This window comes from Capra hircus, chromosome 3, assembly GCF_001704415.2.
Source record: "Capra hircus breed San Clemente chromosome 3, ASM170441v1, whole genome shotgun sequence".
NCBI classification, from domain to species: Eukaryota; Metazoa; Chordata; class Mammalia; order Artiodactyla; family Bovidae; genus Capra; species Capra hircus.
The window spans coordinates 78200889-78345067 of record NC_030810.1 but is presented as its reverse complement, the minus strand read 5'-3'; the positions used below and the strand labels follow the sequence as shown (position 1 = coordinate 78345067).

Genomic DNA, 144179 nt, shown 5'->3' with positions numbered 1-144179 from the left:
TGCGGTAACTCAATAGTGTATAAGTGTGGAGGGAGTTAGGGAAGAGATGAGCAAAAATGGAATCTGAAATATTAATGTAGATTGAGAGAACTCTGATATTTTGACTGAAAATAAATCCAAAATTTTCATTTCAGCTAATTATGTCAATCTTCTTTCTCATAAAGCTAAATTCATAGTTAAAAAAATAAACAGAAATACATATAGTAAGTTTCGGTAGAAATTTTAAAAACTTGAATCGTGTTTTTTACCAGTATATTTAGGAAATAAATTGTTCTGACTGAATGAGTTTTCTAGTTTAATGAGAAAACGAAAACTTTTTTGCTTTGATTTCTGTAGTGGAAAACTTAGCTTAAACAAACAAGTTCACTATTTTCCTTTACCAGAAAGAATATGACAAACACAAGCAAATGATTCAGGATCATTGAGTGCTGAGGGTTTTAATTTTTCCCTTTATTAATTCACTTACTTGACAAATATTTACTGAACATCAACAATGTTCCAGGTACTGTTCTGGGCAAGAGTTCTATTTGATGGTCTTTATATATACTCTAGAAGTATAAATAACGGGGTTCGATGTGCAGAGATTCCAACTTATTCCTTGGAACGTACTCTTAAAATTTTGTATTAGCTTGTTTTTGGTAATATGATGACTTTGCCTAAAAGTTTACAATGTCTTTCTTCTGCATACTCTTAAAATAAAGCCTACATAATTGAAGTTCTGGTTCACACTTTTACTGTAGCACAAGGTAATCTGTAAAGAAATCACTACAATGTCATGGGAACTGGCGATTGTTTACTTGTGTATGACGGTCAAAATTCCATTGTGGAACCAGGAGTCTTCACTGTCCACATGAAAAGGCCATCTTCAGATAGAAAGCACAGTCAGTGTGACATAGAAACAGTACAGCTTCAGGAGCCAGACAAACCTGGTCATTTGGTGAGGAGGTGAGCTCTTCCCTTTAGCCTTAGTGTACTGCACTGAAAAATAAACCCCACCTTATTTTGAAGATTAGAGAAGATAATTCATTCAATAAATGTTCACCACCTGATTTAGCTTGAGTGCCCTGGAGAATCACTACAGGGTCTTACAGAGAATGAATGAGCATAAGGTAAGATTGGAATGAGTGAGATCAGTTAGGGATCTGTTATAATTCAGAAATAAGTGCAGCTTTCATTGAAGGCGAGGTGGTGAGGAGAAAGAATTAAATGGATTTGAGCCTTAATAAGAAATTAATAAAGTGGTATCAACAGGAGAGGGTGAGAAGCTGCATGTGGATGGTGACAGTGTAAGGTAAAAAGGAATGTTTGAATCTCTTATTTGGTATCTGCACAGATGGTGGTGCCATTAACTGGGAGAGAGAATGTTGGTAAAGCAGCAGATTTTGCGGGAAAGATAACAAATTCTATTCTATAGAGGTAGTCTTCTGAGACACCCATGGGACCCCCAAGTAGTAATTTACAATATGCGGTTAGAAATCCAGGTCTGGAGATGATGCAGGGGAACACGATACAGGCTAGAAGCTTGGTGATCAGTGGCTGCTACTGAACAGACCTCCCAGGTGGCAGTGAACATCTCTGCTTCCCTCACTGGTCTAGAAGCATCCATAGTTCAGGGACTATTAAGCATCTTGCAGTATAGGCAATTCATCAACTGCAAATTTTTCACAACTATTAGCGCTACCTGAAGAACCTGTCTAGATTCTGTCTCAGCCTCTTAGCTGTGGAAAAGCAGTTCAAGAAGAGTCTTGCTATTGCTTCCCTTTCACTGATCTATCTATCAGTTTTCCACTGTGGCTTCTTATAACTTTCTTTTTTTGAAAATTTATGTATTTATCTATTCGGTTGCAGTGGGTCTTTATTGCTGCACTCGGGCTTTCTTTAGTTGCAGTGAGCAAGGGCTACTCTTCATTGTGGTGCACGGGCTTCTTACTGATGACTTCTCTTGCTGCAGAGCATGGGCTTTAGGCACTGGCTTAGTAGCTGTGGTACATGGGTTTAGGTGCTCCACAGCGCATGGGTCTTCCTGGACCAGGGATTGAACCAGTTTCTCTTGCATTGCAAGGTGGATTCTTAACCACTGGGCCACCAGGGAAGCCCAGAGCTTTTAACTTTTGAATCTATATTTCAAGATGTGCTTAAAGTATGTGTGTAAACTCTCTCATTTTGATTTTCCATACAGCTATTGAGTGTAATGGGTTTCCCTGGTGGCTCAGCTGGTAAAGAAAGCACCTGCCATGCAGGAGACCTGGGTTCAGTCCCTGGGTGGGGAAGATCCCTTGAAGAAGGGAACAGCTACCCACTCCAGTATTCTGGCCTGGAGAATTCCATGGACTGTATAGTCCATAGGGTCGCAAAGAGTCGGACACAACTGAGCCACTCACTATTGAGTATAACATGTTGAAGTCACATGATAGCTAGGGAGGAGTATTAAAACTAGAGAAAACACAGGCAGCTGTGAGTCAAAACATGCTCAGTGCATTGAAGACCCATGTGGAGTGACGTGACGGTGCTATGAGATGACCTGGGAAGACAAGCATGAGGCAGGTCACGCAGCAAATGTGCAAAGATCCTGAGGTAAGAACGCCACTTGTTCTGAGAACCGGAATATCAGAAATTCATGAAGAGATGAAGCTGTAGAAATATTTTGGCAGAAAGGTTTGGATCCGAAAGGGTTTTACAGCCACATGAGGAATCCAGACTTCAGGCTGACGCCCATGGTAAATTACTGAAAGATTATTAGAAAGATCATTTTAGTTGCCATATGGAGAATGGACTGGATAAAGCAAGTGGTGGCAGCCAGGAAGGAAGCTGTTGTGAAATGCCAGGTGAGCTATCACGGAGGCTGAATTGATGCCAGGAAAGCACGGAAAGAAAAAAAAAAAGTGGATACATCCAGTATCAGTATCTGGTGAATATCTGGATGTGGGGTATCAGGAGAGTAAGGCTGTCATGAGGTATCAGTAAGGCATGACTGTCACCCACCCAGGTTTCTCAGGGGGCCCAACAAATGGTGACACCATTCTACTCTGTCCTGTGTTTTTCTACAGAGCTTTTCTACACCTATGGTTGCCATGCTCTATTTTTCTCTGCAGTGGTGATTGTTAAAATACTTGTCTGTCACTGGTTGGTTGATAATAGGTTCATACCGAAGAAAACTCAGTTCTGCTAGGCTGCTACTTCTTCCACTGATGCAAGCAGTTTTACCCTAATAAGTCAGTGACAACTTGAAGCCTGGAAGGAAGTGAGGGAACAGCAACTGCTCCCAAACCCACAGGGATCAGCTCTGGACCTCCTCAATGAGGATGGTCACTGCATTGTCTCATTCTTAGAGAACTAGCACCAAGGGAACTAAGCCTCATGCAATTTAAGTTCCCTACTGTTTCTGCCAAAGTATATAGAGTCACAATTTCTTTAAAGTGGCTATTAAAATATTTTTCTTTCACCATACAGCTGTAAAATTCTACAAACTGAGTTGCCATATAGAAATACTGGTTCTCACCAATTCTATGATTTGATTGTTTGAAACTCTAAGAATTTCTAATTCCGCAGACACTGACCACTACCCTCAGCCACAGCTTTCTGTTTAACAGGTATTTTAAAAGCTATTGTGGCTTACCACAGCACCTTGAGGGGGTTTTCTATTATTATACTGACGCCCATCATCTGATATGTTCAGAACTACCTTTTTTAAACAATGTAAAATAGTTTTAAATTCAGTCATCCTGAAGCTCTTGCTTTTAGTTTGTTGCTGATTCTGTTTCAGACAGGATGTATTTCATTTGAAAAGAAACAGGCAGTTAAGAAATTTCCAGTTTATTTCTCTGAAACCATTTTAAGAACTGATAAAGATTCATCACTTTTTTTCTAAGAACGCAGGATAGTTTTTAGTAAATGCTATAAAGGAAATGTGCGTACTTTTAAGAAAATACAATATTTTAGACTCTATTCACTAATAACTGATGGTATTTGAGAACTTTTGGTCACCAAAAGGAAGGAAAGCACTAGGGGGGTACTTCATATGAGCCAACAGGTAGAAACAAGTTACTAAATTAGGCAAATCTTCCTCGCACAAAGCATTTTAAGGAATACAAAATAAATGTTTTTAAGGAGACAACCTAGTTGGAACACAGCCTTTTGTTTATTCAGTTGTGGGAGAAATACCATGAAAAACTCATTTACATTCAACATGCTGTGTACTTTATTTATTTATTGATGTCTAGGAAGAATGATGGAGAAGGCAATGGCACCCCACTCCAGTACTCTTGCCTGGAAAATCCCTTGGACGGAGGAGCCTGGTAGGCTGCAGTCCATGGGGTCATGAAGAGTCGGACTCGACTCAGTGACTTCACTTTCACTTTTCACTTTCATGCATTGGAGAAGGAAATGGCAACCCACTCCAGTGTTCTTGCCTGGAGAATTCCAGGGACAGGGGAGCCTGGTGGGCTGCCATCTAAGGGGTCGCACAGAGTCGGACACGACTGAAGCGACTTAGCAGCAGCAGCAGCAAGAAGAATGATATTAGTGATGTTGAAACAAGAAAAACTTTTTCTTCTGTGCATCTCATGCCTCGCATTTTAAATAGTTTCCATGATGGAAATACTACACGTTCAATACTCCCATTTCTCTGATAGACTCGGTCAATATGTAACAGGTGAGCCTTGCCATGATTAATGCTTTTAGTACTTTAAGCATTTTCTCTACATGATAGTACTTTGAATGTTTGGTGGGGTTTTTTTGTTTTTTTTGTTTTTGTTTTTCATTTTGAGAACATAAAGCAAAACTCTGATGTATTGATACTTCCACTGACAGCAAATATTTTGTTTTCAAAATCCTTTTACTTTTTCTCTGAGTTACATTGGAATAGAAAATTTTTATACTTGCTAAAGTAACACAGAGTTATTTTAAACTTCAAAAAATCAATCTCTTTATTTGGCAAAGAAATATTCCTAAGCATGCAATAACTAGGACTCAGTTTAAATATATTATTTGTATCTTCTATGTCACTTGGCTTTGTCTCCAGAGGAATTGACATTAGAAAATTCCATGAACCCTTAAAGTATCTTATTATAAAGAAATAACTGATATGACGATTTCCTCCATTTCAGCTTTTATCATTAGCGTGTGTCAAAGTGGGCTTCCCTGGTGGCTCAGCAGTAAAGAATCTGCCTGCCAATGTAAGAGACACAGGAGACAGTTCAGTTCCTGGGTTGGGAAGATCCCCCGGGGAAAGAAATGGCAACTGACTCCAATATTCTTTCCAGGAAAATCCCGTGGATAGAGGAGTCTGGTGGGCTACAGTTCATGGGGTCACAAAGAGTCAGAAATGACTGAGCATGCACAAACACGTTAATAATTATCCTTCTTAATACTGTACTTCCTTTATAACTTTTGATTTTGGTAATACATAGCAGAGACTAGATATCTGTCTCCCTGTCAGAAAAACTGAAAATGGGCTCTCTCGCACTGAAAAGTAGATTGAAACTGCTGACCTCTCCCAACATTCTGCAATAACAAGGAGATTATAAGGTTTTTCATGTTTTATTTTCCTGACATTCCTCTGAAGTAGAAGAGCAAATACACTTCCTCTCATCTTATAGCTGAAGAGAAAAGCTGTAACTTTCCCCCAAGTCATGTTCCCTGTAGATCTGAAATTTAAACCTTTGTCTTTTGACTCTCTCTCTTTACAGAATAACCAAAGTAGCTTATAAACAACTTGTCTTTCCGTTATTGGAAACTTCTTAGATGACCTCTTCCTTCCTAAACTCTTGGGATTTTTTTTTTCCCACTAGTAATGCTATTTCTAAAATAATGTTGTTAGAGTTATGAAGTTGAGCTAATCACCTGACTATAGATGAACCATCGAAGCAACCCAGTGGAAAAATATAAAAGATAGAATTTAATCTTCGACTTAAAATCTCATGGTTAACCATGCAAGTAAAAGATTTATCACATTTATTTGTAATCACTGAATTAAATCTTCATGACAGTTAACATCATACAGCCTTTTGATAAAACAGCATTTACATTTTAGAGTGCTTTACCACAAATTTGAAATTGAAACATGTGAAAAAGGGTCACATGTTTCCAGGATCAAATGAGTAGTAAGGGCCTCAAAACGCATTCTAAGATGCTGGTTAAATGTGGTTTGGGCATGATTTTACAAATATAAACTATTTGAGAAACTGTAAGTTTTTTGTAATCAAATGCATTATCTTTCAGAACTTAAACATTATAATAACAAAACAGCAGTGCTATTCTAAGCAGAACATTCCTTCTTAGGAATTAGTTGTTTTACTATCCCAGAGATATATCTGGAACAGGGTCTAGTTCACAATAACCGCTTAATAAATATTTGTTGAATGAATAAATAAATGAGTCTCAAGTTCTGGAGAGAAGCATGGAATGCAGCCATAGATTTGAGGATGGCAGCTAAAATGGAGGGAGCTGAATTCATGCCAGATGGATGAAAGAAGAGTCTGTAGTCTCAGAAGTTCTCAAGAATGCACACAGATAAGAAGTATAAGTTTCCATAGGAAGAGATTTCATTATTATTTTGATTATATCATTTCATCTGTAATTGGAGATCAGTAAGAAAATCAGAACAAAAGAAATATATAAAAACAATAACTGTCAGACACAAAAGATAACTTAGAAAATACAAATGAAATTGTGTTATTGATGATAGTAGACATATATAAATAAACAGAAAGAAATTTCACAAAAATATACAGGATTTACATGCAAAAATTATAAAGCTCCACTTAAAGACTTCAAAGAAAATTTGAATAACAGAGCACTAACCCCAAATTAGATGATAAACCTTGCAATCAACATTCTAGTGGCCCACTATGCACCTATCAGGACAGTCCAAATCCACAGCACCAACACCACCAAACGCTGGTGAGGATACAGAATGACAGAAGCTCTCATTTATTGCTGGTGAAAGTTGCTGGTGCAAGACAGTATATTCACGTTGAAAGATAGTTTGACAGTTTCTCAGAAAACTAAATAAATTCTTACCATATAATCCAGCAATTGAGCTCCTTGGTATTTACCCAAAGGAGTTGAAAAGTTATATCCACACAGAAACCTCCACACAGATGTCTATGGCAGCTTTACCCATCATTGTTAAGACCTGGAAACAACCAAGATGTCCTTCAGGAGGTGATGGATAAAGAAACTGTGGTACATCAAACAATGGAATAGTATTCAGCACTAAAAGGAAATGAGCTAATAAGCCTTGAAAAGCTATGGAGGAAATTTAAATGTATATCTCCAAGTGAAAGAAGTCAGCCTATAAGGATTACATACTATATTATTTCAACAGTATGATATTCTGGAAAAAGTAAAAATATAGAGACAGTGAGAAGATTAGTGGTTATTAATGGTTTTCAGGGGTTGGGGGGAGGGATATGAACAGGCAGAGCACAGAACATTTTTAGGTCAGTGAAACTGTACTGTATGATATAATGGTGAATACATGTCATATATATGATCTCATTTTGGTCAAAAACATGTATGCACATATATGGTTTGAGAAGAGATGGAAGTGATCCTCTCTGAGAAGTGGGATTATAGATGAGCAGGAAAGGGTACTTATTACTTCCACACTCCACTCTGCATAAACTATATTTACAACTTAAAACATAACTAAAATGACCTTGGGAATGTTATCTACATAATCATGACAACCCGATATGACATAGGTGCTAGACAGAGTAACAAACTATAAATCACTAAAAGATTGGTAACACAGGCAAAGCCAGACCTAAACATTCAGATTCTGAGCCTAGGTTTTTCCATTGCCCAGGTCACAATAACAAAAAAGATAATGTTTAGGGAACTCAGTCCAGTGCTGCTGCTGATGGTAATACTAGTGATTGTCACTTGTAACGACCTATCACAGGCCAAGTGCTGTGCCAGACGCTTTACATATTTTACCTAATTTAATCCTCACAATCCTTTCAGGCTTCACAAGTGAGGAAACTCAAGTCAAGAGAATATAAGTATTTTGCCCAAAGTCACAGTGTTAGTAAGTGCCAGAGCCAGAATTAACATTGAAGTTTAATCACACTCCAAGTTCTTTTCCTCACAACAGCTGAATTGCCTCTAAATAAAATAGAAATAGAAGAAAACATTAATTAAAAAAAACACATCTTGAAAGAAAATTTCATCTCTAATAGTGAAAAATGTAGTGTATCTTAATGAATAACATTTAATTTTAACTGTAGTAAGCATAGCAAACTCTTCTCTAACATATAATTCACCCATAGCTCTCCATGTTTATACTTAAGCTTCACAGTGACTCTTTTCAGTAATCTGGCCTGTAGGCCAATGTATCAAATAAAGATGGAAAAGCAACATAAAATCACTTTTGTGTCAGTAAAGGGCTCTCAACTGGGAAAAAAAAAAAAAAAAAGAATTATCCTTCCCTGAAAGCATGTGAAAAGATTACATATTTGCACTCTTCATTCCTCCATGAGCTAATCCTAGCTTCCTTACTGCCAAGCTTCTGAACATTTACATAAAGGATAGGTTTGTTATCACTTATTACTGGATTCAGCAGATCACATGCAAAATGTGCAAAGACATGATTAAAAACCTTTGATCTTTTAATCAAAAGAGTAAGCAATATTAATTCATTTTGGCAAGTGTAATGCATATACTCCATTGTAATACTATCTTGCATTTGAGATTGCCACACTACAATAATTTCTTCATTAATGAAGGTTTGCGGCTTTGTGATTTCACTGTGGCTCTAGGCAATAATATCCTTTCTAGATCATTGGCTAAATTTGGTGTGACTTTATTTTATAAAATAATCATATCCTTTATAAAATATAAATTTTGCCTTCATGGCATTTGATTCTGTAAAGTTCATAGGCAGAAATATCACTGAGAACTGTGTAAACGACGAGAGTGAAAAAATCTTCAAATTGAATTAGAAATAAGCTTCAAATTCAAAAGCCCATTGCATTTCTGTTGGTATTAATTTTGTGAAGCAAGAAAGGAAAAAGCCTTCCAAATCTTATTACTGCCCCATTCAATAATGGGGATAGATTTATAATAAATAATTATAACACAAAGAAGGATTCACATTAATGTTGCAACAAAAGAAGAAGTGGCATGCTAATTATTCCTAGAAGGATCCTGGAAGACTTCATGAAAAAGATATCAGTCAGTTCAGTCACTCAGTCGTATCCGACTCTTTGAGACCCCATGGAATGCAAGCACGCCCAGCTTCCCGGTCCATCTCCAACTCCCAAAGCTTGTTCAGACTCATGTCCATTGAGTCAGTGATGCCCTCCAACCATCTCATCCTCTATCGTCCCCTTCTCTTCCTGCCTTCAATCTTTTCCAGCATCAGGGTCTTTTCCAGTGAGTCAGTTCTTCCCATCAGGTGGCCAAAGTATTGGAGTTTCAGCTTCAGCATCAGTCCTTCCAATGAATATTCAGGGTTGATTTCCTTTAGGATTGACTGGTTGGATCTCCTGGCAGTCCAAGAGACTCTCGAGAGTCTTCTCCAACACCACAGTTCAAAAGCATCAATTCTTCAGTGCTCAGCCTTCTTCACAGTCCAACTCACATCCATACATGACTACTGGAAAAACCAGAGCTCTAACTAGATGGACCTTTGTTGCCAAAGTAAAGTCTCTGCTTTTTAATATTCTGTCTAGGTTGGTCATAGTCTTTCTTCCAAGGAACAAGTGTCTTTTAATTTCATGGCTGCAGTCACCATCTGCTGTGATTTTGGAGCCCCCAAAATAAAGTCTGTCACTGTTTCCATTGTTTCCTCGTATATTTGCCATGAAATGATGGGACCAGATGCCATGATCTTAGTTTTCTGAATGCTGAGTTTTAAGCCAACTTTTTCACTCTCTTCTTTCACTTTCATCAAGAGGCTCTGTAGTGCTTCTTTGCTTTCTGCCATAAGGGTGGTGTCACCTGCATATCTGAGGTTATTGATATTTCTCCTGGAAATCTTGATTCCAGCTTGTGCTTCATCCAGTCAGGCATTTCTCATGATATGCTTTGCATACAAGTTAAATAAGCAGGGTGACAATACAACCTTGACATACTCTTTTCCATATTCGGAACCAGTCTGTTGTTTCATGTTCAGTTCTAACTGTTGCTTCTTGACCTGCATACAGATTTCTCAGGAGGCAGGTCAGATGATCTGGTATTCCCATTTCTTAAAGAATTTTCCACAGTTTGTTGTGATCTACATAGTCAAAGGCTTTTTTTCTAAGGAAAAGACATAATTTGAATTAATCTCTGACGAATAGGCAGAATCAGGAAGTGGAGGGGAAAGGAAAGATGTGAAGTAGGATGGAAAAAGCATAGAGTCTTGAATGCTCGTCTAAGTCGTGAATCTTTACTCTGTGATAAATATAAAGCTACCAGATTTTGAGCTCAAAAGTAATATGATTCAGACTTATGAAGAGTACTCTGATGGAACTGTGAAGGGTACACAGATTAAAGGAAGAATATGGCGGCAAAACCAGTGGTGAAGTTACTTCGGTGATTGGTTTATTTGTCTGTCTGCTGAGTTGTCACAAGTATCTCCAGGCCAGGCACCATGTTTTCCATAATGTCATACTCCCTGGGTCACACATATTTATCAGGTGCTGCTGAATGCATGTGGGAAAGGGGATGGGTTCTTGTACTATGCAAATGGCTGTGGGAAAGCAGAGAAGAAACAGACACAGTATAACTGAGGAGGTGACATTGTAAAGAGATGTTATCTGGTTGGATGTAGATGCTGAGGAAGACAAAGAAATAAAATCCTTACATATTTACCCTGATAAAAATTTACTGAGTACTTACTATGTGCCCCAGTGTGGTAGATATTAAATATATAAATGTAAATTAATATCTTGTCCCTACTATAAAGAAACTAGGGGTGACATAAAGTGAATAGATAAATAATATATACAAATAAAATAATATGCAATATTTTACAAAATAATGTGTAAACAAAGTTTACAAATTGCAAAAAAAATGTAATTGTGTCTGGGAAGAATGAGGGAAGACTCAACTGAGCAAATGGTGGTGGTGGTTGAGCAGGACTTTGAAGAATAAATAGGAGTTTTCAAGGTAAGGAGGTTCAGAGCCTATCTCACACAGAGGAATTAAACTTTTTAAGTATGTGGAGGTCTCAACAAACTTCTCCCCCCATGTGTGTGTTTGTATGTGTACATATGTGTTTGAGCATTTTGCAAAAGCACAGATTGCAACAGGGAACTTGGAACTAACGGGAAATGAGATTGGAGAGGTGGACGGGGGATAAACATCTCTGCATTGCAAGCCAAAGAGCATGAACTTTATTCTGTGTGTAGATGGGAGTCAGTTAAGCTATTAAACTGTGTGTCAGCTTGTAGATCTATCCATCAGAAGAGAGAAGATGGGAAGCATGTTGATGAAAGCTTGGTGAATGGATTGGCAGGAGGGGAAAGAAGGTGTGCAGGTATGAAGAGATAACGGTAATGGGAGAGTCTATTGGATGAAAGATTGTGAAGTCTACTAAGAGAGTGATGAGAGAAGGATAGGTAGAATGAAATAAAGAGATATTGAGGTAATACCACTGGACAAATTCAGTGACATGGGATGTGAAACAACCAACTCTGAGGTAGAGTTGTGCCACTTAATGAAGAGTCCATTTGGGGTACGCCGCATCTGAAGCATCTCTGGCATACCCAGGGGGATGTTTCTGTAAACAGTGAGATTTATGTCTGTGATTTAGGGGTAATATCAGTGCTAGTGCTCAAGTTACACACTCGGAAGGAGGATGACACTACTGGCCAAAGTATGGAATACAATTTAGAAATACACAATTAACAATTCTAATTGTTAATACAATTTTTGTAATTATTAATACAACAGTTATAATTTTTGCTGTTGTTGCATTTGATTAGCTGGTGGAATAACCATGTGGATATGTCCCTATGGAGTTCGGAAGTATGATACTTCCATACTGTGAAATACTTTGAAGCCTTTTAAAGGATTAGATAGCTCCATCTGTATCAGTTGGGCTCCCTGGCAGCTCAGATGGTAAAGAATCTGCTTGCAATGTGGGAGACCTGAGTTCAGTCCCTGAGTTGGGACAATCTCCTGGAGGAGGTCATGGCAATCCACTCCAGTATTCTTGCCTGGAGAATCCTCATGGACAGAGGAGCCTGGTGGGCTACAGTCCATAGGGCTGCAAAAAGTCAGACATGACTGAGCAACTAAGCACAGCACAGATGCATCAATTAGGAAAGATATTCATGATTTGTTGTAAAGAAAAAAATGCAAGTTGTATAACAATATTTAATATGATTCAACTTCCATAACAAATACATAATACATGAAAATACATATATGTATGAATATATTATAGACAGAAAAGTAACATACATACACACATATAGACGGATATAAATATACAGAAAAAAATGTATGGGGGAAGACAACTAATATTCTACTGTATAGTCCATTACGTTCTTTGTATTGTTATAATGCACATTTATCACTTCTAAGTTCTTTTCAGGGTTTAAAAAAAGAGCTGTGGAAAAAAATAAGATTGTCAAGTGATTATATAGAGGAAGGAAAGAAGAGTGTCAAAGGCAGGAACTTGAGAAATGCTCTAAGCACAAATATAATTTGAAAGTCAGAGAGAAAGGGGGAAAAGAGGACTGAAAGATACCTGAGGTTTAATAGTCATGGGAAGAGTGCTTAACTAAGTGATGCTGAAGACTTCAAAAAAACGTGGATAGAATGATGACCTGAAAGTGGCAAATGGGGTTGGGAGATTGGCAAGTTTTGATTAAGCAGTGTTTTGAGAGCAGGGTCAGATTGCATTTGGTGGAGCATGAGATTAAAACGAGGACATAGAGGTAGCAGTGCAGTGAGTTACCAAGGAGAGCATCTCAGGCAAAGGGAAACTAGAGCATGCTTGTCATCCACAGCGGGAAAGGCATTGTTCTGATAAAAGCTGAAAACATGAAGGGAGAGGGAGTAACTGTGCCAGTTCATCATGTATAATTACGTTTCTTTTAGAAAGGAAGTAATACTGTATACACTTTCATATTTGAGGACGGAACAAAGTATGCTTTTCTTTACCTTGATTATACAGAATCACATTTAAGGGCTTTTACAACTATTTTTTCAATTCCCAACATTGCCATTTTTCAGACAAAAACAGGAACCGGAAAGAAATGGCTGGCAATCTGTCTGTGGTCTGACGCATGCTGCTGGCCTAGACAGCTAGAGTATATGTTGTCTTGATTCTTGTGAAGTGCAGTCTTCTAATGTTGGATCAAACAACTTTAATCGTTCAAAGTGACAGTAAGTGTTAGAATAAACCACAACATCTGAACCGTTGGCAGTGATATAACTCCACCCAAAGGTTGGTTCTAAGACACACTTGTGAACACTGCTATTGCATGTACTGTAGACTTCTTTGGTAAGAGGTTATTTTTCTGCAAGTTGCTCACATCTTGACTACATATATCCAGACACACACACACGAGAACAATCAAAACAGCCATATATATATACATATATATGTTTGGTAATTCATGTGGGGATCATGCAAGACAAATTTTAGCTCTTAGACAGTTTCCTTCCTCATAATCCATCAGAAACCTATCAACACTGTCATTAATTTAAAAGTTTAAATGTTGACAGCTTTAAAAAGGGGAAACCTATAGGGTATACCTCCTATGACAGATGGTAAAGTAGAAAAGCAAAAAATGCATTCTAAATCTAACTATGCACAATTTTTAAATTATCTGTGAAACAAAATTTAGATTATTTGCCATTGGGGATTATGCATAGTGCTGGTAGAAGGTTGACTATATTTAATAGAAAGGTATCCTATCAAATTTCCTCCCTCAAAATAATCATGTACCTCATGACCTTGGATTACAAGACTGTAGAATGTACAATCTGCTGCCATAGCAGCATTTGGTATACATTTAATTATGAGAAAATGACCCTCCTCCAAATAAAAATTGTCTAAAATTCCTGATGAACATTTTCCATAGTAGTCTCACATATGGTTGGAGTTTAGAGTGTATAATTGCATAAAGAAATAAAATTGGAAATTGGAAAGCATTGCATGAAATATTTATTATTTCAGGGTTTAGTCAGGTTCTGCTTACCAAGCTTAAGATTGCAGACCTCCTCTCCTCTGCTGCTATTGAACCTGTTTTTTGTTTGTTTGCTTGGTCTCTGCCAAGCAACACTTGGGATCTTCATTTCTGGAACAGGGATTGAACTTGTGCCCCCTGCATTGGAAGCACAGAGTTGTGGGTTTTTTTTTTTTTTTAGATTTTTTTGATGTGGAATATTTTTAGTCTTTATTGAATTTGTTACAATATTGCTTCTGTTTTTATGTTTTGATTTTTTGGCCATGAAGCATGTGGGATCCTAGTTCCCCTACCAGGGATTGAAACTGTACCCTCTGCATTGGAAGGCAAAGTCTTAACCACTGGACCACCGGGGAAGTCCCTGTGATTATTTGCTGCTGCTGCTGCTAAGTCGCTTCGGTCGTGTCCGACTCTGTGCGACCCCATAGACGGCAGCCCACCAGGCTCTGCCGTCCTTGGGATTCTCCAGGCAAGAACACTGGAGTGGGTTGCCATTTCCTTCTCCAATGCATGAAAGTGAAAAGGAAAAGTGAAGTCGCTCAGTCATGTACGACTCTTCATGACCCCATGGACTGCAGCCTACCAGACTCCTCCGTCCATGGGATTTTCTAGACAAGAGTATTGGAGTGCGTTTATATTGGCACATTTATTTTATTATTTATAATTATCGTTCATGGCACTGTTTCTTACTCCCAGATTATGGGCAATCTGAAGAACAGGGAAAATATCTTTGTTCTCATATCATTTTATCCCAGAACCTAACATAGTGATTGAGTTCAGTAAGTCCTCAAAGGAATAAATGAACAGAAGAATGTGTGAGTGTGTGAATACAAGTGATATCTATACACAAGACTATGATAAGTGGCTTTAAAACAAAGACATGTTTCTAGATAAAACTGGCCAAGTTGCACTCTGGACTCTCTCCCATGACTCTCCCTTTTTTTTTTTTTCCCCTTGAAATTAAACTGATACTCATTTTGGCATTGCCTAAAATGTCCTTATCTTTAGTCCCCAAAGCAATGTGGACCACGAGGGCCAGCAGTGAGGCATGGTCCAGGGGTCAAAGGATCATGCAGTGGTGTAATCTCTTGGAAAAGCATGGAGAAGATAGAATAAGTTCTGTAAGGGCAAACACTGAGATTCGGAACTGAATCAAGACCATTGCTAAGACGTTGAGACAAGTTGGAGTCTAGAAATGGGAGCTAAAGGCAGTTTGCATTCTAGATAAATGCAATAAGGTAACAATAATTATGGAGGGCAAGAAAGAAGAGGGCCCAGTACTTGAGGTGTGATGAGGGCTGCTTTCCTGAAGTTTCTCCTCTTGGGTACAGCCACATGACTGGGGTAACAGGCATAATAGGGTCAGGATGAATGTGTACTTTATCAACTTCTAGAGTTTCCTACGGGCCTCATTTTCATCCAGGGGTTTCATTCAGTGAGGCATTCTTCATTCGTTTGTTAAAGAAACATGTTTTGCTGCCTATGGTATAGTGAGTGAAGTAAAGTCGCTCAGTCGTGTCCGACTCTTTGCAGCCCCATGGACTGTAGCCTATCAGGCTTCTCCGTTCATGGGATTTTCCAGGTGAGCGTGCTGGAGTGGATTGCCATTTCCTTCTCCAGGGGATCCTCCCGACCCAGGAATCAAACCCGGATCTCCCGCATTGCAGGCAGACGCTTTACTGTCTGAGCCACCAGAGAAGCCCCGCCTATGGCATACCAGGCACTAAATGAATGTGGTGAGAAAACACAACTGTGAATGAGCCACGGTCCCTGCTCCCAATCTGAAAGGAAAAACAGACTCGTGAACAAATAATGAGAGTAAGCAAGCAGTCTAGACAAGTATGTACAAGTGTTATAGAGTTCAGAGGAAATGCTCGAGTTTAGTTGGGGATAGGGATGGATGACATGGGAAGATCTTCAGGAAAAATTCAATGAAACAAAGTCTGGAAGGCTGGAGTAGAAGTTTAGCAGTCAAACTGAGAGAACAGGAGTAATAGGAGTAGGTAGAAAAATTAACGAATTAAAAATCAGCACCATAAAAATCTGAGGCACATGAAAAATCAGGATATACTGAGATCAGGTTGTTCAGGTGAGAAGGGAAGAAATGATGGGATACATGGCTGGAAATGTAACCATGGCCTCAACCAGAAAGCCTGTGGGACCTAGAAAAATTACTGAAAACTGGAAGATAAATTCAGCAATGAGAAATGCAGATGTCATGAATTTGAAACAAGACACTAGTAAGAGGGGATAAAGAGGTCATTAGATTTGAAAAGAAGTTTGGAGGAAGACTGGACAGAATTTGGTAACATGACTGCATGCTGGGGTGAAGTATGGGATAGCCATATTTGAGTCCAGGGTTTTTGGTTTGTGAAAACAGGAGATGTAGCAAGTGTGGAAGAGATGAGTTTGGCTTTAGACATGTCGAATTAAGAGTTCAAATTCATTATGTCCAAAACTAAACTCACTGATATGGAAAACCATATGCAGAGGCCATTGGTAGTTGAAAATATAATTGTATCATGACCTGAATGAAACAGTTCTCTCTGCTTCTGCCAAGATCACGGATGCACTCCAGGCTTTATATTCTGAGAAGCTCATGTCACCCACAACTTACTCACAAATGTTCATTATGTATTTTGGTATTCAATGAGAGTACACAGGTTTGTTTTTTTTTTCTTCTTGTTTAATGCCTATGGAAAAAAAAATTAAGAGAGTTTGGCTAGATGAAGAATAAAGTCCCTTCTAATGTTCTAATCTCTGTGTTTGGATAAAGTCTATGTCTTTAACAAAATTCTACAATCCAAAAATAAGAAAAGATGAAAACACACAATTTTGGTTTTTCCTACACAAATATAAAAGACATTCTTGGTTTTGTCTTCCCAGCATTTACATCTCCAGTTTCCTTCTGGGAAATTAACTGTGTGCAGTTTAAATGTCAGATCTGAGACTTGGGCAACCTGGCACATGAACGAGGTTAATCCAATGCATCATCATGGTATTCTGTATTTCATGAGCAATGTAAGGACAGGGGTCAAGGGCAGTATTGAGGTGGCACCCTAATCAGCCCACCCAGTGATAAAGCAGTGACTGTGGGTCTGCTCCTGGCTTTTCAACTCTAGTGGCCTTTTGGTTTCTATTTACAAGCTTCCCATTCTCTAGTCTTCTATTCGTCCTGTGAGCCTGATGTCCTTTCAATAAATCCCCTTTGCTTCAACTAGTCAGTTAATTTCTGCCACTTTGGATAAGAAATCTGACTGAACATCAGATTAAATTAAGTCACTCAACCAAAAGCAAAATACTAGATATATTTCCTAACTAAGTGAAATAACGATCACTACTAACACCATTGAATCTAGTCCAGAATCAGAAAAAAACCTCACAGTGACTTTTTATGAAAAGACAACGTAGACACATTCCTTACTATCTGGCTATCCTTACAGTAATTTGAACATAGGCAGGATTTTTTCTGGAAACACCTAAATTGGCTGAGGAGTAATTTCAGTAGTATTTTTTTTCACTTAGTTTTAAATCGTAAAAGATTTAATTATTTTCTGCAGGTAAGTATCTGAATAGGAAAGATATATTATTCTTATTGCTTTGGTAGCATATACTGAGGGTTTATTGTGGCAAAGCAATGTGCTAGATGTTGAAAGAGTATTCTCTTTAATTATTTTATATTTTAAAGAATTGAGCACATTAATGTTTCCAAGGTAAGTTCCTGTCCTTGCGTAGCTTATATTCTAATGAGAAAGACAGGGGAAAAACAATAAAAACCATAACAGTAAGTCATAGTGTGTACTATGAAGTACACAGACTAGCAGCTGAGATGGTGACCTACAATGAGACCTACCTTATATACTGTAGCCAGAGACAGCTTCCCCAAGGATAGGGTCAATATGCCAAGACCTAGAGGATGAGAAGGGGCTGCCATTACACACAGTGGAAAAGCTCATCCTGTTGTCATTAATTACAAACTGTGGGGATTTGGGCAATTTATTTAACCTCTCTGTGTTTTTGTCTCCTCATCTGTAAAATATGGAACATGATAGAACCTATTCCATACTGCTGTTGTGAGGATTAAATGTATGCATATAGAAGGTACCTAGAATGGTCTCTAGTATGTAGCAAGTGCAAAACAAATACCGGTTATTTCTACTATCCCAAAAAAGAAGGGCTGGCATATGCAAAAACCTGAGGCAAGAAAGATCTTTACAGATTAATTAAACTGAAATAAGACTAGTGAAATAAGATAGCATCATGACTCAATGGACCTGAACTTGAGCAAAAACTCTGGAAGACAGTGGAGAACAGGGAAGCCTGACGTGATGCAGTTCATGGGGTCGTAAAGAGTCAACACAACTGAGCGACTGAACAACAACAGAGACCAATGTGGCTAGAGCAGAGAAGGCAAAGCGGTGAGTGCCCAAGCTGAGGCCAAAAACACAGCCTGGATCAGATCAGGCCGAGCCTGTGGCTCATGGTAAAGAGTCTGGATTTTTTTTCTTAGTGAAAAGGGAAGCCACTGAAGAATTTAAGCAGGAGATTGATGTTATTTGATTTGTTTTAAAATGATCCCTTCAACTGTAGTATGGAGAATAGATTGGAGGGGGAAAGGAGTCAAGGTGGGACATGATGGTGGCCAGGCTTTGGTGGAAGGAGTGGAAAAGAAGAGAGCAGTTCCAAGATATACTTTAGAGGCACTTGGCAGTATTTGTAAATTAACTGAACCTAATTTGGGGAGGGAGAAAAAAGGGAGAAGGCCAAGGCCAGGCTGCCACATACAGTTGTACAGCATGTTTACCAAGTGTGCTGAGCTGACAAGGGCACATGGGAGCTGACATCCAACACTTAGTTCACAAAATCTTGTCTCCTGGCATGTACACTTGCAAACAGTGCCTTTTTCTGATTTCTACAAAGGCAATACACAGGCTGGAAGCAGTCTCACCCTTTAATTCTGGCTTGGTATTAGATAAATGATATTACCATGGACAGAAATGAGGGATTCATTTCCTGTATCAGTTATAAGATTCTTCAGATTTCCATATTTTTTCTCTTTCTTTACTTTTAGTAAATTATGTTTTCCTAGGCACTTGTCCATTCCATCTAAATTTTCAAATTTATTGACAAAGTTGTTCATAATAATAATGATAAGAATAATGATATCCTCTTACTATCCCTTTAAAAGTTAACTGCGTTTGTGTCTTCTCTCTTTCTTGGTCAGTCTATTCAGAGGCTTATACCAGAGAATCAGCTTTGGGGAGTGACTGTTAATGGTACAGGGTTTCTTTCTGGGGTGATGAAAGTGTTCTGAAATTAAATACTAATGAGGATGTACAACTGTGAATATACCAAAAACCACTGAATTGTATCCTAAAAAGATAAATTTTATGCATTTGAACTATATATTCACTTATTATATATATATATGTATTGTATTTTGTGTGGATATATATGTATATGTATACACACAAAATAACATAACCAGTATAATCTGTATAAGTACTAGTGAAGTTTATAATACTTGACTATATCAAGGCTTCCAGTAAAATTATTTGTCTTAGTTTTTGTACACTATAATGTTCTTCTGGGGCTTCCCATTCTTTTTATCATACAGTTTTTGACAAATTAACCATCGTTAGTATTGTCAGGAAGGTAAGATTCATTAATATATGATTTCTTTAAATCCTTCAAATTTTAAATAATGACCAGTAGTTTCCAGAGAATACTGGTACATGTTTTATTCATAGAGACCAAATGAATCTAAGAAAAGTAGGTCACAGAGCACAATCTAATTCAAACTTGGCACTAAATGATGCAATGTTTTTTCTTCACATAATCATGATGTTCTAATCACTCTATGATTCTGACCTTTAAGTCAGTGGGTAGTCTATTATTACTTAGTAGCTGCTGAATCCAGAGTCAACATTTTGGAGCTAAAGAATGCCCATCCTCTTTCAAAATCATTTGGCTTACAAAAAGCTGAGCCCAGCTAAAAACTCTTGCCAAGGTTTAGTTATTTCATGCATATGAACTAAATAACAAACAGAATACAATTAGCAGAGGGTAAAAAAAAATAGAGACTACACTTCTTTTCTAACATATTAAAAACATTAAATATATAAAAACATTTTTTAAAAAATTACCTTCAAGCATATTATAACCTCAAGAAACATTAAATCACATTTTTTCTATTTCTCAACATGTTATACTTTCTTTTTTCTATAGATAGTAGGCCAAAATAAAATTTTAATCATTAGAAATTTTAAAAATTCAAATAACAGAGTATCTGTTCTATCTACAGGCTACCAATAAGAGAGATTTTTTGTTTCTCAAAGATATATAATGCATAAATTTAAAATGTAAAATGGTAATCAGATTGGCTCAACATCATAAATCAACTATACTTCAATTTAAAAAATTAAAAAATTTTTGAAAGGAAAGGGGAAAGTTATCTATGGTTCTAATTTGATACATTTTGCAAAAGTGTGTGTGTCCTTTTTTAAAATTTTTTGTAAGAATAAAGTCAAACATAGTTTCCTTTCCAACAGGAGCATTTATATGAACAATATTCATTTATATTAACAATAGATTATTTAAGGGCTTCCCCAAAGGCCCAGTGGTAAAGAATCCAGCTGCAATGCAGGAGACACAGGTTTGATCCTTGGGTCAGGAAGATCCCACGGAAAAGGAAATGGCAAACTACTCCAGCATTCTTGCCCAGAAAATCCCATGGACAGATGAGCCTAGAGAGCTACAGTCCACGGAGTTGCAAAACAATAGAACATAACTGAGCAACTAAACAGCAGAGTATTTAAGTAATTTTTAAATATTGTCAGCTTTCCTAAGATATTTATCACCTTTCCATCACATCCAAAGTTTCTATCTTAACGGAAGAACTCCAGAAATATAACATATCAAGAGGTTGTTAGAGGTGTACATAAGAACTTTTAAGAAAGGTGATTTGAAGTCTTAACTTTTAATTAACGTAATTTCCCCTTTACTTAGGAATGTAGCTTCTATATAGTGATTTATTTGGTATAGTAATAAATTGCCTCTTTGGAAAGCTAGATACATAACTCTAAGATGGTCTTCAAAGACTACAATTATTTTTTTGAGGTTAGTTGATGTACAGTTGATATAAGTTTCTGTGGTACAACATGATGATTAATAATTTTTAAAGGTAGTACTCCACATGGTTATTATAAAATATTGCCTATATGCCCTGTGTACTATAATATATCCTTGTAGCTTATTTATGTTATACACAGTAGTTCAGAATTCAGACTATAAGTTTCCCAACAATACGAACAAAGCTAGTGGAGGTGATGGAATTGCAGTTGAGTTGTTCCAAATCCTGAAAGATGATGCTGTGAAAGTGCTGCACTCAATATGCCAGCACATTTGGAAAACTCAGCACTGGCCACAGGACTGAAAAAGGTCAGTTTTCATTCCAATTCCAAAGAAAGGCAATGCCAAAGAATGCTCAAACTACCACACAATTGCACTCATCTCACATGCTAGTAAAGTAATGCTCAAAATTCTCCAAGCCAGGCTTCAGCAATACGTGAACCGTGAACTCCCTGATGTTCAAGCTGGTTTTAGAAAAGGCAGAGGAACCAGAGATCAAATTGCCAACATCCGCTGGATCATGGAAAAAGCAAGAGAGTTCCAGAAAAACATCTATTTATGCTTTATTGACTATGCCAAAGCCTTTGACCGTGTGGATCACAATAAACTGTGGAAAATTCTGAAAGAGATGGGAATACCAGACCACCTGACCTGCCTCTTGAGAAATCTGTATGCAGGTCAGGAAGCAACAGTTAGAACTGGACATGGAACAACAGACTGATTCCAAATAGGAAAAGGAGTACATCAAGGCTGTATATTGTCACCCTGCATATTTAACTTCTACGCAGAGTACATCATGAGAAACGCTGCACTGGAAGAAACACAAGCTGGAATCAAGATTGCCAGGAGAAATCTCAATCACCTCAGATATGCAGATGACACCACCCTTATGGCAGAAAGTGAAGAGGAGCTAAAAAGCCTCTTGATGAAAGTGAAAGAGGAGAGTGAAAAATTTGGCTTAAAGCTCAACATTCAGAAAACGAAGATCATGGCATCCGGTCCCATCACTTCATGGGAAATAGATGGGGAAACAGTGGAAACAGTGTCAGACTTAATTTTGGGGGGCTCCAAAATCACTGCAGATGGTGACTGCAGCCATGAAATTAAAAGACACTTACTTCTTGGAAGAAAAGTTATGACCAACCTAGATAGTATATTCAAAAGCAGAGACATTACTTTGCCGACTAAGGTCCGCCTAGTCAAGGCTATGGTTTTTCCTGTGGTCATGTATGGATGTGAGAGTTGGACTGTGAAGAAGGCTGAGCGCCGAAGAATTGATGCTTTTGAACTGTGGTGTTGGAGAAGACTCTTGAGAGTCCCTTGGACTGCAAGGAGATCCAACCAGTCCATTCTGAAGGAGATCAACCCTGGGATTTCTTTGGAAGGAATGATGCTGAAGCTGAAGCTCCAGTACTTTGGCCACTTCATGTGAAGAGTTGACTCATTGGAAAAGACTCTGATGCCGGGAGGGATTGTGGGCAGGAGGAGAAGGGGACGACAGAGGATGAGATGGCTGGATGGCATCACCGACTCGATGGACATGAGTCTGAGTGAACTCCAGGAGATGGTGATGGACAGGGAGGCCTGGCATGATGTGATTCATGGGGTCGCAAAGAGTCGGACACAACTGACTGAGCAACTGAACTGAACTGAACTGAACAATGAGCATTTTAACCTTCTGTCTATGAAAATGAAAATCAGTTCAGTTCAGTCACTCAGTGGTGTCCGACTCTTTGCAACCCCATGAATCGCAGCATGCCAGGCCTCCCTGTCCATCACCAACTCCCGGAGTTTACACAAACTCAGGTCCATCGAGTCGGTGATGTCATCCAGCCATCTCATCCTCTGTCGTCCCCTTCTCCTTCTGCCTTCAATCTTTTGCAGCATCAGAGTCTTTTCCCATGAGTCAACTCTTCACACGACGTGGCCAAAGTATTGAAGTTTCAGCTTCAGCATCAGTCCTCCCAATGAACACCCAGGACTGATCTTTAGGATGGACTGGTTGGATCTCCTTGCAGTCCAAGGAACTCTCAAGAGTCTTCTCCAACACCATAGTTCAAAAGCATCAATTCTTCGGCGCTCAGGTTTCTTCACAGTCCAACTCTCACATCCATACATGACCAATGGAAAAACCATAGCCTTTGTTGGCAAAGTAATGTCTCTGCTTTTGAATATGCTCTCTAGGTTGGTCATAACTTTCCTCCCAAGGAGTACGTGTCTTTTAATTTCATGGCTGCAGTCACAATCTGCAGTGATTTTGGTGCCCCCCAAAATAAAGTCTGACACTGTTTCCACTGTTTCTCCTTCTATTTCCCATAAAGTGATGGGACCAGATCCATGATATTGGTTTTCTGAATGTTAAGCTGTAAGCCAACTTTTTCACTCTCCACTTGCACTTTCATCAAGAGGCTTTTTAGTTCCTCTTCACTTTCTGCCATGAGGGTGATGTCATCTGCATATCTGAGGTTATTGATATTTCTCCCAGCAATCTTGATTCCTGCTTGTGCCTCTTCCAGCCCAGTGTTTCTCATGATGTATAATTAAGTGCAAATATGCATGACTTAAAATGCAGGTGGGTGTTGAGGAATGGAAACTCAAAATGGCAAATAAAATTTTAGATTCAGTAGACCATGTTCTTTAAATAATCTTTGCTGTGAGATGTTAAAATATTGTGAGAAAATGGAAGTGTGAAAAGATGGTTTATTAAATATTCATTCTTGAGCTTCAAGGCACATATGCCTTTATGCATTCAAATGATGAACCAAAAAAAAAAAACCTTTTAAATCACACCCAAAAGATAATCCTTCTGACTCAGACAGATTATTTATATCTGCTTTACTAAAATTTCTTACAAATTAATAAGGAAACATACAAATCAATGGACTGATAGGACTGGGGTATAAACAGGTAATTCACCAAAGAAGTACAAAAATAAAATACACATATAAAAGGCTGCTGAACTTCATCAGTTAAAACATGTAAATTAAAATAAATATGATATTTTTCTAATCAGATTAGAAAAATTTTAAAGGTTGACTATCAATAACTGTTAGACAAGTGTGAGGTATGGTAAAATATGCTGTAAAGTTTTTGAAAATATAAATTTGTGCAAATTTTTGAAAAATGAATTTTCCTTATTAAAATCTGAAAAGTACATTTCTGGTTACCTAGTAATCCCACTTCTAGGAATTCAACCTATAGATATGATTTCATGAGAATGTAAAAATAAAATAGAATGTGGTTATTTCAACAATGTTAGTAACAGCAGAAATTTAAAACAGCTTATATATCTACTGATAAGTGAATGGGTAGACATTCTGATAATGGGTACGTACCTATTGATAATGAAGGGGTAGACAGGAAACCAGGCTTCCCTGGTAGCTCAGACGGTAAGAATCTGCCTGCAATGCAAGAGACCTGGGTTCTATCCCTGGGTTGGGAAGATCCCCTGGGATAGGGAATGGCAAATCACTCTAATATTCTTGCCTGGAGAATTCCATGCACAGAGGAGCCTGGCGGGCTACAGTCCATGGGGTCAGAGTCTTGACACAACTGAGTGCACACACAGAGACATAAAACCATCACAACCATTTAAAAGGCATTGATAGGATTTCCAATGTACTGGCAATGTTTTCTCTCAAGCTGAGTAGTGGATGTTTGGATGCTCACTATGCATATATTTATTTACATACATAATTGTACATGTCTTTACATGCTTCTGAATTTTAACCAAAAAATGAAAAGGAAAGAACAAAGGTAAATCTATATGGATTAATACAGTAAGATGTATGTGGTATATTAAGAAAAAACACATGAGAACATAAAGCCTATTACAAATGGATAATCCTTATTTTATGGGAAAAAAAGCATCATGTATGCATGCATATAGACATATCACATGCTTATATAAAAACCATGGAGAATATGTAACAAACCTCTGGAGAATGGAATTATAAGGATAATTTTGGGAGGAACAGTGTGGCATTGGAGAGATTTCATACCTTTTCTAAAACATAATTTTTATGGTATATATATATATGGTATATACACGTGTACATACAGATATGTATATATACACATACATATGTATATATTTACTTCTATAGATTTCCGCTGACAAATAAAATCTTGCCCAAGACAGTTTAGCAAGTAAAACAAGAGATCAAATTTGAATACATTCCAGTAAATATTTATACAGCTATAGAAAGTGAACTATATAGTAAAAATATTCCCATATGCTTAGTGAAGAATAGTTTATAGAAAAGTTTAAGGCGCTGTGATTAAAACTATGTTTCTCACATTGTAATTAGAGAAATGAAATCATTTTATCAACTACAGCTGATCTATTTTTATATAAAATTTATAGCAAAGAATCTGAATTCAACTGTTTTAGAAATGTTGTTCTTGTTCAATTGCCAAGTCATGTCCAACTCTTGAGATCACATGGGATATAACACGCCAGGCTTCCCTGTCCTTCACCATCCCCCGGAATTTGCCCAAGTTCATGTCCATTGAATCGGTGATGCCATCCATCTCATCCTTTGTCACCCCCTCCTATAATACATTAAAAATTTTTTCCAAATAGTAATTAAAAGAAAATACTTATTTAATTATATTTAAGTTCTAAGCATGATTCTAAGTGTTTTTTATATTAATCCAATATTACAACCAATTATTATAATTATATATATTTTATAGATGAGATACAGAGAGGTTAAATCATTTAACAAAGGTTGCACAGCTTGTAAGTATCAAAACTAGGATTTAAACTCAGGCATTTTGATTCTAATTTTCCACCATTCTATACTGTCTCTTAAGGAATTTTAACTAAAACCTAATATTCATTGTTAAGTGATATATTGTAGCACTGAAGTATGTTTTGTGTCTACCTCCATGAGATACATGAAAACATTCTGAAAAATATAGAACATTATAAAATGCAAAATATTAAGATTGTAAAGTTTTAGTTATTATCTCCCTCTCCATAATTCAAAGATTCTTATGCTTTGGATCTATAGTAGATTATATGGAATGTTACGCTTGTCAAGACAAAATTTGTTTTTGAAGGAAATAGTATATAATTTTGAGATACTGATCATAACTTTCTCATTTACTTCACAGTAATATGAGTTACTTTACAGACTAATATGAATTGCCCCAACAATTGTGTTTATACATTCCAGTGCTAAGGAACTATAGAGCTTGTTAAGCCATAGTTTATCGATTGGAATTTATTCTGTGTTAATAGATAAAAGTTTGTAAATGATACTGTACAGTGGTTTTTTTTTCCCCAACAAATTGCAATTCACTTTAGAGGATGGAAAGCATTTTTTTTTAAATTCTAGAGAATAATTAAAACATTGCATATAAGGAAGGATTAAAATGAATGTCATAAGATACATGAGGTATATAACAGTTCAGAGAAGGTAGAAACTGTTGGATTATGAATTAATTGCAGGAGTTTTTATGCCTAATGAAGTTGAGTCTGCAAAGCAGGGAAAGAATCAAGAGTTCATAAAAAAGGATATTTTACTTTCGGTTTTTAACAAATGAAATATAATTATGACTTTATTTTGCCTACTTTCTTAGAACTGTTGAAAAATCACTGTAATTCTGGAGGTACATTTTGGAAAAAATATAATAGTGAAAAGGTTGCTGGTTTTTTGAACTATTCACGTGATAATGTTTTTCTAACATTATCACGGGAATAGTTCTTCCTTTTTTTTAATCCAAGTCAATTAAATGATGAAAATCCCTTCTTTTGTAATTCTTTTAGCATTAATTGCTAGAACTTAATTACTGTTTCTCTGATTTTAGTTAGACAAGCCCAAACAAACATATAGACCAATTGGCTACTAGTTATTACATATATATTTTACTAATGAAAAATGTAGAGGTCACTGATTGGCCAAAGGTTATCTGGTAACATTCAGGACTTCAAACTTTCATTTCAAAGCTTTACGACACTCAGGTTATCATAGCTTGGAAATATGAAAGTGAAAACACTAGGAATCTGAACTCTCAAATCAGTAGTGTGATGTAGCAAAAGAGTGGGGGGCTAAATAAGTTGCATCTCTCAATCCTCTGAAAAGCAAATGTAATTTATACCAGGAAAAGTCATTTAAGTAGAATGTTACATGCTGTAAAAGAGGAAAAGGAAGTTGTATAAGAATTGGCTATTAAAGAACATTCAGTTAGAGGCAACTCTAATGATGGAACTGCCAGGAAGTGGTTTAAAACATTTCCTTACAAAAAAAATAGCACAGCAACTAGTTTTATTATCCTTAAGAAGTTCCCTGGGCCTTATTTATATTTACTCAGAAATCTGTGAGTACTTAAATTTACAGATATTCTTAAAAGAGCTCCCATCCTTGCTATTACATGGTGGGAAAAGAGTGGGCGTTATGTCATATTGTGGGTAGGAAAGGGTAGGACAGCGCAAGAGGTAGGTTTTGGTGCCAGCAGACTGAGAACTTGTCCCAGAATTAATGCCTGGAAGGAATCCAGACTCGCAGTAATCAGCATTCAGTCCCTATTCCACACAAGCAGAAAGGAGCAAACTATGCAATAAGAAAATCAGACAAACTAAGAAAGAAACTATTAGAGACCCCCCCAAAATGGTTTCTTTTTAAAATGCACTGGAGAAGTGGTCAAGGTCATATTATTTTAAAACATAGATTATCCTTCTGATAAGCTAAGGCTACAGCAAAAGCAGTATGGAGCAGTTACCTAAACAATAACATAGGAAGTGGAGCAAAATATTGTTCACTAAGGTTGTGTCAGGAAACTGAATAATACTGAAATTTAAGTTCACTGGGGAATGAACCCAAATGCAAACTACACACTAAAAAATTCAGCTTGACCTAACTATGAAGCTGCAATCAGCAACTGGGTTTTTTTTTTTTTTTTGCATGTGGATTTTTCAATCAGACTCATATTGCTTTGGTCAGTGAAAGAATTCCTTGATTTTTTTTGAAGATTGGAAATGATACATCATTACCCATTAGCTAGGTCAAGAGTATAGGTAATTGGTACTACTGTATTCTTGAACCAAGAGAGTGTTTTAGATCAGATATATTCTTTATTTACTCTTTCTTCCAATATCTTCTTCCCAAAGGGAGAGAGAAACTACCTTACTAATACACAAAAATCTTTTCTGATGCTCACACTGTCCTCAGTTGTGCAGATATGGATGTGAAAAGGACATCCTATAGTCTGCAATGAAAATGAAAAAGTTTATCAAACTTGATTAATAAAATGCAAAATAATATACTTTATGATGAGGCTTGACAAGATTGATAAACAATATGATAAAAAGCATAAAGAACTAAACCCCAGAAACGAGTCCACTCTCTAGTCCTGTTACCTCGTACAGGTGATGCTTCCCGGGGTTCAGTTTTATCATCTGTGCGTCTACTTTACGAGTGGTTTTGAGGAATTAGATGAGATTAATATCTTGAAACAAATAACAGAGCTGTATACAAGGGCATGCTATTATTGACCTTGTATTCTATTTTACTATTTGTCAATTAGCATATAAATGCAGTCTCTTATGAAGCACAATGGACCTGGAATCTTAATTGAAACTTTTCTAGCTCTTGTTATTTTTTTTAATAAATAAAGAGTAATGCCACATATAGTTCCTTTGGTGAAATGCTTTTGGTAGGGGCTCTATATATATGTCAAATAACAAGTCATAAAATTGGGACTTTCTTAGAAATTCCAGATTCAACATCTGTATTAGCTTAGATTAGCTTTGGGAATAAATGACAGAAACAATAGCTTAATAAGGAGAGAAATTGGTTTTTGTCTCATAGAAAATTCCAGAAAGTGGTTCATCACTGGCATTGTGACCCATACTGCCAAGAACTCAGGAGTCATTCATCTTGATATTCTGAACCGCAGGGCTTCAACCTCATGGTCTAAGATGGCAGCATCATATTCCCGTGGAGCAAACAGGGAAAGGCTCAGGGGACAAGAGGAAAGGGGCCTACATCGTGCTCTCTCCTGAAGAGTGCTCATGAAAACTGCCACAAGAGGAGCTTCCCTGGTGATGCAGTGGGTAAAGAACCTGCCTGCCAACCCAGGGCACATGGGTCCCATCCCTGCTCCAGGAAAGTTCTGCATGCCACAGCCTGTGTGCCCCAGCTGCTGGGCTTGCGCTCTAAAGCCAGAAAGCCACAACTGTTGAGCCTGCATGCTGCAACTACTGAAGCCCATGCACTTAAGAGACTGTGCTCTGCAACAAGTCACTGCAATGAGAAGCCTGTGCACTGCAACTAGAGTTAGTTAAGCCCTGCTCTCTGCAACTAGAGAAAGCCTGTGTACAGCAACGAAGGCCCAGTGCAGCCAATAATTAATTAATCAATTAAAAAACGGCCCAAAGACATTTCCATTTGTATGCTGCTGGCCACGCCTGGTTGCAAGCTGGAAATAAAGTGTCCATTGCAAATGGTCACAAATCTGGCCTTCTACAACTCTGGGAACAACTATTGGGGATAACTATCAGTCTCTGCCATTTATCATTTAATTTATATAACTATTTTAGTTTAGAAACTTTTTCTTCTTGAATGAGTAATGAGACTGGAACAAAAAATATGTCAGAAAAGTGAAATAAAGCTGCTTTGTGAATGTTTATTATTGTCTTTTTAATTCTGAAAAGTAGTAAGCTCCAATGGGGGCTTCCCAGGTGGCTCTAGTGGCGAAGAACCCACTTGCAATGCAGGAGAGTAAAGAGAGGCTTGTTCGATCTCTCAGTCCAGAAGATCCCCTGGAGGAGGGCACAGCAACCTATTCCAGTATTCTTGCCTGGAGAACCCCATGGACAGAGGAGCCTGGCGGGCTACAGTCCATAGGTCACAAAGAGTTGGACAGGACTGAAATGACTTAGTACACACACACACAAGCTCCAATGACTTTAGTGGTTTAAAATGCCGATTAGGTTTATCATTGTGTAATTATTATTCCTATACTTCTGAATATCTGAAATACTTATTTCTCTGTCTGCACATTTACCTACAACATACTCAACAAAGCTAAAACTAATGTAAGCATAAATAACGAGAAAAGGAAAATTCTCAAAACATTTACAAGAACCACGAAGGGGAGGCTGCATGAAATGTGGCAAGAGCACAGGTTTTGTAAAGAGAGTCCTGGGACAGAAGCTCACCGTTCACCCATTCATACATCATTCATAGCATCTATTGACGTTATGTGTGAGTGTTTCAGGTACAGTGTGTTAGGCATGGAATGTACAACTTGCTTAGGGAGACAGGAAAAAAACCTACAATTTTATAAATAATAATTCAACTTACAACTGCAATAAGTAATTCAAAGTAAGCGTACAGGGTTCTATGAATATCTAAACACAAGATCTAGGAATTACACAGAATGAGGGAAATTTATATTTACTAGTTGAAAGATTTTTTACACTTGAAAGTTTAGATACATTACATGAAAAAAAATTGCAAAATAGGGTGCACGGTATAATTCAATTTCATTTAAACAGTTGCCCCTCAAATTGTAAAAATATTATTATTACTGCTTTTGTGACAATATTCACTTCAGTTCAGTTCAGTCACTGAGTCTTGCCCGACTCTTTGCGAATCGCAAACCCCATGAATCGCAGCACGCCAGGCCTCCCTGTCCATCACCATCTCCCGGAGTTCACTCAGACTCGCGTCCATCGAGTCAGTGATGCCATCCAGCCATCTCATCCTCTGTTCTCCCCTTCTCCTCCTGCCCCCAATCCCTCCCAGCATCCGAGTCTTTTCCAATGAGTCAACTCTTTGCATGAGGTGGCCAAAGTACTGGAGTTTCAGCTTCAGCATCATTCCCGGCAAAGAAATCCCAGGGCTGATCTCCTTCAGAATGGACTGGTTGGATCTCCTTGCAGTCCAAGGGACTCTCAAGAGTCTTCTCCTACACCACAGTTCAAAAGCATCAATTCTTCAGCGCTCAGCCTTCTTCACAGTCCAACTCTCACATCCATACGTGACCAGTGAAAAAACCATAGCCTTGACTAGACAGACCTTTGTTGGCAAAGTAATGTCTCTGCTTTTCAATATGCTATCTAGGTTGATCATAACTGTTCTTCCAAGGATAAACGTTTTTTAATTTCATGGCTGCAGTCACAATCTGCAGTGAATTTGGAGCCCCAAAAAATAAAGTCTGACACTGTTTTCACTGTTCCCCCATCTATTTGCCATAAAATGATGGGACCAGATGCCATGATCTTCGTTTTCTGAATGTTGAGCTTTAAGCCAACTTTTTCACTCTCCTCTTTCACTTTCATAAAGAGGCTTTTTAGTTCCTCTTCACTTTCTGCCACAAGGGTGGTGTTATCTGCTTATCTGAGGTTATTGATATTTCTCCCAGCAATCTTGATTCCAGCTTGTGTTTCTTCCAGCCCAGCGTTTCTCATGATGTACCCTGTATATGTATAAATCCACAGAAAAAAATTTAGGAATTACTTTGAAGTATCAACAGAACTCATCTTTGATATTTTTGTTAAATATTTTTGTAAGGATTTAATTGTTTGCAACCAGCACATGTATTTCATTTGTGCTCAGAAAAAATTCTTTAAATGCATTTAAAATATAAGTTTAGGAATATAAAATTAACTGCAACACAAGTCTGATGCCTGGACACTGACCTACATCTAGTAAATGTTCAGTTCAGTTCAGATCAGTTCATTCGCTCAGTCTTGTCTGACTCTTTGCGACCCCATGGACTGCAGCACACCAGGCCTCCCTGTCCATTACCAACTCCCAGTTTACTCAAACTCATGTCCATTGAGTCGGTGATGCCATCCAACCATCTCATCCTCTGTCATTCCCTTCTCCTCCTGCCTTCAGTCTTTCCCAGCATCAGAGTCTTTTCAAAGGAGTCAGTTCTTCACATCAGGTGGCCAAAATACTGGAGTTTCAGCCTCAACATCAGTCCTTCCAATGAATGTTCAGGACTGATTTCCTTTAGGATGGACTGGTTAGATCTTGCAGACCAAGGGACTCTCAAGGGTCTTCTCCAACACCACAGTTCAAAAGCATCAGTTCTTTGGTGCTCACCTTTCTTTATAGTCCAACTCTCACATCCATACATGACTACTGGAAAAACCATAGCCTTGACTAGATGGACCTTTGTTGGCAAAGTAATGCTTTTTAATATGTTGTCTAGGTTGGTCATAACTTCTCTTCCAAGGAGTAAGCATCTTTTAATTTCATGGCTGCAATCACCATCTGTAGTGATTTTGGAGCCCCGAAAAATAAAGTCTGCCACTGTTTCCCCTGTTTTCCCATCTATTTCCCATGAAGTGATGGGACCAGTTGCCATGATTTTAGTTTTCTGAATGTTGAGCTTTAAGCCAACTTTTTCACTCTCCTCTTTCACTTTCATCAAGAGGCTCTTTAGTTCTTTGCTTTCTGCCATAAGGGGGGTGTCATCCATATATCTGAGGATATTGATATTTCTCCCAGCAATCTTGATTCCAGTTTGTGCTTTATTCAGCCCACTGTTTCTCATGATGTACTCTGCATATAAGTTAAATAAGCATGGTGACAATATACAGCCTTGACATACTCCCTTCCTGATTTGGAACCAGTCTTTTGTTCCATGTCCAGTTCTAACTGTTGCTTCTTGACCTGCATACAGATTTCTCAGGAGGCAGGTCAGCTATTCCCATCTCTTGAAGAATTCTCCATGTTTGTGATGATCCACACAGTCAAAGGCTTTGGCATAGTCAACAAAGCAGAAATAAATGTTTTTCTGAAACTCTCTTGCTTTTTCCATGATCCAGCGGATGTTGGCAATTTGATCTCTGGTTCCTCTGCCTTTTCTAAAACCAGCTTGAACATCTGGAAGTTGACAGTTCACGTATTGCTGAAGCCTGGCTTGGAGAATTTTAAGCATTACTTTACTAGCATGTGAGATGAGTGCAATTATGCGATAGTTTGAGTAATTTTTGGCATTGCCTTTCTTTGGGATTGGAATGAAAACTGACCTTTTCCAGTCCTGTGGCCACTGCTGAGTTTTCCAAATTTGCTAGCATACTGACTACACCAGTTTCACAGCATCATCTTTCAGGATTTGAAACAGCTCACCTGGAATTCCATCATCTCCACTGGCTTTGTTCCTAATGATGCTTCCTAAGGCCCACTTGACTTTGCATTCTAGGATGTCTGGCTCTAGGTGAATGATCATACCATTGTGATTATCTGGGTCGTGAAGATCCTTTTTATATAGTTCTTCTGTGTATTCTTGCCACCTCTTCTTAATATCTTCTGCTTCTGTTAGATCCACACTATTTCTGTCCTTTGAGCTCATCTTTGAATGAAGTGGTCCCTTGCAATGTTTTGTTAAGTACTCACTGCGTGTTTATTTTGTGAGAGCCAAAATCATCTCTACTTTAATTCCTTCAGTATTCCTATAAACTAAGGGAAATCAGAACTTACTTTCATTGCTTTGTAAATGGAAAAATATAATTATCTTTAATGTTGGATACCAAATCTTGAGTTTTTACTATGAAAGAAATAATTAATTAACATATTTTAAAATGGGTTTCCCTGGTGGCTCAGGTGGTAAAGAATCCACCTGCAATGCAGGAGACCTGGGTTAAATCCCTGGGTTGGGAAGATCCCTTGTAGAAGGGAATACCGCACTGCTGTTTAGTCACTAAGTCATGTCTGACTCTTTTGTGACCCCATGGGCTGCAGCCCACCAGGCTCCTCTGAATATTTTACTTATTTATTCTGTTTGTTTGCTAATGTTTTTCCGTTAGGTCTTCCCAGGTGGCTCAGTGTTTTAAAAAAACCACCTGCCAGTGCAGGAGATGTGGGTTTGATCCTGAAATGGCAACCCACTGCAATATTCTTGCCTGGGAATTCCCATGGACAAAGCAGTCACGAGAGTCAGACTTGACTTAGTGACTAAATAGCAGCGCAACATTCTTCCAATTAAAAGGGTTGCCATTCCCTTTTCCAAAGGATCTTCCCAACCCAGGGATTGAACCCAGGTCTCCTGCATTGCAGGTGGATTCTTTATGGTCTGAGCCACCAGGGAAGCCCCAGATAGAAAATGAAAAGGACATAGACCCTGCCTTCAAAACACTTTTGATTTAGTGATAGAGACAGATATATAAATAACTTTCTAAATATACTACTAGAAAAGTAAGATAACCATATTCAATTTTTAGATGTAAACATAACTCTAACATGCCAGTGTATGCACATTCTTCTATAGAGTGTCACAGGATTATACACTTTATTATGAGGGAAACCAAAAGCATCAATGGCTTCCTCTGTTGCAAAAACACGGAAACACAGAAACATAAATTTGAGCTGAGAAGACAAGAGGAGAAAGACAAATTTTGCTCAGATAGCTATCATACTTATAAAGCTTGATGGCTTTTGTGTAAAAAGTCACTTTCTAGTCTTTATGTAATGATCCTTAATTGTGAAACAGTTTAGCTGCTGACAATGTAAAACCATTGCAGAAAAAGTCCTTCTCCTATCTCAAAAAAGTTCTGCTTTTCTCTTTTTTGTCAGTTTTTCTAGTGGTAACTGTGGTAATAAAAGAAAGCTTTAGATCCATAGTGATAAGATGGAGTGGTTTTCTTTCTTGGCAGTCAGCATGGGCATTTATATTGAGAGATCACTAATAAGCATTTGCATTATCAGTGTAATGAAATGCCTTCATAATGGTTTTGCAGACAGAATCAGCTCTCACTGAGACACATTCTCATTCATCCAACCAACACTCTATCACCTACATATGCCAAATCATTATTGGATTCTGAGCTCTAAGAAATAAGGAAGCCAAAGTCCATGCCCTTGAATTCACATAGAGACTCATTGTATAGGGAACATATTTCCTAAACTCTGGCATTCTGTGGTTAGTAGAACCAACCATACTGTTAACCACATGGTCTTCATTTCTCCATTCATTTAATAAATGTGCATTGAGCTCCTTCTAAGTAGCAAGAACCATGCTAAACACAAAACAGCAGTTAAAAGCAGCCATGGCCTCTCTTCTAAAAGAGTACATAGTCGGGCTGGGGCAGACTGAAGAAGCAATTGTTAGTTTCCTAAACAATTTCCATTGTCCCTTCTTTTTCTCTAAAAGAAAACTGATTCTTTCATGGGGAGCAATATGTTCAGCTTCACATAATGGGTCATGATTAGTTTAAATCTGTGATTCCCAAAGTGTATGCCCAGTTTCCAAGGACACTGGAGTAAACTCACTGGAGGCCACAGCATATTTTCATTTTCAAGGGAAACACAGTGGAGCTCAGTATCTGTTGGACAGCATGCACTAATAGCTTAAGGTGCAGTTTTCACACGAGGTTACCTTTAGACTATGCCATATCACTGCAAAACTGGATTTTCAGTGGTTGCTGACTGAAAAAGAAAGTATGGCATGAAATGCATGTAGAATGAGAAATGGCAGTGTCCACTGGGATTCCAGTGTTTGAGAAGTTATGGAGTACCCAATACAGAATTCTCATTAATAACAATGGCTATTATTGTTCTTTCAATTTATGTGCATAATTTATTCAAATGGATACTAAGTTGTAAACAGAATTATTATGTATTTCTTGGGGCTTCCCTGATAGCTCAGTTGGTAAAAAATCCATCTGCAATGCAGAGACCCTGTTTCAATTCCTGGGTTGGGAAGATATGCTGGAAAAGGGGTAGGTTACCCACCCCAGTATTCTTGGGCTTCCCTGGTGGCTCAGCTGGTAAAGAATCTGCCTGCAATGCAGGATACCTGGATTTGATCTCTGGGTTGGGAAGATTTCCCGGAGAAGGGAAAGGCTACCCACTCCAGTATTCTGGCCTGGAGAATTCCATGGACTAAAGTCCACGGGGTCGTAAAGAGTCAGACACGACTAAGTGACTTTCACTTGGCACCATGAAAATATTTACTGAGCTCCCAAGGGAGCTGTGAACCAAGAAACTTCGGGAGCCTTTGGTCAAAGCCAATCATGTAAAACCTGTTTCCTGTTTCTTCAGCTTCCTTGTCTCTAGAGGTGACCGTATGACCCAATTCCGGCCTAAACAGAAATTTGCTGGGAGGTAAAGGAGGAATGAAGGTGCTCAGAGAACATTTACTTTCCTGATAAAAGGGGACAATGACTAAGATTATTAGTTGTCCTTCAAAAGTCCAATTCCTTTAGCAGTAAAATCTTACAAGCTTCAGCTACAGACCACACGCTCCAGTATATTTTCCAGCCACATGTGACCAATTGACTAAACTCTGGCTAAGGGTACATGAGAAGTGATACATGAAAATTCTGGATCATACCCTACAGAGGAATGGGTCACCTTCTAGTTCTGTTCCCTTTATGGGTCACAGCCTTGTCCTGGTGAAGGGGCTTGCATAAATCAGTGCAGCTATGAGCCACACTGTACAGGGCCAGCCAAGACGGAAAGGTCATCTATGAGCCACACTGTGCAGGGCCAGCCAAGACGGAAAGGTCATCATGGAGAGTCCTGACAAAACGTGAACCACTTGAAGAGGCAACGGCAAACAACTCCAGTATTCTTGCCACCAGAATCCCATGACCAGTATGAAAAGGCAAAAATTATGACACTGGAAGATGAGCCCCTCGTGTAGGAAGGTGTCCAATATGCTCTTGGGGAAGAGCAGAGGGCAATTACTATATATAGTATGCTAGAGAAGGCAATGGCACCCCAGTCCAGTACTCTTGCCTGGAAAACCCCGTGGATGGAGGAGCCTAGTGGGCTGCAGTCCATGGGGTTGCACAGAGTCGGACACGACTGAGCGACTTCACTTTCATTTTTCACTTTCATGCATTGGAGAAGGTGACTTCACTTTCATTTTTCACTTTCATGCATTGGAGAAGGAAATGGCAACCAACTCCAGTGTTCTTGCCTGGAGAATCCCAAGGACAAGGGAGCCTGATAGGCTGCCGTCTATGGGGTCTCACAGAGTCGGACATGACTGAAGCGACTTAGCAGTAGCAGCAGCAGTACAGTAAAATCTCTTTGATATGAATACATCCTATTGATTAAAAATAATAACTGGATAGATTCACATTATTATAATGCATAAACCATATTTCTTTGATTAATAAGCAAGATTTAGTTAGTGAGTCAACTTGAGATTCTTAACCTATACTACTTAGGACTAGACTCCAGCTCATGGTAGGTTATCTTTCCAAGGTGCAGGTCACATGATACTTGGACTGTGACTAGGAGGAGCAAAGAGGCAGAGCTTTAGCCATTGCTCCATGAATGAGTCTCTCTTAACCGAGGTAGAAATATGAAAAAGTGACATAAAGACAAAGAAGACTTAAGAGCAGATATGAATCAGCTAATGCCTCAGTTTCCCCTGTCCCACGGTTCATATCACATCCATCTGGCCATTCAAACTGGCCTTTTCTCAGTCCTTCAATCATGCCCTGCTCACTCCCACTTCATGGCTTCGCAAGTGCTGTTTGCTTGGCCTAGAACACTGTCATGTCCCCAGATTTCTTCAATCCCCCCCGACTCTGCCTAGCTACATCTTCATTTTCCAGATCTCTTTCTGCACCTCACCTCAGAGAAGCCATAGTTGACCCTCAGCTTAAGTTATACTCTTTTAAACATGCTGCACAGTCTTGTAAAACCCATGACAGTTGAAAAAAGTTATCAAGTTTTCTTTTATGTTAGATTAAAACCCCCACTAGGGTGGGTTCCAATTCTGTCCCAGGTCATTGTTAAAAGTCCCAGAACTTTTCTCGTTTGATACATATTAGATATTTGATAAATATTTGTTCCATGAATGAATAAACAAAAGGAGAAAGAAAACCTATACCTTCAGTTGAAACGATCATTTAAGGATTTATGGTGGAGAAAGACTTTCAGACAGGCTCTGAATATGGACACAAAAGTGAGACACAGTGGGAATAGCTGATGATGAGGTTAGGAGATAAAAAAAGCTTGAGGGTGGTTGGCGAGGAGTGGACAGTCCAGTTTGGCCATAGAATATAGACCGTATAAAAAGTAGGGAAAGGTTAGGTTGGAAAGGAAGGTCAACATAATATGGTGGGAATGGCTTGTCTTGAAAATATTTAATTTTGTATTTATCATGAGAAAAATGAAGGAATTGTATACATAGGCTAAATGAAAGGGGAAAGAGGATGCATGGAGGAAACCTGTCCACAAAGCAAGTGATGGTCCAGGCAACAACTAATAATAATAAAAACAGAACAGCTGACAGCAGAACATTAATGGGGGAAAAAGGGCAGTGAGAAAAATAATTACATGTTCAATGTGGATTCTGTGGAGAAAGACTAAAATGTTTAGCTAAAATATCTAGGGGGAGACAAGAAAGAGAGATAAGCTGGTGTGCTTCCTGAGATTTCTGTAAAAGTAACTGGGACAATGGTGAAGCCAGGAAAGTCAGAATAATCTGGTTTTAGAGATGGTGAAAGAGGGGAATGATGTAACACACGGAACTGTAACAAATGTAACAATATTGAGCTGGATTTTTTTTTTTTTTAAACTCACCTTGAACACTGTAGATCAATGGCTAAAGATTAATGTAGAACTTCTGCTCTGATGGGTTTATCATTACATTTCTGATAATTCCTAGTATGTTTTTCACATGCTTTTGTACCAGAGGGGTGCTTCAAGCCATAAGATAAACATAGTGTGCTTTTTTGGAGAAATAACTGTGCAGAAAATTTGAGGCAATAATGACCAACCAACTTAATCCCTTTGCCCAACTTAAAAATACTTTTTACCTTAAAACAAACAGAAACGTGTTAGAAGAGAAGGCAAGAATCACTTGGGTTTTTTTAAAAAAGAATTTTATTTGTTCATTTTTGGCTGTGCTGCATCGTCATTGCTGCGTAGGCGTTTCTCTAGTTGTAGCAAGCGGGGCCTACTCTCCAGTGGCGGTGCACGGACTTATTGTGGTAGCTTCTCTGTTGTAGGGCACAGGCTCTAGGGTGCTCAGGTTTCAGTAGTTGCAGTGTGTGGGCTCAGAAGTTGTGGTTCCAGGGCTCTAGAGCACAGGCTTAATAGGTTGTGGCACACAGGCTTAGTTGCTCTGCGACCTGGGGGATCCCAGGACTAGGGATCAGACCCGTATCCCCTGCATTGGCAGGCAGATTCTTTACCACTGAGCCATCAGGGAAGCCCAAGATTCACTTGGATTTTTAAATGACTCTCTCAAATTCAAAGAAATATCATGCTTGGCAAATTGCTTTATGGTCTGTCAACGTTGCCCGAGTCTTCCCATCCCTCATTTGGACTTTATTTTGCTAAATAAATTGTCTAAATAGTTTTTCACATCTGTTACAGCTATTAAGTGGCATAGTAAGAATTTTAAACCAAATCTCTCTAGAGTGTGCACTCTGAACACTACTTCCCTATATATTATTATATAATTCAATGGTATTTGAGTTTTAACATTTAACATCACTCACCAAGTAAATGACAACATAATGCCAAATACTGACAGCTACCAATTTTTCAGTATGCATTAGCAGGGTCTCCAAGAATGCAATCAGAGCAAGTGATTTTTCACAGGGCTTGGGTGACATGGAAAATGGGATCATCAAAAGGACTAGTGCGCTATTTCCTAGCTCAGTTTCAGTTCAGTTCAGTCATTCAGTCGTGTCTGACTCTTTGTGACCCCATGGTCTGCAGCACACCAGGCCTCCCTGTCCATCACCAGCTCCTGGAGTTTACCCAAACTCATGTCCATTGAGTCAGTGATACCATCCAACCATCTCATCCTCTGTCATCCCCTTCTCCTCCTGCCTTCAATCTTTCCCAGCTCGGTGATCATTAATTTACGTGGGTATGTTAAACCTTCGTTGAAGGCTCAAACCATCCTTCAAACTTTTAAAACATAAAGCTGATATCATTTTCCTGTTCAAACTCTTGAAAGCACAGTTTAGAAAGTCCTTCACAATCCAGTTCCAGGGACTTCTCTGTTGGTCCAGTGATTGGGAATCTGCAGAGCATGGGCTCTAGACTTCAAAGGTGAGTAAAGGTTAGTCAGATTAAAGTGAGGAAACCGGGTTGGGAGGGAAGAATTTCAGGCAAGAACAGGCAGAAGCAACATCATGTGGAAGAGCCAGGCCCACCAAAGAGAGTTCACTGAGGGAAGGATGATGAGAGAGGCTGATAAGGCAGGTAGGCAAAAGCCAGAAGCTGTAAAGTCATGTGGAATGTGGGCCTTCCCTTCATGGGCAATGGGAAGTCCAAAAGGGTACTGAGCAAGGAATGACATGCTCAGATCAGACTTGCGCTTCAGATAGCTCACTCTAGAGTCACTTGGAAATGGTATTAACAGGCACCACTCCACGACTACTATTTCCAGTGTGTTATCTTCCACTGGCTTTTACAGGTAAATGTGGAAACTGATGAACGGATTTACTTGACAAAATTTTAGTTTGAATTCTTACTGGATTTTAAAACACAGTAATTAAAAATACAAAAGCTTTCCCCTGAAAGCCTTAGGGTGTATGCTACTGTGTTTTGTTTTGTTTTGTTTATAAACTTTAATAACTATAATAAGCAAATTACTTTGAAGCACTCCATTTTTAAGATGTGGCTCCATACATGAAATGTGATATTATAGCATTACCAAACTGCTTTATAATCTTTTTTAGAAAGTGCTTATTTGAATACACAAATATGATCAATGAATACAGAATTACATAATCACGGACAGAAGTTACTAGAGTTTTCATAATGGTTTTTCCTCTGCTGATATTGGTGCCAAAGAAATTAGGTTATAACTATTGTTTCTCTTTGTGGCTGAAGAACATTTCCAAGTACAGAATGAATGGAGTTCATTCAGAGGCCTTGCAAATGGGCTGTGGCCCCTTATTATGCATAATGGGCCCCAGAGAGGATATTTAGGACAAAACCAACTTTTCTTTTTTAACCCATTGACAAGGTCCTCACATTTTAAAGGAGCTCTACACCCTGGATTTACTTAAGTTTATCTGTCCTTTTATCACAATTTCTACAGAAGGATAGAAATTAAGGATCCTCGACAGGCTTCCCCACAGAAAAAGCAACTGATTCTTAAAATTTTATTTATTCATTTAATTTTTGTTTGTGCTGGGTCTTCATTGTTGCACCTGGGCTTTCTCTAGTTGTGGCAAGCAGGGGCTATTCTAGTTATATCTTGTTGTGAGAAACATGGGCTCTCAGCATGCAGGCTCAATAATTGTGGTACATGGGCTTAGTTTCCCAGAGGCATGTGAAATCTTCCTGGACCAGGGATTGAACCTATGTCCCCTGCATTGGCAGGTGGATTCTTATGCACTGCACCACCAGGGAGGTCCTGAATTTTTTTTTTAATAACAGGGTAAACTTCATGTTATTTAAAACTTTAATTACAGAGGACATAGGCTTTTCCAATAGCCTAAGCCTGACACAATGACATGAAATAACATTTGAGAAGAATAAAGAGAGCTTGGTGGAGAGGGCAAGTCCCTGTAAATGGAGAAAAGGTGAAAAAGTGTTGCATCTTTCAGTAAACCTAATTTTTTTGTTGTTACTGTTGTTCCTGAATACATCAGGGCTTCATGCACTTTTCTTTGAACTCTTACAAGGCAAAACAAGACACTACAAGTTGGGAAAAGAGGTTGTTACCCACTTCCTCCACACCCTCTTGACACTTACCATCAATCCTTCCTGTGGTCTTTGCTTATGTAGCATACTGTCTCATTATGACTGGACTGTGAGGAGTCAAATAACTGTCATCAGCAACGTAGTATCAAACTGAAGGTCCCATATTTTTGTTGAACTTACCCATTTTGTCATCTTGGACCATTCTTACCCCTTGTTCAACCACATAACAATCTCCTAAAGGGGCCAAGTTCACAGCTGGCAAATTAGCAGAGAAGTAAAGGAGTTGGACATGACAGCAACTAAACAACAACCACACACACACACACACACACACACACACACACACACACAAAACCTTTCATCTAATGCAATGGCTTCAGACAGAGAGGAAAGGAATTTCAAATATTTGACCCATGAGTTCAATATTTAAAGGTCCTCTCGTATTTTTTTTTTTAAGCAAGGGAACTAATTTATTCCTAGATTGGCCAGAGATGGATCTATCTTTGTCTCAAAGTAGCTTGCAGGTTGGACTACAAAGGACACACAGAAACCCAGTGAAAAGAGAGTAATGTGGTAGAAAGGAGATGGGTTCTTGGCATGTGCTTGCCCATCAGCCTGCATTTCTGAGCGAGCATTCAGGGGCTGGCTGAGATGCCTGCCTCCTCCACTTCACTAGCCAGCCAGGGACAAGCAGTGCTCCCTTGAACTGTGTACTTTTGAAGCACTTGATAGAAACTCTTCTTAATGGAGATATTAAAGATTAAAGAACAATTCTGAAACTGAATCATTTTGGAAGAATAAAGAAAGAAAGAAAACCATCTAAGTCAAGTGAAACCACCTCTGACAGAGCACTGGTAGAGAATAGCTCCTTTTTTCCCAAGAATTCTCAAAGGGCTAGAGCTGCAGTGGGATAATTGCTAATTAACCCCTTCATGTTTTCATTAAGTAACTATCTGTTAAACTTGTCACATATCCAGAGTTGTAATTTTATTATATAAATATGGTGTAATACCATACATGTACTCTAAGAATTTTATTACATAATAATATTATATACTTACAGTAGAAATAATGGTAGTCTACCTCATCAGGTTGTGGAAAGGATGAGATGAGATAATAAGCATAAAGTGCTCATAACCATATTCCTCTTGCATCATGATTGCAATATGGTCACTAATTATTATATAATTTTATATATATAATTATTTATATAATTATTATATAATTATTGCTCTAATAGAAGCTGTTCATGTAAAGCTTTATTTCTTTGTCCAGCTACAAATATGTTTTAACGGAGATACCAGAAGCTAAATAATAACTGAGATTTGAGTAAGATCTGGAAAAAAAGGATATAATTTTGATCCAGAGGTATTTATAAGACTTCAAACCACCCCAAGACTTGGATTTCTTCTTGTTGCTGTTGTTCAGTCGCTCAGTCGTGTCTGACTATTTGTGACCCCATGGACTGCAGCACAAGAAATCTAAAGCAAGAAAGCAAGAGAATTGTAGGTGCCTTAATTCCTGAAGTTTGTGAAGAGATTTGCAATTTTGAGAATTTAGGCTTTGACAATGAATTAGGAAATTTGAATCCTGGCTCCATGACTTAATCTCTCTGTTCCTGACTTTTCTTGTGCATAAAATGGAACCAATAATTCTACCTATCTACACCTCAGCGTTGTTGTTGTGAACAATTTGCAGACCCTCTGCTCTTCAGCACAATTACCCATGTGTTAAGATTTCCATGCGGCCCAGTGGTTAAGAATCTGCCTGCCAACTCAGAGGCCATGGGTTCAATCCTTGGTCCAGGAATATTCCACATGCTATGGGACAACTAAGCCCACACACCACAACTACTGAAGTCCGCAAGCTCTACAGCCCATGCTCTGCAGCAAGAGAAGACACCGCAATGAGAGCCCACACACCGCAGCTAGAAAGCAGCCCAGGTCACCACAGCTAGAGAAAGACCACACACAGCAACGAAGACCCAGCACAGTCCAAATAAATAAAGTCTAAAAAAAGGAATTCCTTAGTACCCATCTATTTGAGAGATGGCCTCCTTAATCTTTCCTAACTCTGTCACTCCCTCTTTATTTGCAAAGATCTAGGCTGACTCCATTCCAACAACACAAGAGAAGACTCTACACATGGACATCACCAGATGGTCAACACAGAAATCAGATTGATTATCTTCTTTGCAGCCAAAGGTGGAGAAGCTCTATACAGTCAACAAAAACAAGACCAGGAGCTGACTGTGGCTCAGATCCTTTATTACCAAATTCAGACTCAAATTGAAGAAAGTAAGGAAAACTGCTAGACCATTCAGGTATGACCCAAATCAAATCCCTTATGATTATACAGTGGAAGTGAGAAACAGATTTAAGGGCCTAGATTTGATAGATAGAGTGCCTGATGAACTATGGACTGAGACTCGTGACGTTGTACAGGAGACAGGGATCAAGACCATCCCCATGGAAAAGAAAGGCAAAAAAGCAAAATGGCTATCTGGGGAGGCCTTACAAATAGCTGCGAAAAGAAGAGAGGTGAAAAGCAAAGGAGAAAAGGAAAGATGTAAGCATCTGAATGCAGAGTTCCAAAGAATAGCAAGAAGAGATAAGAAAGCCTTTTTCAGTGATCAATGCAAAGAAATAGAGGAAAACAACAGAATGGGAAAAACTAGAGCTCTCTTCAAGAAAATTAGAGATACCAAGGGAACATTTCTTGCAAAGATGGGCTCGATAAAGGACAGAAATGGTCTGGACCTAACAGAAGCAGAAGATTTAAGAAGAGGTGGCAAGAATACACGGAAGAACTGTACAAAAAAGATCTTCACGACCAAGATAATCATGATGATGTGATCACTAATCTAGAGCCACACATCTTAGAATGTGAATTCAAGTGGGCCTTAGAAAGCATCACTACGAACAAAGCTAGTGGAGGTGATGGAATTCCAGTTGAGCTGTTCCAAATCCTGAAAGATGATGCTCTGAAAGTGCTGCACTCAATATGCCAGCACATTTGGAAAACTCAGCAGTGGCCACAGGACTGGAAAAGGTCAGTTTTCATTCTAATCCCAAAGAAAGGCAATGCCAAAGAATGCTCAAACTACCACACAATTGCACTCATCTCACACACTAGTAAAGTAATGCTCCAAATTCTCCAAGCCAGGCTTCAGCAATACGTGAACCGTGAGCTCCCTGATGTTCAAGCTGGTTTTAGAAAAGGCAGAGGAACCAGAGATCAAATTGCCAACATCCGCTGGATCATGGAAAAAGCAAGAGAGTTTCAGAAAAACATCTATTTATGCTTTATTGACTATGCCAAAGCCTTTGACTGTGTGGATCACAATAATCTGTGGAAAATTCTGATAGAGATGGGAATACCAGACCACCTGACCTGCCTCTTGAGAAATCTGTATGCAGGTCAGGAAGCAACAGTTAGAACTGGACATGGAACAACAGACTGGTTCCAAATAGGAAAAGGAGTACGTCAAGGCTGTATATTGTCACCCTGCTTATTTCACTTCTATGCAGAGTACATCATGAGAAATGCTGGACTGGAAGAAACACAAGCTGGAATCAAGATTGCCAGGAGAAATCTCAATCACCTCAGATATGCAGATGACACCACCCTTATGGCAGAAAGTGAAGAGGAGCTAAAAAGCCTCTTGATGAAAGTGAAAGAGGAGAGTGAAAAACCTGGCTTAAAGCTCAACATTCAGAAAATGAAGATCATGGCATCCAGTCCCATCACTCCATGGGAAATAGATGGGGAAACAGTGGAAACAGTGGAAACAGTGTCAGACTTTATTTTTGGGGGGTCCAAAACCACTGCAGATGGTGACTGTAGCCATGAAATTAAAAGACGCTTACTCCTTGGAAGAAAAGTTATGACCAACCTAGATAGCATATTGAAAAGCAGAGACATTACTTTGCCAACTAAGGTCCGTCTAGCCAAGGCTATGGTTTTTCCAGTAGTCATGTATGGATGTGAGCTGGACTGTGAAGAAGGCTGAGAGCCGAAGAATTGATGCTTTTGAACTGTGGTGTTGGAGAAGACTCTTGAGAGTCCCTTGGACTGCAAGGAGATCCAACCAGTCCATTCTGAAGGAGATCAGCCCTGGAATTTCTTTGGAAGGAATGATGCTAAAGCTGAAACTCCAGTACTTTGGCCACCTCATGCAAAGAGTTGACTCATTGGAAAAGACTCGGATGCTGGGAGGGATTGGGGGCAGGAGGAGAAGGAGATGACAGAGGATGAGATGGCTGGATGTCATCACCGACTCAATGGACGTGAGTCTGAGTGAACTCCAGGAGATGGTGATGGACAGGGAGGCCTGGCGTGCTGCGATTCATGGGGTCACAAAGAGTCGGACACGACTGAGAGACTGAAATGAACTGAACTGAACTGAGGCTGACTCCTTCCACAGTCACAACATCCAAGATGCCCATGCACCTTATTTCAGTTTCTGTGGAGCCTACAATGAACCTATATGTACCCTGTTTTTCCCTCTAGAGTCAAAATGAAAAAAGAGAAACCAGAAGTGGTGGTTTCTATATAGGTATTAGCAGCTAAACAACAGTAACCAGAAATAACTTAGATAAAAAATACTTTTTTAGAGTTACTAAAAAAAAGTAACAGATTCTGGCTTCTGGAACAAAGGAAGGAAGCAAAGTTATAATAACTGATTATATTCTACAAGGAGTAGCAATACATTGGTCAAAAGTAAAGAAACTTGGTTGTGTCACTCCCTTCCCTGGTGGCTCAGAAGGTAAAGAATCTGCTTGAAATGCGGGAGACCTGGGCGCCATTTCTGGGTTGGGATGATCCCCGGGAGAAGGGAACAGCTACCCACCCCAGTATTCTGGCCTAGAGAATTCCATGGACTGTATAGTCCATGGAGTCACAAAGAATCAGACACTACTGAGTGACTTTTACTCACTCCCTAGAAAATGACAAGAAAATTGAGGTTCATAAAAGTTAGATAAAGAAGTAAGGATTCAAAACCAAGAAAACAAAAACAAAACACAAACAAACAAAAAGTCAGATGAGAGTGCCACTTAGGTATGTGATGGAATTCTTGCTCACTATGCCCACGCTGAAGCAAGGGAAGGGGGTGTATTACAATATCTGAAACTGGAAATACGAATATATTTTCTGAGTAAACTTGTTAAATAGAATGATTTTCTTTTACATAACGGGATTAATAGGATTTTATAAGTGATCTAAAAATGCATACAATAATAATAACTGCCATTAAATTAAGTGACAATGTGCTTAGTCACTCAGTCACATCCAACTCTTTGTGACCCCATGGATTGTAGCCTGCCAGGCTCCTCTCTGTCCATGGAATTCTCTGCTGCTGCTGCTTCTGCTGCTGCTAAGTCGCTTCAGTTGTGTCCGACTCTGTGCGACCCCATAGACAGCAGCCCACCAGCCTCCCCTGTCCCTGGGATTCTCCAGGCAAGAACACTGGAGTGGGTTGCCATTTCCTTCTCTAATGCATGAAAGTGAAGAGTGAAAGTAAAGTCGCTCAGTAGTGTCTGACTCCCAGCGACCCCATGGACTGAAGCCTACCAGGCTCCTCCGTCCATGAGATTCTCCAGGCAGGAGTACTGGAGTGGGTTGCCATTGCCTTCTCCCATGGAATTCTCTAGGCAAGAATACTGAAGTGGGTACCCTTTCCCTCCTGCAGGGGATTTCCCCAACCCAGAGACTGAACTCAGGTTTCCCACACTGTAGGCGAATTCTTTACCATCTGAGCCACCAGGGAAGCCCAAATGCCAATGTAGTAGACGTTTTCCTGAAACTGCCTTCCAAGATTCATTCTCTTTTCTTCTAATAATAAACCTACACTTTTTCTCTAGGGAACAATGTTCCCTGTGCCTTTTGTCCTTATGCTTTGGATGGAACTGAAATCATCCCAGATTCTGGAGGTAGGTATGTGATCTAGGTTGGAGTTATTTAAAACAACTGTTTGGGGGCTGGAAACATGCAAATATGAATTTAATCAAGATAAGGCCAAGACTTTTGTGGATTTTTCTGAGAGGAGTTGACCCTTTTTTCCTGTTAAATTGGAAATCAGTAAGATGTTAATATAGAGGTGGTAAGAGTCAGCATTAAGAACTTCTTCCAAAATAAAGCAAATATCAAGAAAAGCACTTGAAGAAATGCATCAAAATCAAATCTGAGAGTACCGTTTGAACCCTTAATATTAATTAATTTTTAAAAATTTTAGCCAGTTTTCTTTTCCTTCCCTCCCTTTCCCCTTCCTTCTTTCCTTTGCTTCCTATATGCCTGCAACTGAGAATGTTAATACAATCTGTTTTATGTTAGCCTGTATATATACTTTTTCTTTAACCCACAAAACAAGCCTATAGCTGGACGTAATTATTCTCATCTTCTGATCACAACTGAGGAATTCCATGGTCATGCACCTAAAGAAAGCCACAAAGCTATGACTCAACCTCAGGTCAGTCTGATTCCAAAGCAGATGGTCTTCACTATACTTGCTGCTCTCAGAAAACAGGGCTCCTAAGGCACCAAGCCTTGAGGTTTCAGCAGCTCATATGTACTTATAATTTAAGGGCCGTGTCTGTATGACAGACGTGATGTGACAATAACACATTTGCTCTGGCCTGTGATGTGAAAATTGATTTACTTTTGAAAATGTACTGATCCCTTGACCAGGCCTCAGTTTTAAAAATCTATTTTATTGAAATATAGTTTATTTACAATGTTTTGTTAGTTTCTGGTGTATATATAGCTGCTTCTTAGAATATTACTGAAATGATTGTCAAGGACAAGTCATTTATAACATGTATCTTAAAATAATTTTTTAATTATTACTTTTTAAAACTTTATTTGGCTGCGTTGGGCCTTAGTTGTGGCACATGAGATCTTCTTTGGACCATGCAGGATATTTAGTGGCTGGTGTATGGATTCTCTAGCTGTGGCACTAGGGCTTGGTAGTAGTTGCGGTTAGTGGGCTTAGCTGCTCTGAGGCACATGGGATCTGAGTTCGCTGACCAGGGATTGAACCTGTGTCCCTTGTATTGCAAGGCAAATTCTTAACCACTGGACAGAAAGTCCCTAAAATGTATTTCTTAAAAGCAAATTGCATTTTCTACTTATAGCCTAAAAATCAGGTATGCATCCAAGAGAAAATGTTCATATTCATTCATCCTATAACAGACATTTAGAGATGTTCAGACATTTAGAGCATATCAGGCAAGAAGCAATGGAGTATCTGAACTGGGTTGCCTAGAACAAAAATTTGCCTGAAGTGGTTATACCCACTTTGGGATATATGTGTTATACCCTGTGTGGCAATGTACTGCTTTGCTCTACTTGTGAAATTTCAAAGGAAGTAATTTTTTCAAAGGGTAAGAGCCTGAGAGATAGTACTGAATAAACCTCCTGTGTCTCAGTTTCCTCAACAGTAAAATGATGATAATGATGGTTCTGTTATTACTATTATTTTGGCCATGCAGCGTGTGGGATCTTAGTTCCCTGACCAGGAACTGAACCACTGCCCCCTGCAGTTGGAAGGGCAGAATCTTAACCACTGAACTACCAGGGAAGTCCTAGCAATACTGTTATTAGTAGGACACCACCCTCTCCTAAGTTTCTCAATTAAATGAACTTCTGACTTGAAACAACTATTTAGTTAAGTTTGAGTATTTATTAATTAGATTTCCAAAGGATTTGATTCAATTTTCTCATGCCCTTTCTTTTATGCACATAAAAATATGCTACATAATTTATCTCCAAAAAAAAACAAGTTATAATACATGCTCAGCATTGAAATGTGTTAATTGTATTTTATCAAGGAACAAAAGATCATTGCTATACATATTGAACAAGGAAATATATCATTAGTTTTCATTACAAAAATACATTGTTTTAAAAATAGCTGTCCTCTCAGATTTTCTGTCAAAGTTAATGTAGCCTTGTAGCTTACATAACTTTAACAAAACAAAAGCCAGGTATCTTGAATCACTTAAAGTATGGTGACTTCAGAACAGTGATAGTATTATTGTTTAAATAACGTTATGTCATTTGCACATATTTTGTCTTTCTATCTATTTAGGGAGAAACTAGGCTAAGACAATAGGGATATCTTTCAAATAAATGAAATTAGAGAAATTTTCCTTTATTCTTCTTACCATAATACATTAGAATGGGTCATTGGAATCTATTTCAAACAAATCAAAAGTCTGTGGTATATTTGTATTGAAAAGACCAAAATGTTTAAGTTGTCATCTCAGAGCAGCAGATAGTTTTGAAAACAAACACATTTATTTTGTAGCTTTATTGAGTTGGGTTAAATTAGTTTAAGTGTTAGTCACTCAGTTGTGTCCAACTGTTTGTGACCCCATGGCCTGTAGCCTGCCAGGCTCCTCTGTCCATGGAATCCTCCAGGCAAGAATACTGGAATGTGTAGCCATTCCCTTCTCCAGGGGAAGATATCCAGGTCACCCACATTGGAGACAGATTCATTACCACCTGAGCTACCAGGGAAGCTCTCATTAAGCTTTCAGTCAGTCAGCAAGTTCAGTAGCTCAGTCAATGTCTGACTTTGCGAGCAAATGAACCGCAGCATGCCAGGCCTCCTTGTCCATCACCAACTTCCGGAGTTTACCCAAACTCATGTCCATTGAGCTGGTGATGCTATCCAACCATCTCATCCTCTGTCGTCCGCTTCTTCTCCTGCCCTCAATCTTTCCCAACATGAGGGTCTTTTCAGATGAGTCAGCTCTTCACATCAGATGGCCAAAGTATTGGAGTTTCAGCCTCAACATCAGTCCTTCCAATGAACACCCAGGGCTGATCTCCTTCAGAATGGACTGGTTGGGATCTCCTTGCAATCCAAGGGACTCTCAAGAGTCTTCTCCAACACCACAGTTCAAAAGCATCAATTCTTCTGTGCTCAGCTTTCTTTATAGTCCAACTCTCATATCCATACATGACTACCGGAAAAACCATAGCCTTGACTAGATGGACCTTTGTTGGCACAAACATTACTTTCTAATATGCTGTCTAGGTTGGTCATAACTTTCCTCCCAAGGTGTAAGCATCTTTTAATTTCATGGCTACAGTCACCATCTGCAGTGATTTTGGAGCCCCCCAAAATAAAATCAGCCACTGTTTCTACTGTTACCCATTTATTTGCCATGAAGTGATGGGACCAGATGCCATGATCTTAGTTTTCTGAATGTTGAGCTTTAAGCCAACTTGTTCACTCTCTTCTTTCACTTTCATCAAAAGGCTCTTTAGTTCTTCTTCACTTTCTGCCATAAGGGTGGTGTCATCTGCATATCTGAGGTTATTGAGATTTCTCCCAGCAATCTTGATTCCAGCTTGTGCTTCTTCCAGCCCAGAGTTTCTCATGATGTGCTCTGCATGTAAGTGAAATAAGCAGGGTGACAATATCCAGCCTTGGTGTACTCCTTCTCTTATTTGGAACCCGTCTGTTGATCAGTTCTATCTGTTGCTTCCTGACCTGCATACAGATTTCTCAAGAGGCAGGTCAGGTGGTCTGATTCCCATCTCTTTCAGAATTTTCCACAGTTTATTGTGATCCACACAGTCAAAGGCTTTGGCATAGTCAATAAAGCAGAAATAGATGTTTTTTCTGGAACTCACTTGCTTTTTCGGTGATCTAGTGGATGTTGGCAATTTGAACTCTGGTTCCTCTGCCTTTTCTAAAACCAACTTAAACATCTGGAAGTTCACAGTACACATATTGCTAAAGGCTGGCTTGGAGAATTTTAAGCATTACTTTACCAGCTTGTGAGATGAGTGCAATTGTGCAGTAGTTTGAGCATTCTTTGGCATTGCCTTTCTTTGGGATTGGAATGAAAACTGACCTTTTCCAGTCCTGTGGCCACTGCTGAGTTTTCCAAATCTGCTGGCATATTGAGAGCAATACTTTCACAGCATCATATTTCAGGATTTGAAACAGCCCAACTGGAATTCCATCACCTCCACTAGCTTTGTTCGTAGTGATGCTTTCTAAGGCCCAGTTGACTTCGCATTCCAGGATGTCTGGCTCTAGATAAGTGATCACACCATCGTGATTATCTGGGTCGCGAAGATCTTTTTGGACTGTTCTTCTGTGTATTCTTGCCACTTCTTAATATCTTCTGCTTCTGTTAGGTCCATACCATTTCTGTCCTTTATTGAGCCTATCACTGCATGAAATGTTCCCTTGGTATCTCTAATTTTCTTGAAGAGATCTCTAGTCTTTCCCATTCTATTGTTTTTCTCTATTTCTTTGCATTGATTGCTGAGGAAGGCTTTCTTATCTCTCCTTAATACTCTTTGGAACTCTACATTCAGATGCTTATATCTTTCCTTTTCTCCTTTGCTTTTCGCGTCTCTTCTTTTCATAGCTATTTGTAAGGCCTCCTGAGACAGCCATTTTGCTTTTTTGCATTTCTTTTTCTTGGGGATGGTTGATCCCTGTCTCTTGTACAATGTCATGAACATCCATCCATAGTTCATCAGGCACTCTATCTATCATATCTAGTCCCTTAAATCTATTTCTCACGTCCACTGTATAATCATAAGGGATTTGATTTAGGTCATACCTGAATGGTCTAGTGGCTTCTTCCACTTTCTCCAATTTAAGTCTGAATTTGGCAATAAGGAGTTCATGGATCTGAGCCACAGTCAGATCCTGGTCTTGTTTTTGCTGACTGTATAGAGCTTCTCCATCTTTGGCTGCAAAGAATATAATCAATCTGATTTCAGTGTTGATCATCTGGTGACGTCCATGTGTAGAGTCTTCTCTTGTGTTGTTGGAAGAGGGTGTTTGGTATGACCAGGACGTTCTCTTGGCAAAACTCTATTAGTCTTTGCCCTGCTTCATTCCACATTCCAAGGCCAAATTTGCCTGTTATCCCAGGTGTTTCTCGACTTCCTACTTTTGCATTCCAGTCCCCTATAATGAAAAGGACATCTTTTTTGGGTGTTAGTTCTAAAAGGTCTTGTAGGTCTTCATAGAACCTGTCAACTTCAGCTTCTTCAGTGTTAATGGCTGGGGCATAGACTTGGATTACTGTGATATTGCATGCTTTGCCTTGGAAATGAACAGAGATCATTCTGTTGTTTTTGAGATTGCATCCAAGTACTGCATTTCGGACTCTTTTGTTGACCTTGATGGCTACTCCACTTCTTCTAAGGGATTCCTGTCTGCAGTAGTAGATATAATGGTCATCTGAGTTCAGTTCACCCATTCCAGTCCATTTTAGTTCACTGATTCCTAGAATGTTGACGTTCACTCTTGCCATCTCCTGTTTGACCACTTCCAATTTGCCTTGATTCATGGATCTGACATTCCAGGTTCCTATGCAATATTGCTCTTTACAGCATTGGACCTTGCTTCTATCACCAGTCACATCCACAGCTGGGTATTGTGTTTGCTTTGGCTCCATCCCTTCATTCTTTCTGGAGGTATTTCTCCACTGATCTCCAGTAGCACACTGGGCACCTACTGACCTGGGGAGTTTGTCTTTCAGTATCTTATCATTTTGCCTTTTCATACTGTTTGTGGGGTTCTCAAGGCAAGAATACTGAAGCGGTTTGCCATTCCCTTCTCCAGTGGACCACATTCTGTCAGACCTCTCCACCATGACCCGCCCATCTTGGGTGGCCCCACTTGGCATGGCTTGGTTTCATCCAGTTACACAAGGCTGTGGTCTGTGTGATTAGATTGACTAGTTTTCTGCGATTATGGTTTCAGTGTGTCTGCCCTCTGATGCCCTCTTGCAATACCTACCATCTTACTTGGGTCCCACGTCCAAGAAGCGGTGGCTGCACAGGTGCAGGAGGGCGGAGAGGAGCTACTCCAAGTTCAAGGTCAGGAGGGGCGGCCAGTCAGGAGACAACCCTCATCCAAGGTAAAGAGCAGCAGCTGTGCTTTGCTGGAGCAGCTGTGAAGAGATACCCCATGTTCAAGATAGGAGAAAATAATGCTAGATTTATAAAATAAAAATCTCCATAGAAAAGATTTCAGTGATAAGAGAAATATTAAAAGTAAAAACAACTATTCATCCTTGATGTTTCTTTACTAGTAACATATGCTGCTTCTCCTGCTGCTGCTAAGTCACGGGTCAGTGGTGTCCAACTCTGTGCGACCCCATAGACGGCAGCCCCCTAGGTTCTCCCATCCCTGGGATTCTCTAGGCAAGAACACTGGGGTGGGTTGCCATTTCCATCTTCTATGCATGAAAGTGAAAAGCGAAAGTGAAGTCGCTCAGTTGTGTCCGACTCTTAGCGACCCCATGGACTGCGGCCTACCAGGCTCCGCTCTCCATGGGATTTTCCAGGCAAAAGTACTGGAGTGGGTCGCCAGTGTCTTCTCTTCCTAGTTACATATAGAGAACCATAAAATTCAGATTCTTAATATAAATTTATGAACTAGAGGTGAATCACTTAGGCATATACAAATTGCTAGGTAAATGCCAGAAAGATGTTAAAATGCTAGAGAGTAGTTCTTTATGTTATTGTTTCACTATTTTAACTATATTTAACTATATTATTCTAACATCTTATCAGCTCAAATGCAATACTAAGTATTATGCTGCATGTCACTCTATACTTGATGTTAAATTAATCATAATGCTTAATTATAGTACTTGGCATCATTTGTTATTTTTTTCCAACATAATTAAAATTCATACAATTTTCACACAATAGTAGGATATAAATTCAAGTTCCCCTAGACCATAAACTAGGAGACACTGGATCATATCTAGGGACATAAAACAAGGTGCAAAAATTTCATGGTCTAAAGGTATTGAACTCATACAGAGTCTGTTCTCTTATTACTTTGGGATTATGTCAGAAATGAATATTATCAAAAGATATTTGAAAATAACATATTTTCAAGTGCAATGTGACATTGACCAAGAGAGATATTTGATTTAACCATTAAAAGCCTCAATAAAATTAGAAGACTGAAAAAATACAGAGGGTGATTGCAGAGAAGAAAGCACTTAAATGAGGAATTAATATCAAAATGAGAAACTAATATCAAAGATAGTTTTAAAAATTTCATGTATATGGAAATTAAATGTCCACTTTAAATGATGGGTGTATCTAAGAAGCTATAACAAGGAAAATAAGAAAATATTTGTAACAGAATAAAAATGAAAAGAAAAGTCACCAGAATTTGTTGCGTACGCAGCTGAAGCTGCTCAATGTGGAGTCTTGAGTAAGATATGAAAACAGATAATGGAAAATAGCATAAAGTTTTGTGAAATTTGAACAAAATTTGTACTTTAGCTAATAATTATATATTCAATGTTAATTTCCTGTTTGTTTTTTCACAACATATTTCTTTATATTGTCAGAATTGGATTATAAGTTTCAAGCCTCATTCAAAATTTTTTAATCACTAAGATAAATTTTCTAGATTTTAGCAGTAATACTAGATGCCAAAATATATGGAAATATATTAAAGTTTTGAGAGAATATAAATTAGAAATCTACCATTCTATTCACACTAAGTCAAACAAGTGAAATCAAAAGGTCATAAATTTTTCAGCTAGGCAAAAATTAATAAATTTTTTAAAATATGCATATTATACATATTATTTATATATATGTATTCAAAAGCCTTTCTACTACACTTGATAAAGGCTTGAGAAACAACAACAATGACAATAACAACAAAAAAGAGATGGAGAAATTGGAAAACATAAACTAAATGCAGATACTTTTTAAGGTTTTTATGGACTTGATGATGAGCTGAACACTCAGTTTAGCTTCAGTGACACAATTATAAGATATTTTAATCACACAATTATTCTTTCAAAATTGAATGTGTCTGTACAAATGCCCAGTGTAGACAGCTGTCCAAATAATAAGAATTCTATGTATCAAGACAGGTGCTGTCACTACCCTGCAAATCCATAACACAAGTGTTCATTTATAAAAGATTTGAGAGAAAAAGACTTAACATAAAAAATGAATAATTAAATATCTCAGTAGGAAAATAGAGCAATGAATTTCAATTTATTACATGCACAAAAAACATTAATATATAGTCTGAAGAAAATTATAGACCTTTGTCCACTGCTGTGGAAGTATTTTGGTACCACATAATAATACCTGATTTGAGAAATTTATTTCAGCTAACTAAGAAGTTCAGGACACTGCTTCAAAGTGTTACAAAGAATCACTTGGTACATTTACAAAACCTGAAGAATCAACCTAATTTACAAATTTGAGACAAGAGCTACTTCAGGGCAAGAACAAACTTACTTATCATGGTTTTGCCAGTATCTCTCTGAGGCTACTGAATGTATTAGGCTCTGAATGCATGAAGGAGCATGGCTGACTGAAGACCTACCCTACTGGAAGAGGAGTTGTACCATGGTCAGCTTACACTGTCCCATTGGCTTAAAATCAAGGGCCAGATGATCAAAAGCAGTTCTCAATTAGGGGTGATACGCCCCCCACAGGACATTTGACAGTACCTGGAGTCATTTTGGGGTGTCACAACTGACAAGGGTGCTGTCATCGAGGAGGTAAAAGCTTGGGATGCTGCCAAACATCCCATAATGCCCAGGTCAGCTCCACCCAACAGAAATCTATCTGGCCCCAAATATCAATACTGCTAAGTTAAGAAATCCCTAATATTCAGAAGTTAACTGAATATTAATGACAGCATTAGATGGTCATCCAGAGCCAAATCCACCAAACCCTACCTTGTTTAAATAAAAATGTATCATTATACAGTTGAGTACTCATTTTCCAAAAAAGGAAAAGCTACTGAAATGGAAGTAAAATGAAAAGCCTTCCATGTTCTCTTAGCTAATGGACAATTTTTCACATATCTTTGTATTTATCATCAAATGTGTTATTTAGGAACTGTGGTTGAACATAAGTTACAATGGAATGCTAACACAGACATTTCATTTCTCCTAAAAAATACACACTCATTATTGGCATGAGAATACGAAAATAGGAAAGGTAAAGATGTTCATGGATATAGTTAACATCTCGTGAGTGCTTTCAATCTGCCAAGGACTATACTAAGTGCTTTCCCTGGGTTTTCATGTAACTGGTTAAGTTCTATCAATTTCAGATATTAAGTGTTCCAGTAAGAACACTATTAGCTCATTTACATAAAGTTGTATTATAATTTATGTAATTATGTGAGAAAGTTAGATAAGAAGTTTCTGCCCTCTGAGTTTCTGTATTATAGGGAATAAGGGAGAAGAGAAAAAAGGGTCATTTTCCTTCCTTCTAAATGTCACAATCAAAAATAATATATAAATTATTCTTGTAACCAAGAAATATTGATAATTGTATAGGTCTGACCAAACTGGATGGAGAGTATATGCTCTCAGAGTATGGACTGGGTGAGTAAACACAAAATATAACACCTTCCAACTTTTCTCAACGCACATGATTTCCGTGTTTGTTTTCTTAGATGAGAAAAAAAGGCCTGTGGGACGGTCTCTGGTCACTTTGAGCTGGTCTCCAACAGCGGATCCTCCTCGGTCTGCTACCCAGTGAGTGGAAAGACCCCAGAGTGGGCTGCCAGGGGGGCGCCACACATGCAGAGCACTTGCAGTCCCTCTTGTTTCCTTATTTTTCCTGTTTTCGTTGGCAGAATTTTTCCCTGCCCAAAGCAGAGCTGCAAATGAAAGCAGCTGCCCAAAGTGGAAGAAGTTCAAAGACCAGGGAAGAAAGAGAAATGAGGTGGGGTCAAATGAGGAAAGCAACTGAGGACAACAAGAAGACTCTTGGCAGCTCTGCCTGGTACAGAAGTCTAAAACAGAAAACATACCAGGGGACAGATGGACGGGTGGCAGCCATGGGCAAAGTGATGCACCCATAGGCTTTCAAGTGACAACAACTGAACATCACATTTTCACACAGACTCACAAGCTCTTGATGCTCCCCGGGTGAGAAGTATTTCTAAATGCTTTTCTCTGAACTTCTGGTGGTTACTCTTTGGGTATCTGTCATATATTCATTCATGTTTCTGAATCATCCACAGATGAAAATCTATTTGAAATCATGATATGAATTTCTTCTTTCGTTTTATAACTTAAAAGTCTTCAAGGAAATATAGGTATGGTTATTTTGGAATCTAAATTCAATTCAATTTAGAGAAATGAGTGTATATCCTAGCTTTTTTTTTTTAAGCTATGAGGTTTAGTGCTTTTTTAGATATTAAAATTTAATCTTGAAATTTTTATAGTAAGATTATCATTAAAATATTGTGATTACTTTCTTTTGAGGAATAACTTAAAAAAATAAATACAACTTTTAGGGCATTTCAGAACATATTTTTTAAATGGATTTATTTATTTATTTTTTTATATTTTACTATACTTTAAGACTTTTAGCAGACTTTTATGCAAATTATTTTTATATACTTATAATTCAATGTCAAATATATACGAATTACAGCATGCTGGAATTTCAAAACAGATTGGAAAAATCCATAAGAGTACACAGATTCTGAGAAACAACTTGTTTGAATATATTTGCAATTTCACATATCTACATTGCTAGCACAAAAACTATTCTAAAAGAATATATTCACAAGTAAGAACAACTATGAAATAAGACCTACAAATATTTAATCTATGTAGAAATTTCAGGAACGTAACTGTAGAATAGCAGACACTTTTTACAGACTAACTGCCAGATCTAGAAGCCTTTTCTTTCAGTCAACACTTTCCCACCATCGTGAGAACCATTTCTCATTAACAACCAAATTGTTTTCAGATGCTGTGCTATAAGGGGTTTCCTTAGAAACCGTTTGGTAAAAGACTGTGGCTTTCTTCCATAGAAATCTCAGCAGTGAAAAGGCAGATTTTCTGGCATAAATCAAACCCAATTTCTAGGGTTCACTAAACCCTTTCTCCTCAAAATAATGTTTTGTGACTTGATCTTAGCAGTTTATAGCACATGCAGGAGAGCTGTTGTGAGCCAGTTTTAAATGAATTTTATTCTACTTCTTTTGTCATTCAATAGAAATCACTCCCAGGGCTTGTTATACCTTGATGAAGGTTTGACCGCACAACTAATGAATAAAATAGTACATTTCACTGTATGGAAAATTCTGATATTCTTTTCCCCCGCTAAGTTTGCTCAAGAGAATCAATCTTTATATTGTTAGGATAATATTATTTGTTCTGTTCTGATTTCAGAGTTGTTCCTACAGCTATGTGCATGTATGCAAGTGTGCTCAGTTGCGTCAGTCGTGTCTGACTCTTTGTGACCCTATAGGCTGCAGCCCACCAGGCTCCTCTGTCCCTGGGATTCTCCAGGCAAGAATACTGGAATGGGTGGCCATGCCCTCCTCCAGGGGGTCTTCCTGACCCAGGGATCAAACCCACATCTCCTGCACTGGCAGGTGAATTTTTTACCCCCGAGTCACCTAGAAAGCCAGTATATATAATATATACTTTTTAACAAAGAAATTGGGCAACAAAGTGTTTTGTACTAAAAATGTAGATATTTCAACTGGCTAGTTCAGTTCAATCGCTCAGTCAAGTCCAACTCTTTGTGACCCCGTGGACTGCATAAGTATAGACTAATTAATGAATGTTTTAGGAAGTTTCTAGTTGTGTACAATTCATAAGAAACACTCCATAAATAAGCATATGTATCGATCGTGTCTCAAGTGTGGGACTTGGCAGAGTACTTTAAATGGAAACCTAATATTACTACTGGGATGGAATTATGCTTTTCCACATCTCCATATCTTTTACATACGTTGTACTCTTTGCCAACAATGTGGACCTCCCTCCCAAACAAACCTTATTTCTTCTTCAGACTCTGTTCAACCATCTCCTCTTTCAGTCATTCATTTGTTCAATACACTTTTACTAAGCACCCATTATTTGCTTGATTCTGTACTAGATGCTGGGGGTGAATAAGGCAGACAATGTCCTATCTTCATGAAACTGAAGGTTCATTGTAAATTATTCCTCTGTCCCTGACTTCCTCAGACAAAAATAAATACTTCCATCTTGGTGCGACCATTATCAATCTAGCAAGTATCTAACAGCATCTACTAAGTACTAGGCACTGGCCACATCATAGTACAATGATTTATTTGTGAACCTGCTTCATCTATTTGACTGTGAGCTCTTTAAGGAAAGAGCCTTTATATATCTTTGCATTCCCAACTAACACACAATTCCTGGAATTTAATGGGTACAAATTAAATGCTTGCTGAATAAATGATTGAATTAAACTAAAATAGTCTAGCTAACAGGCTAGAATGTTATAACAGGCTTTCTTCTGTTTGCAAACTGTCCATAATGTATCATAGTCTTACAGAAGTATTGGCCCTGATATGCTAAAAAAATCAGCCAAACATTGTGAAAGATAAAAATCTAAAAATGGCTGAGGTGTTCTAAGAACTTTGGCAACTAGAGGCCCCACCAAAATACCAAGCAGGTCTTTCTCAACATTAAATTAATAAGCTTATAGCATGATCCACTTAATTTAAAAAAATAATTCAAAATAGAAATTGGTCTATTAATAATTAAGTAACACAAGTCTTGTGGACATTTGGTTTGAGGATATTTGAATTAAAAATGGAGAACTTGCTTCCAAAGCAATCTCACTGGGAATAAATGTCCTAAACCCCTACTATAATCTGTAAACCCTATAAGATTTGCCACCATGCCCCATCTCTCTGACCTCTCATCCCCTTCCTCTCTCCCCTTTCTACCAGACTAACCTCCTTGCTATTCCTTGAATATCTAAGCAGTTCTGCCTTGGACCTTAGTACCTGTCCACCCTGCTGGGATCTTTCTTCCTCAGATACTTTCAGGGAGACTCTCTCTTGCCTCCAGGTCTCTGCTCAAATGTCACCTTTTCAGTGAGCCTTTCCTTGACATCATATCTCAAACAGCAGGCCCGCACCCTCCACTCCCAATTACTCCCTGACTTCCTTGCTGTTGTTGTTTAGTCGCTAAGTCATGAATGATTCTTCTGCAATACAGTGGACTATAGCTTGCCAGGCTCCTTTGTCCATGGGATTTCCCAGGCAAGAACACTGGAGTGGGTAGCTATTTCCTTCTCCAGGGGTCTTTCCAACCCAAGGACTGAACCCATCTCCTGCATGGGCAGGTGGATTCCTCACCACTAAGCCACCAGGGAAGCCCTTGATGATGTAGTGATCTATTCGAAAATGAAAGTAAAAGTTGGTTACACAGTAGTGTCCAGCTCTCTTTGATCCCATGGACTGTAGCCTGCCAGGCTCCTCTGTCCTTGGAATTCTCCAGGCAAGAGTACTGGAGAGGGTTCCCATTTCCTTCTCCAGGGGATCTTCCTGACCCTAGAATCTATTCTAAGGCACTAGTGAAATTCATAGGCTATAGGAGCCCCCTGTTCCTCCTCTCACCTCCATCTTCCTTGGGTCTGAAGGTACTTCAAAGGAAACTTTTAGCCTTGAGTTGAATGGAATTTGTCTTTCAAACAGACTAGATATATGGTGATATCTCTTTGCTGTTTGGAGGTTCTAGCAGTTATCCCTGGATACTCCCCTGATGTTCTCCTTTGTCCTGCATGACCACTGAAAAGAACCAATGAATCATTCCTGAGGGGAGAGGGAAAGAGGGGCCTGAGGCCTTACATCTTGAACAACTCTAGAAGGTTAGGGGGAAATTGTGTCAACTTTAACCAAAATGACTTTATTGAATCTGAAGAATAGGAGATAACATTAAAAAGACAATTAAATGTGGCACTAGCTGCTCTTCGAAAAAGAAAAATGGATGACTATATTTTCAGTTAAAGTAAGAATAAATAAGATTTAAGAACAAGGAAAACACCAGAGATAAAGAGATGTATTTCATAATGACAAAGGAGTCAACTGTCCAGGAGGATATAAGAACCTTAATGTGTCTAAGTGCTTCAAAATATATCAATCCAAAATTAATAGAAATGGAGGGAAATATATATAAATTTAGTTATAGTTAGATATTCGGTTATATCTAATGACTCAAAATACATCAAGCTAAAGTTAATAGAAATGGAGGGGGAAATATGCAAATTCAATTATAGTTAGATATTCTAGCAAATGAAACAAACAAATAAAACATTAAGTGTGTAGAAAGACCTAAACAACATTATTAATTAACTTGACCTAACTGACATATATAGAACACTCTACCTACAATAGAGGATTATCTAATCTTTTCAAGTGCCAATGGAACATTCATCATGAAAGAACATATTCTGGTCCAGAAAACAAGTCTCAGTGAATTTTAAAAGAATGAAATAAAATAGAGTATTTTCCTCTAACTGCAAGCTGATCCATTGATTAAAATAGAAATTAATAACAGAGGATATCTGGGAAAAAATCTCTGGGGAAACTAAAACACCTCTAAAAATTATGGGCCATAGAATAAATCATGAAAAAAACTTTATATATTTTGTACTGAATGAAAATTGAAACATTGCTAAAGTGCTACTTAAAGGAAAATTTATAGCATTAAGGGTTATATTAAAAAAGAGGAAAACACTAAAATGAAGGATACAACTGAAGAAATCAAGGAGAGAAGAAAAAATGAAACTCAAAGTAAACAGAAGGAAATAAAATAATGGCTTAAATGAAAGAAAATGAACAAACAAAATAAAACCAATAAAAACACATACTTTGAAAAGATAAACCAATAAGCTTCAAATTGGAATAAATTAGAAGAAAAGACATGCATCACCAAAATCAGAAAGGAAAAACAGAGATGCAACTACAGACCTTACACACATTTCTGGATTTCTCTATTTCACTTTTCCAGTCACTACAGTTCAAGGTAATAGTACTGTTTCAATTTCTTTCTTGCTCATAGCAGTCAATTAGTAGGTCTAATCTACAATGTTTTTCTCTGCTGTTCAGTTTTTCCCTGTATAAAAATCACTTGAGTTTTAGATTTTATTACTCCATCAAGAAGGGACCACTCCCCTTTAACTTGTCTTGCTGCTTCTAGACTATTACCCTAAAATCCCTCTGTGCATTAATTAGGTCATTTTATTTACCCAAAAAGTATTATATAGCACTCTCCATGCATCACATTCAGAAAACTAAGATCATGGCATCTGGTCCCATCACTTCATGGCAAATAGATGGGGAAATAGTGAAAACAGTGGCTGATTTTATTTTGGGAGCCTCCAAAATCACTGCAGATGGTGACTGCAGCCATGAAATTAAAACACACTTACTCCTTGGAAGGAAAGTTATGACCAAACTAGACAACATATTAAACAGCAGACACATTACTTTGTCAACAAAGGTCCATCTAGTCAAGGTTATGATTTTTCCAGTAGTCATGTATGGATGTGAGTTGGACTATAAAGAAATCTGAGTGCAGAAGAATCGATGCTTTTGATCTGTGGTGTTGGAGAAGACTCTTGAGAGTCCCTTGGACTGCAAGGAGATCCAACCGATGCATTCTAAAGGCAATCAGTCCTGAATATTCATTGGAAGGACTGATGTTGAAGCTGAAACTCCAATACTTTGGCCACCTGATGCAAAGAGCTGACTCATTTGAAAAGCCCCTGATGCTGGGAAAGATTGAGGGCAGGAGGAGAAGGGGATGACAGAGGATGAGATAGTTGGATGGCATCACTGGCTCAATGGACATGAGTTTTAGTAGGCTCCAGGGGTTGGTGATGGACAGGGAGGCCTGGCGTGCTACAGTTCATGGGGTCGCAAAGAATCGGACATGACTGAGCGACTGAACTAAACTGAACTACATGCATCAAATAATGAACTCTTCATTGAGGATACATGGTTCCTGTGTCAGTCTAGTGAAGGAGACTGACAATTACATAAGTGAGTACAATGCAGATAATAGGTACACTGTGTGTGTGTGTGTGTGTGTGTGTGTGTGTGTGTGTGTGTGTGTACTCAGTTGTGTCTGACTCTTTGTGACATAGACTGTAGCCCACCAGGCTCCTCTGTCCATGAGATTCTCCAGGCAAGAATACTGGAATGGGTTGTCATTTCCTCCACCAGGGGATCTTCCCAACCCGGGGATCTAAACCACGTCTCCTGAATTGCAGGCAGATTCTTTACTGCTGAGCAATCGAGGAAGCCCAAGGACACTGTAGATATGTGTAAAGTTTAATAAGATAAACACAGAAGATGTAATGAACCCTTTCTAGAAGAGGAGTACATGTAAGGCTTCAGAGAGGTTGCTATGTTTAAGCTGCGTCTTAAATAACAAGTAATTCTCAGGCAAAAAGAATGATTTAGATATACAAGTACATTAAAAGCCCAATATGATGCTCAAAGAAAGGTGAATAGTGGATACGGTGTGACTGGAGTGTATTATTTTTTAGGGCACTGTGGCAGAAGATGAAGATAGATAGGTGGAAAGAGCCAGGGCACAAGAATTTGTGGGGAGGGAGGTGGGAGGGGGGTTCATGTTTGGGAACGCATGTAAGAATTAAAGATTTTAAAATTTAAAAAAAATAAAATAAAATAAACAGTATTCCACTCAGCTAAAAAAAAAAAAAAGAATTTGTATGATGAAAAGTTCAAACTTTGTTCTATAAGTAATAGGAAACCATTAAAAAAAGTCACATGATCAAATATGCATCTTAAAAAAGAACAGCTCAAGAATACGGAAAGAAATTAGAGCTGGAAAAAGACTAGAAAATGTGAGACAAGTCGGGCACTTTCTACAATGGTTCAGGCAATATGATATACGCAGAAGGAATTGAGAATCAGATTCAAAAGATATTTTTTAAATAGCAGGGCTTGAAGAAGTCAGTCAGGGGTAAAAGAAGTCAAAGATGACGCTCAGGTTGCTGGTTTGGCCAAGTGGAAATATAGTGGAGCCATTAACATAGAAATGAACATAATAGGAGAGAAAAAATCAGGGGAAAAGAGCCTAGTTTTGAATATGCAGACAGGTAGTTTGTACAGTCATATGGAGTTATCTAATAGCAGCCAAATATAGATCTTTAAGTACTATCATCCTTCTTAAAATATGCTTTCACTGTGACTTCATGCCTTTGAACTTTCCCATGCCCTCCCACTATGTGCAGGACAGAGTGCACATGTTTATTTTGGTACTGAAACTCCTCCACAATCTGGATCTAGTGCATAAAGTCTTTACTTCCACTACTTCTGTCTTGCCTGTTGTGTGTGTGTGTGTGTGTGTGTGTGTGTGTGTTAGTTGCTCAGTCATGTCCGTCTCTTTGCAACTCCAAGGACTGTAGCTCACCAGGCTCCTCTATCCATGCAATTCTCTGGGCAAGAATACTGGAGTGGGTAGCATTCCCTTCTCCAGCAGATCTTCCCACCCAGAGATCGAACCCAGGTCTCATGCATTGCAGGTGGACTCTTTGCTATCTGAGCCACCAGGGAAGCCCATTGTCTGTCACAGTCATTCTCAAAATATGGTACTTGGACCAGTAGCAGCAGCCTCCAGAAACTCTTTAGAAATGAAATCTCACAGGCATCACCCGAGACCTATAAACTCAGGAGTTGGAAAAAGAACTAGCGATATATAGAAACTCTATAATCCAACAGAAATGGACTAATTGCCATTTACTCAAGATGCTCCTCTCTGTCTCTGACTTATGCCATAGTCATTAAAAGACTTGCATCAGGAAAGCAAGTGTCCACAGACAACAGCTTATTATTGTCTGATGATCTACATCACTAACTTTGCTAAAAGACACCAATTTCCTCATTTATATAATCATTTAGTAATCTGAAAAGGATTGCATGTAAGTTTCATTAGGTCAAGAATAGTTTTCTGAAAAACTAAGTTAGTAGAATCTACATGATACCATATACAAACAAGCCGCAGGCATAAAACAGATCTTCATTTAAATGAACATGTACCCAGTCAAAGAGATGACAGTACAAAAAATTCCTCTAGTGTCTGTGAAAGCAGCTGACAGCATAAGCAGCTCATTTTGGTTAGAAAATGTAAGAGTGACTTCCCTGGAGCTCATATTTAGAGCAAATGCCTGAAATGGTGCCAGCCTAAGCATAGATCAAAGAGCTTCCTTTTTTCTCTCTCTTCTTAGTCTCATTGGAATTTGAAAATGACAACTTTTCTTCTCACTGGGTTTATATGTCTATATAATAAACTGGTTTATAAGTCTCAAGACAGCCCTTTCCACAAACTGGGAGCAGAGCAAGTGCACTGACTCACAGCAGACCATCTGGGTTCAAAGCCCAGTACCGTCACCTGCTAGGTGGGTAATCTTAGATTATCTAACATCTGAATGTCTATTTCCTCATCTTTAAAATAGTGATTTTCTCAACATAGGAGTATCTTAATTTGTAATGCATATACTAACAAACACAAAGGGAGAAATTGACAGTAACATAATAATGGTGGGAGACTTTAATATCCCACTTTCACCAGCGGGCAGATCATCTAGACAGAAAATTAATAAAGAAACACAGGCCTTAAATGACATTTTAGACAAGTTGGACTTAATTGATATTTATAGAGCATTTCACTCAAAAGCAGCAGACTACACATTCTTCTAAAGTGTACACAGAACATTCTCCAGGATTGACCACATGCTGGGCCACAAGGCGAGCCTTGGTAAATTTAAAAAAAATGAAATTATATCAAGTATCTTCTCTAATCACAGTGCTATGCAATTAGAAATAAACTACAAGAAAAAAATTCCAAAAACACAAACATATGGTGGCTAAATATGCTACTCAGCAACCATTGGATCACCGAAGAAATCAAAGAGGAAATAAAATGGTGATTTTTATGAATTCAATAAGTGTGGTTTCATTGCAACAGGGTGACATAGGAGACTCTCGGACTCACCTCCTCCAATGGACGCATCAAATCTATAGCTACTGATAGAGCAGTTCTCTCTTAGAAATCTACTGAATTCAGAAATCTACTGAATGGCTCCTACATACTGAGCAAATGAGAAAATAGTCACATAAAAATGGGTAAGAGAGACTGAGAAACACCCTTGCACAAACTACATCCCTGACACAGTGACATACAGCTGGAAGGATCTCATAACTCCCAGCTCATCACTGAAAAATGAAGGGTTTGGGCCCAACATCTAGTGCTTGAAATTTTCAGATTTTCACTTGAGGAAAGCGTCCCCCAAAAAACATTGCTCTGAAAGCTAATTAAGCTGATGTCCATGAGACCCAAACGGCCATAGTAAAGAAATAGTTCTTATCTTATTTTATTTTCAGTTCAGTTCAGTTCAGTTGCTCAGTCGTGTCCAACTCTTTGCGACCCCATGAACCGCAGCATGCCAGGCCTCCTTGTCCATCACCAACTCCCAGAGTCCACCCAAATCCATGTCCATCGAGTCGGTGATGCCATCCAACCATCTCACCCTCTGTCATCCCCTTCTCCTCCTGCCCTCAATCTTTCCCAGCATCAGGGGCTTTTCAAATGAGTCAGCTCTTCACATCAGGTGGCCAAAGTATTGGAGTTTCAGCTTCAACATCAGTCCTTCCAATGAATACCCAGGACTGATCTCCTTTAGGATGGACTGTATATATTGTGAAATGATTACCACAATTAGTTTAGTCAACATCAGTCATCATACTATAATTTTTTCTGTGATAACTTTAAATATTTACCCTTAGAGTTTTGTTTTTGTTTTTCTTTTTGAATGGGGAAGCACCGAACCAGGGTGTGCTTGTGCTATGCTTAGTCACTCAGTCGTGTCTGACTCTTAGTGACCACATGGATTGTTGCCTGCCAGGCTCTCTTAACAAGTTTCAAATATACAATATTGTTAAATACACTCATTACGCTGTACATACCATCCCTAGAGCTTATTTATCTTTTACTGGATGTTTGTGCATTTTGGCCACCTTTAAACATTGCACCCACTTCCCACTCCCCACCTTTGGCAATCACTAATTCTACCAATCTGTTCTCTGGTAGTTCTTTTTTTCTTCTGAAAATAGATTCCACATATAAATGAGATCATATATTATTTGTCTTTCTTCATCTAATTTATTTCACTTAGCACAATGCCCTCAAGATCTATGTATGTTGTTACAAATGGCAAGATTTCTTTTTTTATAGATGAATAATATTCCGGGATGTATATATGCCACATTTTCTTTATCAGTCCATCTCTCAGTGGACACTTAGGTCATTTCCAGGTCTGGGATATTGTAAATAATGCTGTAATGAACATTGTTGTTGTTTAGTTGCTAAATTGTGTCTGACTCCTTATGACCCCATGGACTACAGCCCACCATGGGATTTCCCATACACAAATAATGGAGTAGGTTGCCATTTTCCTCTCCAGGGGCTCTTCCTGACCTAGGGATCAAACCCAGGTGTCCTGCTTTGACAAGCAGATTCTTTACCGCTGATCCACCATAGGATGCATATCTTGTTCTAAGTTAGTAATTTATTTTTCTTCAGATAAAAACAGAAGTAGAATTGCTGGATGATATGCTAGTTCTATTAAAAAATATATTTGAGGAACTTCCATATTGTTTTCCATAGCAACTTGCACCAATTTACATTCCTGCTGCTGCTGCTGCTAAGTCACTTCAGTCGTGTCCAACTCTGTGTGACCCCATAGACGGCAGCCCACCAGGCTCCCCTGTCCCTGGGATTATCCAGGCAAGAACGCTGGAGTGGGTTGCCATGTCCTTCTCTAGTGCATGAAAGTGAAAAGTGAAAATTGAAAGGGATGTCGCTCAGTCGTATCCGACTCTTAGCGACCCCATGGATTGCAGCCTACCAGGCTCCTCCATCCATGGGATTTTCCAGGCAAGAGTACTGGAGTGGGGTGCCATTGCCTTCTCTGAATTTACATTCCTACCAACCACAAAAAAAAGATATCCGTTTCTCCATGTCCTTGACACTTCTTATTTCTTGTCTTTTGGATGGCAGCCATTCTAACAGGTGTGAGGTGATATCTGGCTATAACTTTAAATTGTATTTGCCTGAGATTAGTGATTCTGATCATCTTTTCATGTGTCTGTTAGTTATCTGTATGTCTTTGCAAAAATGTCTATGCAGGTCTTCTGGCTAATTTTTAATCAGTTTTGTTTTTTGGGGTTTTTTTTGATGTTGAGTTGTATGGGTTCTTTATATATTTTCGATATTAACTTCTTAGGGATATACCACTTACAAATATTTTCTCCCTTTCAATAGGTTGCCTTTTCATTTTTTTTCTAGATTCCTTTGCTGTGAATAAGCTTTTTAGTGATTTCATCCCATTTGTTTATTTTTGCTTTTATTGCTTTTGTTTTTAATGTCAAATACAACAAATAATTGCCAAGACCACTGTCATGCAGTTGGACTCTCTATTCTTTTTCTTTCGAGTATATGTCCACTTTTGCGCCAACACCACACTGTTCTGATTACTATAGCTCTGTAATATAGTATAGAATCAGGAAGCATGATGCCTCCAACTTTATTCTTTTCTATCAAGATTGCTTCAGCTATTCAGTCTCTTTTGCAGTTCTGTATACATTTTTTGTCTTTCTCTGAAAAATGCCTCTTCTAAAAGAAAAAAAAAAACACAACTGGGCTGCTATTTTATTACTCAAATATTAATGTGTATGAGCCTTAATATTATAAAATATAAACCATATATTATTGCTAATAAGTTCCTCAAGAAACTTATTCCATTCTGTTAGACTTTTATTTAAATCTACTGTTATTTAATACAGCCCAAGAGTATAAAACAGTATAAAAATATCCTCTCTAATTAGAAACAGTTTTATTAAATTTTCATCATTTAAAAGTTGAGAAATCTGTAAAATAAAAGCTAGAAGTTTTTATAAATAAATGTATAATTTTAACACATTTAGTCTCCATAAATGTTTATTTTTTTATTAATTTGCATAAAAGAAGAAAACTAAATCAGAATCCACAAAGATATTTCATTATAAGGAAACTTTACTTATTTAAGCTCTCCTCTGTCTCAGGGAGATTCCCACAAAAGTGATATTACATTGAATTTAACCACAAAAAAGAAGAACCTGAAATGGCACTTTAACACCATCAAAGTTTTGAAATACACATGACATCATAAACATACACATCGTGCTACTGGCTAGGATCCAACCATGTATGTACTTTTACTAAAAGAATCACTTTAAAATATAATTACTCTTAATATAGTAGGAAATTATAGGTTCTAACCCTGATGTACTTGAAAACATATCTCTGTAAGAGAACTATAAAACAAATTAAGTCAAACATGTTTATGTTGGTTACATTCAATTTTAATTACAGGTGATTCTTTAAGGATTTGCTTTGAAAAAATAAAAGGAATCTTTTTGAGAAATATATTACTGATATCTACAATGTGAAAATAGACAAAACAGTATAAAAACAGTACATACTACTCAACTGTGTGATTAATAACAATCATTTGTTTCACAAGATGTTACTGGAACTGCAAAATAGTCTGTCCTCTTATCTCAGAGAAACAGTTGTCCTGTCTCCTTTCCAGCTAACTTCCCACTACTGTACTTGTTAACCTTCCCTTCTGTCACCCCCACTTACGCCTAAAAACTATTTTTAAGTTTTATAGCTACATCTGTTTCTGTGTCTATATCTCTATTTCTGATTCTATCTCTATATAATTTATCACCATGTCTCTTCCTCAATGTAGATCTTGCCTCAAACTACAATTCTATTTTTCTTTTAGCAAGAAATTTCCAGGGAGAAAAAAAGTCATTTCCACTTTAAGCACTCACCAACCTAGTTCTGGTCCCATCACTTCATGGGAAATAGATGGGGAAACAGCGGAAACAGTGTCAGACTTAATTTTTTGGGGCTCCAAAATCACTTCAGATGGTGATTGCAGCCATGACATTAAAAGATGCTTACTCCTTGGAAGTAAAGTTATGACCAACCTAGATAGTATATTCAAAAGCAGAGACATTACTTTGCCAACAAAGATCCGTCTAGTCAAAGCTATGGTTTTTCTTGTGGTCATGTATGGATGTGAGAGTTGGACTGTGAAGAAACCTGAGCACTGAAGAACTGATGCATTTGAACTGTGGTGTTGGAGAAGACTCTTGAGAGTCCCTTGGACTGCAAGGAGATCCAACCAGTCCATTCTGAAGATCAGCCCTGGGATTTCTTTGGAAGGAATGATGCTAAAGCTGAAGCTCCAGTACTTTGGCCACCTCATGCGAAGAGTTGACTCATTGGAAAAGAGTCTGATGCTGGGAGGGATTGTGGGCAGGAGGAGAAGGGGACGACAGAGGATGAGATGGCTGGATGGCATCACTGACTTGATGGACATGAGTCTGAGTGAACTCCGAGGGTTGTTGATGGACAGGGAGGCCTGGCGAGCTGCGATTCATGGGGTCGCAAAGAGTCGGACACAACTGAGCGACTGACTGAAGGGAACTGAACTGAACCTAATTCTGAGTGCCTTGCAGTATAGCCTGCTACTTTGCCACTTCTCTGAAGTAAACAGAGCTCTTTGAAGTAATCAGAGCTCTTTGTACTTGGATGGTGTGCCCTCCCCCCCGATATTTTGTGCCCACCCAGAACCTGTGAATGTGACCTTATTTGGAAATAAGGTGGGTCTTTGCAGATATAATTAAGCTAAGATTAGAACATACTAGATTAGAGAAAGTGAAGTTGCTCAGTCGTGTCCAACTCTTTGCCACCCGTGGACTGTAGCCCACCAAGCTCCTCCATCCATGGGATTCTCCAGGCAAGAACACTGGAGTGGGTTGTCATTAAGTAGCTCTTAAATCCAAAGACTGAAGTTCTAATAAGAAGAGGGAAATTTCAACATAGAGACACAGACACTCGGAGGGAAAGTGGCTATGTGACAAAGGAGTCAGAAATTATAACAATGCAGTGGTAAGCCAGCAACATGCAGGACTGCCAGTAATCACCAGAAACTAGAAGAAGCAATGAAGGATTTGTCCCTAGAGGCTTTGGCGGTAGCAGGGCCCTGCTGATACCTTGATTTCAGGCTTCTGTCTCCCAAAACTATGATAGAATAAATTTCAATTGTGTTAAGCCACTCAGTTTGTAGGAACTCATTTTCCTCAACTAAAGGAAGGATTAATGGTACCTTTCATAGTAAAATTCCTCCATTAGATCTGAACACTCCACTAACATCTTCATGAGCTCTTTTCCCTCTTTTTTCACCTTACCATGGGCTTGCTCTACTATGAGTTTGCTTCAAAATTCTTTGCCCTTCTTTTCTTTCTCCCATAGAACCACTCCTACTTTGTGATTTCAACTCCTGCTTCTATGTCCTGCTGCTGCTGCTATGTCACTTCAGTCGTGTCTGACTCCGTGCAGCCCCATAGATGGCAGGCCACCAGGCTCCTCTGTCTCTGGGATTCTCCAGGCAAGAATACTAGAGTGGGTTGCTTCTGTGTGGGTAACTTCCAAACCTAAATTTTCAACTCTTGCCTAACTTTTGAACTTTAAATTTTAAATTTTCAACAAAAATAGCTTTAAAATTCTGTATTTTATCTTATGCCTAACTTTTGAACTTTTTTAAATTTTCAACAAACATAGCTTTAAAATTCTGTATTTTGTTTTATCTTATATTTTTATAGGCACTTCGCTGGTGGCTCAGTGGTAAAAAAAAAAAAATCTGCCTGCAATGCAGAAGCCACAGGAGACTCTGTTTTGATCCCTGGGTCAGTAAGATCCCCTGGAGGAGGGCATGAAACCCACTCTAGTATTCTTGCCTGGAGAATCCCACTGGACGAAGGAGCCTGGCGGGCTACAGTCCATAGGGTTGTAAAGAGTTGGATACGACTGAAGCGACTTAGCACACGCACACACACACATAGTAAGAGCCACGTGGCCACTTACATGTGCCAAGCACTTTACATACAATCAGTTCAGTTCAGTTGTTTAGTCGTGTACAGCTCTTTGAGATCCCATGGACTGCAGCACACCAGGCCTACCTGTCTATCACCAACTCCTGGAGTTTACTCAAACTCATGTCCATTCAGTCTGTGATGTCATCCAACTATCTCATCCTCTGTCATCCCCTTCTCCTCCCACTCTCAATCTTTCCCAGCATCAGGTTCAACTTGCTAATATTCACAATAACCTTATGAGGCCATTACTATTATTGCATCCCAATTTAATGATGAGAAAGCTATGGAAGACCCTGAGTGGTTAAATAACTTGTCTGAAGTTCCTCAGCTAGTATGTGGTGGAGCTGGGACATAAACTCACACACTTTTACTCAGCACCATGAATCTTATGCATTTAGGCAACTTTAGACCTCTTTGAGAATTTGATGAAAACTATGGGTATTTGCCACAGAAAAGATATGCAAAAAGTTTCTTATAAAATTTTAGTGAATTTATGTATCCCTTAGAAGTCCACTTGTGGATCCCAAGTTAAGAACACCTGTATTGGAAAGAATGTAATCCCTACAACTCTAGTAATTAAAAAAAAAAAACTGGATTCAATACTCTAATTTGATTCATTAATTTGATTCTCTAGGAAAGTACAATTTCTGCTATAGGCAGCAAATAAGTAGATCTTTTTTTGAAAAGAAAATGGTGCACATCACGCTCATTCACTCAACACAAATGTAATAAATGACACCTAGGCTAGAAGGGAGGACAAAGCATGTAAACAAGTAATTATAAGATCATGCAATAGATATGACAGGAACAATGACCTTTGTAGATCTGTGGATAATGATATAGAGGGGAAAAACAGTGGTGAACAAGGCAGAGCGGAAAAAAAACATGTTAACTAGGAAAAAATACACATGTAAGAGGTAATTAGAGGCTCTAACCTAAGACAGTAGAAGAAATAATAAAGAAGTGGATTCAAGGGTTGCCAAGGAGGAAAAAAATTATCCAAGTTTAGGGGCTGATGAGAAAAAGAGCAATCAAGAACAATTCTGTGATTCCTAAGTAACATGACTAGGTGTAGAGGTGGTGTTAAATTGAGATATGGAAAAAGGAGAGAAGGGTGTTGCAATGGAGAGAAAAAAAATTCTGTTTGAACATCTTTAGTTTAGATGGGACTGAGGCAACAATGCAGAGATGCTTACCACATGGAAGCATAAGTAGGAGTTCAGATAAGAGACTGAGATAAATATTCTGGAGTCAAAGATGTATTACGGACATAGTTGAAGAAGTGAAATGGATGAATCATATGGAACATGACAAACAAAATGACAAAGTGATCTGTAATCAGTCAGAATCTCCAGAAACACAGAACTAATAGAAGATGTGTGCGTGTCCGCATTTTAAACAGATTTATATCAAGGCCCGGCTCATGCGATTATCGGGGTTGGCATCCTGAAGTCTGAAAGACAGGCAAGTCAGAAACATTTAGGGTGGGCAGATCAGCAGGCTGGAAGCTCAGAAACTCAGGGAAATTACAAACTCAGATGCTACGAGCTTAAGGCAGAATTTCTATTTTTTTTTTTTCCTGCTGGAAACCTCAGTTTTTGCTCTTAAGGCTTTCTAACTAACTAGATGAAGCCCAACCACTTTATCTCCTTAAAGTCAACTGATTACAGATGTTAACTACATCTATAAAACACATTGATAGCAGCATCTAGATTAGTGCTTGATTAAATAACGGTATAGTATAGCCTAGCCAAGTTTACATACAACTAACCAGCAAAGAAGGGAAGACAGTACCCAACAATTAACGGGAAAATATAGGCGCTGTAAATACCAACAAGCCATCAGAAAAGTAGAAGGGATCACAGATGCCAAAAAGGAAGAAATCATCAAGATGAACAAACTTATCAAGTACTAGGAGGGTCATATGCTGAAACCTGTTCCCAGAACTTGACATTTATTAGTTCATTGTGACCCCAGTAAGATCTGTTTCGGTGAAATTTAGGGAAGGGTGTAAGACTGCAGTGGATTACAAAGTGAAAGGGATCTGAGGAAGTAAAAGCCTGATTGCAGTATATTAGTAGAAAAAATAATTGAAATGTTCCAAAAAAATGTTTTTCCCTTCCTTCAACTGGGGCCTCCCCACTACCAAATTACTTGGGTCTTCCCCAAGGCGAAAGCCACTCTGAGGGGCCACCTGGCAACAGGTGCAGACACGGCTGTTTAGACACTAGGCATTATGGAAATTAACTTTAATGTCACAGATGACAAAGTACATATTTCATTGGAAATCCTAGTAATACTTTTAAGAGTTATAAAGAAATCAAATTCCTAGAAAAAATTTAATTTTTTTGTACAAAGAAATGCAATTGTATCCATTACTATGTATTACTTTAAAAATAATTGATAACCAGCCTCAGAAATTTTCTGGTATCAGAAAAGACTCAGTCTGTTACATGTGCAGTTTTGTTCAGGGGCCATACAAAGTTTGGCTGACTAAAGCACTCTTAATAATGGGGGTATTTCTAAGAACTGGGCACACAGAATTATTCATTATGATAGCTAAACAGAGGGAGAAGGCGATGGCACCCCACTCCAGTACTCTTGCCTGGAGAATCCCATGGATGGAGGAGCCTGGTAGGCTGCAGTCCATGGGGTCACTAAGAGTCAGACATGACTGAGCGACTTGACTTTCACTTTTCACTTTCATGCACTGGAGAAGGAAATGGCAACCCACTCCAGTGTTCTTGCCTGGAGAATCCCAGGGACAGAGGAGCCTGTTGGGCTGCCGTCTATGGGGTCACAAAGAGTCGGACATGACCGAAGCGACTTAGCAGCAAACAGAACTTAAAATAGTTGTTTGATGCCGGAAGCCAGTGTGAGGAATCCCGCCCGTGACAAGGTCATGAGGAAGGAAGCTGACATACACAAGGCGTGCTCAGACTTCAGGGACCCCTCTGGAAATTCCTAAGCATGTACCCCAACAAAAATCTGCCGGCTTTTGTGCTCTGCTTTTCCACTCTTCTGACATTTTCTGGAAAAAGTCAATTCAGGGCTTTAGTCTTCTGCATTTGAAAGAGTGTTTCAATCCAAAAAACCCCTCCGATGGCTTTCTAGCCTGCCTGCAGGACTCTGCGAGTGTGATTGTTTGAGGCCTCCTGACCGCAGGAGGCACAGGAAGCTTAAAACATCCTAGGAATGTAGGGGCTTCCGAAGAGTCAAAATCTTTAGAATGGGACTGATTAAAAGTTTCATTTGTTGAGTCAATGCTTGCTGCCAAATTTTCATATCCTTTATTTTTAGATATAGTTGGTATATAGAAAAACAAGTAGTAGACCTGGTATTAGCAACATTAGATCTTCGAGTTAAGTACCTTCTTTGTTATATCCCACTGCACCTTTGTTCTATAGAGATGTAACTTTAATGCTTTAAGGAGATGCAGATTAAAGAAAAACACTTCAGGGGAAACAAAATTAACATTCATTAAGGAAGAGAGCCAAAAAGTGTTAACAAGCCTCTTGGCCAGAAGATAATGTAAATCACCTGAGACCTTTTGTATACAAAATGATGTATAGAAAGAGTCTGGGCTGCGAACGCTACATAATTCTGTGTTACCCATTGATCTCCATGTTTTATCAAAAGTATAAAAGGCCTTCTGAACAATAAAGGATCGGACCAGTTTCTCGAACTAGTCTCTCGGCCTGGTTTCTTGGGACTCTGGCTCCCCCCATGTCTTTCTCTCTCTTTCTTCTTCTCTCCCTTTCCTTCTCTCTGCTCTTTACTTTAACTTCAGGCTGAATCTCCACCTGGGGCGCGGAGGCTCGCCAGGTCTACTTACTTGCCCCGGCTGTTAAGACCCGCACGAAAGGGAGCTTAAGGCGAGGCACCCTTAGATATTCAAGCGGGCGCCGGTGGCCCAACGTAGATGGTGCAAATTCCTTGTCTGGAATTTTATTGGCCTTCCACGTAAACCAAGCTATTCAGCCCTCTTCCTCCACTTAATCTTCTTACTACACTATAGTTTCTTAATCTAATCTTACATTAATAAACAAACAAGTCTTTCCACGCCAATGCCGTCCACCCTTCGAATTCCCTGGATCCACCGGGGCTGGACCCCGGCAGTTTATCCAGATAAGTTCTAGTTTGTTCTATGAAGCAAGAAGTATTACTTAGAATGAAAATGTCAGCTAAAATGGAATTTCACAATTGTTAGAAATGTGTCTGTTGTATTTACTTGATAAAATAATAATTTTATGTGTGTTTCTTAACTAAAAGTATAAATACAATTTATTTGGGCCTCCCCAAGACCTAAAACTACTCTCAGAAGGGCTTCTTCCAGCATTCAGGAGAAAGACTCTTGGACTTGTAAGTTAAAGTCAAAATTTGGCAAAATACTTATTTTTTAACATTGATATTGCAACAGAGGACCTACACTTAATTTATAAGCTAATTATAACATATATGGTTTTATTGTGGATAATTTTATTTAATTCCATAAATATTTCTACCAGCCCCAAATATACAAACACATAAATAAGCTGTCCCTTATTCCTATTTCCCATTTAAAAGTAAAAGATACAAGATTAAATGAAATAAAACTACTTTAGAAAAGGAAGAGAAAGATTTTTTTTTTTTTAAGGCAAGAAGAACAAACACCATCTAGGAGCACAGGTCAGGTCAGGGCAAATGCCCCTGTAACAAAGAACATGTCACCTTATCAAGTGGAAAGTTGGAGGGATAATGCAGGAAGAGTTTGTAGATCACAGACAAAAGTTTCTGAAGTTTTCACCAGCAGAGAAACTAAGACTTGGCCTTTGCAGGACTTATATGCGAATTGTTATTCCTGCTCCCCAGTACTTATCCCCGCTTGCCGGGTGCCCTGGTAGGCATCATCCTTCCTCCATCCATTGTTATCATCAGCACTAGCTGCAGATCCCCAGGCTCTGAAAGGTCACTCTTCATTTTCTTTTTTTTTTCCCAGCTGCGGCACGTGGCTTCTAGGATCTTAGTTCCCCAATCAGGGATCAAACCCCAGGGCCCATAGCAGTGAAACCCCCGAGTCCTAACCACTGAACCCCCAGGGAATTCCCTGAAAGTTCACTCTTAACTTCAGACTTTTAATTATTATCAGTTCCTCTATGTTAAACAGATGGCTTACATGAAAGCTTTGAGTATAGGGGGGTTTTTTTTGTTGTTTTTTTTACCAAGCAGAATTGATCATTGTTGAGCCTTTTCTCCCCATAGTGACTCAAAAGTTATGGAATATTTATCATGCAGAATACTATGCTAAATACAGCAAAAAGAGATGACATGATCAGCAAAGTGAAAAAAATAGAATATAATCCCTTTCCTTAAGAAGATTATTAATTTGTTTTGTTTCTTTGCTTGAATTCAGTCAGGTCTTAAATATGCTGGCCTTGGAGACAAAGAGAAAACTAAGAGACTAATCAAGTCCTCTGGTTTTCAAGGATTCACAGCTAACTCAGCATCTGTTTATTGATCTGACTAGGAATAGAATATAGTAAGACAGATTAAAGCTGAAGGACCACAGACAGGTTGGATAACATAGTGGTTAAAATCTTTGGGCCAAATGGAGTCAAGTTTCAATTTCAGACCTAAACAGTCTTTTTTTAGTTTCCTTATTTATAAGACAGGGACTATCACATGAATCTCATAAGGCTGTTGTGCCAATTAAATGAGAAAACTGATTTCAAAGCAACTAGCATGATACCTTGGAGAGGGCAATGGCACCTCACTCCAGTACTCTTGCCTAGAAAATCCCGTGGAAGGAGAAGCCTGGTGGGCTGCAGTCCATGGGGTCGCGAAGAGTCAGACACGACTGAGAGACTTCACTTTCACTTTTCACTTTCATGCATTAGAGAAGGAAATGGCAACCCACTCCAGTATTCTTGCCTGGAGAATCTCAGGGACGGGGGAGCCTGGTGGGCTGCCATCTAAGGGGTCGCACAGAGTTGGACATGACTGAAGCAACTTAGCAGCAGCAGCAGCATGATACCTAGCTTATGACAGAATATTTTTAAAAGTTAGTGATTATTATTAAGCATCTAGTCTAAATTTTTCATTTAGCAGATGAAACTGCTGGAACTCCAAAAGAATATCTAAGGCAAGTGAACAGACAAGTTAGATCTAAAGCTAAAGTTAGTGATCAGACAAGTTAGGACTAAAATCCAGAATTATTTCACAGAGGGGACCAAGCTTCACTCTGAGAACAAAGCATTTCCAGAAATCCTGCTGCTGCTGCTAAGTCGCTTCAGTTGTGTCCGACTCTGTGGGACCCCACAGACGGCAGCCCACCAGCCTCCCCCGTCCCTGGGATTCTCCAAGCAAGAACACTGGAATGGGTTGCCCCTTCCTTCTCCAAGGCATGAAAGTGAAAAGTGAAAGTGAAGTTGCTCAGTCGTGTCCGACTCTTCGCGACCCCATGGACTGCAGCCCACCAGGCTCCTCTGCCCATGGGATTTTTCAGGCAAGAGTACTGGAGTGGGGTGCCATTGCCTTCTCTTCCAGAAATCCTACTATGCCTTATTTTGTAATAGTAATGTAAAAGCATTCAAAATTTTTAATCAGATAATTCTTTTACTAAAATAAGGCACAATTTTCATTACTATCTTTTCAGGACCTACACAAATATCAATTATTTCCTTCAATATCAGGAACTAACAAAATTATTTCCTATATTTTCACTAGAATATAGTTTATTTTTAAGCTAAATAGACCTTTTTCGGAATACTTACAATTGCCTTTGAGTTCTTTTTTTTCCTCCTCTGCTATTCTTTACAATATAGGGACACAGTCCTTTGTCCTGCTTCTGAAGAATATACTGCACTAACTTTCATTTATTCTTCTCTTTAGTGCTTCTCTATTTTTAATATTGATGAATTGCATTGGTAGAAATGTAACTAAACTACTGATCAGTCTGTGACTTACATAGTACCCAAAGGACACAGACGAACTGTAGAGATTACTTGGGGGCCTGGGTCAGGGAGTGGAAGAGACATCTGAAGCAGTGGCCAAGAAGTCAAGATGCTTAGGCCTCACTGGAATGATAAATCCACTGGACCCTACTGTATTCCAGCCTGCAAATCTTAACTGCGCTGCTTTCCCCATCCTTTCCTTTCTGAAATCTGGAACAGTGGGTAAAATGAAAAGAGTTTAAGTTTTGGAGTCAGTTGAACTAAGCTCAAATCTGGGTTCCAAGACTAACTAAGTTTGTATCTTTTAGCTATTCAGCCTTCCTAAACCTTAACATACTCATCTGTGAAAATGGACTTCATAGACTTTACCAGGATTATAGTAAAGGTAACTGCAATAATGAACAAAACATCTAACTTGTGGCAAGATTTTAGCAAGACTCCTCCTGTAATCCTGATTTTGATTTGAAGTCTGATACTGATCTGTATTCTTTGTTTTTTATAACTTACTTAAAGATAGGCTTTTAATTTACCTTGAAGGAACTGACATGTGGCTTTCCATTTGGAAAAGAAATGATTTTAGATTTTATCAAATATCACAAAATAAAATGTCATTTGGAAAAATATTGTAGTATGTTCAATGGTTTACAGAGGTACTAGTAAGTAGTGTTGCAAGAGATTTGCTTGGATTGGCTTCAGAAATGTTTTCACTGCAAGTTATATGTGTGCTTATATTTTGTTTTTGTTTTTTTTTTTCTAGTACATTTATATACAGTGAAATACACAATTTTAAATGTAAAATAAGGTCTTGACAAATGTATAAATTCATTTAACCAACAACTGGTTAATATCACCTCAGAAAGTTGTATAGAGCACCTTTCTAGGCAAGTGCCACTCCCCATAGGCCCCATGGATGAGTTTTGCCCAGTTTTCAGTTTCACTTAAGTGAGAGAAATATGTATTCCTTTATGTCTAACTACTTTTGATCAATATGTTCCTGATATTCACCCATTTTGCTGTGTGATCAGTAGTTCATTTTTAGTTGCTTATAGTATAGTATTCCATTATATGATTGTATCACAATTTTAAAAAATCCATTTGACTTTTGAAGGACATTTGGGTTGTTTCCAATTTGTTGCAGATACAAATAAAACTGCTTAAAAAACTTGTACAAGTCATTTTTGTGAGCATTTGTATTCATTTCCCTTGGATAAATACTGGGAGTTAAGTGAGTTATGTCATAGAATAGTTGCATGCTTAACTGAAAAACAGGTCTCCAAAGTCCTTTTACCGTTTTACATTCTACTAGAGAATTACAGTGCTCCACATCCTTGCAAACATTTCTTGGTGTTAGTTTTTAAGGTTTTAGCCATTCTAATGGGTGTAAAGTGTTTCATTGTTAATATGCATTCCCCTAATAACTAATTATGCTGAGTACTTTTTCCTATGCATAGTGATGTGATGTCGCTCAGTTGTGTCCAACTCTTTGCAACCCCATGGACTATAGCCTACCAGACTTCTCCGTCCATGGGATTTTCCAGGCAAGAGTACTGGAGTGGGTTGCCATTTCCTTCTCCAGGGGATCTTCCTGACCCAGGGATCGAACCTGGGTCTCCCGCATTGTAGGCGGATGCTTTATCCTCTGAGCTACATGCCCTCTGCATACCAGCTATCAATAAATCTTCTCTGATGAAGTGTCATTCAGGTCATTTTTAAAAACTAGATAATCTTATCTTTGAATGTTAGCTTGAAATAATAAGAAAATACATAAATATTGGTGTCTGCTCCTAGTTCTTGACACAGAACTCTTAAAATCCTTGTAAATAGGGATGCTAGGAGAATTTTTTTCTAATAATCTTTGACCAGAGTTCCTGATGCAGAGATGCTAAGAACTTGGTAATTTCCTGAGTGATAGGAGTGTCTTTTGTTCTAACAAGATGACTCTTGATAGCTTCCAGATGGGACCGGTCACCAAAGATTGTCATAATCTTGGAACCTTCAGCTTCTCTCCACTCCCTCCTCCTGAATGTAATCATCAATCATGCCTATATAGAACCTCTGTAAATATCCAAATGGAGATTTGGAGAGGCTCTGAAAATGGAGTTAATAATCAATCATTCCTTTAAGTTGAAGCCTCCATAAAAACCCCAACGGTATAAGCTTCAGAGTTTCTGAGTAAGTGAACACATCTCTGTGCCTTGAGGGTGGCTCACCCCAGTTCCACAGGGACAGAAGCTCCTGTGCTTGGGACACTGCCAGGCAATGCTCTATGCATCACTTCATCTGGCTATTCATGTGTATCCTTTAACATATCCTTTATTGTACAATAAGCTGGTAAACATGTGTTCCCTGTGTCCTGCAGTTGTTCTAGCAGATGATCCAATGCAGGGAGGGGGTCATGGGAACATCTGATTTGCAGCCAAGCCAGACAGAAGTTGTGGGAAATGCTGTGATACTGGGCTTTATAGTAAGAAATACATTAATTGATCTCTGCCCACTGTTCCTGGCACATAGCTTGTAGAACCTTGCAATTCCCTTTATAAGACCTGTAGGGGCATCTTTTGCTATATTTGGCCTTCTGTTATCGATTTCTGAAATAGCTCCAGAGCCATAAAGGTGAAAGGAGTGCCTAGTAATTCACAAGCCCCTTTCAACTATACCTGAATTTATGTTAATGAGATGACTTTTGAAAATCTCTAAGGATCGGGGCTAATTTTCAGGGAAACTAACCATGATTAAGCAATTGGAACTTTCAGTCCTACCACCTGAGTGCTGGAGAGGGGAGAGGGGCTTGTGGTTGGATCAGTCACCAATGGCCAATGATTTAATTAATCATGCCTCTTTAATGGAGCCTCTGCTGCTGCTGCTTAGTCACCTCAGCAGTGTCCAACTCTGTGCAACCCCACAGACTGCTATCCACCAGGCTCCTGTGTCCATGGGATTCACCAGGCAAGAATACTGTAGTAGGTTGCCATGCATTCCTCCAGGGGATCTTCCTGACCCAGGGATGGAACCCGGGTCTCCAGCATTGCAGGCAGATTCTTTACCGCTGGGTCACCAGGGAAGCCCAATGGAGCATCTACAGAAACTCAAAATGAGGGTACTTGGAGAGCCTCTGGGTTTGTGAACAAGTGGCAATGGTGGGAGAATAGTGAGCCGAGAACATGGAAGCTCAGTACCCTTTTCATGTGTCTTGCCCTCTGTATCTCTTCCATCTGGCTGTTACTGAGTTATTTTTGTAATAAACCAGTGATGTGGTCGGAGAAGGCGATGACACCCCACTCCAGTACTCTTGCCTGGAAAACCCCATGGACGGAGGAGCCTGGTAGGCTGCAGTTCATGGGGTCGCGAAGAGTCGGGCACGACTGAGAGGCTTCACTTTCACTTTTCACTTTCATGCATTGGAGAAGGAAATGGCAACCCACTCCAGTGTTCTTGCCTGGAGAATCCCAGGGATGGGGGAGCCTGGTGGGCTGCCATCTATGGGGTCACGCAGTCGGACACGACTGAAGTGACTTAGCAGCAGCAGCAGAAGTGATGCGGTAGTTCTATGAGCTACTCTAGCAAGTTGATCAAGCCCAAAGAGAAGGTGGTGATATTCTCCAACCTATAGTCACTTGGTCAGCAGCACATGTAACACTGGAATTATGACTGGCACCTGAAGTGGGGGCAGTCTTGTGGGACTGAGCTCTTAACCTATGGGATCTTACACTATCCCCGGGTAGATAAAGCCAGAACTGAGTTAAATTTGTGGGACCAAGTATGAGAAATAGAGAATTGTTTGGTGTTGGAATAAAACACAAGTTATACCTGGGGATCTACTACTTGTGATTGGCTTCTGAAGTTGGGGGCAGTCTTGTGAGACCGGGCCCTTAACCTGTGGAGTATGCACTAACTCTGGTTAGTTTCAGAATTGAATTAAAGTGTAAGCACTGAGCTGGTGCTGTGGGAAACCCCCTACATCTGGTGTCAGAAGTAGTATTGTAACAGTGAAGTAGAAACAGAGTTCTATCTCTTTGTAGGATTTATTTATCCAGATATATATAGATAGATACCTATATATAGAGAGAGAGAATATCTTCCCTCAATCTGTGGCATCACTTTTTATTTTCTTATTGATGTCTTTGGATGAGCAGAATAATTTTGAATTTTCAGTTTATCAATTGCTTTTAGGTTAGGGTTAGCACTTTTGGGGCCTTTTATAAGGAACTATTTCCTTGATTTGTTCTTTAGTTAAAAAAATTAATACATCAGACTACATTTCAATTTTAAAGATTAAAATTCAGTAAGATATTATACCTCATAGGTTGCAGTTTCATAAACTCAAGGTGGTCACAGAAAATGGCAGAACTGAATTCTATTTCTTTGACTTTAAATCACTGTTTGGGTCTATTATTTACATAAAGGACTATGTAGTATTTCATGGGTTATGAGCTGCATCTGAAAAAAGCATGGATGATGCTAATCATTATAAATCCTAAACTAAGGGTTGAGAAATTTTTTTGGTAAAGGTCTAGATAGTAAATACTTTAGGCTTTGCAGGCCATGCATGGTATCTGCTGTAATTGCTTAACTCAGCTATCCCAGCCACAGAAAAAGTAGCCACAGACAATACATACATGAATGAGCATGGCTGTTTCAATAAAACTTTATAGACACTGAAATTTGAACTTCATATATAATATTTATGTCATGAAATATGGTTCTTTTGTTTCAACCATTTAAAAATGTAAAAATAATGCTTTGCTCACAGGCTATACAAAAACAGACAGCAGGCACATTTGGCTTGAGATCTACTGCTTGAAATCCCCAGCTAAACAAACATTCATTTTAAAATTAATATTCCTTGCTGTTACCTTTGGTGGGACAAGCTTACGTTTAGGCTCATTCTTAAACTGAGGGTATAGCCCTCTGAGGACAGCTCTTGTTTACAAGATAGGATTCTTATTAGAGTGCCTTGGCGGCTACAGAGTCTGTCTCTGCCCTTAGTAGCCTGATTTGTGCAGAGGAACCTCAGGGTCAAATGTTTTTGCACAAATTTCTGGGGCAAAGGCAACTTGTGTGCTAATTTAGCTCCCTGGGTTTCTGTCTTCATTTTGCTTTTGGCCTGTGAATTTTTAAAATTTGTCAATTCAGTTGTTCCTTTATCTATCATTTATTGCTGTTATCAGTAAGAGGGCAAGTCAGAATATTTTATTATTCTGCAGAAACAGATCCTCTAATCACAAGTCATTTTTATTCACACTATCTAAAACCAACGTGGTGTTTTATCCTCTGTAAATTTTTCAGAGTTTTGGAGGTTAAAGTCATAGAGAGATTTTCAGATTTCTTCCTATGAGTTATACTTCAGTCCAGCCTAACAGCTCTTAAGACCGCCAATATTGGCAAAATAGATTTAACATTGTCTGGTTACTTAAGGTAACTTTAATGTAGATGGAAATCTTAATCAAGATTTAATTCCTGTTTATAAATAAAATTTTGGTGTATTATAAATGGTAAAAATATTAAATCAGTAAGAAATACCAAATTGAGGAAATAAACCTTTTCTAGGGAAGATTACTTTGTCTATTCAATTTAATTTGGTTAATGCAGGACCTAACAAGATTTCATATGTCATCAGCTTTATAAGAAGGATCATCCAAGTTTTATTCTCTTTATATGCTCTTAATGTTCGCATTAGCACAATTTCTGAAACACATTCTCTAAGTGAAGTTGGTATAACCTAACTTAGAAGTAGTTTCTAATTCTGATAAATTTTTCTTCTCTGGACAGTCTCTAACAGACTTTGCCAAATGGAAATCTATGCTATCAATTCAGTTTTTTAAGTGCCATTAAGACTTTTAAACTGTACATGAATGTCAAATTCCTTGCCCCACCCCATTTAAGAACATTTAAAGTTCACTGTCTTAGCAAATTTCAATTACACAATACAGTGTTATAAACTATAGTCACCATGTCATATATCAGATCCTCAGACTTCATTGTTTCATAGCTGGAAGTTTATAACCTTTTATAACTTCTCCATATTTCCCACCACCCCCAGACCCTGGAAACCACTTTTTTACAACTTTTTAAAAGATTATACATATAAGTGATACCATGCAGAATTTGTTTGTGTTCGGCTTATTTCACTTTGTTTAATGTCTTCAAGGTCCATCCATGTAGTTGCAAATGGCAGGATTTCCTTCCTTCTCATACCTGAATATTCCTCTGTGTATGTGCACATATATACATGCATATATATGTGTACACACACACACACACACACACTGCATCTTCTTTCTCTCTTCATTTCTTAATGGACACTTAGGTTGCTTCCATATCTTGGCTAATATGAACGCTGTTACAATAAACACAAAAGTGCAAATCTCTCTTTGATATTGTTTTTGTTTCCTTTAGACCATGGTCCTTTTTTGGTATGATTAAAAAAGACAAAGACAAATTCTAGGCTACCAATATAATTTAGGCTTTATATAAGTTTCAATTCTGGTGGCCAGACTTGTTTTAACTGTAGATGGTCTATTACTGGCTAGAGAATATAGCTGGTTTCTGTCCCCAGTTCCTGTGAGGTAGCCTCTAAAGCCTTGGGATTTTGCCAGTGATAGGAGTGGCTCTATTATTCATGGTGGGCTTCTAGAGTTTATACTAGTGAGATTCAGAATGGGGGAGAGACATGCTAGAAAGAGCAATCATGAGATTATAAGACAGGGACCTTAAGCTATACAACATCAGTACAACCTGCGTGGAGGGGAGGGAGGATGGAGATTGAGTTCAACCTATGGCCAATGATTTCTGGGGTTTCTCAGGTAGCTCAGTGGTAAAAAATCCTCCTTCCAGTGTAGGAGATGTGGGTTCAATTCTTGGATGGGGAAGATCCCCTGGAGGAGGGCATGGCTACCCATTCCAGTATTCTTGCCTGGAGAATTCCAGGGATGGAAGAATCTGGCAGGCTACAGTCTATAGGATTGCAAAGAGCTGGACATGACTGAGCAACTAAGCTTGCATGCATGCATGCCCAGTTATCTGTCAGTCATACTTACATAATGAATCCCAATAAAAACTCTGGACACTGAAGCTCAGATGTGCTTCTCTGGTTCAGTTCAGTTCAGTCGCTTAGTCATGTCTGACACTTCACGGCCCCATGAATGGTAACACACCAGGCCTCCCTGTCCATCACCAACTCCCAGAGTTTAACCAAACTCATGTTCATCAAGTTGGTGATGCCATCCAGCCATCTCATCCTCTGTCGTCCCCTTCTCCTTCTGTCCCCAATCCCTCTCAGCATCAAAGTCTTTTCCAATGAGTCAACACTTCGCATGAGGTGGCCAAAGTACTGGAGTTTCAGCTTTAGCATCATTCCTTCCAAAGAAATCCCAGGGCTGATCTCCTTCAGAATGGACTGGTTGGATCTCCTTGCAGTCCAAGGGACTCTCAAGAGTCTTCTCCAACACCACAGTTCAAAAGCATCAATCCTTCGGCACTCAGCTTTCTTCACAATCCAACTCTCACATCCATGACCACTGGAAAAACCATAGCCTTGACTAGACGGACCTTTGTTGGCAAAGTAATTCTGCTTTTCAATATGCTATCTAGGTTAATGATACACTAATTATTGTCACACATTAACGTGAGGTGGGTAGCTGACTCCATGGGGAAAGGACACGGAAACTTCACACATCGGGCCCTTCCAGACATCACCCTGTAAGTCTCTCCTTTTGACTGGTTCTGCTTTTAATCTTCTGTGCCTTAATAAAACTATAATTTATATTTAGCGCTTTCCTGAGTTCTGTGAATTCTTCTAGTGAATAATCAAACCTGAGCGGGTCAAGGGAACCTCTCAAATTTATAAGTAGCTGGTCAGAAGTGAGGGTAGCTCTGGGAAATCATAAGCTTGTAGCTGGTGAATGAAATGAGGGCAGTCTTGTGGAAGATTGTGCCCTTAACCTATGAAATTTGGCCCATGGGTAGAGTCAGAATCGCATTGCAAAGGCTCTACATATTTACTGCCACCTGTATTCCTGAGCTACTTTCTCTAACCTCTAAGTTCTTTGGTTCAGAAAGGAATTTTGACCATTTTTAAAGAATAAGCCTGTTATACGTTATATAATTGCAATTGTAACAGTAGTGATTATTTCTGATGTAAATCAGACATCAGAGACTTTTTTCCTAACGAACTTTTATTAAGGATATTCCATGGGTACATTCTAGATGTCATGATACACAGATAATACACAATTCCTGTTGCCAGAAGTTTTGGTCTAGGAAAGACTCAGATAAACCATTACAGCAGAATTAGTGTGATCAAAGAAACATGACATAGGAGACATGGCAATGCCAAATGAGTAAGTCAGAAAGAAAAGCAGAGGCCTGGAAGAAACGCTATTAGAAGTAGGAGAGCTGGGCAGGGTAAGAAGGAGAAAGAGGACAGTGTGGAAGGTGAAGAATGGAGTTCCCTCTGGGACCTGATACAAAGTTGACTTGCACATAGGTAAGGTAAGAGGTGCAGCCAGAGAGAAACACTGGGCCCAGAACATAAAATATCTTACAGACACTATGCTAAGAAATGGGAGTGTACCTTGAATGTTGTTGGGAAGCACAGAAGGATTTCAAGCAGGAGAATAAAGTAAAAGCTGTGTTTCAGAAAAAAACAAAAACAAAAACAAATTGGAACAGTGTTATAAATAGATTAAATATCAGATGAGATTGGAATCAGTCTTAAGAAGTGATGAGGTAATTCCAGACAAAAACAGTAAGCTTTGGAATTGGAAAGATGGAGTCAGAAACAAGTGATATAAGGAGGTAAAATGGGAATGTACTTTTTTGATTTTGAAGGGGTCGGCACTTAGGGATGCATCAGGGTTTGGTCTGGATGGTGCTTCTTGTCACTAAATGGAATCCAGGAAGAAAAGCATCCATGGTGGGAAGTATAGCAGACATATGGCTGAACAAGTGAGATGGCAGTTCGGGTAAGTTATTGCAAGTGAAAATACAGACACGAGGGTCATAACTTTAACAATGATTCTGTAATTATAGGAATGAATAAGGCATCAAACTGGAGTTTGTAGAGCAAGGAGAGAATGAATAAGACCAAGAAAAGAATCCCCCCCAAACACCAACGTTTGAAAAGTAGAGGGAATGAGAACACAGAAATTGAAGAGAAATGGTGTCACAAACCAAGAAAGAATCAGCAAAGCTCCAAAGATCCAGCAGCAGAATTTAACGCAGGTCAATAGACCCCATGGTTTCACTGTAGAAGGGACGAAAATCAGATTAAAGAACAGCAGGATTAACAAAATAGGAGGAAGGAGGAATTTGAGATGACCTCTGGATATTTTTCAAAACATGATATGTGAGGGGAAGTACTGGGTAATAGCTAGATGGGGTAACAATTAGAGGAAGGTTGTTCTGATTACTTCTAAGATGGGTACACTCTAATATGCTGAAGGTAAAAAGCCAGCAGCGAGGGAGTAGGTGCAATTAGGGAAGAGGATGATGGGCTTCCCTGGTAGCTCAGTCAGTAAAGAAACTGCCTGCAGTGCAGGAGACCTGGGTTCAATCCCTGGGTCAGGAAGATCCCCTGGAAAAGGAAATGGCAACCCACTCCAGTATTCTTGCCTGGAGAATCCCATGGACAAAGGAGCCTGGCAGGCTACAAGGGGGTCCATGGGGTTGCAAGACTCAGACACAACTTAGTGACTAAATCATCACCATAATGGATGAAGTTAGGGCTCTGTGAATGCCGGAGAAGAGATTAAGAGAATGGGTAGAGGGATACGTGTTCAACAAACAACACGAGGATTACCTTGCTGCCAGCAGGAAAGAAAAAACAATGGTAGGGATGCCACTAAAAAGAGAAAACTTAAATCACAACTCAAACTACTTACAAGGACAGGGCATTCCGTAACAATGGAAATCTTATTGAGCTTGCTATTCTTTGAAAATGATACAAAATAGGCAACGACTTATATACATCTACAGAGGAATGCCATACATAATATTAGGCCCAAATATCCCTTCCACACCATGGTTTCCTTTTCCTGAGGAAGCCAGGAATTAACTACTGAAATAGATACATATGTGGACATTCTGTTTCTGCTGAGTAGGCAGAAGGCATGACTATATTGTGACAATATATTTATAACATTTTAAACTAGCAATCACTAGTACTCATTTTTCTATGAAAACAGTCTCATAAAAATAGACCACAAAAACTTAATTCATCCTATAACTGAAATTTTTCAATAATACTTTGGCAGTTTTCATGGAAAAAACAAAACACTCTGAAATGATGGTGTACTTAGCTGTCTGGAATCCTTAAAAGATGAATCACTCATTTATGAACACCAACCCCACAGGGCAACCAATTCAAATGTATGTCCAGGAAACAAACTTCTAAAGGGGAACTTATAAAAATGGGGCTCACAAGAATCCCAGTAACCTGTATGTTGTGTGGAAGATTGATATTTCCTTATGTTTTCCCAGAATCTAGGTAATAATATTCACTTTCCTGTACAGATTGTATGGTCATCAAGTAACCTACAAGTTGGTATCTGAAAGAAGGAATGTCTAAACTAGGAATACACACCCCCTGCCGCTGCTGCTGCTAAGTAGCTTCAGTCGTGTCTGACTCTGTGCCACCCCATAGACGGCAGCCCACCAGCCTCCCCCGTCCCTGGGATTCTCCAGGCAAGAACACTGGAGTGGGTTGCCATTTCCTTCTCCAATGCATGAAAGTTAAAAGTGAAAGTGAAATCGCTCAGTTGTGCCCAACTCTTCACGACCCCATGGACTGCAGCCCACCAGGCTCCTCCGTCCATGGGATTTTCCAGGCAAGAGTACCCTACCTCTCCCCAAACACTAATAAAGTTGACAAAATGATGCCCAAATTTTTGTATGTCAGAAACAGGTAAATAGAGTTAGTGTTAGTCCACTGCTATGACACTGGTATTCTGGGTAACCTGGAAAATCCAGTTAACAGGTTTTAAGGCTGAAGTTCATCTGCAACTAAATAGTTCATCTGCAATATAGTTCCCCCCTCCACACTGTGACATAAATAAACTGGTTATCTGGTGATCAGTCGAACATCTGGAGTTTCCTTGTGTTACCTAGATATTATAAAAAGAACAGAATTAGATCAAGCTATTAGAACATTATCCAGTTTAATTAATCCCCTTTTTGCTCTCTTCTCCCACTGTACACTGCCTGTACCTTTATTACAGCATGTATTGCTGCCTATTATCACATGATCACTATGTAACACAGCTACTGATGCTGTTATTCCCACCTGAATATAATTTCTAGAGGACACAGAAAGTAACGTATGCTTTTCTTTTTCCCTAAGAATACAGGGCATATAGCCTTACATACAAGACAGTCAATAAATATTCATTGTGTTGAACGAGGGACAATTAAGGTCAAATAGGTATTATAGAGCTTCAAATTAGTTGTGAAAGGAATTAAGTTAAATCTCTCCATGTGATGGACACTCACGGATATGCAAGAATATGTCAAAAACGTGGTGCCCCAGAAATTCGTATGTCTAGCTCTCAGGGCTTTTGGGGAGAAAGGCATAAAAGTATTCCAAGTAATTTGCATAAATGAGTAAGTCTCAACTCTTACTCTATTTATTCCTGTATTCAGCTGTTTACAGTAGGCTTCCCTGGTGGCTCAGAGGTTAAAGCATCTGCCTGCAATGTGGGAGACCTGGGTTCAATCTCTGGGTCGGGAAGATCCCCTGGAGAAGGAAATGGCAACCCACTCCAGTATTCTTGCCTGGAGAATCCCATGGGCGGAGGAGCCTGGTGGGCTACAGTCCACAGGGTCACAAAGAGTTGGACACAACTGAGCGACTTCACTTTCACTTTCAGCTGTTTACAAGAGGGGGTGGAACTCCCATAGCTCATTCTAGTTTTGTTGAAATTCACAAAAAAACTGGATTTCATGTTTAAAATAATCAAATGTCATGACACACTAGAAAGACAGAGTTTTTTAATGCTACATTTCTTTGTGGTTTTAAATATTACTAAAGTGAATGTAGAATATCATTAACTTAGGTCTGAACTTACTTTTATTCTCCTGACATTTGAAATAAACTTCTAAAAGTAAGTTTAGAAGTTTGGATTGAAACAGGGTTCCAGTTTGGATTGACATCAGATTTTAATCAATCCTTGTCTTACCTTCCTCCATTTAATTATGTTCATGATCATCCACATTGATTTATATAATTAATGCATCTCAACTTATTTTGCCACTGAGTAGATTCAAGATTGATTATTATTTCATATACAAATCACTATAATAGTTTATCAAATCACTTACTTCCATTTAGTCTCTCCCTTCTCAGTTCCATTAAGCATATCTGCTTGATGGCTCTTGTTAAGCAGCAGTCTCACCAAGTCACTCTACAAATATTGAGCATCTATTATGAGCAAAGCACTGATACAGATGTCACAGAGAAGATAAAAACAGGTAAAACACTGCCCTTGTCCTTCACATCCACAGTATAACTAAAGAAATAACAAGCAATAGTAATAAAACATTAAAGGAAATGAGAAGTGGAAGAAAGGGAAGAGATTGCAGCTCGGGTGAGATACGATAGTATACATTTAAAATATACTATATTTTAAACTAGAGTTTAAAAGTTAAGATGCCTATGGAATAGAGGAGGAGTATTCCAGGTGGATGTAACAATATTAAGCAATGAGTGGCTGTGAAAGTTAAAACAAAATAACTGGAAGTAATATACAAAGCTTAGTTGCTCAGTCATGTCCAACTCTTTGCGACTCCATGGACTATAGCCTGCCAGGCTCCTCTGTCCATGGGGATTCTCCAGGCAAGAATACTGGAATGCGTTTCTATGCCTTCCTCCAGGGGATCTGTCCAACCCAGGGATCAAACCCAGGTCTCCTGCACCGTCTGAGCCACCAGTGAATCACAAAATACAAAGAAGATGAGATAAAATAATTTGGGCTCAGCTAGTAAAGAACCCATCTACAATGTGGGAGACCTGGGTTCGATCCCTGAGTTGGGAAGGTCCCCTGGAGAAGGGAACAGCTACCCACTCCAGTATTCTGGCCTGGAGAATTCCATGCGCTGTGTAGCCCATAGGGTCACAAAGAGTCAGACATGACTGAGCTACTTTCATTTTCACAAACCTGAGCAGCAGTCTCATTACATGTTGTCTAATGAAGACTACTCTTTAAAAAGTGCTACTCTAGTACACAATGATACAGCATATAATATTACCTTAAAATAAAAACAAACAAAAATCAAGTAACACAAGATCCAGGGTATGTACTCAAGAAAGAGCATAGCAGGTGAACAATAGTTTAAGAAATAGAAAACTGGTCATTGGGTCAACAGGTACAGCTGGGCAGGCTGTATGCAGTCTATGTGAACGGCACTTTTGGTGCACTGTTCAAAGGTACTCAGTAACCCTGACGGTTTCAGACAGGTGAGTATTTAACTTTGTTGGGGTCTCACTTTGCAAAAGGGAGCTCACTCAGGGGGAGATGCATCTGAAGGCAAGAAATTACGTCACAAGACTGAAATCAGTTGTATGGTTCATTCTCTTGAAACAACAGGACAGAGACGCTGGTCCTTAGGAACTAGGTATAAGCAAGGAATCAAGATTAGTATGACTTCTGAGTGTAATTTCTATGTAAGATTATTACAGCTTCTTCAAGAAAAGGACTGGCCCCAGACAACACAATGCCATAATCCCCTCAAATATCCCCAACTTACTGATGAAGATTAACTGGTTATAGACCAAAATTATTAGGACAGGAAATAATTGGAAGGAAATGTCATTGTATCATTATTGAAGGAAAAACATTTGTCTTTTTTTAATAGTGATTAATACCACATTTGCTTCCTTTCATTATAAATAACATTTCAGCTACATTATAATTTTTAAAAGCTTTGTGGTTTAGCTTAGAAATCCATACATTTTCTGAGTATAAATATACTAATGGCAATTTCACTTTTTGGGTGAGGGGAGAGGAGAGAATGGTCCCAAGCTTTAGTTAGACACAGAGAAATTCTGTAAAAACCAACTGATCAAAAAAAATCTTTGTTTGGTAATTGTGTAGCACACTGAAGGCCTTTTGATATACACTTTACATACATTACTACATTTAATTCTCAGAAAACATCTAAAGGTAGTAATATTTATAATGGCAGCTAAGAACTGAATGATTACTAAGTACAAGACACTGTTCAGAGCAATTCATTCGCAGTATTACTGCCTGTAATCCACAAGACAGTCCTCTGAGATAACTATCTTTATTATCTGCATTTTACAGATAATATATCTAAGGATTCAGGAATGTTCCTAAGGTCACACTTTTAGCACAGAGGGCCAGAATTCAAGTCTAGTAGTCTGACTTCAAAGCCCAGGTTCTTAATCACAGCTTTCTACTGCTTCTGCAATTGGTATTCATGGCATAAACAGTATCTTTGATACTACTGTTGCATTTTATCAAGTGCCTATTATTTAATGAATGTTCAAAGAGGAACAATAATCAGAAGTGAAGATAAGATTAAAATAGATTCTATTTGATACCAATAAGCCATTATTTTCAGAAAATGTAATGAAACTGGAAAGTGAGGTGCTGAAAACTGCTTGAAAGAAATAATGCTACTCAGTTACAGCACAAAACTTTACTGTAAATCAAGCAAAAAAAATCAAATAAAATAAACTAAAATGCAAGGAAATGAGGTTAAGATGAATCATGCCCTGTGCCTGCCTGGGATTTAGAAAATGAAAACCAAATCCACTCCAGGAAAATTAAAGTTTGTGGAAATTCTGCAACTTGATATAGACAGGGGTTTAATTTTGGTTAAAAGGGTTTCTAGATTTACCACAGGAAAAAAACGGGCCTCTAAGTAACATAGGTGACCATATTATCTGAATAACTCAATGTCCACAGAGTTTATTAGTGTACATATTTAATAATGACAAGAACTTACATGGTTTTAAAAAAAATTTATATTCTGGTTATGCTAAAAAAAAAGTACTCTTTTACTCATCCATATTGAGATTCTGAGTCATCCAGGCTGTTTTATGTAGCAGTAGTTCACCTTTTTAATTGTATATAGTATTGTTGGAGAAGGCAATGGCACCCCACTCCAGTACTCTTGCCTGGAGAATCCCATGGACGGAGGAGCCTGGTAGGCTGCAGTCAATGGGGTTGCTAAGAGTCGGACACGACTGAGTGACTTCACTTTGACTTCACTTTCATGCACTGGAGAAAGAAATGGCAACCCATTCCAGTATTCTTGCCTAGAGAATCCCAGGGATGAGGGAGCCCAGTGGGCTGCCGTCTATGGGGTCGCACAGAGTCGGACACGACTGAAGCGACTTAGCAGTAGCAGCAGCAGCATTGTATTGTAGAATGGACTACAATTATCTTTTTAATTGTTGCTGAGCATCTAAAATTTTAAAAAATTAATTGTTTATAATCCGAGTGAACATTTTCTCTACTCATCAGATTTTGTTTACTAGAATACAAAGTTCACCTGCATGCTAGCTCTCTTCTACTTTGAATATTAACATATTGGTAGGCAACAGTTATTTGGTGCCAATCAAGTCTACAGTGTGAAAGTCAATGACAGAATGATAGAAATAAAGTTTTTCTCAGAAAAAGTACCTCCGAGTATAATAATAATAATGTTTGCTTAAGATGACTCTTGTGAATCAATAACATAGTCCACCTAGAGGTCTAATTGAACGATGTCAGGATTTCAAAGAACTATAGCAAATGAAGAAAAGAATGAGAACCAATCTTGGTGAAAGATGAGTCTGATTCTCATAATCTGATAGACATTGTAGATTACCATAAAATTAATTTCAAACTCCATATCTGCCATTATTGACTGAGTCTTTACTAAATGCCTAATACTGTACTAAGCCCTTAATATGCATTCTTTCATTTAACCTCATAATAAACCTATGAAGGATGGTATTATTATCTCTATTTCACAGATGAGACAACTGAGGTTTAGAAAGGGAATGCGCTACTGAAACCATATACAAGCCCCTGTGTCCCTGTCCTTTGCAGTAAAATGCTTCCCTGGTGGCTCAAACGGTAAAGAACCTGCCTGAAATGCGGGAGACCTGGGGTGGATCCCTGGGTCAGGAAGATCCCTAGAGAAGGGAATGGCAAACACTCCAGTATTCGTGCCTGGAGAATTCCATGGACAGAGGAGCCTGGTGGGCTAGTCTATGGGGTTGCAAAGAGCAGGAAACAACTGAGTGACTAACACACAACCAGTTTCCCTTGAGTCTCCAAAGACTGGCTCAATAGTTAATGATTAGGAAATGTGAAGGTACAGAAACAAAGAATAGACATTGGGTTGGGAAACTGGTAACAATTTAGAGTATAGGTTGTTATCAGTAATCAGTTACTATAGATTCTTTCACATGGCAGAATCACTGATTTCACAGTTTCCTAAAAGATATAAAGGCCTGACACACATTCCCAAGTTGTCTTTAGAGGATATAGACCCCCACCAGATGAAAACAATGCCCACAAGCACACAGACCCTAGACCTGTTGAGACCCAAAGGTTGATGACGCTTGAAACTTCACCTTGATGTCAACCAATCTGAGAACTATGCATAAGCTGATAACGTCTCCTCTCTTACAATGCCTTTAAAACCCCCTTTTCCTAAGCACCTATATAAACGCCAATAAAAATTAATTTTAAAAAACAACAAACACTTACCTGAAAGCCACTGGGGAGTTTGGGTCTTTTGAACACGAGCTACCCACTCCCCTTGCTTGGCGCCCTGCAATAAATGCTGCGCTTTCCTTCACCACAACTCAGTGTCAGTAGACTGGCTTTACCGTGCACAGGCAAGCAGACCCAAGTTTGGTTCATTAACACTTCTGAGCAGAAACACCTAAATTTAAACCAAGGTCTGAATGATACCAAAATCTGAGTTCTTAATCATCATGCCAACTTCTCTCTGCATAATTCTTCCCTTACACATAATGCATTTATAATATCTTACTATATGTAGATGTGTACTCATTCATTCAACATGTATCTACTGAGCATACATGCCAAACACTGTTCTAGGTGTTTCTTTCACGTTAGTAAACCAAATGGAACAACAAATTCTTGACTTTCTGGTGCTTATATTCTAGGATGGCACGGACAATAAGCATAATAAATTAGTAAATTACACTGTTATGTTAGAAGGTAAATATGTGCTCTGGGGGGAAACAGCAGGTGCAGTGACTGAAACTGTTGGTTTTATCCAGGTTAGGCCTCATTGAGGAGGTAAATTTTGGGCAAAGACTTCAAGGAAGTGGAGCCAGGAACAAACAGATACCTGTGGGGCGGTGGTGTGGAGAACACCAGGAAGTGAGGCCAGAGAAACGGAAGAGCGGTAAAATGCAATCACATGTGTACTTATGTAACTCCTGTAGAAACGCAGCAAAATAATAACCTACGTTGACAGCTGAGTGGATGGATAAATATGTGATTGAACACATACAGCAAAATGTTAAAACTGTAAAACCTAGGAGGTGGCTATGTGGATATTTACTGTAAAACTCTTTTAACTTTTCTATATGTTTGAAACTTTTAATGATAAATTGTTGATGGAAATGCAGTCATACTTGACACCTGTTTTAAATGGCAAGACAGAAATCAAATCACACAGAAACATTCTGCAAAAAAAAGATGACACCAGGTTTTTTTCTGCTTATTATCTGCTGAGGTGGGGAGGAAAAAAGACTGCCGTAACATGTTTACTTTATCTACCTCCAGAAAAGTTCTCCAAATCCACACTCCTTTTGAGAAATGAAGGCAGGCAGAAAGGTGTGTTTAAGAATTCTATAGTGAAAGTAAGTTTCTTCGACTGAATTTTGAAAATTAAAATATGAAATTACTTCTGTGTTTAAAAATACAGTATTTCTTTACCAACTCAGAATAACTTCACTTTCAATATAGATTTCCTGAAAAGAGATAAAGTATACCTTCCTTTGGATTACTAATTATTCTTTATGGCAATGTTCTTTCCCTGTGAAGCTACCTGAAATCACTCAAGGAAAATCTGAAAACTGAAACATGCTAGAAATGATCAGTACATTGGAAAATTTACCTACTCAATAGTGAGCATATAAAGTACATGTGACATGTCAGGAGCCTTTCAACATAAATGACTTCCTAAAGCATCATAAGCAAGGCATGTTTATGTTTGATAATTTCACCAATGATTTTTGACCATCATCAAAATATCACTCTCTGCATTTCATAAAGACTGAAAAAGAAATCGTCATCAAAATATCACTCTCTGCATTTCATAAAGACTGAAAAAGAAATCATCATAACAAAGAAATTGCTCAGCTCGTAGTGAATAATGACCTATTTAACAAACATTTATTGAATACCTACCATGTACCAGACACTGTGATATGCCTTAGGGATGAGACTATAAATAAAATATGGCCCCTGATTTAATGAAATTTATGGTTTGATAAAGAAGATACACAACTACAAAACACCTAAATTGATGATTAAGTATGTGTAAGGAGTGTTATTGTAACAAAAAGGAGATACCTAACCTAGTTTCAGGATCTCTGGGACTACTTCTTTGATTTAGTCTTAAAGAATGAGAAGGCAATGGCACCCCACTCCAGTACTCTTGCCTGGAAACTCCCATGGGTGGAGGAGCCTGGTAGGCTGCAGTCCATGGGGTCGCTAAGTCGGACACGACTGAGCAACTTCACTTTCACTTTTCACTTTCATGCATTGGAGAAGGAAATGGCAACCCACTCCAGTGTTCTTGACTGGAGAATCCCAGGGACAGAGGAGCCTGGTGGGCGGTCATCTATAAGGCTGCACAGAGTTGGACACGACTGAAGTGACTTAGCAGCAGGGATTTAGGCAGGAGAAAATGGCCAAGGGTATTCCATGCTGAGGTGGCTGCCTGACTAAAGGCAGAGAGGCACAGAGCAGCATGTTGTGGGCACAGAACTAGACAGCCAGAGAAAAAGCTCATGGTAAGTAGCGGAGACAGATGAGGCTATAGTATAGGTAGACAATTGTCACATCATGGTTGATCTTGTGGGACACGTTAAGGAGACTGGACTTTCTCTTGGCCTCAAAAGGATTTAGAAGGGGAGTGCCATTTTCAGATTGTACCTTAGCTAGATCTCCTCAGCTCTTGAGAGAAGGATGAATGTGGAGGAGACATGGTGACCAGCTGCAGAAATGGCAATAATGAGGACCTAAATCAAGATTGTGATGGTAGCCATGGTTTCTATTGAGAAAGACCAGCAGATTGTCAGATTAAAATGTGAGGTGACTTCCAGGTATCTGGCTTCGATAAGAGTCTATAGATGGTAATGTCTTCCAATCAAAGCAGACAATACAGAAGGAAAAGCCAAGTTGAAAGCTGATGGATTCAGCTTTGGATGTGTTAGATTTGACACGCCTCTGGGTTACTCAGATGATTTCCAGAAAAAAGTTAAATACAGGATGCTGAGGAAGAGGTCTGAATGAGAGGTGAAAATTTGAGTCTGCAAAACATAAAAGATAACCTGAAATCATGGTAATGAATATTACGGATTTTGTTTGTTTCTTAATGTAGCCATTCTAATAGGTGTGCAATAGTAGGAATGGTTTTTAATAATTTCCCTAATGTCTAATGATGTTTGGCATCTTTTCAAATGTGTATTTGCTACTCATGTAACTTCTTTGGGGATGTGTCCATATTTAATTTTTTCTCATTTTTAAAACTATTTTCTTACTATTGTGTTTTGAGAGTTCTTTGTATATTCTCACTATAAGTCCTTTATTGGATATATGCTTTGCAAATATTTCCTCCCAATGTGTGACTTTAATGTTTTCTGAAGACCATCGTTTTTATTTTGCTGAAGTACAATTTATTTTTTTCTTTTCTCTATCATACTTCTGTTTTTTCACCTAAGAAATCTTTGCCTAAGTAAGTCACAAATCTTTTTCTCCAGTTTTCCCTCGGAAATTTGAAGTTTTCCACTTACATCTATGAGTGAATTTACTTTTGTTTATTGTATGAGGAATGAATCTAACAGTGACAGTGGATAGAACCAAACATTAAGTGTACAGAATGAGAAGGCCAAAGCCTGGATGAAATTCAGAGAGAAAAGATAGCCAAGGAAGCAGAATAGAGCAAAAAAGCATTGTCAGAGAAACACAATGCAAATTCTGAATAATCAACATTACCTGCTGAGATGTGCAATGGAAACTGCCTTTTTAACTTGGATGAGGTCATTAGTGACCTTAGGAAGACCATATTCAGTCATCTCGGCACTGGAACTACATTTAACCAACCACTTTAAGAATTCCCCCTGTGGAAGCGTTGTGGCGAGATCTGAAATCCGTGAGCATTCTTAAAGGTCACTTCTCGAGGCACAGGAGGGTTCTGGGCTTCCCGAACTGACGATGACTGAGGCAGATTCCAGTCACACACCCCTTGGGGCACTCCAGAATAAGGTTTCGAGGACAAACCCGAGGAATCACGGCCCCGCTGGTAAATTAGAACCAACATTCATCACCAATTTTGCCAAAATGACAGCTCGACAGGAAAGCAGCTGGTTAAATTACAGCCGAAAGAAAACGCGAGGATGGGAATGTGTGCATTAGGGCTATCTCGGGGCAGACTAGGGAAACCCCTTCCACCCGCCACCCTCTGGTGTTTCTGGAGGAGAGAAGGAAGGCGTGGAGCTCCTTGGTCCAACCTCGCGGCTGGTTTTCCTCGCTGGCGAAAAGCTCTTGCACTTACCTGGTTCCAGGATGGGATGTTTATAAAATTAGGGGATCGTGGGCAGGCCTCGTCCCTTCCCAAAGGCCATGCCGGGGAACTGGTCGGACTCCCCTGACTGGGTGAACTTTCGCCTCCCAGCCCCAGCACCCTGCGGGTCAACCTTAGTGGCAGTGGGATGCGGGGTGCCCCAGCCCGGAGCCTGCAGAAACCACCCCTTACAGCTAGTCGTGAAATGCCGTAAAGCGGAGGCGCTTTGCGGCATCGTAGGTGAGGCCGGCGGCGTGGATCCTTCCTTTGGGTAAATCCTCTGCTTTGGCAACTACTTCTGGGGAACGGAGGCAGACAGAAATTTGGGGAGGACAGAATTCAACTGTCGTCTTCTCAGCGGGTAACTGTCTGCTCCTAGCGTTGTGTAATAAGAGAGAAAGCGGGTAAGGCTATTTAAAAACACTCCAGTCCTTATTTAAAAGGTGGGAAGTTCTTAAATCTCCCGCTGACATGCCGTCCCTCCCCGTGTTGTTTTGGTTTTCGTTTTCATTACTAGATTTTAGGTATCCTTGGTGTAGCTGACACTTGATTTTCATATTCATTTCTTCCTGCAGTCACCCTCCCCCTGTTATTTGAGATGCTTTACATGATTGGTTTGGGCCTGGGAGATGCTAAGGACATCACAGTCAAGGGCCTGGAAGTTGTCAGACGCTGCAGTCGAGTGTATCTGGAAACCTATACATCAGTCCTGACTGTAGGGAAAGAAATTCTGGTAAGTGCTTAAGGCTTTCTAGCCTCCTGGGAAGACGGATATTTAACAGCTGATTTTCTTTTTACACTAAGCGGAATCGAATTTTTCAGGTCTCCTGGTTCAAACCCTTTAAAATACATCCCCTTCTCATGAAGAATCTGAGGAGTACAAGAATGGCAATCATACACTAACCATGTGACTTGGAAAATGAAAGGGTGCTTTTTCTTACAAGTCTAATTGTGTAGCTTTCTCCATTAAATAGGAAAGGAAAGTTATTTTACACTCCTGGGGATAGTCATCAGAATCCCTTATTTCGTGAGATAGCCAAAAAATCCTTTCTGAGTTGAGTGCAAATGAGGTGCTAACACAGCCTTAATGAGTTGGTTATGTATTCAGGGACCAAACTGAAGGCTTTCCCCTTTGAAGTATTTCCATTGGGAATGGTAATCACCTTTCTGTCTGTGTCTTATCCAGAGAGATCTAACCTTTAAATAGACGGTTCCCAGTCAAACTTATACCCATACACTTAAATGTGCTAAGTGAGCCAGGAACTTGGTAACCATAGAATTTGCTAGCATATCATACATTTATCTGGATTTGGTTAAAGGCTCAGGAAATTTTGAAACAGGGGTCAGATTCAGGTTCATCGTCTAATTTCAAATAGAATGTAGATTAAGATGCAAAAACTGATGGATATATTACAGGAGGAGGGAGAAGATTTTAGGATTGTCTGGTCTATCAAGTCTTCCAAAGAAAAAGGTAACCTAGAGAATTTTCAGTCTTCTGGCCTCTCAGATTAACAGCCCATGGAACTCTGAAGGTCTCACAGTTACTTTAAAACCTGAAGAAGGACTGCTACTTGAATTAGCCATACTTTGAAAGGAAAGATGTGTCTAATGACCAGCTTTAATTTGTTGGCTTCAATTTAATAGGATGGAGCCACAGTCTCCAAGCTCAAGATGATAGAAATATTCCTTTCTAATTAGTGATCAGGGGCATTTAGAATGAACTTAAAATCTTCTTAGAGAATATAGACAAATAACAAGTTAGCAGTTTTAAAGAACTAGGCCTGGTTTTATGTCTTTGTTCTATCACATGTTAACATGCGACCTTAGACAAGCCCTTTAACGTTTGTTTCTTACTTTGTAAAAAGAGGACAGAAATGCCCGCCTTACAGGATTTTAGCATAGTGGCTGCACAAAAGTGTTCAGAAATAGGAGTTAATAGACATTTCCAAACATCTCCATATCTCAATTCCTTCATTTGTCAAATGGACATAATAATCAGTTGGAAGGCTGTTAAGATTATATCATTTATTAGTGTATTTGAAACCACTTTGCAAATTTAAGTGCTAGCTAAATGTTAATTTTGGTTGCTATGATTTTTAAAGTATTTTTCCCCAAAAAACGTTTGAACAATTATTACTTATAGGGTCAAAATCTGGGCCTGGAAGGTGGATGGAAAGTGAGGGAAGCATGGATTAAGAGTTTGGGATAGAGAATGGATAAACAATAAGGTCTTAGTGTACAGCAGTAAGTGAACTATAATCAATATCCTTTGATAAACCATGATGGAAAAGAATATGACACTAGATATTATGCTCCTTAGGGCAGGGGTTGTGTATGTCTACACTGTTTCCAGCATCATGCATAGAGCTTGGCATGGAGGTTGTACACAATAAATATTTTTCAAATGAGTGAATGAACAAATACATAAATAAGTGGTTATGTTAAAAATAATGTAGTACCTGTCTATTTCTGCTTTAGCAGTTTCTTCCCTTTTTTTAAATTTAAATTTATTTATTTTAATTGGAGGCTAATTACTTTACAATATTGTATTGGTTTTGCCATACATCAACATGAATCTGCCACGGGTGTACATGTGTTCCCCATCCTGAACCCCCCTCCCACCTCTCTCCCAATACCATCCCTCTGGGTCATCCCAGTGCACCAGCCCCAAGCATCCTGTATCCTGCATTGAACCTGGACTGGCAATTCGTAGTTTCTTCCCTTTTTTAAGCATTCTTTTTAAAGAGGATCAACCTTTTGATTATATTGAGGTATTAATGTGTATTTCTCTTTGAGGATTTTTTTTAATATTCTGTTGTCTCAGTTAGATAATGAAATATTTCTTGAGTTAGGATAAGTGATAAATATGGAGTAAACATGATAGAAGTCTTGAGGAGAGAATGGATTTTCTGTTGTTAAGTCATTTATAAAAGATTGGATTGGATTACTGCCAGCATTAAGCTAGTAACATGTGATTCCTTGATCTTTAAGAAATTTTAGAAGTTCAGAAAAGAACATCATTTCTTTCAGCTTTAAGTAATCATATGTGTGTTCTCTTATGTATGTGACTATAAATGTTCTGCAACTATTAAGTTTACTGGGCTGACAAAACTAAATAAGGTATATAAAATGAGTGATTAAGAAAAGATACATGGTAAGAGGGAAAATGAAACATTTTTCATCCATGAAAACATTGTCATTGGGAACTTCTGGAACATTATCTCTAAGAAGATGTGCAATGAAAAGGAAAGGATCTTTTTTCACAATTGAGAAACTGATTGTAGTTAAGTATTAGGAAATAATTATCACTTGGAACTATTTAGCCTTTATCTTCAAATGCTTAATGATTTGTTCATTTGCTTGACAAATATTACTGAGTAATTGACACTTTTCCATTATAGCAATCTTATAACTTTTGACATATGATATAATCCTTATGACTAAAATAAATTTATTAGCATGTAAGAAATATTATTATTTATCTATGCATCCACTTTTACTGTATTTGAGTTATATATTACTCCACAGGAAATCAGTTATAAGATTCGTGATCTTGCATAATAGGTTGTAACCACTACCCCATGACCACTAGCTCACTCTTACATGCTGCCATTCCAGTTAAGGTCAGCCTCTTGGGTTTATGCTTTGGGGTTGAACTTCTGGGGATTTGTTCACAAGTAGTTTGTATGGAGATTTCCTATATGTTTAGTATTCTTTTTTTTCTCCTGCAACTCTGCCTTTTTTTTTTTTTTTTTTTTACCAGAAACTAGGAAGTACAGTTTTAAATTAGTCTTTCCTACAATTATGTAGGAATGATTGCTGGTTTTGTAAACAACTAAATCATAGTTTTCTACTATTTCTCATTGAAATTATCTTTTATTTTTATCAGGGTCCCATAGATTTTTCCCAAGGAAAAGTTAATAAAACCCAACTACCATATATGTATGGTAAACATATGTTAAATAAACATATATTATTGTTTAATATATTTATTCTGTAGTATTGTGTTTCTGAAGCAAGTAAGGCTCATGCATACATATTTTCTATTTAAACTACAATGTTTGGCCTGGTCTATTAGACCCAAATTTAGAGGTTAATTTAAAATGCAAAAAGCCTCAGATGTTAGGAGGTCTACCTCCTCTTGGGATATTAAGATAGCCCCAAAGACAGAGTTTAATTGCAGCATGACACAGAGTGCTAGTTCATTGATGAGTTGTATTCAGGGATTAGTGTTTGGATGGTTGCCAGGATTTGCACCAGCCACAGACAAAGATTGTTTTGTGTGTGTGAGAGAGTGTGTATGTGTGTTTGTGTTTGTGTGTGTGTGTGTGTGTTGAAATGGTCACCTGCTATCTCATTTTTATATTGAATTTAAATTTATAGGAAGAGTTTTATGAGAGAAAATTGATCCTTGCTGATAGAGAAGAAGTGGAACAGGAGGCAGATAATATTTTAAAGGATGCTGATATCAGTGATGTTGCATTCCTTGTAGTTGGTGATCCATTTGGGTAAGTCAAAGCAGATACTTTGACTTAATTTATTTACTTTTTTCATCATTAAGAATTATTATATTTAGAACTTTGTCTTCCAGGTGCTGATAGGAGAATCTGTTTACATAGGCTCTGTCTAAAATCTTATAAACTTTGGTTATCTTTGAGATTAATGAAGAAAATTTACTTGGGAAAGATGTCATCATGTATCACTTACATTGGTTATCAAGTGTCAAGTTTATGTTGTTGCTTCTGCTTTTGTTTAGAAAGTCACTTAGGACATCAAATAATAAAGTAGTATATTGTTATTAAATAAGTATATTGCATTATCAAGAATCATTCATGCCTTTTATTTTGCAGGTAAGTGCAAGTGTCTTCTGCTTGCTTAGTCATAGACTCCCCCTCTTCCTGCCCCCTTTTAATCATCTGCTATTTAGTGATACTGCTGTCACTTTACTTGCCTTGAATTTATCATTTATGAAGCCTCAGATTTCAATTTCTTATATCCACTGGGAGCTCTATTCTTGCCCACATTACTGCAAAGATGGGCTTGTACTTGTCTAGTCAAGCATCATCAATCTCTAATGTCAAGCCAAATAGAACAATTCTTTTTCTCCAGCTGGTGACCCAAAATTTATGTCACAGATTTGAGGAACATAAGGACAATTAAGTCACTTTGAGCCCACCGTCAAGGATATTTTTCAAAACAATGGAGTTACATGTACATGTGTCTGTCAAAAGGAAAATAATTTATATCAATATGAGGTTTTAGAGATTATGTATCATTATTATATTGGTTGCAAATGGTATCCAGTCATTGACAAAGTCCAGGAAACCAACGCTACTTGAAGTAAGATTTGCAGACTGTTACCAGCCTATAAACTTACCAGTCCATGATGAGATAAGTACAGAAATTGAAAGTAAGCATTTAGACACTTTTATAACAATTTCACAAAATAATTTTATCTCTGCTGAAACTAATAATCACAATCTCATCGACATTCTTAAAAGATCACTAAATGTGTGGGTGAATGGACTTTAGGGAGGCAAAGTAGCCCTGGTGCAAGAGAGAAAAAGACAAATTGGGGAAAATTTAGAAGGAAAAAATGCTCAGATGTATGTAATAGATGAGGAAAGGAAAGAAGTAAGTCTTCAAGTATTCTGGCTTTAGTAACTGAGTAGTTGATGCTGCCATTTTCTGAAATGATGAAAACCAGCAAGGAAGAGGGCTGGGGGAGATAGGAATTGGTCCTGGAAACGTTTTAGCTTTCATGATACCTGCGAATGGAGCTCAGGGGAGAATCTATCCTGGTTATATGACTTTTAAAGCCACCCATATCGAGATATTTAAAAACAGAGGAATGGGTGGAATTACTCTAGGAAAGAATAAGAGCAAGAAAAGAAGACCTAGAATGGGTCAGTCCCTAGGATTCTGGCATTTCATCATCTCTCAAGAGCAGAGGAAGATAAAAACCGTTAGAGTTGTGCTAAAACAGAAGCCAAGGAAAGAGAATGTTTTAGAAAAGAAAGAGTGGTCAACTTGGATGTACTGCTGAAATGTTGAGTAGAAGGCAAGGATAGAGAAGTCTGTGTAATTTAAAGACTGTATGGAGGAGTTGGTGCTGGGCAAAGGTCAGGTTTAACAGTTGAAGATTGTGAGGTAGGATGGGGGGGGAGTTGGGGAGAAAGGGAAATTTCAGTCTAAATGACAAAACCTGAGGCCCAGAGAAAGTACTGCTGTGCTACTCAGAATCCTTCAGTGACTTCATGGCCTTAAATCTTTTAACAGTTGATCTACTTTTTCCATTGGCTGCTCCTCTTTTTGACTGTGGTAGAACCAAGCTATTTTGTAAATGTTTCACAATATTCATTTTCTGTTTCTTTGCTCATGCTTTTTCCTTAAAACAGACTGTTCTTGCCAGTTTCTATTTAGTAAAATAATAGATTCTTTGAGACCCAACTTAGACGCCACCTCTTCTAAGAATGTTCCCCTGTTCTATTCAGGAGTAAATGCCTTTTTTTTTTTTTTTTTAACTTCTAGCGAATTAGTTTCCCTCATGTCAGTGACTAGTCATATATAACATTGTATTCATATTTATGTGGTATTTACTGTACTGTAGTTGTTTTTCATTTACCCACTGTATTACTATTCAGATATACTAGTCATTGGAGATAAGGTGATAAGGAAGGTATAAATTTTAATTGGGCCTTGAAAAATTTGAATTTAAATTAATTAAATGGATAAACCAGGAATGGAATACAAAATGTAACAAGGCACTGAAATGCTTGCTTATATATGACCAAAAAATGTACTGTGTTTAAGTTTAAGCCCCTTTCTACTTATTTGAATAAAAAATTCAAAAAGAAGAGGAAATTGTTTACTCAATCTTAAATTATTTTTTGTAATTTTTAAAAAAATTTCAAATATTTAAAAATTTATAAAATTTATCATTTTAAGCATTTTTTGACAGTTCAGTAGCATTAAGAACATTCACATCATTGTGCATCTATCAGCACCATCCATCTCCAGTAATCTTAAATTCATGAAGAAAGTACTGGAAAGTCAGTTAAGTCAGTTGATGTAGTTCTCATCTTTGCCCTTTTATCTAGGTAGTTTAAAGCAATGTGGAAGTTAATCACATAAAGAATGTAAATGACTTTAAAATATACTGCATCAGTAGATCTGACTCAATCATGTGAGAGATGACAGTGCTAAGCTTTCTATCCCCATAAAGAGCAGTTGAACAAGGTCGTCATTAAACAGATTCTTTCTAAAGATAGTTCTGTTTTTATTCCATTCTCTATTTTAATGTGCTCTGTAACTATATGTATTTTATAATAAATGAACACATAATTTTTTATCTTTATGTTGTGTGCCATTTCCTTCATGGCATGCATGTGCACGCACGGACACACACACACACACAAATCTACCTTTCTTTGCCTGTCTCCTATGTACCTTAATGTGAGTCATTTGATTGTTCCCATTCTGCAAATTAATGTTATTATAAAGTAAAATCTAAAATAAACATACTCAGCCTTATATATTCAAACTGATTTTGGATAGAGCCACACATGCCCAGAAATAGTAATAAATTTGTCCTTACACACAGCAGTACACATATGCATGTATGCACCCGCACACACACACCCACACCCCCCCCACACACACGCACAGCCTTTCTCAGTCTACTATAATGAAATATTTTCATGAGCCACAGACTGAGGAATGCCTGGTGTGAGGGTGTTAAACATGTAGTTCATTCCAGTTTTTTTTCTTTTTTTTTAAATGATGCAATATAATCTAGGTAATTGTGGTAATAAAATAACAGTTTTATCACAGTTTTTCATAGCAGAAATCTGAGAAGCTCATTTAATCACATTTGTAGCAGTTTCACAAAATCAAATCACTTTGCCAGGTCATTAAATCTTCATAGTATACCAACCACATCTGGTCATTTTAAATGAACTTGTGAAAAAGAGAATAATTCTAAACCAGTTTTTCTTTCTGCTCATCTATTTAAATAACTCACCAAGTAACTAATTAATTTCTCCTTATCTTAGTGTTAACTAGTAAAATTCTGTTTGAAAGGGATATTAAAAACATTCTTTATAACGGACGTTTGTATTTTTTAAAAAAGCTTATTCTAAGTCAAATTAATGATTATTTTTATAGTAGCTGTTGTTTCATTTTATGTGTGTGATTAAAAACAGACTTCCCTGGTGGGCATTTGTTAATCTGTTTCTGGCTGCCTCATGGGGTAAAAGCCCTTGATCTTGCTACTTGGTATGCGTTGACCAGTTGACAGGTTCTGCTTGTTTGTATGTAGTTTCTCAAACATGCTAATGTTGCTTTCCCCAGTTGGGCCTGGAGTTTTCATCAAGGGGGATACAAGCTGTTAATAATGCAGTTCTAAATTGATTTGGAGTTAAGTTTCACAGTATCCATATTTATGTTTACACATATTCTCTCTTTACCCCGAGAATCAAAGCCTTCAAAATAGAGCAGAAATTAACAACTAGGATAGTTGTGCTATAATTTGAAACTTTGTCACAGAAATTATAAGAGATTAGAGGTCAGAATATTTGAGAATTGCTTCTCAAGTTCAGTTGCTGAGTAATATTCCCACAGATGTCTTTTGCAAGTATTAACAGAATAAAAAGATCAAGCTAAAAGTTCCCTTTTTTCTGTAGCTGCCAAGGCTGCTTTAAGAGTGTTAAAGATCATAATTTAACATTGTACAGGGCCTATGTAAACTTATACACTTGCCAGAATTCCCAGATGACAGATTAAGCAGGTGCTTTGAAATATTTGAGGGAGAACAGTGTCCTTGACTGATTCTTCTTGACCGTTTGGGCTCATGAAATGTTGTAGATTTACTGTCTTAAAAAGTCAGTTTTTGTTAGTTTAACCCAACCTGATCTTTTCTCACTATAGGGCTACAACACACAGTGATCTTATTCTGAGAGCAACGAAACTGGGGATCCCTTACAGAGTTATTCACAATGCGTCCATAATGAATGCTGTAGGCTGCTGCGGTTTGCAGGTAATACTACAAAAGAACGGTTTTCTTAGTGGTATTTGGCAAAAATGTTTTTGTTTTCTGCAAATTCCCATAGATTTTATTATATTTCATGAGTTATAAGACAATATTATTTTATATAAGACTGTGTATTAAGTTTTTTAATACTAGATATTTTATACTAATTTTCCTATACCTTAGACTTTTCCCCCTCCCCCTTAGATCATTGAAATTTATCTAAAGAAAGATTTTAATTCTATATCCAGTTGGTACATACAAAAAAGGGACTATAACTCAATTGGTTAAGTATTCCTAAAACCTTTTTACATTATTCCAAATGACTTGCTCTGCATTGCTGAGGGCCATGTTTTTCCACATGGGTATTGTTTTCTGTGTGGTCAAGAGCACTATGATGGAGCACTTCTTAAAATAATACATAAAAGAGCTAAATGCCAGTGATATTAGGCTTTTAAGCCAACTTTGCAGTTACTGATATGTAAAGTTAGTTGTTTTTAACCCGGAAATCTTGGTTCTGAGGAGTTAAAGGAGTACTCTAGCTGCATTTAAGATTTTCTATTTCAAAGTTGGAACACAAACGCCAGGAACATTCATGTTCCAAGTTTGAAATTTGTGTTCTGATGTTCACATGTATGTAATCCCTGACAGTTGTGACTGCTTATGGCCAATAGTAGTTTTAAGACTCCATTGATTGTTAAGACACAGTCCTATTTCAGATATAATAGGAAAGAATTTGCACCTTACAACCTGTGAAATACATCTTCCTGGAATACATAATTTTAAATAACCTTGCAAAGTAAGGGACGACATGAGCTGAGCCTGTATTAGTTGGTTTCCTCTCTGTAAATATGAAACAGACATTTTATTTTCATGAAATCTTAAATATTTCGTTCATATATGTGGAATATTCTCAAAATCCAATAAAAGAAAAAATAGTAATTATTCTGTGGGGAATCATTTATGTATTTCCAGTATCTTGGGAAGTATAAAGATAGCTTGATCCTTTCTGCACATTTATTTTAAAAGAAATATAATCGTATAAAACTTAATTAATACTTGTATGCTTTAGTGAAGCCCATGGGTAAAAGCTGCTGTCAGTTATGAAGTAGTGGCATGATTATTCTGATAAATGCAGTTTAAAATTTTCTACACACTAGTTAGATGTCCCAGATGCATTAACACATAGAATAAGAGCTACTAATTATTAGGCACAAAGAGATGACTCAGAGCCAGTGGATCACCTAGCCTCTGAATTCAGTGCTAGCTGTATATATGGGAAATCTCAGAAAACACTTTTTCTTTTATTCTGAGGGTCAATAAAATTCTATCTAATAATTCATCCCTTAAAAAAAAACAACAGCTGTTTACAGCAAGAAGCTACATTACCCTTGGAACTCAGTGCTGTCTCTGGGACTTTAGAGGGAACTGTATTTTTTGTATTACCTAGGAAGAGTAGCTCACTTTAATTGACTAGTCCCGGCCAGTCATCCCAGAAATATTGCCTTTGGTTCTGAAGAACCAGAGAAAAAGTGTAAATCATTTACCTTTCAATATTCATTACTTGCTTTTGGTTATAACTGTGTCCAAATTGGCAAAGAGCTTTGCTGTCTGTTTGTCTTCTAATAAAATGCATACTTAAAAAAGCCTTGCCAATTCAAGTCTTCTTTTTTACACTTAAAATTCTTTCTGAACATTTCTGTGTTGGAATAAATTGAATTCTTGATGCTCAGATTCTTGAGTGATTCTCAATCTAATATGCTTTCCTCTGGACAATGCTGCCTTTCAGTCATTTAAGAATGATTGCCAGGAGAAAGGAAAAAGGACAAAAGTTATCATGTGTTAGATAAAAATATGTGAATCTTACGCTAATTGACTATATATATTTTTTCATATTGGTTTTGTTTTTATATCTGAAGGTTAGTTAGTCCCTTTCCATCATATTTTGCTCTAAATTATCTTATGATAATCTATCATTTAGAGTTTTTAAGCCTAAATTTTTAAAAGATCCTTGTCTTTCTTATGTAAATCTGTTATCCAGACTGGCTAAAGTTAGACTTGTCCCTCTGATCCTCTACATTGATAAAGAAGTGCAGAGTTGTTTTTCTTATGTTTAAAATGAATGAAGGTATTTGAGAAGACATTTACTAAGCAAATCGAAGTTTCTATACGTATAAGCCCTCAAGATCATATCCATATTTACATATATTATTATTGTTTTTAAATGTAACTTTCAGTTTTACGTGAGATTTCTCTAAGCAGCCACAAAATATTGTTTCCTCATCTTAGTTCTGTTTTCTAATCTGGATATGAAATGACTTACTACTTGTGTGAAAAACAGAAGATAGCTTTCTGTTTTCTGGCTTACGTATTTATGAAGTCTCTATGAAAGTATAATTCTTGTACCATGCAAGATATTCATATCCCAGTAGAAGGAGGGATTGATGCCTTAAGTATTGATGCCTTTGTATAGTTTTCTAAGATAAAAAACATGGAAAAATAATTGTATGCATGGCATGCTTAAATTTTTAAATAAATGTCTATCAGTATCCTGCAATATGAAGTCAAGTGGGCCTTAGAAAGCATCATTACGAACAAAGCTAGTGGAGGTGATGGAATTCCAGTTGAGCTATTTCATATCCTGAAAGATGATGCTGTGAAAGTGCTGCACTCAATATGCCAGCACATTTGGAAAACTCAGCACTGGCCACAGGACTGGAAAAGATTTCATTCCAAACCCAAAGAAAGGCAATGCCAAAGAATGCTCAAACTACCGCCCACTTGCACTCATCTCACATGCTAGTAAAGTAACGCTCAAAATTCTCCAAGCCAGGCTTCAGCAATACATGAACCGTGAACTCCCTGATGTTCAAGTGGTTTTAGAAAAGGCAGGAGAACCAGAGATCAAATTGCCAACATCCGCTGGATCATGGAAAAAGCAAGAGAGTTCCAGAAAAACATCTATTTCTGCTTTATTGACAATGCCAAAGCCTTTGACTATGTGGATCACAATAAACTGGAAAATTCTGAAAGAGATGGGAATACTAGACCACCTAACCTGCCTCTTGAGAAACCTATATGCAGGTCAGGAAGCAACAGTTAGAACTGGACATGGAACAGACTGGTTTCAAATAGGAAAAGGAGTACGTCAAGGCTGTATATTGTCACCCTGCTCATTTAACTTCTATGCAGAGTACATCATGAGAAATGCTGGATTGGAAGAAACACAAGCTGGAATCAAGATTGCCGGGAAAAATATCAGTAACCTCAGATATGCAGATGACACCACCCTCATGGCAGAAAGTGAAGAGGAAGTAAAAAGCCTCTTAATGAACGTGAAAGAGGAGAGCAAAAAAGTTGGCTTAAAGCTCAACATTCAGAAAATGAAGATCATGGCATTCGGTCCCATCACTTCATGGGAAATAGATGGGGAAACAGTGGAAATAGTGTCAGACTTTATTTTGGGGGGCTCCAAAATCACTGCAGATGGTGATTGCAGCCATGAAATTAAAAGACACTTACTCCTTGGAAGAAAAGTTATGACCAACCTAGATAGCGTATTCAAAAGCAGAGACATTACTTTGCCGACTAAGGTCCATCTAGTCAAGGCTATGGTTTTTCCTGTGGTCATGTATGGATGTGAAAGTTGGACTGTAAAGAAGGCTGAGCACCGAAGAATTGATGCTTTTGAACTGTGGTGTTGGAGAAGACTCTTGAGAGTCCCTTGGACTGCAAGGAGATCCAACCAGTCCATTCTGAAGGAGATCAGCCCTGGGATTTCTTTGGAAGGAATGATGCTAAAGCTGAAACTCCAGTACTTTGGCCACCTCATGCGAAGAGTTGACTCATTGGAAAAGACTCTGATGCTGGGAGGGATTGTGGGCAGGAGGAGAAGGGGATGACAGGATGAGACAGCTAGATGGCATCACTGATTTGATGGACATGAGTGTGAGTGAACTCCGGGAGTTGGTGATGGACAGGGAGGCCTGGCGTGCTGCAATTCATGGATTCGCAAAGAGTCGGACACAACTGAGTGACTGAACTGAACTGATCCTGCATAATATAAAAATTCTGGCAAAGTCTCCTTCCTTATAATAGCTGGTCTTTTTTCTCTTTACTATTTTGACTAGCATTTATGGAAAAGACAGTAACCTGTACCAGTGGTCCTCTGTCTTTAGTATTCATCAGAATTACCTAGAGGGACTATTAAAGAGTTTGCTGCCTTCCCTTCAGATTTTCTGATACAGTATATATCTGAGGTAAGGTTCTGAGAATTTGAATTTCTAAGAAATTCTCAGGTGATACTGAAGCTGCTGGTTATAGGCACCACACCTTGAGAATCACCAACATAGATAAAACATTTCTTAGAAAGTTGAAAACTGTACTGTCATTCTCTGTTGGAAAAGTCGATTTTAGTTCCAGAAATATGCTTGATAAATGTAGAATGTTACCTTGCTGTGCTCTCTTGCTCAATTTCCTAAAAGGGAAGTGGGCACCACTTTCGAAAGGCATTCTTGTCATCTCTGTGAAAGAACTTTGCTATGAATTCGAAAACAGCCATCAGGTTATTGAAGAGAAGTGCTGCTTTGGGTAAGGTGACAGACCTGGACCATATGTACTTTCCAACATCTTTACCTTAGGTTAAGGAAGAGTAGTATGAAATTTCTTACCTGAAAATGGGTGCAGTATTTTTAAACTATCACTTTTTATTCTTTCCAACTGTCTGTTTTGTTGTTTTTAAAGCAGCATAGAGAGCTCAGAATCGACCATTGAGTATTTTTTAATTAACTTCGTAGTTTAGTAACCAACAGGAGACTCTTAATTATTAGTATCAGTGAAGGTAAGTAGTTGCATAGATTAACACTTCTACTCACACATACAGACAGTTGCTATGTGTTTTATTACAGTATGCCATAAATACAGTTCTTTACCACAAACCACATACACCTAATGAAATTTTTGTTGTTGTTAAATGGAAAGTATACTAGAGGTTGCCAAGTTAGACATCATTAAGAGGAATAGTTATCTGTTTATTCAGCAAATACCATTTGCCTTCTTACTGGATTTTCAGATGGTAAAGAATTGGCCTGCAATGCAGGAGACCTGGGTTCAATCCCTGTGTTGGGAAGATCCCATGGAGGATAAATGACAACCTATTCCAGTATTCTTGCCTAGAGAATTCCAAGGACAGAGGAGCCTGGTGGGCTACAGTCCATGGGGTCACAAACAGTCAGACTTGACTGGATGACTTTTACTCTCTTAACTGTTTGCCTGCTGAGTTTCTTTGGACATGGTAATAAACCTGACCAAGAAGGTCTCTGCTCTCAAAGAGCTTACATTCTAGTAGGACAGAGAAGTGATAACAAAATAAATGTCAGGTAGTAGTAAGTATAAGAAATTCAAGAAGACTGCTACGTTAGAGAGTGACTAGATCACTACTGTCGTTGAGTGGTCAGGAGAGGTCTCTCAGGGTGGTAACATTTAAGATTAGATAGGAATCAGGAAGGGACAACCATATCCCAAAGTTTGGACAAAGACCCTAAAGTGGAAATGAGCTTGGCTTCTTAAAGGAAACAAAGGAAGGCTTGCTGGAGAGTTAGCAGGCACAGGGAAGAGTGATCTGAGGCTGGATATGTGGGTGGACTTGGATCACTAGGCTGTCTAATACACTATCAGGAGTTTAGATTTTATTCTAAGTGATACAGACTAACTGCCTTTAGAGGGATTTAAGCAGAGCAAATACTTGATCTGATAAGTATGTATACTATCATGTAAGAATCGAATCACCAGTCTATGTCCGATGCAGGATACAGCATGCTTGGGGCTGGTGCACGGGGATGACCCAGAGGGATGTTGTGGGGAGGGAGGAGGGAGGGGGGTTCATGTTTGGGATCACATGTACACCCATGGTGGATTCATGTCAATGTATGGCAAAACCAATACCGTATTGTAAAGTAAAAATATAAATAAATAAAAAATAAAAAAAATTTATATCTGAAAAAAAAAAAAGATAGCTCTAGCTGGTCTGTGGAGATAGAATTGCTACCAGGCAAGACCAGAAGTGAGGAAATCAGTTAGGAAGTTTATTGTATTCCTTTAGAGGAGAGACGATGGGGGCTTAGATCGCATGGAGCGGGTGGGGTATAATAGATGATAAGTTCTAGTATCCTATATATTTGGAAGCTAAAAAGTTGGCCTGTTTTCCAACTTATTTATTTATTTATTTATAAAATATTTATTCATTTATTTGGCTCTGCCAGGTCTTAGTGGTATCATGCAGGATCTTTCTTTGCACCATGTGGGCTTCTCTCTAATTGCAGTGTGCAGGCTTAGTTGCTCCTTAGTATGTGGGACCTTAGTTCCCCTACCAGGAATTGAACTTGAGTCTCATGCATTGTACGGTAGGTTCTTAACCCCTGGACCACCAGTGAAGTCTGTTTGCCAACTTTAGGCAAAGGTTACCTAGATTTTCACTGAGTTAACTTTGAGATTTTTCATAATTAAAATGTTAGTTACAAACGTGTACTTTAAAATCATGTTGTTTGAAATACCTAGGCAACAGATACTTGTAACACATTATTTGTATTCTGAGGATTTTTCTAGTCAAAGAAAAATCTATTTATTTATCAAGAGCCAGACATTGTGGTTATATTTAAACATTGCTGGTAATGAAAAATCAAGGATTTTTCTAAGTATACAAAAGACAAGAGGAACAAGTCCTTCTTTTCTTGAAATCTTCAAGTTAAACATTTAGCAGTATAATCATGCTCTGCTTTTGAAGAGTCATTTTGTAATTTTTTTCTTGTGACATATGTACTCATAAAAATTGGAAAAATACAGTAAGTATAAAGAAGAAAATAAAAGCATCTATTGTCTCACCTCCTAAAGGTAACCACAGTTATCATTTTGGTATATTTTCTTTCAGTCTTTTTACTTTGCACTTACTATGTGTACATTCTCCTGAATCTGACAAACTAAGTAAAAGAATTATATAATAATAAAATGCTTTTTTTTGGCCTAATATTTATTTATAATTTAGAATTTATTTAGAATTTATTATTAGCAATTTGTGTGATAGAATGTATTCTTGTAAAAGTTTGGTGACTGAAATAATTTTGAGATATTTAAAGGAAATGTAAATAAAACGGTTTGATGAAACCAGGTAGCAGTGATTTCTGCATAAAAACTTCCTTATCAGTTGTGGCTGACTTCAGAGAAAAGGCTGTATAATTTTCTCATCATTATGAAATGCTTCCACTTTCTCTGACTGTTGCATGAGTGACCTTGATTATTGCCATATGTTCCCCTGTTTATATAATACCTTTCTACTTTGGGAAAAATATATATTACTGTCAAAAAGTAAGAACTCATTTCCTTCCTTTTTAAAAATAACACTCATTGTGATAGCATTTTGACCTTGTTGTAGTTCTTACTGTTAGTTTTCAGAAGCATTAAATTGGTTTCATTGTTGTCCAGGCACTATTGTAGAAATGATAAAACTTAATGAGTACAAAGAACACCAGATTAGGTAATAAGGGTATCAGAGCTCTGCATTACTATTGTAACCTTAGAAAATCTTAGAAAAACTCATCCAGTAAGTTCTCCATTCTTTTAGTCACTTCGGAATTATTTTTGACCACCTGTTAAATCATGAGTATATTAAACTTTTTCCCCTTCCTTTTCATTTCCTTTTTGTTAGTCACTGTTTTAATAGCCATCTTACCATTATTCTCCTACAGTTTATAATTTTCTGCTTAAATTGTAGATCTGATCATGCCATTCTTCTATTCAAACAGTCCTGGTAAATCTCCATCCTATAAGAGAGTTCAGTTACTTGTGTATGTTTATGTGCTCACTGTATTATAAACTCCTTAATTTACTCATCTTCACATCTTCCTTGCTACTTTATTGCAGTGTATGCATATAATCAATGTGCAACAAATATTTGCTGAGTTGGATTGCTTATTTATTTATCCCACCCTGCTTGCCCCCCACCCCAAGTTGGATCTTGTCTTTGGAATTGTATGCTTTAAATTGTATGCTTTCACTTAATTTATATGTTGGCTCTCTTATTTATAAGTGAAAATATAAATCTTACAGCTCTTCTGTCTACATAGTCATTCAACTTTATCTGTGTACCTACTTCTGTGTATAATCTTTCTTACTGTTAGCAAAAATCAGTGTTATATCAGTGTTAAGCAAAATGCACCAGGGCTTCCCTGGTGGCTCAGAGGTTAAAGCGTCTGCCTCCAATGCGGGAGACCCGAGTTCGATCCCTGGGTAGGGAAGATCCCCGGAGAAGGAAATGGTAACCCGCTCCAGTATTCTTGCCTGGAGAATCCCATAGACGGAGAAGCCTGGTAGGCTACAGTCCACGGGGTTGCAGAGTCGGACACTACTGGGCGACTTCACTGGATAATCACTGGATAAGCAAAATGCATGTGAAGATTAAAAACAAAAACAAGTATTATATATAAAAAACAAAACTAGTAACTCTTGATTAAATGGTTTTGTGGTACATTTTTGGACAGCCCTGCTAGCTCAGCTTTCTTTTACATCACAAATTTAAGTGATCTGGTTAGGATATACATATATAAAATGATATATGTAGGGCTTGCTAAAGTTCTAGCAAGTTAAATTTTCTAACTTTTTCATATCCAAAAAAGATACTTTTTAACTTAAAAATCACAAAATATTTTCATTTGAATTTAAAATGTATGTGCATTCTCAGTTATGTCTGACTCTGTGACACCATGGACGGTAGCCCTCCAGGCTCCTCTGTCCATGGGATTTTTCCAGGCAAGAACACTGGAGTGTGCTGCCATCTCCTTCTCCAGGGGATCTTCCCAACCCATGGATTGAACCCAGGTCTCCTGCAATGCAAGCAGATTCTTTACCATCTCAGCCCTTGAATATAAAATACCAAAGCATTAAAATCTAATTATAAAATGGAGTTTACAAAGCATCTGTGCTTCTGAAAGAATGGAAATATCAGCAGTGAGATGAACAATACGACTATTAAGGTCATTGAGGCAAGTTGTATTGAGAACTCAAACTAAGGTAGAGAAAAAAGAAATGAACAATGTCTGGGTAACCTATAGAGCAAGAATTGACAGGAATTGGTACATAGTAAGATGTCAGGAATTAGACATACTTGTTAGAGGCAAGGCAGGCAGTACTTACTTCTAGACAGTTGCTTAATGTCACTCTCAGTATTGCCCAAGATTTCCCGCCTCTGTTCCTTTGTTCACATCATCTCATTCTGCATGTTCAGCTTCCCTAGACTAAATTTTACCTAAGGTTCAGCTTATATTCTGTCTATTCAAAAGTTACCTTCAGGTGCTCTCTAGATGGGGGAAACGCTAAACTCTTACAATCTATGTCTAATTTTTTATTATTGTTTATTACCTCATATTTGTCCTTTCTTGTGCATTTTTTCACTCATAACTAGTGCCTTATATGTGATTAAATATTTCATTTTGAATTGAGCTTTTATCTTGAATAGATTTAAAAAAATCATGATTCAGTATCAAGTTAGATAAACTGCTTTCCCTATAACTTACTCTAGGTTAAAATTAAAAAAGCCTGTATTTACCTACTGTTTTTGAAAACTGCTCTTTTTATAATCTTTAAATGTAGGATGGTAGGTACACGGGCCTTGGCAACGCAGTTCTCGTCAACTGTATGATTTTGTTCCAGTTTCCTTTTGTACTTGTAAGTCCTTGAATTGTGAAACACAAAGGGACTGGTCCTTCTGTTCTTTGAGGTGCTGACATCTAAATGGTGAAACTGTTTGCATAATGTTCCAGAATTCATTGAAGAAGTTTGTACCACAGCCATGGAAATGGTTACAGTCTATATAAATCAGGGTCCTAGAAAGCAGTGCTTATGTGAGGTTTTCTTTAATCGCCCAAATTAGACTGTTCAGAGAAGCTTTTACACAAAGTGTTTCAGCTAGTGTTTACATGTGACTAGCATCTCAATGCTCTTTTAAATGAACTGTTCCTTGCTTTTTGAATGAAGAATTTATGTTCATGACTATATTTCTGTGACTCTTAAAATATTGAAAACTTGTTTATTTATTTATGGTGACATATATAGTTTTCTTTAATGGTTTTACTGTAAGGTTTTTTTAAATAGAGTAATGTTAATATTTAAAAATTTGACCAGAGATGCCAAAAATCCTTTTCAATATGTAAAAGACTGAACTTGTTTCAAATATTTGGTAATATTTTTGAGCTCACTCCAGTAAGGAAAGCAGTTGGATTATAGTGTAACACAGTGTTTTAGAGCATCTTCATTATAAACATTATCATTGTTAGATTATCACATCCCTAACATTTATTAAGTCTTTACTAGGCACTGGGCACTACATACAGTATATCAATTAATCCTTAACAAAACAGATTGTTAGGTTTATAATTATATCGAATTGGCAGGGGAGTTCCTCCTGAAAGTCACTCAGCTAGTCACATGATCATCCTGGTAGTAGGAACCAGAGCCGTGACTCCACAGCGTTTGCTTGCTATGTGAGGTATAAGTAGGACTGCATATTTCCTGAGGGCTGGAGCTCTGTTCCTTTCTCATTTTATACCCGTGGATAATGTAATGCCTGGCACGTTGCGGATGATTCATAGTAAATATTTGTTAGATACATTTGCCTCTCATAGAACAATGCCAATGACAGAAACCCCCAACAGAGCAAGGCTTATTCCTTGTAGCTTACCTGAATGTATTCCAAAGATCTCACATTGGAACTCTACAGTTTTTTTTTACAGAGAAATCATATTAGGTGTGGCTGGAAGGTTTATGCTTTCATTCTGAGAGTTATATAGGTCTTTGTAAACTAATCTGTGAGTTTGACTGCCCTTGAATAGCGTGGCTTCAATGGGGAAATCCTCTTTAGACAATTTTCAAATGGACTTTGGGAATAAAGCCTATTGGTAAGTAGGTTGGAGGTTGTGACCATGTGAGGAATATGATGAAATGAACCTTCTCTTGGTAGCTCAGAGTCACCATTATGAGTATGAGTGATAGTTTTTAAGCTCTCCATGTATAAACATCAAGAAAGGTTGAGCTTCTTTAGGCATGTAGAGGTGGGGGACCCTGAACATGCCTCTTGCAGCAGCATTGTTCAAATGAAGAACTTCAGGCTTAGAAAAGTTAGGTGATCTTGTGAAGTCATACAGGTGTTTCAACCGAACAGCTAATTTGTGGCAGAGGACAAGGTGTGATTTTCAGCATTTAGTGCTTTCCAGCTGTATTATGCAGGTCAGGAAGCAACAGTTAGAACTGGACATGGAACAACAGACTCGTTTCAAATAGGAAAAGGAGTATGTCAAGGCTGTATATTGTCACTCTGCTTATTTCACTTCTATGCAGAGTACATCATGAGAAACGCTGGGCTGGAAGAAGCACAAGCTGGAATCAAGATTGCTGGGAGAAATATCAGTAACCTCAGATATGCAGATGACACCACCCTTATGGCAGAAAGTGAAAAGGAAGTAAAAAGCCTCTTGATGAAAGTGAAAGTGGAGAGTGAAAAAGTTGGCTTAAAGCTCAACATTCAGAAAACGAAGATCATGGCATCTGGTCCCATCACTTCATGGGAAATAGATGGGAAAACAGTGGAAACAGTGTCAGACTTTATTTTGGGGGGCTCCAAAATCACTGCAGATGGTGATTGCAGCCATGAAATTAAAAGACGCTTACTCCTTGGAAGAAAAGGTATGACCAACCTAGATAGCATATTCAAAAGCAGAGACATTACTTTGCCAACAAAGGTCTGTCTAGTCAAGGCTATGGTTTTTCCAGTGGTCATGTATGGATGTGAGAGTTGGACTGTGAAGAAGGCTGAGCACCGAAGAATTGATGCTTTTGAACTGTGGTGTTGGAGAAGACTCTTGAGAGTCCCTTGGACTGCAAGGAGATCCAACCAGTCCATTCTGAAGGACATCAGCCCTGGGATTTCTTTGGAAGGAATGATTTTAAAGCTGAAACTACTGGAGTTGACTCATTGGAAAAGACTCTGATGCTGGGAGGGATTGGGGGCAGGAGGGGAAGGGGACGACAGAGGATGAGATGGCTGGATGGCATCACTGACTCAATGGACGTGAGTCTGAGTGAACTCCGGGATTTGGTGATGGACAGGGAGGCCTGGCATGCTGCAATTCATGGGGTCGCAAAGAGTCGGACATGACTGAGTGACTGAACTGAACTGAACTGAGCTGTATTAAACATTATTTTAGGTACTCTTTAAATTGAATAGTTAAGATCTATATGTAACAGCTTTAGTATTAGGTTTTACAATATATTAAGTCTTTGAAAATAAAGTCCATTGTGCAATACCTAGATAAGAATTAATATAAGAATATCATTCACAGTTTAAATAACTTTTTACATGTTACTTGGTTCACACCACTGTGGGTAGGAAAGGCATGTGTTATCACTGTTCCTATTATAGAGATTAAGACTTGGAAGGAAAGAGTAATGTCACCCAGCTAACAAATTGCAGAACCAAAGCTCAAAACTAGATTTTCTCAACATAAGATTTGGAGTTGGATTCACTTAAGTCAGATGTGCGGCTAGTCAGGAAGCAAGTTGGAACAAAGACGCTTCTTGGTTGTGTGATGGTTGCCAGGGTCCAGCCCCCGTGGATCCAGGGAAATTCGAAAGGTGAACAGCGTAGGCGAGGGAAGCTTATTTATTTAGAAATATTAGATTAGGAAGAAATAGTGTAGTAGGAAAATTTGGTGGAGAAAAGAGACTGAATAACTTGGTTTATGGGGAAAGCCAATAAAATCTCAGGACAAGATATTTGCACCATCTACGTTGGGCCACCAGTGCCCATTTGAATATTGGAGAGTGCCCCACCTTGGGCTCTCTCTCTCATGAAACTTAAAAGCTGGGGCAAGTAAGTAGACTTGGCGAGCCTCCTCGCTCCAGATGGGAATTCAGCCAGAAAAGGAGAGGGAAGGAGAGGGAGAAAGAGATCCAGTTGGAGCCAGATTTCCAAGAAACTAGTTCGAGAGACTAGTCCGAAAAACTGGTCCATCCTTTATTGTTCAGAAGGCTTTTTATACTTTTGAGTGTACATAGAGATCAATGGGTAATACAAAGTTATGCAGCGTCAGCAGCCCTGACTTTTATCGAGATCAGGCTTTCTCTGTGCATACCTAGTTGTATACATAAGTCTTAGGTGATTTACATCATCTTCTGGCCAGAGGGCCAATTAACATTTTACAGCCCTTTTTCTGATAAGGGTTTGTCAACCAGAAGACTTAACACTGTGTTAACAGTGTTGTTCTTCCCAAAGTCTGGTGCCACTCTCAGAAAGCACTAAATAAAGTTACATTCTTACATAGCAAGGACACAAGAGGAGTGCAGTGATATATAACAAAGAGGAAAGTAATTAACCCAAAAGTCTAGTGTTGCTAAGATCAAAACTACTATATTCCTATTCCTATATCCCAATTACGTTGATTAATATCTTTCAGGTGCCTAAAAGATAAAGAATATGGAGGCCTGGCAGCAGTCAGACCAATATAATTTTTAGCTCTTCATAAAAGGCTCTGTATCTTTAAGATGCTTTAAGCTTTGTGCTTCTCGAGGTTGGGGGACTGTAAGCAATTCACAAGTTGTAAAAAGTCCTGGGGAACCTGTTAGGCAAGTTAGAGAGCCATCAGAGGGGTTTTGAGCTGAAACATTCCTTTCAAATGCAGAAGACTGAAGCCCTAAGTTAACTTTTTCCAGAGAGTGTCAGAAGAGTGGAAAAGCACAGTACAATAAGGCAGGCAGACTCTGGTTTTTTGGGGGTAGATGTTCAGGAAAGTCCAGGGGGAACCCCTGAGGCCTAACTCACCTTGCCCATCAGGCCTCTCCGCATGACCTTGTCATGGGTGGGATCTCCCGTGCTGGCTCCCGGCAGATGGTCATGTGGAGTAGATGGGCCACCATTGGGGGAAAGGAGGAGATTTGGGAAAAGGCCCTTATCGTTGACCTCTAGAGTTGGGGAATAAATAGTGGGGAAAGTAAGGGCGTAGGTTTTGAGATGTAACCACAGTGAGTATGCAGTGTATGAATTTTACTGAGCTGGCATTGTAGAAAGGAACTCTCCCTCAGACCCAGGTTTGAGTTTCTTTTTACTAACTAGCTGTGTGACCTTAGGCAAGCCAGTTCATCTTTCTGAGCCTTGGTGGACTCCATAAAATGAGGGTAATAGGAACCTTATGAACACTGCTCTGACTGCTCACAAGTCTTTTTTTTTTTTTTTTGCTTCCTTCTGGGTTCTCTGTATTTCAGTATTTTTAGCAACTACCTAGCTAAATCAGGAACTAGTTACATATGTTCATGTACTGAATATAGAAATACTAGAAGCCTCCTACCAAAAGGTCATCAGAATGACACCAGCTGCTATGGAGCAAAGGGAATTTTTATTACTTTTTTTTGATGACAGAGTTGATCCCCAGTCCATCTCAAGTTTGGGTGTCACTTTTTATTTCAGTTGTTATCGATGAGACAGTAGTTAGTAAATTGTTACATCATAAATTAATGTTTTTATTTTTTCAGCTGTATAAGTTTGGAGAGACAGTGTCTATCGTTTTCTGGACGGACACCTGGAGACCAGAAAGCTTCTTTGATAAAGTGAAGAAGAACAGACAAAATGGCACGCACACGTTATGCCTACTAGGTAAGTGCTCTGCAGTGTCTCTAGAGTCACAGTATGGGGTTGTCATATTGTTCTTGTTTTGATTTTGTGTGAAGGTAAAACCGTTCTGTGTGATATAGTCTAGCTACTCTGTGCATGGTGTGCCCTCCGCCATATTCTTGTGGAGAAGTGAATTTTCATTCCAAATACAACTTGTCTATTTCTGTGTATGTAACACAGTTCTTGCTGCTGCCTACTTCTGCCATGTTAGATCCTCTCCAGCATTCCATCGTGTACCCATTTGTTCATTAAGAGCCTGTCCTCATCAGTTTCCAGCAACTCAGAAGACTTATACTGAACATTTACTCTTACCAAGTTCCATCCTATCTTTCTTGAGGTGTCCTTTGAATACTGCAGTCGTGATGCTATCAGAATTATAGATCTGAGAGAGACTCTGGAAATGGAGGCCCAGAGATATCGGATCATTTTCCCACTGTCACCCTATTGGTTGCAGAATTGGTAGAATCTACAGAGCCTGTAATTCACAGCTCTTTTCACTGTATTATGCTGCTAAATTGTATTTCCTACCTAGTGTGGAAAGAGTTGGGGTTACTGTCTTTGTGTACAAAGATGATGGTACTGATAGAGCTTCAGGAGTTTTAGCTACTGCATTTGCCAGCAGAGATACTGGAATTATAATGATTCACATTCACTGTCAGTTCCTTTTCTACAGTATGTGTTGTAAAAATACTGTAATCAGAGCTTTAATCTGTGGCTGATCAACAGAAGAGAAATAACTGTCATCTTTGATAACTGTGAAGTGACACTTGTACTTGACATCAGAAGACAAAATCTGAGTGCTACTCTATACTAGCTAGAGAGTATTTTGAACAGTCCATACCTTTGCCTTCTTTTTTTATCAAATAGTAATAGCCTTTTTCTTGTCTTTTGTAAGTGTTTAGATCAGTATATGTGTGTGTGTGTATGCACATACACATATATAAAATATACATAAAAAATAAATACATTATATTTATTTACTTTAAAGTCTCTAGTCTTGTGTCAAAGTCAAATTACTATGTTTGTAAACACTGATTCACACTCTTGTAGTTTTTTTTTTTTTTTTATCATTTGTTGGGAACAAAATGCTCACATATTGGCATCAGTCCCTGGATCATACACTGAATTGCACTGTTTTGATTCTACTATGAAGTTATCCAGTAGAAGAATGTCTGCCATGTAGCACAGAATCAGGGCACACAAAGAACCCATAATTTTGACCTCTATAGTAAATATAGATATTCAGAACATTTGAAGAGATTCCTATTTGCCAAAGACATTTAGGCTGTCTCAAGGGGCGGTCCTAAGATGGTGGAGGAATAGGATGGGGAGACCACTTTCTCCCCCAAAAATTCATCAAAAGAACATTCGAACGCCGAGTAAATTCCACAAAACAACTTCTGAATGCTGGCAGAGAACATCAGGCACCCAGAAAAGCAGTCCATTGTCTTCAAAAGGAGGTAGGAAAAAATATAAAAGATAAAAAGAGAGACAAAAGAGGTAGGGATGGAGAGCCGTCTCGGGAAGGGAGTCTTTAAAAAGAGAGAAGTTTCCAAACACCAGGAAACACTCTCACTGGCGAGTCTGTGGCAAGCCTTGGAACCTCAGAGGTCAACATAACTGGGAGGAAAAATAAATAAATAATTAAAACCCACAGATTGCATGCCCAACGGTAACTCCCAGTGGAGAAACAGCGCAGATGTTCACATCCACCACTAGCAAGTAGGGGATAGGCAGGGAGGCGTGGGCTGCATTGCTTAGGATAAGGACCAGGCCTGAATGCCCTGAGGGCAATCTGAGGGAACTAACTTGAGAATAGCAAACCAGACTGTGGTATAGCTATCCTACCAAAAGCCCTAACCTAAGACATCGCCAGGCCCGCTCACAGAACAAAGGACTGAGCAGAGCTAGCCAGCTGTGGACTGGCCCATCCCCTGCCAGAGACAGGCAGGCGAAAGCAGCCAGAGCCAGAAGGGGGCAATCACGGCCCCAAAGAGGCACCATCTACCAAACTGCAAGTAGGCTTCGCTGCTAACTAAGGCTTCCTGGGATTCTGGATAGTCGACGTCCGCCGGGAGGGTTGCAGCCAGAGATCAGCTCCCCAGAAGAGACACACGGCATGCCTGAGAAGGTGTGCTGGTTGTACACCCAGAAAACCAAGCAACAGGGATGGAGGCGGCAATAAGTTGCAGCCTTCAATTGGGGGCGACCACGCTCACCAAGCACCTGGTCACCTGAGTTGCTAGGACCTGGGAAGGGCACAAAACACAGGCCCAACCGAGTCTGCACTGTTGTGGAGTACCCAAATACCTGAACCTGAGTGGCTTAGACCTGGGAAGTGCATACAACCCAGGGCTGGCCTCAGACAATTTCCGGCAGAGCAACCCAGAGTCTAAGCACTGTAGACTGGGAAAGCACACACGCCGTGAGTTGGGGCAAATCCAGTGTGGCTAAGACACTGCAAGCACATACCAGTGTTATTTGTTTGCAGTGTTCCTCCCTCCCCACATCACGACTGAACAAGTGAGCCTAAAAAAGCACCACCACCCCCTTGCATCAGGGTGGAAATTAGACACTGAAGAGACCAACAAACAGAAGAAGCTAAAACAAACAGAGGGAACCACCTTGGAAGTGACAGGTGCAATAGATTAAAACCCTGTAGTTAGCACCAACTACATAGGAAAGGGCCTATAGATCTTGAGAAGTATAAGCCAGATCAAGGAACTATCTGAAAATGAACTCACCCCACACTGTCCACAACAACACCAGAGAAAGTCCTAGATATATTTTTACTATTATCATTCTTTTAATTAAAAATTTTAAGTCCTCTATTACTCCTTTAATTTTCATTTTTATAACCTACTATTACTATGCAAAAAAGACTTTATTTTTTAAAAGCAAACTTCATATATTTATATTTAATAATTTATGTGACTTTGTTTTTTTCTTTAATATTGTATTTTTGAGAATCCAACCTCTACTTTAGATTTTTAATCTTTGCTTTTTGGTATTTGTTAACAATTTTGTACCTTTAAGAACCCAACCTTCGGTATCCATGTTTACTTGGGAGCAAGATTACTGGCTTGACTGCTCTCTCCCCCTTTGGACTCTCCTTTTTCTCCACCAGGTCGCCTTTATCTCCTTCCTCCCCCTTCTCTTCTCTACCCAACTCTGTGAATCTCTTTGTGTGTTCCAGACGGTGGAGAACACTTAGGGAACTAATTACTGGCTGGATCTGTCTCCCTCCTTTTGATTCCCCCTCTTTTCCTCCTGGTCACCTCTGTCTCCTTCCTCCCTCTTCTCTTCTCTGTATAACTCCGTGAACATCTCTGAGTGGTCCAGAATGTGGAGAGCATATAAGGAAGTGATTACTGGCTGGCTTGCTCTCTCCCCTTTTGATTCCCCCTCTTCTCCTCCTGGTCACCTCTATCTCCCTCCTCCCTCTTCTCTTCTTCATGTAACTCTATGAACTTCTCTGGGTGTCCCTCACTGTGGAGAAACTTTTCATCCTTAACCTAGATGTTTTATCATTGGTGCTGTATAGATGGAGAAGTCTTGAGGCTACTGTAAGAATAAGACTGAAAACCAGAGGCAGGAGGCTTAAGTCCAAATCCTGAGGACACCAGAGAACTCCTGACTCCAGGGAACATTAATCGATAGGAGCTCATCAAACGCCTCCATACCTACACTGAAACCAAGCACCACCCAAGGGCCAACAAGTTCCAGAGCAAGACATACCACGCAAATTCTCCAGCAACACAGTAACATAGCCCTGAGGTTCAATATACAGGCTGCCCAAAATCACACCAAACCCACTGACATCTCATAACTCATTATTGGATACTTCATTGCACTCCAGAGAGAAGAAATCCAGCTCCACCCACCAGAACACCAACACAAGCTTCCCTAACCAGGAAACCTTGACAAGCCACCCATCCAACCCCACCCACAGTGAGGAAACTCCACAATAAAGAGAGCTCCACAAAATACCAGAATACAGAAAGGCCACCCAAACATAGCAATATAAACAAGATGAAAAGGCAGAGAAATACTCAGCAGGTAAAGGAACAGGATAAATGCCCACCAAACCAAACAAAAGAGGAAGAGATAGGGAATCTACCTGATAAAGAATTCTGAGATAGAGAATCTACCTGATAAAGAATTCCAAATAATGATAGTAAAAAAATGATCTAAAATCTTGAAAATAAAATGGAGTTCAGGTAAATAGCCTGGAGACAAGGATTGAGAAGATGCAAGAAAGGTTTAACAAGGACCTCCAATCAATAATGAATAATGCAATAAATGAGATCAAAAACACTCTGGAGGGAACCAACAGTAGAATAATGGAGGCAGAAGGTAGGATAAGTGAGGTAGAAGATAGAATGGTAGAAATAAATGAAACAGGAAAAAAGAAAAACGAATTAAAACAAATGAGGATCTCAGAGACCTCTGGGACAATGTTAAATGCCCCAACATTCGAATCATAGGAGTCCCAGAAGAAGACAAAAAGAAAGACCATGAGAAAATCCTTGAGGAGATAATAGTTGAAAACTTCCCTAAAATGGGGAAGGAAATAAGCACCCAAGTCCAAGAAACCCAGAGAGTCCCAAACAGGATAAACCCAAGGTGAAACACCTCAAGACACATATTAATCAAATTAACAAAGATCAAACACAAAGAACAAATATTAAAAGCAGCAAGGGAAAAACAACAAATAACACACAAGGGAATTCCCATAAGGATAACAGCTGATCTTTTAATAGAAACTCTTCAGGCCAGGAGGGAATGGCAGGACATACTTAAAGTGATGAAAGAAAATAAGCTGCAGCCCAGATTACTGTACCCAGCAAGGATCTCATTCAAATATGAAGGAGAAATCAAAAGCTTTACAGACAAGCAAAAGCTGAGAGAATTCAGTACCACCAAACCAGCTCTCCAACAAATGCTAAAGGATCTTCTCTAGACAGGAAACACAGAAAGGATGTATAAACTCAAACCCCAAACAATAAATGGCAATGGGATCATACTTATCAGTAATTACCTTAAATGTAAATGGTTGAATGCCCCAACCAAAAGACAAAGACTGGCTGAATGGATACAAAAACAAGACCCCTATATATGTTGTCTACAAGAGACTCACCTCAAAACAATGGACACCTCAATACAGACTGAAAGTGAAGGGCTGGAAAAAGATATTCCATGCAAATAGAGACCAAAAGAAAGCACGAGTAGCAATACTCATATCAGATTAAATAGACTTTAAAACAAAGGCTGTGAAAAGAAACAAAGAAGGACACTACATAGTGATCAAAGGATCAATCCAAGAAGAAGATATAACAATTATAAATATATATGCACCCAACATAAGAGCACTGCAATAGGTAAGACAAATGCTAACAAGTATGAAAGGGGAAATTAACAGTAACACAGTAATAGTGGGAGACTTTAATACCCCACTCACACCTATGGATAGATCAACTAAACGGAAAATTAACAAGGGAACACAAACTTTAAATGATACAATAGACTAGTTAGACCTAATTGATATCTATAGGACATTTCATCCCAAAACAAAGAATTTCATCTTTTCCTCAAGTGCACACGGAACCTTCTCCAGGATAGATCACATCCTTGCCCATAAATCTAGCCTTGGTAAATTCAAAAAAATTGAACTCATTCCAAGCATCTTTTCTGACCACAATGCAGTAAGATTAGATCTCAATTACAGGAGAAAAACTTAAAAATTCCAACTTATGGAGGCTAAACAGCACACTGCTGAATAACCAATGAATCGCATAAGAAATCAAAAAAGAAATCAAAATATGCATAGAAATGAATGAAAATGAAAACACAACAACCAAAACCTGTGGGACACTGTAAAAGCAGTGCTAAGGCAAAGGTTCATAGCAATACAGGCATAACTCAAGAAACAAGAAAAAAATCAAATAACCTAACTCTACACCTAAAGCAATTAGAAAAGGAAGAAATGAAGAACCCCAGGGTTAGTAGAAGGAAAGATATCTTTAAAAATTAGGGCAGAAATAAATGCAAAAGAAACAAAAGAGACCATAGCAAAAATCAGCAAAGCAAAAAGCTGGTTCTTTGAGGAGATAAATAAAATTGACAAACCGTTAGCTAGATCATCAAAAAACAAAGGGAGAAAAATCAAATCAATAAAATTAGAAACGGAAATGGAGAGATCACAACAGACAACACAGAAATACAAAGGATCATAAGAGACTACTTTCAGTAACTATATGCCAATAAAATGGACAACTTGGAAGAAATGGACAAATTCTTAGAAAAGTACAACTTTGCAAAACTGAACCAGAAAGAAATAGAAAATCTTAACAGACCCATCACAAGCACAGAAATTGAAACTGTAATCAGAAATCTTCCAGCAAAAAAAAGCCCAGGACCAGACGGCTTCACAGCTGAATTCTACCAAAAATTTAGAGAAGAGCTCACACCTGTCCTACTCAAATTCTTCGAGAAAATTGCAGAGGAATGTAAACTTCCAAACTCATTCTATGAGGCCACCATCACCCTAATACCAAAACCTGACAAAGATGCCACAAAAAGGAAAACTACAGGCCAATATTACTGATGAACATAGATGCAAAAATCCTTAACAAAATTCTAGCAGACAGACTCCAACAACATATTAAAAGGATCATACATACCAAGTGGGCTTTATCCCAGGGATGCAAGGATTCTTCAGTATCCACAAATCAATCAATGTAATACACCACATTAACAAATTGAAAAATAAAAACCATATGATTATCTCAATAGATGCAGAGAAAGCCTTTGACAAAATTCAACATCCATTTATGATGAAAACCCTCCAGAAAGCAGGAAGAGAAGGAACAAAGCTCAACATAATAAAAGCTATATATGACAAACCCTCAGCAAACATTATCCTCAATGGTGAAAAATTGAAAGCATCCCTAAAGTCAGGAACAAAATAAGGGGGCCCACTCTCACCACTGCTATTCAACATAGTTTTGGAAGTTTTGGCCACAGCAATCAAAGAAGAAAAAGAAATAAAAAAAATCCAGATTGGAAAAGAAGAAGTAAAACTCTCACTGCAGATGACATGATCCTCTACATAGAAAACCCTAAAGACTCCACCAGAAAATTACTAGAGCTAATCAATGAATATAGTAAAGTTGCAGGATATAAAATCAACACACAGAAATCCCTTGCATTCCTATACACTAATAATGAGAAAATAGAAAGAGGAATTAAAGAAACAATTCCATTCACCATTGCAATGAAAAGAATAAAATACTTAGGAATATATCTACCTAAAGAAACAAAAACCTATATATAGAAAACTATAAAACACTGATGAAAGAAATCAAAGAGGACACTAATAGATGGAGAAATATACCGTGTTCGTGGATCGAAAGAATCAATATAGTGAAAATGAGTATACTACCCAAAGCAATCTGTAGATTCAGTGCAATCCCTATCATGCTACCAATGGTATTTTTCACAGAGCTAAAACAAATAATTTCACAATTTGTATGGAAATACAAAAAACCTCAAATAGCCAAAGCAATCTTGAGAAAGAAGAATGGAACTGGAGGAATCAACCTGCCTGACTTCAGGCTCTACTACAAAGCCACAGTCATCAAGACAGTATGGTACTGGCACAAAGACAGAAATAAAGATCAGTGGAACAAAATAGAAAGCCCATAGATAAATCCACGCACCTATGGACACCTTATCTTTGACAAAGGAGGCAAGAATATACAGTGGAGAAAAGACAACCTCTAACAAGTGGTGCTGGGAAAACCGGACAACCACTTGTAAAAGAATGAAACTAGAACACTTTCTAACACCATACACAAAAATAAACTCAAAATGGATTAAAGATCTAAACGTAAGACCAGAAACTATAAAACTCCTAGAGGAGAACATAGGCAAAACACTCTCCAACATAAATCACAACAGGATCCTCTATGACCCACCTCCCAGAATATTGGAAATAAAAGCAAAAATAAACAAATAGGACCTAATTAAAATTAAAAGCTGTGCACAACAAAGGAAACTATAAGCAAGGTGAAAAGACAGCCCTCAGAATGGGAGAAAATAATTACAAATGAAGCAACTGACAAAGAATTAACCTGAAAAATATGCAAGCAACTCCTGCAGCTCAATTCCAAGAAAATAAATGACCCAATCAAAAGATGGACCAAAGAACTAAACAGACATTTCTCCAAAGATGACATACAGATGACTAACAAACACATGAAAAGATGCTCAACATCACTCATTATCAGAGAAATGAAAATCAAGACCACAATGAGGTACCATTTCACACCAGTCAGAATGGCTGCTATCCAAAAGTCTACAAGCAATACATTCTGGAGAGGGTGTGGAGAAAAGGGAACCTCTTACACTGTTGGTGGGAATGCAGACTAGTAGAGCCACTATGGAGAACAGTGTGGAGATTCCTTTAAAAACTGGAAATAGAACTGTCATACGACCCAACAATCCCACTGCTGGGCATACACACTGAGGAAACCAAAATAGAAAGAGACACATGTACCCCAATGTTCATCGTAGCACTGTTTTTAATAGCCAGGACATGGAAGCAACCTAGATGTCCATCAGCAGACGAATGGATAAGAAAGCTGTGGTACATATACACAATGGAGTATTACTCAGCCATTAAAAAGAATACATTTGAATCAGTTCTAATGAGGTGGATGAAACTGGAGCTTATTATACAGAGTGAAGTAAGCCAGAATGAAAAACACCAATACAGTATACTAATGCATATATATGGAATTTAGAAAGACGATAATGATAACCCTGTATGCGAAACAACAAAAGAGACACAGATATGTAGAATAGTCTTTTGGACTCTGTGGGAGAGGGTGAGGGTGGGATGATTTGGGAGAATGGCATTGAAACATGTATATTATCATATGTGAAATGAATTGCCAATCCAGGTTCGATGCATGATACAGGGTGCTTGGGCCTGGTGCACTGGGATGACCCAGAGAGATGGGATGAGGAGGGAGGTGGGAGGAGGGTTCAGGATGGGGACCACATGTACAGTCGTGGCAGATTCATGTCAATGTATGGCAAAACCAGTATGATATTGTAAAGTAAAAAAAAAATAAAAATAAAAAGACATTTAGGTTGTCTCATGTACAAAGTTCTCTATTATTCAATAATATATAATTTGTACATTATCAGAACCCCAATCAATATATCTCTTTTAAAAGAGAAGACTGTAGAAAAGTTTTACTAATGGTTAGGATTTCTTATAGGGTAGAATTTGGAAATTATGTAGAGCAAAGGTTAGCAAACTACCTTTGCTGGATCAGATCTAGGCTACCACCTGTTTCATAAAGTTTAATTGGCACACAGCCACGCTACTTCATTTATGTATTATCTATGTCTATTTCATGCTACAATGGCAGCAATAAGTAGTTTTGGCAGAGACCTTGTGGCGTTCAGAACCTAAAATATTTACTTCCTTGTTCTTTACAGAAATGTTTACTGACTCCTGATCTAAAGTAAAATTCTGCCTAATTTAATGTACACCCTGTATTCCCCAGTGATTTTCTTTCCCATTACCTTGTGTAAACTTCTTGTCTTATCATTCATCTGAATTGTTTTATTAACTCGTTGGTTTTCTTCTTCATAAGAGCAGGGACTTTGTCTTACTGATTCCTCTCTTTCTAATGTCTAGAAGTGCAGCACAGTGTAGCTGTCCAACAGATATGTAATAGAAGTTAATTGGTTGACTTTTTCTTTTAGTTTCAGACTTGATCTTATTACCCATTGGCACAGAAAATCTTTAATTCTTGCTAGTTCATTCAGTTCCAGCTAGATTACATTCCTTTTTTACTCCAGTAAGAGTGACACCTAATTAATTCTAGATCTAGTTCAGGCCATGCATGCTTCTCTGGTATTTTTTTGGCTTATGCCTGAATCCCACAATTTACTGGTATGATAATACTTTCTTATTTTAGTTAATTATCAGTGTAATTTAGTAATTCATTATTAGCTAATTAGCTTTATAGTTTTGTGTTTGGATTTTCCATGTGGAAAGATACTAGTCTCCCTCTTTAGTAGTTCTTATTGGCAGAACTTATTTTGTGGTTCTTGTTAATTCACGTGGAATATGCCATTAAAGGTATCCATCATGTTATCTTATACTTAGAGCCAATTAAGGCCAGCACTATGTAGAAAGTCAAAGGAGAATGATGCAAGAGGTACAAGCATTTAAAAAAGCTTTTATTAAAGGCAGAGGTAGAAATATATGCAACTGAGGGATGAAAAATAGGGATTCATTGGAGCTCAGATATGAAGTGTGTGTGTGTGTGTGTTTAAACAACAGAACTGAGAAGTTTCTAAAACAGAATGGGGATAAAAGTAGTCTTAAGAGGCAAGCTACCTGTGATAACATGGTCATGTATCACGAAAATAATGGAGGAACGGGGGAAAAATTGGAATTATCTTTTGGAAGCTTTGAAAAGGCAGTTAGAAATTCAGCTCACAGTATTTATTAAGTATTTATGCCCACTGTGGAGTTAGGTTCTTCTGGAATACCAAGATGTATTAGACCTGGGTCCTGCTCTCAGGATTTTGAAATCTAGTTGGAACTAATGTGCTGTGTACCTGAAAGTTGAGAGAACAATTAAGTTCTATTGTATGTAGAGGCAGGAAGGACAAACTAGAACTTTGGCTCTTGAACTTTCTCTAAGAGCTGCTGCCTCTTTTCTTGGCTTTCCTGGGAAAAGACAAACAAGGTTAAACAATATATCTTCCTTGCTCCATTAACAAAAACAGGAACAAGGTGTGAAGTATAAGATATCATGATTCTGACTTCACAAACCATAGATCTCATCATTTAATCACCTGGAGTTCTCATTATTTTTAATTAGTATGTATTTATTGAATGCCTTCTCTTATGGGCCATACCCTGTAAGGATTAGTGAGAATATGTCATGGTAAGACATATTAATGTCTTACCATATAATATGTCATAGAGAATTTAAAATTTACTTGGAAAGGCAAGAATAATATATATGATGTAATTGGAGAGTAACAAAATAGCATTAATTGTATGGCTATCTCAAAGGACAAAGAGCCTTTGGGAGGAAGTCTGTAAAGGCTTTCTGAAGGAGTTGGGACTTTTACTCTACTTAAGAGGTAGATCGTTTAAGTTGAGCTGTCATAGTAGAGCCACATGAACAAATTTATTCAGTAGAATTTATGGTGTATCTGCTAGGTACTTTACATTATGCTAGGTGCTGGTACTAAAATGAATAGGAAAAGCTTACATTCTAGAAAGTAGAAAGGAATAAATATGGCCTGTGTAGGTACAAGGTAAGATGAGTCTGGCTTGAATTTATTCACTAATACAGACTTACATTAGTGAAGAAGCATTTGCCCATAAAAATCGTCCCCAGCTCTCTTCATTTTTAAAATAAAATTCTATAGGACATATCATTTAAAAAGTGAAAAAATGTAAAATATTAAAAACTTAACTATCACAAATAACATCTCAGAAGCTCAAGGTGAATGCATTAATAAATGTTTACTTTTTAAAAATGATTACAACTATTAGGTAAAGGAGATCTAAGTTGATGTTTATATCATTAATTATATTGCAGGCCATATTTCAATAACAGGTATACATATTTCCTATATGTGCCATACAATGAAAATGCCTAAATAATGAATTTCAAACCTGGAAAAATATATTCATTGCTGGTTCTAAGAACATTTAGAAATATATGTAAGGGATTATCTCTAGAGCATTTTCCAAGCAAATACTTAGTATCCTTTGTAAGAAAAACTTTTATAATCACTTTAGAAAATTTATAATCACTTGAGAAAGTTGTCAGAGTCTATCAAAAAGACCACTCAGTTACACTGTATTTATTTTTGCAGAAACAAACTTTGGCCGAACCATTTGTTTTTAGCATGTAGAACAGGAAGCAGCTGTTGCTCTTGCTGTTGTGTACTGAGTTCCTGTGAGGATGTAGAGTGATTCTGCCTTTTTACCTTCTACCAGATTGTTTAGCTGAGCATCAGTGATTACAAAGCATAAAGAATCAAATCTTTGTGATGCTTGCATCATCAAGCTTTATGAGAGCAAGGGCTATATGGGCTATATGTGTTTTGGCTGTTGTGGCTACTGGTCCATGCTTGGGAAATCCCCATTAAAGTATGAATATTTGCTATTAAAATGTTTCATAAGTTACTGGCATGTCTTACCATTCACACAAAAGTGAAAGTCTCTTCAATATGTTGTAAGAATTTTCTTTTATTTACATTACATGCATTTAAGCTTATATTCTAGTGCCTGAAAAATATAGGAACATGTTAACAAGAACTTTCCAGTTGGGTCTGTGCAGTTACCAGCTAATAGAAATGAACACAAAGATTTTGATTAGCTGTCAGATAGTGTATATGCCAATATTTATCCAACTCTTTCCTGTCTTCTTTTCCAAGAGGAAATTCAGTCTGTTCAGGATGGTCTCAAGGCCAACCTCATGTTTGTTTTCTAACTAATGATCTTTATACAACCACAAGCTTCCATTCTTCTTTATATTTCCTTAAAAATGTGGCCAGATACAAGTGTGAGGGAAGATTGTCACAAACTCTCAAATTAGCATTTTAGAGACTTGAGAATAATATTTACCAAAAATTTAGGTGTTTCAGCTGAAGTTTACATGTAGGATTTTGGGTAAAGTACTTAATTAAAAGAGAACTATTTTTTTGCTTCCTACAGACATCAAAGTAAAGGAGCAGTCTTTGGAAAATCTAATCAAGTAAGTTCATATTCTGAGAATGTGTAATTCTATTTTAATTCCATGGACTATAAGTTCTACTTAAATGACATAAGTTCTAAAGATTGTTGAAAATCACTTTTCAGTAACAGTGCAAAATTTAACACTTTCAATCTTATGAAATGTTAAGCAGTATGATAGAATGGAAATAGCAGTACATTTCATGGGTTCAGTATTGAGAACAGTGGTTGGCACCTAATAGGCACTCAGTAAATATATGTGGAATGAGTTAATTGAGAATCAGAAGACATGGGTTTGAGTCATGAGTCGGACTCTGGTTATGTGCTCTTGGGAAAGTTACTTCCATTTCTGAGCCGTATTGTCTTCAATTGTATATTGGGGGAAATAACCCCTTTTTACTTATAGATGCAGTGTCCCATACAGTAGCTGCTACCCACATATAACTAATGAGAGCTTTAAATACATATGACTAATGTAACTGAGGAATGGAATTTATAATGTAGTTTTAATTAATTTAAAACTAATACTCAACTAAGTAACTAGATAGCATTTAAGTATATTTAGAACAATTCAATATGTAAATCTACTTTTACAACCATGAATTTTATGAAATTTTATGATCTGAATACAGATCAAGTATTTCCAGTGAAAATTTAACATTTGAATTAAGATGTGCTAAAATATAGAATACATTTCAGATTTCAAAGACTTAGTACAAAAATGATGTATAATAATTTGTATAGGAATAAATGTTCAAATATAACATTCTGGATATATTGGGCTAAATAAATACATTATTAAAATTAATTTTGTCTCTTTTTTTTACTTTTGTTATTGTGGATACTATTGAAAATTTTAAACTATATTTGTGGCTTGCATTATATTTCTCTTAGGCCTGAGTTACAGAATTGTTTTGAGAGTCAACAAAATAATCTATATGAATTTTTTTGTAAACTGCAAAAGCAATATTTTGACCATTGAGCACATTTGATAGGCTTTTGAGGCACATGGAAGTAAACATATCTTAGCCTCCAAGACTTTGAGATATTTATTGCTGTAGTTTACTTTTCTTAGAGGAAGATATAAAAAGAGGAATTTGTGGTTTAAACATGGTAATAAAAATAAACCCTATAAAATCTGATTATATAACAAATTCCTACTTATTTTGAATTATTTTTGCCTAAAGTACCACTTTGAATAAGAGTAACTTTGATATAAACATTTATCTTTAAGTTGTTGGACTTATTTCTGCCAACATTTCAGTGAGATGAGAGAGCATTTGAAATAGGACAATGAAGAAAGCTTAAGAAACTAAAGGTAAATGATATACTTAAAGTGAGTAACAAGTGGCAGCTTCAAACAGAACATAGAATGTGGTAATTGAGTATACCTGGGGGGATAATTACATTAAAAATGTATTAGGTAATTTCATGGCTAAGAATAGTGGCATCTACTTTTACACTTACAGGGGAAGAAAGATCTATGAACCTCCTCGGTATATGAGTGTCAACCAAGCAGCCCAGCAACTTCTGGAGATTGTTCAGAATCAGCGAATACGAGGAGAAGAACCAGGTACTCAGGAATCTTAAAAGGGCTCTCATATTCCCCTCATGCTGCATTGAGATGAGTATGTAACATCTGAAACACACACATGCATTACCAACACCACTAAAGTGAGAGTCGGTGTGTTTGCATTCATTTTTTCCTTATCATTGTTTTCATCTTTCCCTCAATCTCATAGGCTGAAAGTTCTACTGAAAGAAAAGTAATGGATTTCTTTCTAGTAATATTAATATCATTCTAGAAAGTAAGGATTTTTTTTTTTTACAAATTAACTATAAATTAGATTTTATGTAAATAGCTTAGTATAAATATTTTGGTGAAATACAGAACCTCCATTTTAGCCCAAGTCTATAGTGAGCTCTATCCTGTGAAAGTATACTTATTCTTTTTCTCATTTTCAACACTGAGACCAGGTATAGTTGTTTTTTCAGGATAAAGACAAGAGAATTTACTCTTGCATTCTTAATATCTAGACACAGTGGATGTGCTATATAATAAAATGTTCATTGTCGATAGATTTTTATTGAGAGGTTCTTAAATAAGTCTGTCATTATATTCTGTTACAAGGTGCTGGCTGGCTTTGAACACATATTTCTTGATAGAAAAGATACACAAAGAGATTCTTTAATAACCATTGGCCTCAGTAGGCCTTGTTAAAATCATGAAATAAATAACCTGCAGGGGTGCTCTATACCCATACCTTTGTACAGAGTTCCTTACATTCCTGCTTGTCCTTGGAGAAATCATTTGCCCCATTGTGGTCATTTTTCAATCACGACAGCTTTTCCAACTAAAGAAAATCACAAGAGGGTCTGCTAAAGAGCAGACACACTAGAATGAATAATGACATTCACTAATGTATGTTATTTCGAACTTAAAAGCATAAGTAATGTCACAGTGTCTATTATTTCTTCAGGGCTGTGTAGTTTACTAAGTACTTTCATATCTATTATCTTAGTCCTTAAAACACCATTTATGAAGGATAGTTTTCCCATAAAAAAGAAGAAACTGAAAGTTTGTCATATAGCTGAGTGGTCAAGCACAGACTCAAATCTATGTATTTATCTCATAATTTTCTGGTTTTTCCAGTATATCTTGGTCAATGTGAAGATATCTCAAACATTTTATTTATAGTATAAGCATGTGATAAACACTGTCCACTAAGAACCTAGTTAAAGACAAATGCTATGTGATTAAGTATGGATACAGGTAATTATTCATCAAGTCCTAAAATTTTAAACTAAAGTAAGTCTTTGGAATTCTGAAATGGTAAAGTTAGGAAGTACTACTTTACTTTAAATGTTAGGTAGTGCAAATAATTTAGAAAAGCCTTAGATAAATCAGCAGATAGTATGTCTATAATGAGTGACTAAAGGAGATTTAATATATTTGCAACTTATTTGGGACTTCTTTAAATGTATTTTTGGTACTAGTGTTAGTTTGAGTGGATTCAGGATAATGCATTTACTGAATTGAATGGTGGTATCTTTGTTTTTCTTTTAATAGCAGTCACCGAGGAGACACTCTGTGTTGGCTTAGCCAGGGTTGGAGCTGAGGACCAGAAAATTGCAGCAGGCACTTTGCAGCAAATGTCTACTGTGGACTTGGGAGGACCATTGCATTCCTTGATTATCACTGGAGGCAGCTTGCATCCACTGGAGATGGAGATGCTAAGTTTGTTTACCATACCAGAAAATAGCTCAGAATCCCAAAGCATTGGTGGACTCTGAATACAGGCATTTTCTATTGCAAGATGTTAATTTCAGTCATATATACACATACACGTATTTGTATAACAAACAGGTCTTTTGGTTTACCTAATAAGTATAAATTGAGTGACCAAGAAGAAAGATATTCCAACAGTGCTTGGTTTCCTGTGTCAATGAGTTTTTACCCTGTGATATCATCAGTTGTTGCTGCTATTTTGGCAATTTTTCAGGATGAACATACGTGGAACAGAACAAACTGGAGAACTTACAGCTAGATAGCCATAGACAGAATCATTTAAAAGCAATGTCTGTTTATGAAACCAGTTTATACAAGATAGAACTTTCTTCTCTCTTGAAAAGTCTGATGTCCTGACTGCGAGATACATTGTCCTGACAGCATGTGGTATTAATGCATATAAACAGAGATGAGACAGCACATGGTATTAATGCATATAAACAGAGATGAGAAGAATATGTTACCAGCCAACAGTCCCACTTACTTAGGGCTCAACTGAGCACACGCCACAGCATGACATCCTTTTGCATTGCTTTGTCTTCTTTAGCTGATGTCCTAATTATGTGCCTCATATTCTGCTGTATTTTGGAGGTTATATAATTATTGAATTATAAATGTTCAGCCAGCCATGTACAGTTGCTGTTTGGTTTTAAATAGCATCTTTCACATCCAAGCTGAAAAGTGGAATATTTGCTGACTACAAAATAAAGTTTTTATAAATTTAAGGTCGAAGACAACAATAGATTGGTCAAGATTTGTCGTATCACTTAACAGTTAATATGCCTCCTATATATGCAAGTAGCCACATTCTTCTTCCTAGTTGTAAATCACACTTCATTTATTATGTTTCATGACTATGAAGTGTTATACTTTTTGTCAGTTCATAATAGAAATAGCCTTGCTCCATGGTAGTTTAGTTGGTCTAACTCTGATTTCAGTTGACCCTTGAACAACACAGGTTTGAACTGTGTAGGTCCACAAAATATATACTAAGTATTGCACAGTCTGGTTGGTTGAATCTGCAGTTGGTTGAATCCATGGATATGGAACCACAGATGTTTTCAACTGCATGGAAGAGTCAGTTCCCCTAATTCCTATATTGTTCAAGGTCAGTCACTCCATTTCCATGGCCTAATCAGTTTATCTGACCTCTTTGCTCAGTAGATTTACTAAAAGTTGAGCAACTGTTTCTCTACTTTCTGGGAGCAACAGTTAATAGGAGATTATTTTGAGTTATTTTATTTGAGATAAATGATCTTAATATATGTGAACCATTCTACTTTCAATCTGTCAGATGCAAAATAAGAGAGACCCAAGGACATTTAAGTAACAGTTCTGTATCTTTTTTCTAAGGCATTAAATTAAACAGTGAAGAATTATAAAATGAAGGCCTTCTGATTTGGGTAGTGGTGGAATAGCTTGTAATGTACAAACTCTCCCAATGATAAACTCTGGGAAAATATAATAAATAACTGTCTAAAGGCACCAAGGAGTGACCAGAAATAGTAAGAGAACTATACTTACATGATTTTTCCCTCAGGGCCTTTACAAATCAGTCTAGTGAGTAGGAAGCTAGAAAGGAAGAGAAAGTTGCAGTCTTAATGACTTAAGCTGTTGGAATTGGCTGCTGCTGGAGGAGCTGTGAATTGAAGGAGGAGATTCTAGAAGTGAAGGTAGCTCTGAGGGAAGAGACTTCTAATCTGCATGTGATTTCCTCTTGAATCTTTGGCTAACTCTGGCATTGTGCATGTGCAGGGAAGACTCCAGTGAACCTGGTGGAAAGCTGTAGCTGGGAGGCTGAAAAAGCTGAGCAGAGATTGTTGCTCTCTGTTGCAAGAGAACTTAAGAGTTTGAATCCCAACAAGTTAGAAAGCCTTTATCTTAGACTTTGCATCAAATCCCTAGAATGGTTGTATATAGCAGTAAAGGCTGTGCCTAGGGCTAAGGATTTGTGCTAAAACTAAAGACAGAATCTTTAACATAATGTGAAATCAAGCCTCCATAAAATCAAGGTGACTAGCCAATAATTACCTGCCTGCTAGAACAAAGGTTATCACTCCAGAGCATGATAACAAAATGAATCAATCTATCAACAATGCCTCGAATGCCATAAAATATTGAGGCATGCAATGAAATAGGAAAATATGACTTAAGGTTAAAAAGAGAAAAACACACAGTAAAAAGAGATCCTACCAACCCAGATATTGAAATTAGCCAACAAGGATTTCAAAGCAGCTCAGAACTGTGTTCGAGGATGAAAAGGAAAAGTGGTTGTAGTGAATTAATGTAAATGAGTACTCTTAGCAGAGTAATGGAAACAAACAGAAGACCCCAAATGGATGAAGTTAACAACAGAGTGGGGATGATGAATAGAAATTTTCTGAGGAAAAAAGATTGGAGGGAAGAATGAAAGAGCACAGAGCTTCAGTGCCATGTGGGGCAGTATCAAGCAGTTCAACATATATGTGATTGGGTCCCCAGAAGCAGAACAGAAAACAAATAGGTCAGAAATACAAATAAAACAATCTTCATGAAAGCAGAATTAGTCACCAGCAGACCCACACTACAAGGAAAGCTGGGGGAAGTGTTTTGGGTTGAAGGTAAATGACATCAGCTGAAAGGAAGGAAATAATAAATATGTGAGTATAAATGACTATCAGGTTTTCTTTGCTTTATGTTTTTAAAAGCTATTGGGCTTCCCTGATAGCTCAGTTGGTAAAGAATCTGCCTGCAGTGCAGGAGATCCCGGTTCGATTCCTGGCTTGGGAAGATCTAGTATTCTTGGGCTTCCCTGGTGGCTCAGCTGGTAAAGAATCTGCCTGCAGTGCAGGAGTCCTGGGTTCGATCCCTGGGTTGGGAAGATCCCCTGGAGAAGGAAATGGCTACCCACTCCAGTATCCTGGCTTGGAGAATTCCATGGACTGTATAGTCCACGGGGTCGCAAAGAGTAGGACACGACTGAGCGACTTTCACTTTTAAAAGACAACTGACAATTTAACATAGTATTGTGGCATGTGTTTAGCTATAAAATATGTGCAAACAATAACAAGTTCAGGGGGAAAGGTAATTATACAGTTGCAGGATTATTACATTTTATTTGAAGTAGTAGAATAATAACTGTAGGTAGACTGTGTTAAGGATATGTATTGTAATCCTTTGGCAACTACTACCAAAAAAAAAAAAAAAAAACACAACTTGGCAGAAGTTAAAAAAAATGAGAGGAATTAAATACTGAAAGACATATAGTTAAACAAAAGAGGACAGAAAAGGAGGAAATAAACATTAAAAAACATAGGACAAAGAACAAACAAATAGTAGAATGGAAGACTTAAATCCAGCCAAACCAATAATTGCTTATTGGTATCACAGTTGTAAATTAAGTAGTCCAGCCAAAAGGACCAGTTTTTTTTTTCAAAGGCTCAACTAAATGTTGTCTACAAGAGTTAAACTTTATATATAAACACTCTGGATGAAAGTAGAAGAATAGGGAAAAAAGACACAATACAAACAGTAAGCATAAGAAAACAAGTGGCTGTACTAGCATAAGACAAAATAGACTTAAAAAGGAGGAGTATACCAGAGATATACTTTTCATAAAGAAAACGGGCAGTTCATCAAGAAGACAATCCTGCATGTGTATGCTTTGAATACCAGCTTGAAAATACATGAGGCAAAAATTGGCAAAACTGAACGAAGATGCAGACAAATCCACAATCAAAGTTGGGGATTTTAACAGTTTTCTCTCAGGAACTGATAGAAGTAAACAATATCAGTACAAGTATTGATTTGAACACCAACCATTTAGGTCAAATTGTTAGGTCACTACAGTCAACTGGTCGAATAGATATTTTCAAGCACGCATGAAACATTTATGAAAGTAGACCATAAGCTTGGCCATTGACCACAATGGAATTAAAATTGCTGGCAAAAAGATATCTGTAAAAGTCCCAAAATTTGGAGATAAAACAGTATGTTTCTAACTGAGTAAAAACAAAA

The 144179-nt window shown here is 38.2% G+C and overlaps 1 protein-coding gene and 1 long non-coding RNA gene across 4 annotated transcripts; one reads left to right on the top strand and one right to left on the bottom strand.

Moving 5' to 3' along the window:
• On the bottom strand, positions 90347-100581 carry LOC102173353. Its single transcript, XR_001917843.1, has 4 exons — positions 100364-100581; positions 99805-100108; positions 91904-91986; positions 90347-90690 (listed from the first exon to the last, which is right to left on the bottom strand). It is a non-coding gene; the product is annotated as an uncharacterized LOC102173353 (long non-coding RNA).
• Positions 100590-142383, top strand: DPH5 (diphthamide biosynthesis 5). 3 transcript variants are annotated; one of them, XM_005678035.3, is made up of 8 exons: positions 100590-100643; positions 100948-101105; positions 104756-104880; positions 109301-109409; positions 123969-124089; positions 136877-136916; positions 138364-138467; positions 139965-142383. In XM_005678035.3, exons 2-8 carry the CDS (start codon positions 100971-100973, stop codon positions 140186-140188), a joined length of 858 nt encoding a protein of 285 aa, XP_005678092.1. In that variant the 5' UTR covers positions 100590-100643; positions 100948-100970; the 3' UTR covers positions 140189-142383. The 3 variants fall into 3 exon arrangements, with proteins under 3 accessions (XP_005678092.1, XP_005678091.1, XP_005678090.1); XM_005678034.3 differs by having other exon boundaries at positions 100606-100776; XM_005678033.3 differs by having other exon boundaries at positions 100607-100733.

Excerpts from the sequence above, each read along its gene's own strand:
- DPH5 (XM_005678035.3), top strand. The coding sequence starts at position 100,971 with ATGCTTTACATGATTGGTTTGGGCCTGGGAGATGCTAAGGACATCACA. Across the intron at positions 101,106-104,755 it reads CTGTAGGGAAAGAAATTCTG|GAAGAGTTTTATGAGAGAAA; the intron begins GTAAGTGCTTAA and ends TTAAATTTATAG. Across the intron at positions 136,917-138,363 it reads TCTTTGGAAAATCTAATCAA|GGGAAGAAAGATCTATGAAC; the intron begins GTAAGTTCATAT and ends TTACACTTACAG.